This window comes from Solea solea, chromosome 1, assembly GCF_958295425.1.
Source record: "Solea solea chromosome 1, fSolSol10.1, whole genome shotgun sequence".
NCBI lineage: Eukaryota > Metazoa > Chordata > Actinopteri > Pleuronectiformes > Soleidae > Solea > Solea solea.
In genome coordinates this window covers 24,341,418-24,485,596 of record NC_081134.1, presented here as the reverse complement: position 1 = coordinate 24,485,596, position 144,179 = coordinate 24,341,418, and the positions used below count along the sequence as shown (strand labels likewise).

At 40.7% G+C, this 144,179-nt stretch overlaps 7 protein-coding genes and 2 long non-coding RNA genes across 17 annotated transcripts in view; 5 read left to right on the top strand and 4 right to left on the bottom strand.

Moving 5' to 3' along the window:
- ccr12a (chemokine (C-C motif) receptor 12a) overlaps positions 1–3,199 on the top strand; it is an 11,204-nt gene extending 8,005 nt beyond the window's left edge. For both annotated transcript variants that reach the window (XM_058650110.1, XM_058650118.1), the window contains exon 2: positions 1–3,199. This exon is cut by the window's left edge and continues 1,487 nt beyond it. The gene's annotated coding sequence lies outside the window, so the exon portion shown is untranslated.
- Positions 3,200–9,629: 6,430 nt separating this feature from the next.
- On the bottom strand, positions 9,630–49,266 carry paxip1 (PAX interacting (with transcription-activation domain) protein 1). Of its 2 annotated transcripts, XM_058626396.1 has the most exons (23): positions 49,068–49,265; positions 38,051–38,185; positions 35,565–35,608; positions 35,157–35,220; positions 34,936–35,046; positions 34,769–34,844; positions 33,466–33,996; positions 31,994–32,106; positions 25,924–26,719; positions 22,507–22,601; positions 22,234–22,329; positions 21,851–21,988; positions 19,971–20,092; positions 19,450–19,634; positions 19,261–19,304; positions 18,144–18,211; positions 17,939–18,041; positions 17,254–17,422; positions 16,211–16,311; positions 13,948–14,082; positions 13,753–13,828; positions 11,128–11,187; positions 9,630–9,920 (listed from the first exon to the last, which is right to left on the bottom strand). In XM_058626396.1, exons 1-23 carry the CDS (start codon positions 49,146–49,148, stop codon positions 9,904–9,906), a joined length of 3,360 nt encoding a protein of 1,119 aa, XP_058482379.1. In that variant the 5' UTR covers positions 49,149–49,265; the 3' UTR covers positions 9,630–9,903. The 2 variants fall into 2 exon arrangements, with proteins under 2 accessions (XP_058482379.1, XP_058482378.1); XM_058626395.1 differs by lacking the exon at positions 9,630–9,920 and having other exon boundaries at positions 11,065–11,187; positions 49,068–49,266.
- Positions 27,705–29,827, top strand: LOC131457848 (uncharacterized). The gene has a single exon (XM_058626397.1). It carries the CDS (start codon positions 28,002–28,004, stop codon positions 29,487–29,489), a length of 1,488 nt encoding a protein of 495 aa, XP_058482380.1. The 5' UTR covers positions 27,705–28,001; the 3' UTR covers positions 29,490–29,827.
- A 5,044-nt stretch (positions 49,267–54,310) lies between the features above and the next one.
- en2b (engrailed homeobox 2b) lies at positions 54,311–59,258 on the top strand. Its single transcript, XM_058637994.1, has 2 exons — positions 54,311–55,094; positions 56,748–59,258. Exons 1-2 carry the CDS (start codon positions 54,635–54,637, stop codon positions 57,062–57,064), a joined length of 777 nt encoding a protein of 258 aa, XP_058493977.1. The 5' UTR covers positions 54,311–54,634; the 3' UTR covers positions 57,065–59,258.
- A 4,998-nt stretch (positions 59,259–64,256) lies between these two features.
- On the bottom strand, positions 64,257–83,869 carry cnpy1 (canopy FGF signaling regulator 1). 2 transcript variants are annotated; one of them, XM_058643675.1, is made up of 6 exons: positions 83,605–83,869; positions 77,457–77,559; positions 75,987–76,102; positions 67,305–67,517; positions 64,587–64,683; positions 64,257–64,436 (listed from the first exon to the last, which is right to left on the bottom strand). In XM_058643675.1, the coding sequence occupies exons 2-6, from the start codon at positions 77,548–77,550 to the stop codon at positions 64,396–64,398; spliced, it is 561 nt and encodes a 186-aa protein (XP_058499658.1). In that variant the 5' UTR covers positions 77,551–77,559; positions 83,605–83,869; the 3' UTR covers positions 64,257–64,395. The 2 variants fall into 2 exon arrangements, with proteins under 2 accessions (XP_058499658.1, XP_058499577.1); XM_058643594.1 differs by lacking the exons at positions 75,987–76,102; positions 77,457–77,559; positions 83,605–83,869 and adding an exon at positions 67,824–68,191.
- LOC131469053 (uncharacterized) lies at positions 78,805–80,507 on the top strand. 3 transcript variants are annotated; one of them, XR_009241775.1, is made up of 4 exons: positions 78,805–78,910; positions 79,531–79,661; positions 80,237–80,332; positions 80,414–80,507. It is a non-coding gene; the product is annotated as an uncharacterized LOC131469053 (long non-coding RNA). The 3 variants fall into 3 exon arrangements; XR_009241771.1 differs by having other exon boundaries at positions 78,810–78,910; positions 79,531–79,681; XR_009241774.1 differs by lacking the exon at positions 79,531–79,661 and having other exon boundaries at positions 78,817–78,910.
- An 8,088-nt stretch (positions 83,870–91,957) lies between the features above and the next one.
- atg10 (ATG10 autophagy related 10 homolog (S. cerevisiae)) lies at positions 91,958–100,609 on the bottom strand. Of its 2 annotated transcripts, none has more exons than XM_058626455.1 (7): positions 99,701–99,783; positions 96,252–96,355; positions 96,035–96,175; positions 95,424–95,604; positions 95,137–95,234; positions 94,924–95,021; positions 91,958–92,888 (listed from the first exon to the last, which is right to left on the bottom strand). In XM_058626455.1, exons 1-7 carry the CDS (start codon positions 99,708–99,710, stop codon positions 92,765–92,767), a joined length of 756 nt encoding a protein of 251 aa, XP_058482438.1. In that variant the 5' UTR covers positions 99,711–99,783; the 3' UTR covers positions 91,958–92,764. The 2 variants fall into 2 exon arrangements, with proteins under 2 accessions (XP_058482438.1, XP_058482381.1); XM_058626398.1 differs by lacking the exon at positions 99,701–99,783 and adding an exon at positions 100,321–100,609 and having other exon boundaries at positions 91,964–92,888.
- A 1,803-nt stretch (positions 100,610–102,412) lies between these two features.
- fam110b (family with sequence similarity 110 member B) lies at positions 102,413–126,899 on the bottom strand. 2 transcript variants are annotated; one of them, XM_058633554.1, is made up of 5 exons: positions 126,765–126,899; positions 113,108–113,714; positions 111,223–111,638; positions 108,128–108,238; positions 102,413–106,828 (listed from the first exon to the last, which is right to left on the bottom strand). In XM_058633554.1, exons 2-5 carry the CDS (start codon positions 113,228–113,230, stop codon positions 105,925–105,927), a joined length of 1,554 nt encoding a protein of 517 aa, XP_058489537.1. In that variant the 5' UTR covers positions 113,231–113,714; positions 126,765–126,899; the 3' UTR covers positions 102,413–105,924. The 2 variants fall into 2 exon arrangements, with proteins under 2 accessions (XP_058489537.1, XP_058489546.1); XM_058633563.1 differs by lacking the exon at positions 108,128–108,238.
- A 3,316-nt stretch (positions 126,900–130,215) lies between these two features.
- On the top strand, positions 130,216–134,070 carry LOC131465712 (uncharacterized). Of its 2 annotated transcripts, none has more exons than XR_009241335.1 (3): positions 130,216–130,299; positions 130,893–131,733; positions 131,850–134,070. It is a non-coding gene; the product is annotated as an uncharacterized LOC131465712 (long non-coding RNA). The 2 variants fall into 2 exon arrangements; XR_009241336.1 differs by having other exon boundaries at positions 130,893–131,747.
- Positions 134,071–144,179: the final 10,109 nt, after the last annotated feature.

The window sequence follows — 144,179 nt, the reverse complement described above, 5'->3', positions numbered from 1 at the left end:
TTGAGGTTTTCAAAAAAAGCGATTTACTTCGAGGAATAATAATAATAATAATAATAATAATACTAAGAAGAATAACTCCTTCAGTTTCAATTATTACCAGTGAAATGTGCCTAATCTAAACCTAACCCTAACCTCACCATAACCATACAACATGTCTTCACCTTAAAATGTCATACAGTACTTTATGAGGAATAGCTTTTTGTCCCCATAATGAGGAAATGTCTCCTTAATATGACCTTGTGGACAGATTTACGTCCCCACAACATGATGGACAGCCTCAACAAAATGTGAGCCCTAACCTTCACCATAACCAGTGATCCAGTCCCCACATCTTAGGTGTATATATCTCTGTACACACAGGTGGTCTTAGTAAGTCATCTGCCTAGTTTTAACACAGACAGACAGACAGACAGACAGACACTTACGCTTGAATGAGCCACACCTGTAAACCAATCATTACTGCAGTGGACAGTCACAACAACACTTCTGTCTTTCTGTCACTTCTGTCTGTTTGTCTGCTGATAGAAGAGTCAGACTCATAACATTGTTATTATTACGGTCAGGGCTAATGTTTACCCTCAACCTTCTATTCTTCTTTTTTTTCAATTCAATTTTATTTGTATAGTGCCAAATCATAACATACATTAACATATCTCAAGGCACTGATATATATATATATATATATATATATATACAGTACTGTGCAGAAGTCTTAGGCCACCATTAGATTTGTTGTTTTAGCAATGCTATAACAACAATAGAGGATAATTATTTCTATTTCACTTTACTGGAACACATCCAGAAAATATGTATGCAGGTGTCAATTATTTACACTTACACTTGAACAATTCAATTCAATTTCAATGTCATCCGGGCCTCATTGATAAATATAGCTGTGTGTCATCTGCATAACAATGAAAATGTATGTTGTGCTTTCTAAAAATGTTCCCTAGAGGAAGCATATATAAGGTCAAAAGTAAACATATATGTATACTTATCAGGGGTCGCGTTAACCGAATATTTTCCGTCATTGACCGTTTTTTTAAAACGGTGACGGAAAAATCTGAGAGCCATCCGTCATTTTGACAGATTGCAATTCACACCCCTAAAAACTATGTTGATAAAAGAGGTGAAAAAAGAGTGATAGATGCAGATGAAGGACAAACTCAGCCCTTGGCCTCAGCAGAGCGAGGAAGCGGCAGTAAGGAGGTTAGGCGAGTTCAGTGGGAGCGGGAGTTCTCCTGGCTGAGGAGGGCGGATAGAAAAATGTTGTGCGACAAAATAAAGATTCCCATCGGAGAATCTGAGCATAATTTCTGACCTGGACACCGTACTCAATGCATCTCGCTGTCCTTGTAGTGCTGACAGCGTGTTAAAGAGCTATGGATAGGAGGCTTTGGAGCGCGTCTGTGACCGGTGCAGCTGATCCACTGGTGCAGAAGGAGCGCATGTTGCGGGATTTCCTACCACGCGCAACTACGCGCAAGCAGGCACGCGATTTAAGTCCATGTGGACCAGGAGGAAGGTGTGAGACTGTGCGTTTAGGCCACAGGTGAACTGTTCATATTCCACTGCAATATGAACAATGCAATTGAATATGTCATTATTATCATTTAAAGTGACCGGTAAAAATTGATTATGACGGGATTTTTATGACCCTGTCAGTCAAAATGACGGACAACGAAAAAGTCTAGCGCAACCTCTGATACTTCTATATATATATTTGTGATATATATATCCTGGTGTATATCTATTCTGTCCACTGCATGTGCGTGACTCTACACTGAGTAACAGCTAGCTAAACAATTGGTGTGGCGTTGAAAAGATGAAGATGACTCAGACGTAGACGTTCTTTAAACAGAGCTACATGCTACACACAAGAAAATAGAATTTTTATCATCAGCCAAAATGTATGAAATAAGCAATTAATATGCACAAATTATGAACTGTACGTAACAAAACTCACAAACAAAGCTTCTCCAGGGCTCAACGGCAGTGGATTAAACCATGGATGTATTATAAGAACTGGATAGAACTCCGCCCCCCTGGTTGCGTTCATTCCTATGGAGTTGCTCATATATGCCAAAAAAGTTTCTGACTTCCGCGTTTATTTATTTATATGTTTCTGGGCTTGTTATGGCCTTTAGGAAGGTTTTTCAAATATGAAACTCTATGAATTAAAAATATAGAATATAAAGATCTATACATGCCTATGTCCATGTCTGGAGGTGTCCTGTGAACACTTTTATAGGCGTCTCTTTTACTATTGTGGTCAATGGGAAAATTGCTTTCTGGGCCTGGGAGTATTTTTTGTTGCAGTTCACAGAAGTGGCCACCATGACAACATTGTCTTCAAGGCAGAGGGGGCGGAGCTCTATCCAGTTCTTATAATACATCCATGGATTAAACAGATTCAAAGAGGGATGCTGCTTTGGAGCACATTTCCATTCACCATAGCATCCAAGATGGCTGATCTGACCTATGACCTTGCTCACATGACTTTAACAACCAAGGGGTTTTCAAAATAAAAGAGCACCTTTCAAAATAAACTAGGAGTCACTGCTGTGTCACATCACAATATCACAATCTTCAATCCACAATTGTTTTATATTGTGTTTTATTAAATTTGGTCACATGATGAAGACTTCTACCAACTGAGCTAAAGAGATTCTGTGGTTATATACTGTTTGCAAATATAGAACTATTGAGATATATGATGGCATTTCCACTTGTTCTGTTTTATCTGCTCCATTTGTTTCATATATCTCCATTAATTTTTTAACTTTTTTTCTTCTTTCCTATGAAGCACTTTGAGTCACATTGCTTTGCAGAAAAAAATACTATGTAAATAGTCAGTTTGGTTGATTGATTGATTGATTGATTGTATATAAACAATACAAGTACAATACATCAACACAACCCGTGACTACCGATATTTGTAAGTGACGTCACAGAAAAACAAGCCCAACGTCGCTTATAGTAAGTGGACTTTGCAACTATGGTAAGGAACCACACCATGATTTTGAAAATCCCTGAGTTCCGACTATAAATGGAACATAAAATAGAGACAACATTTTAAAAAGGTCCATGTTTATGTTGCTTGATGATTTCATTGATGACTTTCAGTATATGTACATGTAATAAATAAGTGCTCCAAACTGAAATGTGCTAGCATTGCAAATAAAAAGGAAAATATGTCGTTTGTGTGTGTGTGTGTCTTTGTGGGAGTGGACCAATGATGGGATCAGTTCTCGTTTCTGTCAGAGCATCTGGACCAGGTTCCTGTTCCTCTGATGAGTCACTAGTATGGACAAACAGCACTGAAGCAGTACGTGGACAGAATCATTAAAACAGTGTGGAAGTGAGGCCTGATGAGTCAAATGAACAGCATGTGTGTGTGTTAGTGTGAATGACAGCTGTTCCACTGTGGAGGAGTTCACATAAAAGATTGTGAATTCTAAAACATCCTGCTCTTTAGTCTTTAGCATGTGTCAGTAGCTGAAGCAAAAAACATAAAATGAAATTATACAGACAGATATTATAAGCACTTATTTCATTTACTTTTGTTTATCGAGTATTAGGGCCAAACAACAAAGACAAAAATCCAATCTTGCGATTATAAAGTTGTAAGTCTATGTTTCCGTCTTCGAAAATAACTCAGTTTCTTGCACAATCTTTTCAGTCCTGATGCTAATGTGGTATTTCCTTATTTGTGCATATAATCCGCGTTTCTCATCATGTCGCATGTTGCAGCTGATCGTCTTTGCTTTTTTTATTCTCATAATATTACAATTTTCCTAATATACACACACACACACACACACATTACATGTCATTTAGCAGACGCTTTTATCCAAAGCGACTTACAAGGGAATTGAGTACAAGTTGAACTTGCGACCATGATGTCTTTTGCACACAGGGTACCGGTTTTAACCACTGAGCCACTCCACCCCATATATACACATATATACATATATATATACATACAGTTGAAACCAGAAGTTTTCAAACACTATATAAAAAGACACATATGCTTTTTTTTAATGTAACGTAATTAGAGACACACCTGTGGATGTATTTTAAGGCACACCTGAAACACACTGCTTCTTTGTGTAACATCATGGGAAAGTCAAAAGAAATCAGCCAAGATATCAGGAAGAGAATTGTGGACTTGCACAAGTCTGGTTCATCCTTGGGTGCAATTTCCAGATTGATTCAGAAGCACTTTGCTTCAGGTCATTGTCCATTTGGAAGACTCATTTGTGCCCAAGCTTCAACGTCCTGGCTGATGTCTTGAGATGTTGCTTCAGTATTCCACATAATGTTCTTTCCTCATGATGCCATCTATTTTGTGAAGTGCATCAATCCCTCCTGCAGCAAAACAACCCCACAACACCCCCGTATTTCACAGTTGGGATGGTGTTCTCAGGCTTGCAAGCTTCCCCCTTTTTCCTCACAACGTAACGATGGTCATTATGGCCAAACAGTTTGATTTTAGTTTCGTCAGACCACAGGACGTCTCCAAAAATGTAGGTTTTTGTCCCTGTGTGCATTTGCAAACTGTAATCTGTCTTTTTTATGTTTCTTTTGGAGTAATGGCTTCTTCCTGGCAGAGTGGCCTTTCAGCCCATGTCGGTACAGTAGTCGTTTCACTGTGGATAATGACACACTCTTACCAGCTTCAGCCAGCATCTTCACAATGTCTTTTGCTTGTGTTCTTGAGTTGATATGCACATTTCAGACCAAAGCACATTCATCTCTGGGACACAGAACCTGTCTACTTCCTGAGCGGTATGATGGCTGGACATTCCCATGGTGTTTATACTTGCGTATAATTGTTTGAACAGATGAACGTGGCACCTTCAGGCATCTGGAAATTGCACCCAAGGATGAACCAGACTTGTGGAAGTCCAAAATTCTCTTCCTGATATCTTGGCTGATTTCTTTTGAGTTTCCCATGATATTACACAAAGAAGCAGTGTGTTTCAGGTGTGCCTTAAAATACATCCACAGGTGTATCTCTAATTCAAGATTCAAGATTCAAGATTCAAGATTTCTTTATTGTCATACCAACACACATTAGACATGAGGTCAGAACGAAAATCAGTCTCTCCAGAACCCGGTCGGCCCAGCAATAAGAAGAATAAGAAAATAAGAAATAAGAAATAAGAAATAAGAAATAAGAAATAAGAAATAAGAACCAACAGTTTAACTTAACAAAATATAAATTAAAAGAGATCAAAACTTTAAACCTCTGGAGGTAAGGTGCTGTGCAAAAAAGAATTTGGTGCAAGGGTGTGTACGGTACTGGGGGCATGTGCAAAGTACAGTACGTCGGGGGGTGGGGGCAGCGGGGCTATGGGGGCTACAGAGAGTTCAGGAGTCTGACAGCTCCAGGGAAGAAGCTGTTCCTCAGTCTCGTAGTTCTGCTCTTGATGCTCCTTAGCCTCCTGCCTGAGGGGAGGACATTACATTACATTACATTACATTACATTACATGTCATTTAGCAGACACTTTTATCCAAAGCGACTTACAATAAGTGCATTTAAACGTTTGGGTACAAACAAGAGCTAGAAGTAAGTAAGAGCTTCAAGTAAGCCAAACTATAAGGTGCTTGTCATAAGTGTGATGTACAAGCAAGTGATTTTTTTTTTTTTTTTTTTTTTTGTCGTCTTAGTCGAGGTAGAGTCGAAAGAAATGTGTTTTTAGTCGGCGGCCTGGATGTAGGCTGGACTGGATCCGTTTGTAGTATGGAACGCAAGCACTAGAGTCTTGAAGCGGATGCGAGCAGCTACAGGAAGCCAGTGAAGGGAGCGGAGGAGCGATGTAGTGTGGGAGAACTTTGGTAAGTTGAAGACCAGTCGAGCTGCTGCATTCTGGATCAGTTGCAGAGGTCGTATGGCACACGCAGGGAGACCAGCCAGGAGGGAGTTGCAGTAGTCCAAGCGTGAGATGACAAGAGCCTGGACCAGAATCTGTGCCGCCTTCTGGGTTAGAAGAGGCCGTATCTTTCTGATGTTGTGCAACATGTATCTGCAAGATCGAGCTGTTGCAGCAATGTTGGCAGTGAGGGAGAGATGGTCATCAAGTGTCACACCCAGGCTCCTGCGGTATGAGAAGGAGCTACCACAGAGTTGTCGAGGGTGATGGTCAGGTCTGTGGAGGGAGAGCCCTTTCCTGGGAGAAAAAGAATCATAGGTGTCTTTTTATTTAGTGTACGTAAACTTCTGGTTTCAACTGTACATATATACATATATATATATATATGTACATACATATATATGTATATATATATATATATGCATACACACACACATATATACACACACACACATATATAGTTAAATTACATATTAAAATGTTCCTGTTTCGGTGCAGAGATGTGCTTTCTTTCAAACATGCTTCATCAATAACCTTAACTTAAAACAGACTCGACAGCACCACCTAGAGGAGCGGAGGAGAATTAGTTGCTTTGATTACTTTATGTCCATCCATTCACGCTCTCCTCCACATGAGGGTCGTGGGGGGTGCTGTGTCAATGTCAGCTGACATTTAAAAATGGGCGGGGTCACACCCTGGACTATTACTAAGTTATTACTTAATTTTTTTTTTTTTTTTTTTTGATACTTTATTAGGGGACATATTATGCAAAATCAACTTTTTAACCATTTTAATACTTATATTTGAGACTCTGGAGGCCCTACCAGTCGCCAAAGTGTGGAAAAAGAATACTCAGTCCTTTTTTCGTGGTCCCCCTTAGTGTAAGTATAGGCGATAAAACACGTGATGTTGAATTCCCTGCGCTTATGATGGCAACATGTGCATTTCACCGCGAATGTTACCACCCACCAGTAAGTTTACTTGGAGAGCTCCACCTTAGCTCCACCTTGTCCCTATAAAATGCCAGAGTGCAGGCGAGGGAGGAAGAGCGGTATTATGTCAACGCGGAGGGACAAGTGTGCTGTTGGTGGCTGCACAGTGGAGCACAGTGTTTTACACAAACTTCCAGCCTCAGAGGATTTTATATATGAAGCTAATGTGCCGGATAAATCAGCAAACGTGTGTGTGTGTGTTCGCACCACTTCACATCAGACTGCAGCCTGTGTTTGTACCAACGTACAAACACACACATTTTTAAGAAAAGGTCAAATAGAGGTCATAACTGACCATTCTGACACGTCCTAATTAAAAATATTTGTTCAGTACGTCCTCCATGACCGGAGCACAGACTCAGTCTGGTACAGTCACATACAGCGGCAGTTTATGCAGCTCGCCGCTGGCGATCAGTGGTGCTGCCCCTAAGTGTTTTTAATGTCGCAGTTGGATGTGGAGTGGCTCAGTGGTTAAGACCGGACCCTGTGTGCGAATATTGGAAATATTTTTGATTATTTTTATTTGCACTAGAAAAAAAAACAAAAAACTGAAAGGTTTCAAAACCTTTTAAAAAAAAAACATTCATTCATCCCACAGTTACACGAGAACCTTCCTTTCAGATCAGTGGAGAAACACATGAAAACAGTAATGCTGCCGTTCCATCATTTGCTGCCTCCTTGCGCTAAAATTAATTAGATGAATAAATATCACATTACAGTTTTTACATTTATACAGTTTTATATAAACATAAGTTGCACAACAAGACATGTTTGTGATTACAGATATATTTGCTGTAAAATTAAGTTTGTAAATCATTCACTCACACACTCACTATAATGTACTTTAGTCTGTTTTGGACTCAATTTCTAAATGTTTCCACAGATTAAAGTAAAATGAACTAAAAAAAAAACAACCAACAAATCACATAAATACAAATGTACACATGCAAATATGGGACACTGCAGTAAAACACCATGGACTAATTCACAGTCCTCAGGAAATATTTTTAATAGTTTGATGGAAGACGTTAAGTTTGAGGTGGAGGACTTTAGCATAACATGTGTTCAGTGTTGGATCTGAAGATGCATTCAGGACACACTGTGTATTGTATTTTATGGAGGACTGAAAGTGCCAAAATTTAATAACTAAATAAATACATCAATAAATAATTAAATGTGTCATTAAATAATTAAAATACAAATTCATTTTATGTAAAAAACAATTATTTCACTATTTCATTCATTAATTATTTAATGGTGCGTTAGGGACAAATGACACCAGCGTTGTATAATCGCTGTATAACAATTATTGTATGGTTTACGTAGCCTGAGAAAAAGCCCTTTGTAATAATAATAATAATCATAATAATAATAATATAGTCGCAGTCCTCCACAATCACGACACGTCGTGTTTCTACAGGAGCCTGATGCAGAAGTTTAATCTGTTGTTTTAGCATTTTAGAGGATGGGGATTATGTTTGAGTTGCTGAAGAAAGACGTTAGAAATAAACCCAGAAGTCCGGGTCTAACTGCAGACCACGCCCCCCCGGGAATGACACACCTCTCCCAAGGCAAGACACACCTCCTTCACACTGATTGGAGATGAGGGAACTCGAGAGCTCCTCGAAAACGTTACTTGTACAGACTGACGGAGGAAACGCGCTTGGAAAAGTAAGAATGGAAAAAGAACACATTTTGATATTGAACACTGTACGATGAGTCATTATTTGTAAACATTGAAGAGTTATTCCAATCGCTGTAATGATAGCGATTGGAATAACCTTTACTTATACAGGTAATCCTGTTGAGACAGGGGGTCTGGTTTTCAACAGATCTGTCATTCATACTAAGAAATGTAGAAGATAAACTCCACGCTCAGCAGCCGGTCAGGAGCTGTGCTTTGAAACCAGAGTCCGGCTTCGAGACCCACCTGTGACAGACAGCACTGACCTCAAAGGTTATTTGACTCCAGATGTTGGTTACATTTGCATTTAGAAATGATAATAGTGACAATGAAAATTAAGTTTTTATAAAACAGTGCATTTGTATGTAAATGTTACTGTTTAAAAACACCCCCGAAATCTTCATTATCAAATCTGGCCCTCGTTAAAAAGTTTGGACACTGACCGATCTGCATGAGACCGGGGTACTAAATATAGTACCTGGTACCAGGTTACTATGCTAGTGGAAATGCTACTTAAACTGTGCCGTGCCGAGCTGAGCCGGTGGAAATACACCATTACAGTCCATGCTGTCTGTAGAACTTTCTAGCAGGCAAAGCTATTTGTCTTTCATTCTATTTATCTGTTCATTGTTGTAACTGGTATCAAAGCACCGTTGCCTTTAAAGTGCCTTTAAAGTGCATCGTCAAAGCCATGTTTTGTTATGTATTGCTTTCGTATGTGCCTTTGTAAATCCATCTATCATCAGAACCTGTACGACTTGTCGGTTTTATAACCTGACTGACTCTCTAACTGACTGTGGTTAGTAGCTAACAAACTGTCTAACTGCTAACTGACTGCTGCTTAACCGTGTATGTGGAATAAACCTTCAGAAAGACAGTCGAGTTGTGCCCGCCGTACTTGTTCTGGTTACCCTTTCCAGAAGGGAGTATTGAGCTGGAAAGACCAACCAGCAGAAATCTGGACACTGTCTCAAAAGTGTTTGTGGTCACCCACACAAGGTCTGCATAACACGGCACAGACACGGGTGAGTGACGCTGATGATGTGAAAGTAATGACATGGGCCAAAAGCAATCAGAGGCATTCATGAATGAATGTAGTTTTATTCCAAAAAGCAGTGTGTATCTCAGAACAGGAACATTGTTTAAAAACGTCGCAAATTTAAATAATTCACAAAAATATCATCCATTTATTTATTTCATCTTAATCAGATAACAAAAGGTTACAAAATGACAGGAAATCTATTCTATTCTTTTATGTACAGAAATAAAAGCATAGAAAAATCAGTGAGACTGGACTGAACAGAGTGGACTCCTCCTCTTCCTCCTCCCGTTTCTTCCTCACTGCTTCAAGTGAACCTATATGTGTGACTGTCAAGGAAACAGATTCTTGATTACATGACTCACTGCATGTCTGCACATCAGCATCAGGGAAAGAAAGATGATTAAAGTGACAGAAGGTGTCACGGATGTTGCTTACAGAGGGGCTGCTCTGAGTATTATCAAGTACAATCATCCCCAGGATTTACACTCAAACTATCAAGCGAGCATTAGTGCTTTGTTCGTGCTAGCAGGCAAAAGAGAGCGGGGCCAAAATGGTAACAGTGACTTCTACTGTAACCACTCAATACATCCACACTATGTAGATCTGGACTTACTTAGTACAACATGTTGAAGCACTTCACTGTTTACAACTAAAAACGTTTAATCGTTGTTAGTACACAAGAAATCATACACACATATACACATATATATGTATATAGAGCAGAACAGAGGAGGACACAAGAAAACACAGAGGAGAACAGAGGAGGACACAGGAGGATAACAGAGGACACAGAGGAGAACAGAGGAGGACACAGAGGACAACAGAGGAGGACACAGAGGACAACAGAGGAGGACACAGAAGAGAACAGAGGAGGACACAGAGGAGAACAGAGAAGGACACAGAGAACAGAGGAGGACACAGAGGAGAACACAGAGGATAACAGAGGACAACAGAGGAGGACACAGAAGAGAACAGAGGAGGACACAGAGGACAACAGAGGACACAGGAGGATAACAGAGGAGGACACAGAGGAGAACAGAGGAGGACACAGAGGACAACAGAGGAGGACACAGAAGAGAACAGAGGAGGACACAGAGAACAGAGGAGGACACAGAGCAGAACAGAGGAGGACACAGAGGACTACAGGGGAGGACACAGAGGAGGACACAGAAGAGAACAGAGGAGAACAGAGGAGGACACAGAGGACAGAGGAGGACACAGGAGGATAACAGAGGACAACAGAGGAGGACACAGAAGAGAACAGAGGAGGACACAGGAGGATAACAGAGGAGGACACGCTTCAGTGTTTGTGTTTAAACCGTATCACATGGTAACATCTATTATAGTTCTTTATTTAAACCTTGACAATGTAACAATGCAACTTGAAATCATGTGTTATGTTTGGCCTCTAAACTGAGATGAATGAACATACATGTATGTTGTATTCAATGGTTTGATATCTTTGTGCAGAAAAACAGTTGAGTTCAAAGCTAGGTGTCCTGAATCATCATCAGCTGTAAAGGATATGAGTCATAGTCCAGTTTCTGGGTGAGAATCCCTGTGAGGATGAACTCTGCGTTGTGTACATCTGTGACAACACAAACAAGGACAATTAGGACATGTTATTATTTCAATCAGTTTTTACAGACACAGTTAAACTGGTTTTAAATGTCACTTTATACTAACCAGCAACATGAGAGCATCAGTACTGCGGAGGCAATGCTGTGCATTTTATAGCATTCCATTCAGTGACCATTTGTAATGGCAATTTGTCAACAAAAGCAGAGAACAAGGAGACTGCAAGCTCTTGCTTTGTCAGGCTGCTTTTACACTGGATGTGTGTATGGCACTAATCTGCTGTATCGCTCACACACACACAATCACACACACACACACATCTGTCCTTCACATACTCACCTACAATGGAGCTAAGGTAGGAAAATGAATTAATTGTCATCTGGATGTGTCAATTTCTTGTGTGAATTGTAAATAAACACATCACTGATGCACTATGGATGACTGTGAACTGTGAGATCTCATCTGACTAGAAACTTTCAAAGAAGATCTTGATTTGTATACATTAGGGCTGTTAAGTCCCAGTCGACTGGTCCATTAATCAGTCCATACGTTCTGGTTCGACTCAAATTCTGATAAGTCGTCTTTCTTCCGTGTTCATTTCATACAGTCTATGGTTAATTTGATTTCCTCTGGAGGAATGTACCAAGTGCTAATGGGGGTGTTTTCAGAGCACCCCTGTTCCACAGATCACAGCGTGTCTTCAGAGATCACCCCCTAGTTTTCAGTATTTTGGATTAGCCCAACCCACAGAAAGACTACAGAACGTCTGGTGGTTTTATTTCATGTTGTGCTAGTCAGTCGTCCTCTAACATCCATGTCACAGACGTCAAAGACAGTGTGGCAGCATTTTACAAAAATAGATGGTGATAAAAAAGTCAAATGCAAAGTTTGCCAGCAACAGTTTTCATATCACAGCTCGACTACAAACATGTCATATAAACACAGTAAGATAACTTGTCTGCGTTATGTTGCTCTGCCGTTTTGTGTCACTGTGTGTTACATGGCTTAGAAACAAAGTGCTGGTATAAAAGTTTTTCGCTGATTACAAAAACACTGCACTGCTTTCTCATAGTAAAATGCTCCTTCAGCACATTAGTAACATACACTCAGCTCCACCCCAAATAAATTGTATTTATTTACACTGGGGGTAAGAAAGAAGAAGAAGAAAAAGTCGTCAGAAGTAAACAATGAGTACGACAGTGCTCCGACATAACGCTGACGTTAAGTCAGTTAAGCCTTTATATCCCCAGGGTTATTGGGGGGACCCTGGGGATAACCCTTAACACACACACACACACACACACACACACACACACACACACACACACATTAGATATTTATCTAACTGTAGGCCGGACCTAATCATCACTACATGTGTTGGCTACTGTAATGGACTAAATGTACCACAGTTACGTATTTAGAATGCTAATTATAAACAACTGTATTCAGTTAAAGTTAAATGAGATGGTATTCAGAATAGAGTAACATTGTTGAAATCAATGGATTACATGACAGTGTCTGTAACACAGTGAACTTCCTGTCGACGCGCCTCATGTTTCATGACAACAATATAAGCTACGCTACGCGCCTGTAGCAAAGCACAGGACACTGCTGCGGGCATCATGAGGACGGAACTACCACCGTTAACTCAGGCAACCCTTTCATCCTAATATGGAGCATTGCTTGAAATACTCACCCTCACTATTAACAATTATTGCTCACAACCAATTTAAAAGTTGAATGATTCATTAATGATCAGCTTATTATTTTTAATGTATTCATCTTCTAAGCCAGGGGTGCTCAGTACGTCGATCGCGATCTACCAGTCGATCGCAAAGGTAGCGTGGGTAGATCGCATAACGTTAAAAAAAAATAGACTTCAGCCTATCATCCATCCTGTCACTTGATTGATATACAGGGCAGCCAGTCAGCTGACATCTGACTTTTTCTGACACTTAGGTCACTGCGCATGCGCAAACAACGGCGCTAAGTGCAGCAGCAAAACTAACAAGATAGCTAGCGAGTTACCTCCAATTTTTCTCTTAAACTTAAGAAAGGGTATAAAAATGAGTGGGGGAGCTGGACCAAGTTAAAAGACAAAAACGTATCACTTTCATACAGAATGGGAGGATGGCTTTTGTTCACGATGACATTTTCGAAGTGCGTTTGATGATCATTTGTTAGTGTGCTTGAGGCTGGCTGTCAGCAGCTACTGTGCTGATTCCATTCAGTGCAAGTCATCAGAGTAAAGTCAGGTAATGACAAAAAATGTACATAGTTAATTGTGTTGTGTTGTGCAATATGGGCTCATGTGGTTATGCAAGGTACATCAACATACATTGTACATATAAAGAATTCTCAATATATTTATAAATAAATATATGTTTTGCATTTTTGTAGTAGGTAGATCATTTAGACTTGGTCATTTTATAAGTAGCTCGCATGCTGAAAAAGTGTGAGCACCCCTGTTCTAAGCCCTACAGAAACAGAACGTAAACATGGATGAGTTTTACAGTCTGCCCTCTGCTATCAACACTTATGTTACAGCAATACAGTGTGTGTGTGAGAAACTTACCAATGTTCTTTAAAAAGAATTCCCTGCAGAGATGAAGGTCATTGTCACAGGAAATCAAGACGATCTCTGGAAGGTTCTGCAAAACAAGATGTTTGTGATAAATAAATAAAACAGCAGCCAGTCAATAGAAGTTGTTTCATCGGTATTATATTCATTTAAGGCGTTAAAGATTCATTAAAGAATCATTGTCAGGACCTTGTTCTGTCTGTGCTCCATGATCTTTCTGTAGGTCGGTTGTTTGGCCAGAAGCTTTCCACCGGCACTCTCCAGGATGGACTTCATGGTACTGAGGCTGGGGCAAATACCCGGCGTGAGATAGAAGTATTTTTCCTGCATCAGAGAGATGATGGATGAGGGACAGGCACAGCGGGAATTCAAAACCAAAAATGAATGAATGAATTATCATTTATTTATGTGAAATGAAGACCTGTTGGCCTCGTCGGCAAACCGGGATATTCCATCACAGGCGCTAAAGAACAGCAGGCTCACCCAAAAGAGTCAAAAAAACAGCACCAACTCCCACACTCGCTAAATATGGTGATAACGTGAATACACTCAGTCTTGTTACTTGGAATGTGCATGGAATCGTCTCCAAGTACAAAAGACATAAAGTTCTCAACCACCTAAAAGTCCTAAATACCAAGTCCAGACATGGTCTTACTACAAGAGACTCACCGACCAGTTCTAACTAACCATTATTTTCATAATCGATTAATCTGTCGATTATTTTCTCGATTAATCGTTCGGTCCATTAAATGTCAGAAAATCGTAAAAAAATGTTGATCGTGTTCGTCAAACCTGGAAATGATGATGTTCTCAAATGTCTTGTTTTGTCCACAAACCAAAATGATTCACTTTTCATGATTTCTTTGTTCTCCAGAGCAAAGAAATGAAGAAAATACTGACATTTAAGAAGCTAAAACAATCAGAAATCTTGTTTTAATCCGTTCGTTTCAGCTCTAGTTCACTTCATCACAATTTCCCCACATATACTCAGAGGAGTCGCCGTCATGATCAAACATGAAAACACGATGATTGACCCAGAAGGTAGATTTATAATACTTCACTTATCGATTAATAACACAGACATATATATCTATATCTATATATACAGTATATCTAACATATATGGTTCAAATGTTGACTCCTTTTTTTTCCACACTTTCTTCTCCTCACTGTCACTCATACTCATAGTGGGAGGGGACTTCAACATGGCAACCAACCCAGAACTTGATAGGCTCAGTAACGCGGGAACAACGCGGACACTGAGACGATACATGAGTGATGATGGTCTGACAGAGAACACACCTGCTTCTTCTCACCTATACACAACTGCTATTCCTTTCTGATCAACAGCTCAAGTCTATCAGACATCAGACACAGATCCACCCTGTCACCATTAGTGACCATGCACCAGTTTCACTAAAGATAACTAATAAGACCAATCAAAGATGGAATACATCATCACTAAATGATTCAGATGTCAGCAAATACTTACTTCTTTTTAAATAAAAAGATTGGACAATATTTCTGGAAACGAATGAGCTTCCAGGAACATCACCAGGTGTCCTCGTGTATAAAAGAGTGCGCAGCTTTCATACTAAACGACGGCGTACGCACACAATTTGAAAACCGTGCGTATGCCGAGGCCCGCGCACCTTTTCTTTCTACATCCCATCAAACGTGAAAGTGAGCGGAGGTGAATGAGTAACACAACACGCCCCTGTTCCACCCACACATGAATATACAAATGACTATAAAACACCTTCTTCCTAATATCATTTTGAAACACTGTGATAAGTTTCAAAACAAAAAAATGTGTTCAAAAACAAATAAATAAGAATAAAAATAATAATAATTACATAAATAAATAACCTTCTGTGCATAGCGAAGGCATGCAGACAACCCCACTGCATGCCTCAGGGACGCTACAGGACAGGATATAAAAACAGGAATAAATAAATAAACAGCAACATCTAGTAACAGATCCAATAGGAATTAATAGTGTCTAAATTGTATACCTCGGAATCCACATCAACTAAACGCTACATGACATCTGGAGATTGAATTGGGGGAAGTTTTAGAGGCAAAGTGGGAGGACTGCAGGGGTGGTTTTTGTACTGGTTTTAAACTTTACAGATAAACTTACTTCAATTCTGCAAAAAGTGTTTCAGGAGTCATTCACTAAAGACTTCCTCCCCCCACTCTCCCAAGCAAACATTGTACTTTTGCTCAATGTAGATGCAAAAATCCACACAAAAGCACCAGCTCAATATTTATAAAGTTCATCAATAAGAGTAAACACGGATATTCAAGTTGTGCTGCTAAAGTCGTGAGCCCAGCTGCTCCACTCTTAATGTGAGGAGGTTTTACACGGTGTGGTAAAACTCCTGATTAAGTCCTTCATTCCTGGTGGAAACATGGAAACACTGTGTGTGTTAGAGGCTCGCTGTCTGACCTTGAAGAGCGGCGCACTGTGGGCTCTCTTTAGAGATTCTTCCAGACTGAAGCCAAACAACACCTCAGCCTCAGCATCCCTCAGAGAGTACGTGTTCTCCTCTGTAATAAACACACACACAGAACATCACAATGAGACACATTCAAATATGAATTACTTTATATATATACACATGCAAATATTACTTTACATTTCTAGTATGATCGTGAGTCTGCGGGTTTTCTGGCCTGACTTTATTTTAGTATTTTATGATTATTATATTTACCATAAATTGTCATAATAACAATAAGATAGCTCTATATGTAAACCACCTACAAAAACAGTTATAAATTTAAACATAGCAAAGAGACTCAAATCATACTCATGGTTAATATTCAATGGAATTGTTCTTTTAATCATCATAAAAGTACTTCATGTTGTCATTATTTTCTTGGACAATAATATATAAAATCCCTGAGTTTTGTGACAGACAAACATTCTTGATGATTAGCATACAGTTTATCAGTGAATACTGAATACGGACGGCTCGTTCACAGAGCCCAGAAGCATTATGGGAGTTACACTACTGCACATGCTCTAAGGGCCACACAACCAGGAAATAAACGCAGAGGTCAGAAACTTTTTTGGCACATGCACTGAACAAAGGGGCGGAGCTCTATCCAGTTCTTATCATATATCCATGGTCCTGTGTTATCGTCTGCTCCGTGCGTAATCAATTCATTTGTTCGCTATTAGATGCACAGCCTCTACTTCTGGCCCAAGAGTACCAAAATAAAAGCATGTAATAAAAAGGCGGAAACGACAAATAAAAGCATACAGGTAGCAATAATCTGTTGTTAAAAACCTTTTAGAGAGTTACTTACAGTCTTTATTACATTTAAAATGGCAAAATGATTACATCACATTGAGGCAAGTTAATCATATCAGGAGGACGTTTTCAGTCAATATGTATTGTTTTCACCTGAATAGATACTCACTGAATGCATGTATATGTACTGTATATGAGCATGTGTACATACACAAACACACACACACACACATACCCACAAACTTCTGGTTCCTCCAGCTCTCCTCCAGCCACTCTGGGCTGACGATGTGTTTGACCACAGACATGGCAATCAGGAACTTGACGGTGCGCGTCACCTTACAGGCCACCAGGTGAGTTACAGTCCGACTGCTGTCTGCTACTTCACCACCTAAAGAATGTAACCTCTACAGAGGAGGAGGAGCCAAGCAAAGGCAACATCTCTCAGCGGATCATTGTCGCAAAGCTTTCGCTGACTTAAGCCAAGTTCATACTACATGAGTTTCAGTGTGCGTGTGCACTAGATAAGATTTGAACCATTAAAAAAGAGCAATAACGTCTAGTTATTAGTGTTATAATCTAGTGGTAGCAAAAAACAGTGGGTCAGAGGTCATTAGCATTGGTGGACTTGGTGGGATGTATTCAGACAATTAATGTCAGCATGTGGTCACTCAGGAAGGATGTAGACAGCAGTTCTGAGTGAGGTCAAAGAAAAACAGTGACACAGGAAATCAATGCGTAAAACCAGGAGTTTGATTTCTCCTGGTTGACCTGTGAACTTTTATTGTAGCAGTGCTCTCGACTACATTTCTACATGCTTTCTCTTTTTCTGCTGCACCTGTGTTGTGTTTGAATCTCAGCTGCTGAACTCTATCCTGGTCTGCAACACGCATTAATATGTTCCATGAATATCAGCTGCTCACCTCTGTGTACTGCTGTACTTGTGCGGGCTCAAAGCCGGTAAACATGACTCGTGGGGTGGACTCTGGAGGGAGCAGCTTACTGGGGGACCTGATCGCCTCCACTCTGCACACAAACAGTCACACTTTGAGTGACATGAGTTACTTTTACACTGCTCGTCCGGACAGCTGACGTGGGCACTCGTGTCCACAGATGTGTTAAACTCACCTGGCCCTCTTGTTCGCAGGCTGGTTGGTGGAGTCTGTGATCCTTTGTTTCTGCAACAGTTGAATGTGCTGCACATAAAAACACACACATTGAGATCAGATGAGCCTGCGACACAGGACAAACACTGCAGCTCCCCCTCTCTTTTTTTAAATGTAAAATACGAGATAATTATCAAAGTGTCAGGGTCAGGATGAAGACTACACTAACACCAGATCTCATCCAGCAGCTCTGTTTGTAGCCCTTTGTCTTAACAAGGGCTTTGTGTGAGAATAGACTACGGGAGCTTGCCTCGACTTCCATGGAATATTTAAATCAGTGACGTGATTTTGGTACTTTTCTGGAAACACAAAAAAAACACGTACCACACTGTACCAAACCGAACCGTTCCACTCACTTGCATGTGCAGTATGTGCAGTATGTAGGTACCAGTGGCCGACTGATTATCAGCTCTGGGAAGGCATCTTACGACAAACTGCCATGGACGAACTCTTACTACTACTCTTACTACTTACTTACGCGGCCAATAGATGCACAATTAATGAAGTAGTCATTGGAGAGGTATGGAAACACACATCGCACATTATATAGTGCTATTGTTTAAAAAATGCTGTTCAGCTTTTATTTTGTTTACATTTTTGAATGATTGTTGTTACTGCACATTTCTTTTGACTCTTGAATAGTTGTGATATTTTATTGGCCTTTAAAAATGCACGATTGGTTGATCTCTGGCAAACACTGTGAGAGAGGCACGTGACAATCTGCTTCATATTAAGAAATACAACAAAACAGCAGCTGATCAGAGACAGACTGTGAGCATTCAGACATCTGAATGTGATCGTTTCAATCAGGATGGATATGGATGTTAATACCAGGTGTAAACAGGGTCTCTGACATGTTAAGGCACACACCCTCTTTACATTTTATCACTTATTTTTTAAGCCTTTCTTTCCTTCTACCCTATTATGTATCAAAATCTATTTGTCTTATCTAACCATCTTAATCAAATTGTCATTGACAGGACCTAGAATTAGCCGTCAGCTAGCAACCAGACCTCATGTAAAGGTCTAGAAATAGAAAAGTGCAAAGCCCACTGTTGTGGTCATCTCAGCAAACTTACCGCCAAGGATTCAGGAGATACTTTGATTGGGGTTCTCCAAGAAGCTGAAGAAGAAAGACGGACACTTTCATTTACTGATTACATTTAATACACCGTATGGATGTTTTTATGAACACGCAACCGTTACATTCAAATAACACTGTGCCAATATAAGTCTGTTTGAAAGATCACATTATGAGCTGAACTTACCCAGCAGGTTCTGGACCAGCTGTGGATTCGGCATCAGGGGTTCAGACTGTGTGTAGATGGAGTATTTGCTGTGTTGAATCTGTCTCAGTGCTTCAAAGTTGCCCAGCAGTATATCACACAGCCACTGTGCATTCACACATGGGATTTTCCACTCTTTGGCCTTCTCATATTTAAGTCCACAAGGTCTGAAAAGAGATGAGTGAGACATCACAAACACTCGCTCAAGTTTATTGAATACTGAAGTCTTCCTTTTACTAAGCACTTTGCCTTCATAGCTGTATACGACAGAGAGGCGACTCTCTAAAACTCATTATAAACACCTCAGCTGCCTGGTGGGACCATTACAGTGTACTGTAACACTTTTACTACACTGTAACACTAAGTTAGTGATGTTTAAGGGGAGTGCTGTGTGTTTGGATTAGTGCCCCATTCTTCCACAAGTATCCTAAAGAAGAAAGCATCACTCCAATATCGACTTCTGTAAGTTCAGAATGTTGTATATTATACATAAACAGTCTTACTCTTTACAGATGAGGACGGTATTACTACGACACAGATATCCAGTGTATCTGGCACCAGCCAGGTAGGCCATCAACTTCAGGTCATCTCTGTCTGCGTCCACAAAACCTGTCACTGATATGATCTGAGAGAAAAAGACAGTAAAGTATGTTACGATAAAGCGCAGGTGGGAACGTGTGAGAAGCATCATCACAACATTTAAGAGGCACTAATGATTCTGTCATAATACTGAATCACAGATGGTTCAACGTGCAAACATTATATACAGTGCCTATCATAAGTATTCACCCCTTGGATGTTTTACCCTTCTATTGCTTTCATAAATCAATCATGGTCAATACAATTCGGCTTTTTTCACACACAAATTTATTGGAAAAAACTCTTTAATGTCAAAGTGAAAATTTAATTTAGTGGTCTAATTCAATAGAGGTCCATCCAATTGTTGCCAATAGTCTCACAATTAGTGAAATGAAGATCACCTGAGTGGTGTGGGTGTGTCTCAAGTGATTGAGGTATAAAACACCTGTGCGTGAAGGGTCCAGAGACTGGTTGATCAGTATTCCTGGCTACCATTACACCATGAAGACAGAAGAACACTCCAAGCAACTCAGGGAAAGGGTTATTGAAAAGTACAATTCAGGGGATGGATACCAAAACATTTCCAAGACATTGAACATCCCCCGGAGTTCAGTGAAATCAATCATAAACTGAGTGACCATGCAAGTAGGAGACTAGTGAGAGAAGCCACCAAGACCCCTACGACTACTCTGAAGGAGTTACAAGCTTCAGCTGCTGAGATGGGAGAGACTGTGCATATAGCAATTGCTGCCGGGTTCTTCACTGTTGAAGAAAATTCATATTAGATCTCGACTAGAGTTCACCAAAAGGCATGTGGAAGACTCCATGGTCAAGTGGAAGAAGATTCTTTGGTCTAATGAGACCAAAATTAAGCTTTTTGGCCATCAGACAAGACGTTATGTTTGGCGGAAACCAAACACTCCACATCACCAAAAACACACCATCCCCACTGTGAAGCATGGTGGTGGTAGCATCATGCTGTGGGGATGTTTCTCAGCAGCCGGCCCTGGAAGGCTTGTAAAGATAGAAATCCTGGGGGACAATCTTATTCAGTCTGCAAGAGAACTACGACTTGGGAGAAGATTTATTTTCCAGCAAGACAATGATCCAAAGCATACTGCAAAAGCTACACAGGAATGGTTTAAAAAGAACCAGGTAAATGTTCTGAAGTGGCCGAGTCAAAGCCCAGACCTCAATCCTACAGAGAATTTGTGGCTGGACTTGAAAAGGGCTGTTCATGTCCGATACCCACGCAACCTGACAGAGCTGGAGCAGTTTTGAAAAGAAGAATGGAGCAAAATTGCAGTGTGCAGATGTACAAGACTGACTGAGACGTATCCACACAGACTCAGAGCTGTTACTGCAGACAAAGGTGCATCTACTAAATGCTGACTTGAAGGGGGTGAAAAATTATACAAACAATAATTTTCTTTTTTTCTTTTCTTCTTTATGTAATTTTGTTTCATTAACATTATTTTATAGAAATCTGTTTTCACTTTGACATTAAAGAGTTTTTTCCAATAAATTTGTGTGAAAAAAGCCACATTTTATTGACCATGATTGATTTATGAAAGCAATAAAAGGGGAAAACATCCAAGGAGGTGAATACTTATGATAGGCACTGTAATTGTAGCCACCAGCCCCGCTGTCTGTCTGTCTGTCTGTCTGAGTGAGTGAGGCTTCACTTCAAAATCTTTTCAAATCAGAGCTGTGGAGATACTGACATGATGACATGGAAAAAACTTTTTTAAATCAGAAAATGACATTTCACAATCAGAACATTGGATGTGGATCTTGGACTCACATGCTGAGAGCAGGGTTTGGCTCCAGGAGGAAAGGCGAAGGGCAGATGTAACGTGCGATGAGGAGGAGCCATCCTCCTCTTTTTCAGTACAGTGTTGAGCCAGTGAGCTGTTACACAGCGCTTACCCTCTCTTAGTGCCTAGGAGAGAAAATGACGCACAATTCTGCAAAATGAGTGAGATCCATCTAATTGTATTTACTGCGGGCATACTGTAGAGTCCCTAGACGCCATTGTGATTGAGCACAACATGAAGTGAACCAGCTTCCTATGCTAGAAAACAAAAGGATAAACACTAAGTTATCAAGAACATACTACAGGCTCCTAATCTCTGTCAATGCAAAGTTTATACATGAATGAGAAATAAATGAGAAAGACATGCTTACCTGTACATACATGTTACTGACTTGGCTCTCACACAGCAGATGTGTGCATCGGCTGGTCAGCGTGGGGTCTACAGCACCTCCACACGCCTGGATGACCTGACGCAGATCACAAAACATCAACTAGTCCACAACATCCATTTCCTTTTACTATGTTTGTATCTTGTTACACAAAGTGTTAAATACAGCATATACACAAACATATGAAACTGAATATATTACATTCAAACAACACACAACTCATATTTCTATGAACAATCACAACATGTGTCTTACCCTCTTCCAGGTGGCCAGCAGTTGTTTATCAGCCATCTGTTCTGGGTAGTCAGCAACAGCAAATACACAACCCAACAGGAAGCCATCTTGCGGAACTGACAAAAAGAAACAATAACATAAGTTACTGAAGGTCCAAGCAAACCAAGCAGTGGTCAACACCTCATTGGCCTTGCAGATCAGATCATTAGAAGTGTAGTTTCCCACACAATGAATGAAGTTCATTAACAGTGGCACAGCCACTGTTAATGGCACGTCACCATCTCGACCTTCGAGAGCAAAGGTGGAATTAAGGATTTAACCACGGTTGTAGCACGACTACACATCACAGTCTCCCTCTAACCCCCAAGCTGCTGCCAGCTCACAGTAAACATAACAACCACAGTGTGTGAGCTACGTTGTGCTCATTTAGCATAGCACAGAACATCCACGTCATTAACAGGACAATTTTATCAAATGTTGGGAAATACCTCGTTTCTAGAGCTCAAACAATTTATCGATTATTAATCGATTACTAAATTAATCGACAACTATTTTGATCATCCATTAATCGGTTTGAAGCTTTTTTCATGATTAAAACAAGATTTCTTTGTTTGATTGTTTAAGCTTCTTAAATGTGAGTATTTTCTTCATTTCTTTGCTCTGGAGAACAAAGAAATCATTAAAAGTGAATCATTTTGGTTTGTGGACAAAACAAGACATTTGAGAACATCATCATTTCCAGGTTTGACGAACACCGATCGACATTCAGCTCGAGACATCAGCTAAACAGTTTTTGGTTAAACGGTGAAGGGATTTTGGGGAAATCTACCCTGACTGGGGCAAAGCTGGGGAAGATCGCCACCATGATTCCAGATTCTCTCCAAAACTGAATCAGAGCAGCTCCAAAAAGCCGTCTCAGCGAGGAAAAACTGACAACGTTGATGAGGATTGTAAGTCGTGACAAAGACGTGAACAATTCTGATTTCATGAAAGCAGCCGAACACTTCAACGAAACACCGACACAAACTGACACAAGCGGAGAATCGTTCTTAGCGCTCTTGCGTTAACTTTTTAACTAAAATCATCATTTAAATGTTTGACGAAACATTTTTACCAATTACTGTCAATGAAAAGTTACTAAAATTTGAAAAGACGCTAGTACACGATCTGTCTTTAGAGAGTTCACACACGCTGTCGAATCTAAAACAAACAATATTTTGGACAATGTTTCCACTATGCATAGACGAATCTACAAAGCCCCACCCCTCCCCCACCTCGCGGCCTCAGACCACATCACTGTCATGCTAATGCCAGCATACAGACCACTGGTTAAAGTAATAAAAACCAGCAACAGGGGTCCTCAGAGGCCGAAGACACGACTGTGGTGGTAATGAGACAATCTACAGGAGCGAGGTGAGCAGGCTGAGCGTGAGCTGCAAGGACAACCATTACATGTCATTTAGCAGACGCTTTTATCCAAAGCGACTTACAAGGGAATTGAGTTACAACCTGCCAGGGGTGGAGTTGAACTTGCGACCATGAAGTCTTTTGCATACAGGGTACCAGTCTTAACCACTGAGCTACCCCACCCCCTAACCATCTCTGCCTGAACCTGAAGAAGACCAAGGAGATTGTTGACTTGAGGAGAGTGCACACCCAGCATGCTCCACTCACTATCGACCGTGCTGCAGCACCAAGTTCCTGGGTGTGCACATCACCGAACACCTGTCCTGGAGTAACAACATCGCCTGTACTTCCCCCGCAAACTGAGAAAAGCCAGAGCCCCGGCCCCCATTGTGCACACCTTCTACAGAGGCACCGTGAGAGCAGCTGAGAGGATTATTGGTGTCTCTCTCCCTTCCCTTACGGACATTTACACCACTCGCCTCACCCGCAGAGCCATCAGGATGGCTGGTGACTCCACCCACCCCATCCCACAGTCTCTTCAGCCGGCTGCCGTCAGACAATCTGACTCTCTTGAGGCATTTAAATCAAAACTTAAAACTCACTTTCATATCTGACCGATACCAGGGCTGGTCTCAGTCTTAATGACATTACAATTGCAACTAATGGCTTTCCACGATACAGTTCCAGCATGACTCCCAATCGGGATGGGACCTGGTCTTTCTTAGTACCTGCTGTGGCGAGGTCCCACGCGAGCTGAGCAAATACTACAATGTCCCATTGACAGACTGAGTGTTGTCACTGGAAGGGAGTCATGAGCATGACGCCCAACACAGAGATCCGAAATTAGAGGAATTAGATTTGTGTCAATACTTCCAAACGACACTTATAACACATCGATTTAATCATTCAAAAATGTTGTATTTAATTGTTTGAAAATACACTTGTTCTTTGTGTCGTGGTATTTGTTTGTGGGCGGGCCTTAGGAAGCTGCCTGCTGATTGGCTGGAGTTTTACATGATACAAGCTTTGCTGTTGCCGCCATATTTAGCAAAGGTCGCCCAGAGCATCAAGCGTTGACCTGCCATGGCTGGAGTTAACGACACAGCATGCCACATGTCATCACCTGATGTTGGTTACAGTGAGATTATTAGGCACTGGCTGTAAAACCAAGAGTCTAAGGACAGAGAGTGGCAAGTTACAGTATGTTCAGATTGTAAAACCCACCAAAGCCAACTGTGATTTGTGAGTTTAGGCTCTACCACGATACATTTGATTTGATTTCAACTCCATTCCTCATTATTGTACACGCCAAATGACTTAAAGGCGACATCGAATGCTTGTATCACACATATATGTTAGTTATGGAGGTCTACTTACATATATTAACTTGTTTTCATGGTTAAAAACCTACTAGTCGCTGCAAACGAGCCGATCAAAATATCTCCTCACTGACGCTCTCGTCAGCCGTGCTGTTTCAGACCAAAACCACATCCCCAGAACGTGGACTGTGTTGTGATTGGCCAGCCAACGAGAGCTTTCCCACTGTCCTGTGATTGGCCAGGTACCTGGAAGTGACGTAATAGATGGGCCAGCTCTCAGATACACAGCTCCCCCTCTGGCACGGTGGATGCTCTGCATCTCAGCAGCTACAACGAGAGTAGTTCTTCTTCTTCTGCGGTTGAATGTACGCAACCGGATGTGCCCGGACTAGTGCCGCACCAGGAGGCGCTACGGTGGTGAGAGGAGTGGTGAGGATTTCTGATGACGACATCAAACTACGGAAGTGCCGATCCGCTTCACAGAGCCCAGGAAAACAATACAAGACTATTTTCTCAGCAGTGGCTGAACTGTTTGTTCTGAAACTTTAGGGTTTCATAAACGAGGTAATGACTCAGATACACACACACAACCGCAGCGTTAATTGGAGCTTCCGGTCTATGTCGCCTTTAAACAGCATAACTATGATATTCTAGCGTTATTATTTACTGTATACTGGGAGGCAGTGGAAACATTGTGTTTGGTTATACTCACTGTCTTGTCCTGGCTCATGTCCAAACAGCTGGGAAATGTGAGGAGGCTGCTGGAGCTGAGGTTGCACTGTTGTCACAGTCTGCTGCTGCAGGGCTTGCTGGTGCTGGTTCTGCATGTGCTGCTGCATCTGCTGCATGTGGTGTTGTTGTATGTAATGCTGCTGCTGCTGCTGCTGCTGCTGAAGATGTAGCTGCTGTTGATTTTGCTGTTGCTGCAACATCTGCAGATGCTGCTGCTGCTGGAACTGTTGGAGCTGTTGCTGCAAAGCCTGCTGCTGCAACTGCTGTAAACCAGGCCGTGGGAGCTGCTGAGGCCGCAGCTGCTGGGAGAATGCATTCTGCTGCTGCTGCTGCTGCTGCTGCTGCTGAGAAAACACCTGTTGGTGCATATGCTGTTGCTGCAGAAAATGTTGCTGCTGTTGGGGCAACTGTGGGAAACCTTGCTGCTGCTGTGCAGCCTGTGATTGGTGCTGCTGCTGCTGTGGCGGCGGCGGCTGCGGCTGCTGCTGCTGCTGCTGCTGCTGCTGATGGTGATGTAGCTGCATCATCTGATGCTGCTGCTGCTGAAGGTGCATTATGGGGTTTTGGGCTTGTTGTGGTAACTGCGGATGCTGTTGCTGGACAGCCTGGTGGGACTGCTGCAGTAAGTGTTGCTGCTGCTCTGTTGTGAGTGGCTGGCTGGCCACTTTAGACTGACCGAACTGAAGAGAGTTGGTATTGGTGGAGATTTGAGCATGACTCTGATTGGCCTGCTGTTCCAGGGACTTTGTCTGATTGGCTGTCAGATTCTGGAGGATCTGTACCAAAGGAGGTCAAACAAAGAGATTTTAGTGTCAAGAAAATACTGACATACATGAGTCACTGCATGTTGTGCTACAATAATGGTTAAGATGCCATGAATGACAGAGTTCAGGTGTCCGTGGTTATATGAGCTACAGACTCCTACTCAGTACTGCCTGATGGCTGTGCCAGCAACTTGTGAATGGTATGACAGACGGTTGATAATACAGACACACATATGTATGTAAATGTGAGTGAATGTGTAAATGGCAAAACTGTCGTGTATATCAGCAAAACTGAAAAAGTGCTAGAAAACCACAGACCATGGCATGTTTGCTCTCACTGTAAACAATTATACCCACAAGGAAACGAGGAAAAAGAAAAGCCACCAACAAGTTCACCAAATAAAATCTTACAAAAATGAAGAATATGAAAATGAAGTTTGCAAACTGCTCACTCTCCTGCACCAATGTCCATAGAGAACGTCCACCTTTTTTAGATGGCAGGGTCACATGGGCTGCTGACCTACTGTTACACTGTTTGGAAAATGTAAACCTGATCCAGGAATATCAAACACTGACGTAAAACTGTATTCATTAAGTAAAAGATTTAAGATTTCCTACATGCAAACAAAAGACACATTTCTCTCAAATACTGTTGACAAAGTCTACGTTAGTGAGCAGCAAACCTTCATTACAACAATCCATACACCTGGCAGGTGAGACGAGATAACAATTACAGAGTCTAACAAGGAGGCTAACGGGGCTAAGTACCTGTCTGCAAGTGTTTTCGACCTTTCACATATGTGTCTTTTTTCCATTCCTGTTCATGTCTCTTCTCATAGATACTACAAACCTCACAATCACTCACAGCATCACCGTAACCTGTCCTCACTTATCTATCCCACCCGCTCCACACACATCCAACACCTTGTCGCAGGGGGCCTGTGGAACTGCCAGTCAGCTACCCGCAAGACTGAGTTCATTTCCGGCTTTGCTACTGAGCAATGCCTGGACTTCCTTGCTCTCACTGAGACTTGGATAACACCCTCCAACACAGCCACCCCTGCAGCTCTCTCCTCCGCCCACTCCTTCTCCCACACACCCAGATCTACTGGAAGAGGTGGTGGGACAGGTCTGCTCATCAACCCCAACTGGACTTTCACTCTTTACCCACTGCCACACTTCTCTTCACAGTCGTTTGAATTTCATGCTGTAACTGTAACTCACCCAGTCAAACTAATCATTATTGTCATCTACCGTCCACCAGGCCCATTTGGACACTTCTTGGAGGAACTAGATGTCCTCCTCTCAAACGTCCCAGAAAATGGCCCACCACTTGTTCTTCTTGGTGACTTCAACATCCAGTCAGAGAAGTCATCCGATCTACTATTTCTACTTTCGTCTCTTTCTCTCTCACTTGCTCCTTCTCCACCAACTCACAAAGCTGGCAACCACCTTGACCACCTTGACCAACATTCGCTCTCTCTCTCCCTCCTCTCTCTCCTCAACTGTTCTATCAGCACTTCCTTCAGCTGACTCCTTCTCCCTCATGCATCCCAACTCTGCCACAGACACATTCCTCTGTACTCTGTCCTCCTCTCTTGACTCTCTCTGTCCTCTTACTTCACGGCGGGTTCGTAAGTCCTCCCCAGCCCCGTGGTTGTCGGACTCAGTGCGTACTGAGAGAGCCACGATACGGGCAGCAGAAAGGAAATGGAGGAAATCAAAACTCCCTGACGACCTGCTTTCCTATCACTCTCTTCTCTCCACCCTCACTGCCTCTATCTCTGCAGCCAAACAATCTTTCTATCAGACTAAAATTCAATCCTCTTTCTCTAACCCCAAAAAACTTTTCTCGATCTTCTCTAACCTCCTTGATCCCCCCACCCCCCCTCCTCCCTCCTCCCTTCTACCAATTCACTTTGTCAACTACTTCACAAAGAAAGTAGATGACATTCGCTCTTCTTTCTCAACCCCACCTCCTGATCTCACCTCTCTACCAACCACTAATTCAGCTCCTTCTCTATCCTCTTTCACCCCTCTATCTCAGGATCAAGTTCTTTCCCTAATAACCTCTGCCCGCCCCACCTCCTGCCCCCTTGACCCTATCCCCTCTCACCTTCTTCAGTCAATTGCTTCTGATCTTCTGCCTTTCCTCACCCACCTCATTAACACATCTCTATCATCTGGTTGCTTTCCGGACTCTCTTAAAGAGGCCAGAGTGACCCCCCTCCTTAAAAAACCCACCCTTGACCCGTCTGAAGTAAATAACTACAGACCTGTCTCTCTTCTTCCTTTTCTCTCCAAAACTCTGGAGCGTGCTATCTTTAATCAACTCTCCTCCTACCTTCACCGGAACAACCTTCTTGATCCTCTTCAGTCTGGTTTTAAAGCAGGTCACTCGACCGAAACTGCACTCCTTGCTGTCACTGAGCAACTCCACACTGCCAGGGCTGCCTCTCTCTCCTCTGTGCTCATCCTCTTGGACCTTTCTGCAGCGTTTGACACAGTTAACCACCAGATCCTTATTTCCTCCCTTCAAGAACTAGGTGTCTCAGGATCTGCACTTACCCTACTCTCGTCCTATCTTCAAAACCGAACATACAGAGTAACCTGGAGAGGATCTATACACCAACTCTCTTGGTTCTGTTATTCTCTCTCATGGTTTTTCCTATCACAGCTATGCCGACGACACCCAACTCATCCTCTCTTTTCCCAGCTCCGACACAAATGTAGCAGAACGGATCTCCGCTTGTCTGACCGACATCTCTCAGTGGATGTCTGACCATCACCTGAAACTCAATCTCAACAAGACTGAGTTTCTTTTTCTCCCAGGAAAGGGCTCTCCCACCACAGACCTAACCATCACCCTCGACAACTCTGTGGTAACTCCGTCTCATACCGCAAGGAACCTGGGTGTGACACTTGATGACCATCTCTCCCTCACTGCCAACATTGCTGCAACAGCTCGATCTTGCAGATACATGTTGTACAACATCAGAAGGATACGGCCTCTTCTAACCCAGAAGGCGGCACAGGTTCTGGTCCAGGCTCTTGTCATCTCACGCTTGGATTACTGCAACTCCCTCCTGGCTGGTCTCCCTGCGTGTGCCATACGACCCCTGCAACTCATCTAGAATGCAGCAGCTCGACTGGTCTTCAACTTACCAAAATTCTCCCACACTACACCTCTCCTCCGCTCCCTTCACTGGCTTCCTGTAGCTGCTCGCATCCGCTTCAAGACTCTAGTGCTTGCGTTCCATGCTACAAACGGATCCGGTCCAGCCTCCATCCAGGACATGATCAAAACCTACACCCCAGCCCGCCCACTTCGCTCTGCATCGGCAAACCGGCTCGCTGCCCCCTCACTGAGAGGATCGCAGAGGCATTTACAGAACTCGAGACTGTTCACTGTCCTCGCTCCCAAATGGTGGAACGAGCTCCCCATCGACATCCGGACAGCGGAAAGCCTCCACATCTTCCGCCGCCGACTAAAAACACATTTCTTCCGACTCTACCTCGACTAAAAAATATATATATATATATATATATATATATATATATATATATATATATATATCGCACTTATGACTAGCACTTCATAGTTTGATTTACTTGAAGCTCTTACTTACTTCTAGCTCTTATTTGTACCCAAATGTTTAAATGCACTTATTGTAAGTCGCTTTGGATAAAAGCGTCTGCTAAATGACATGTAATGTAATGTAATAAAGCATGACCATTAGGAAACACCTTCACTGGACTCTAACCTTGAGCTTTACACAGGGCGTTTTCAGGGGAGCGGAGCAGATTCTGGATTGTGGCTGCTTTAGATGGGACTTTTATTTTTGTTATCAGACCAATGGACGTCTCCTCCTCAGGGTCTAACATGGAGCCCGCTGTCGCCGTCGTTGATTCAAAGCATCACCCATTGGTGACGAGCACCATGGGGCTGTGCATAATTACACAGCATGAGGTGATGGTGCTGGTGAAGGAGCCGAGCGTGATATCCCTGCACATTGACATCAATAAAATCTACCTGTGTCTGCTGTCCATAGCTTATGTCTGCCAATACCATGACCCCTCCACCATGAGCCACACTTCTCATGACACTGAGATAAGAAAACTGCTCGCCAACCCCACACCGTACCCACTGGTCACCATCTATCTGCCCTAAGCAGTGTAAACAGGGATTCATCTGTGAAGAGATCACTTCTCCAAAGTGCATAACACCATCAATGTTCATGTCCGCAGTTACAACTGCAGTCAGGTCAAGACCTGGGCACTCGGCTTCCATGAGTGGAAAAAGCGGGAGCAGACAGTATTCCAGACCTACAGTAACCCTGCACCCGCAAATTGGAGAATACTCAGATGTCACAATAAAAGCATGTCAAATGAAAAAGATAAGCAAGCTTTCAGTCCTGTACCTGATTTGAAGTGATCACTTCACAAGCAGAATCCATTGCCTGCGAGTTCCCATAGCTCCATCTTCTATACTTGCTTTAAGCACAATCTATGGCAGTGATCCACTTTTACTGTCACTCAAGATCTTTGGGAATCTGGTAGACCAAAGAGGCAAATTAAGAGTTGCCTGACAAACGGTCTGGTATGCACGTCGGCTTCAACCATTTGAACAAAGCAGATTCCGGCCAAAACGGTGATGTTTTGTTTCTGAGTGTTGCACGGACAGGATTGTGCAACATCAGCGACCACAGCTCTATTTCCCGCTCCTTCAAAATTGGTGGCTTGACGTTGTGTTGCATGAAAGAACTGCACAGTTATTTGTCATCAGACCAATGGACATGTGCAATGATCATGCAACATCTAAAAGGTATGAGCTGCCAGGTGGCCGGGTTACTATTGTTAATGGTGCAGTGCTCACTAAAATAGACTAACAACTATTTGTGAATCAAATTTAAGAGAACTCAGTAGGAAATATTACATTTTTTACTATACTTCATGGGAAACACGGAAGTGTTTTTGTTGAGTGTAAAATTGAAGACTTTCTCTATGGACATTGGTGTGGGACAGTGCAAAAAACATGGAAATATAGATTCAATTAGAATCTAAAAACATATGAATCCTGAAAATACTGAGAAAAAACCCAGCACAGAAACATTTTAGATTGTTAGTCCCTGTTTTCATGCTTCCAATGCTCCTCAAGAATATTCTGAGCTCTTCTAAAGAAGCATGTTTACTAACTGTCCTCCAGGGAGGAGAGAGGACAACTGGAGACAAAGTCAAAACAAAGCTGTTGTAGATAAATGTAAGTAAAGGCTTTTTTTTGTTTACATGTGCCACGTTGGCAGGTTGACTGGCTGGTTGCAGGTCAGAGCTGACAGTCATGTTGCGGAGGATTCTGGCAGCTGGACTCCACGCAGAGTTCCCCCCCGGAACTGACACACCTTCAAAACAGAAAGAGGTTAAAGGTGAGCACAAGGCTGAGTTAGGAAGAAGTAACACCTGGTACTGTAATATCATTAGATTAAATGTGTTCTCATCTGTTCCCTCTCCAATGGTGAATGATAGGGCTGGGCGATATCGATATTTTAACACATATCGATATATTTCTAAACGAGATACAACACGGGACAATTCGCTTATATCGATATAGTTCATTTTGCGTTAAAATGACAATACGTGGGCCGCAAGTTCGCAGCTATTTCTCCTTTCCCTGCGTCCCTACAGAGACACACACACACACACACACACACACACACACACACACACACACACACACACCGGGGCATCGCACCCATGGGGGATGTGGGTGTTGTAACACCCACACTTTTCCCAGTGAGAGGGTTCAACACCCACACTTTTTCTGCAGTTTTTCCTCAGTTTTGCCTCACTACGCTGCACGCTCGCTGCAGCTGCCTCTTCTCCCCCTCCACTCCCCCTCCCTCTCCTGTCGTTGCCTCAAACATGACACCGGCTTTGAGCGTGACCGGCTGATGATTGACTGTTTTGCCTTAAGTCCCGCCTCTCTTGGTCTCTTATGGTTCAGCTCGTCCTGAGGAGGCGTGAACTAGCTGGTTCATAGTTCACACACTTACTGAGTTTTGACTTATTTTCCATTACTGTCAGTCACTTTTGGACATATGGAAGCCCGAAGTTGTCAATATTGATAATAAAATATAAGAAATTATTTATTTATCATATCAACAAGCTGTGTTAGATATCTATGTGAAATAATGAGAAAATTGTTCAAACCCAATTAAGCATTCATTTTCACAGATACAATTTTTATTTTATTAGTCATGTTTGTTCCAATTTTATTAAGTCCGTTTTTATTTCTGTTAAAATTGTAACAGTATTGTATTTATGACTTAATTACTGTATATTATTGTCATGCAGGAAAGGGATTTGTTAAATTTTTTTCAAGGAGCATTTTTATTTCAGTGACCTCTGACCTTTGGCATGTGGCTTAAACTTATAATGGATTGTTTGCTTATTTTTTAAAGGGTTTGCCTCTGGAAAACATTTGATCTAATATGCCGTAATGCTTTGGGGGAAACCCCAATGAGAATCACCATTCAGCTAAAAAATATCCAGAAATGACTTTTAGTGCATATCGCCCAGCCCTAGTAAATGATATGTATTTATATCGTGCCGTTCTAGTATGGATGAACATTCAAATCTGCTTTACACTCGCTTTGCCATTCACACCCATTCACTCACACATGGATACAGCACATCTTTCAGAACCATTCACACCACCAGCACGGCCGTCGGGTCCTGTGTGTCGGTCCTGATGTACTGACCCTGCCGAGTGCTCTGACTGATGGCAGCAGCTGCAGAGCGAGCCTCTGTAGGTGGTGCCGCTCCACTGCCAGGTAAAGGGGGCACCGTGGCACACAGGTTGATCATCGCACTGCCTGTAGACAACACCGGGTCTTTGCTGCCGGGGGGGCCACCCCGCCTCCTGGCCGTGCCCGACAGATTAGGGGGCGTTAGTGCTACAACCTCAGCTGGTGTCCAGTTGAGGTTGGTGCCCTCCTTCTCTGTGGAGGAGTCGTCATCAGAGTCGTCGAACATTCGCTCGCTGCGGTGCTCGGGTTTTCGTGGGGAGGAAGTCGGAGAAACGGAATAGAGTTTTTTGGGCCCCGGTCTTCTGCGGGGACTGGACTCCTCACTGGACGAGCCCCCGCTGGACTGCTGCGTCTGCCTGGGACTGTAGCTTCCACACGAATGGGAGTGCTGGTCGTAAAACTCTCCCTCGCTCTCCTCCTCTTCCTCAGGCTCCATGTATGTGAGTCTAGGGTGATACAGTGCTTCATCCTTCCTGCCTTTGTCTGGAGAAGAGCAGGAGAAGAGCTATTATGCTATTATCAGACACTAATGACATGTTTCTGATCATTACACTGTGGTCAGTTAACATGTAAAGACAGATTGCTCTGAGAAGATCTCTCTCACTCTCTCACACACACACACACACACTGCTCTATACGTGTGATTTATTGCTTTAGCAATGCTAATGCTATAATGACCATAAAGTATACATTTAACCAGTTCATATACAAACTGTAAATAGTACAGACGAAGATATCCACCTGCTCCAATCCTATTCTTATGTTACATTTAGAAATGTTTGGTAACTTGTCTGTTTTATTGTCCTTGTCATGACTTCTTTTTCTGATTGAAGTGTAAACGCACAGAACAAACCCGTGTTTAGTGTGACTTCCCCTTACACTTGAGCGTAACTCTTTCCATCTGTAACCTGGAGTATCCCCTATTGTGGCCAACTGCTATTTTAATTACACTCCCTGGGCTTCACATATTAAACTTGAAGACTACTTACATTTTTTTTCAGTCTATTTATGGCGATCCACGTTGACATCACAACACTGTTTGCATCCCTTCTAATAATGATGACTTAAAAACATGACAGCCACAGCTAGACTTTGGTCCACATCTATACAATATTATATACATACATATATACAATTATTATCATTATCATTATTAATAATAATAATAATAATAATAATAATAATAATAATAGATAGGATACTATGATGTACATGTATTGATAAAAGAGTACATGAATGCAGGAAGAGCACCAACCTTTAACAGAATCTATTATCCAGTCTAGGGTGACAACCTTGATATCTGGGTGTTTCAGGGCACAGTCCAACTTGGGCTGGAGGGAAACAAACACATGATTGCAGAACAGAATACATTTTCCATTACATGAGTCTGTGTTAACGTGAGATCAGAAAAATCACATTTACCCCCTTTGGTTCCTTAAGCACTAGGTGGGTGACCTTCTTGTTGAGGTTAAGCTGACACTCTCCTCCATAGAAAGTTATGTAAGCCCACAAGGCATTGAGATCATCTGGAAGCTGCGTATAAGAAAAGGTCACGTCAGGGTACAGGTGTTCACAGCGTGACTACACCAACCTCTAGTACATGCACTGAATCTCTTGAAAACACGTGACATGTAGAACGTTACCCTGGGAAGACAAGCTGTCACACCAAAGAATATCTGTCCCGACTCTGGGGAAAATCCAGTGACTCTGTGGATTTCTGGGTTATGGAAAAACAACAGGAAAGTGATGCTACTCTTACTGAGACACCTTTATATTTGCAGAATATCAGAAAGGTTTAAAATGTCTGTAATTCTAAATATTAACATTCACATTAAGCTGAGCTAACACTTTTCAACCTTCAGTGCCTCAGGATCGATGACCGATTTCAAATGACACAAATTATTGTTGGCAAGGATCACACAACGTCCGGGTACGTCGTGGACATGTGAGATCGGACTTCATCACAAATACTGGAAACAACATACTGTACATGATAATGGATCATAAGGATCATGATTTCAGCTACATTTGACTTGATGGTGGAAGGATACGGTAACAGGTCTCCACATCGAACTGACAGGATCACCCAGGACGGCTGTAAGATATACAGGCAGTAAATACAAATGTATACAGCAGTAAAAAAAAAATAACATTTAGAAAATGTAGGTCATAGGGTACAGTAACTGACGCCCATGATCTACCCACGTCTCTGCAGTGGTGCATGTAGACAATCACAATTTGTTTGGCTTAGAATTGAGATCACGATTCTCTGGCATGACTTTTTTCTATTGCACTCATGAACAAAAGATTAGAAACATTCAAGTAAAGTGCCAAACAGTGTGATTTCTTCAGGCCCTGCGCAGTGGGTTCACTCGTGCCTGCTGCTGCACTAGCATGCAGAATGCAACGGCACTAGGGGTGCAACGGATCAAAAAACTCACGGATCGGATCGTTCCGCAGATCAGAGTCGCAGATCAGAGTCACGGATCGGATCATTTTTCGGATCAGGAAAAACAGTCTGGCACAATCTTTGGGACCCGCCCAAAGATTGTGCCAGACGTTTTGCACAACCGAATATGGCCTCATGTCTGCACCTATAAACACACCGATGGTGTTTGTGATGGCTTTAGCCCGGTCTGATTTTGCAACAAGGGGCTGCTTAAATGCCGCGGTGATAAACGGTTGTTGAGCAGCCTTCGTTTTCACTCCTGTCAGTGAAACACCAGGGTGATGCGTGGCCATGCTTGATGTGTTTCCACTGTCATATGGCTTTCTTGTGCCTCAGTGCCTACACACCGTCACGGTTTTATCCACTAACCTCTTTCCTTCGTCATTATATACAGGGGATTTAAATGACGCGGGGCGTTCAAGCTCCTCCGTTCCTCCGCTCGCCATGACCACGCTGTGTGTGGACTGAACATGCGCACAACTTTCTTTTTTCATAAATCAATCCGCGGATCACGTGTGTGCCGAACCGAAGATATTGATCCGAACGGATCACGGATCAATGACGATCCGTTGCACCACTAAACGGCACATAACTGGTCCCACAGTTTTGAGACGTTATATCAAAATGTGCGTCTTGATCGGAAAGCCTGTGCTATGACTTTTTCGAGTTTTGAGTAACCGTGGCAACAAAAACACAAATCATTTCCAAATACACATGAATGGGAAAGAAGGATCACAACCCAGCCCAGTTTGGAGCCTCACAGTGTCGTCATACTTTAACGTAGAGACGTGGTTCAGACTTTAAACGGACCTTTCTCACCTAACTGAAATGTTTGATACATATTAAGGTTTTTCAACAACAACAGTTTTTTTGGACATTTTCAGATTGTATAATGCAGGTGTTAGAAAGGTGTTTGGAAGGGGGAGGGGCTTGTGAGTCCCTCTCTCTCCCCAAGTTTTAAAGGGTTTCCTTTAAAAGTCCACCAGAATACCACTTTGTCTAAATACTTCAAGTTTCAATCCACATTTTCAGCTTTTATAATGCAGGTGTTAGAAACACAGATGTTTGGAAGGGGGAGGGGGGGAAATCAGGTAGTGGGAGGGGCTTATGAGTCAACAGTAAGACATTAACCTAAACACACACACTGCGTTGGATACGGAGAAGCACAGGAGCAGTGAGCAGAGAAAAAAAGGCTGGTCTCATAATAATTTCTTTTGGTTTTGACCAACAATTTTCATTTCGGTGCATCCCTAGTTATATTGTTGTTGCCAGTAAAGATGCTTCTTGTTCATGTGTTCCCCCAGCTACATGTTTTCTGTAACACAGAGTTTTGTTTTTGTGATTACTTGCCCATTTTGAGTTACTTGCCCTTACTTCATGAGCCACCATAAAGGTCCTTTAAAAAGCCTCAGAACGCCCATTTTTACCTCAGATTTCAGTCGCTCCGCCCCCTCGCCATGTGCTCCCCATAGTGAAATTTTCCAAGTAAAAACCCCCCGGCATGCACAGCAGCGAGCCTGCAGGCACTCATGTTCAACATGAGAGGGCGTCTGAGAGTGAGGTCTCACACAAGAATGAGTAAAAGTGACAGAGTGTGAGAGGAAGTTGTGAATGGCGAGGACTCAAAGCACAGCGTGCATGAACAAAGGATCACGTGCAGCATGAGCAAGCCAAACCACGTCTCCTCTGCGGGGGGGATTGGAAGCTTGTGGCTGCAGGGTTTCCTGGTTCACACATAGGTGTGAAGTGCAGGGGACACTGGGAGCATGACTCCTTCAAACAGTCCTTTGTGTTGGACTTCCATCATTTAAAAGCCCGCCTCTCACTATGCCATGCTCATAAAGGACAATGGAGATGACAGCCACACTGGGCCTGGGTCCCCAACATAATAAACACAAATACATAACTTTGTTTATGATGACAGTTAGTTATAATCATGATCACTTTCTCCTTTGTTAAACACGTATGACAGAGAGAGAGAGAGAGAGAGAGAGAGAGAGAGAGAGAGAGAGACACAGAGACAGAGAGAGAGACTTAAAAATGGGACTGACCAGGACCAAAGTGAGTGTAATACAGCACAAGCCTTACCTTGACCACCGGCAGATCAAACACCTCTCTGGACTCGCTCACTTCTGGGTTGTCTCCGTCTTCTGCAATGATGTGAGTGGCCAGAGCATTGTAGGACACTTCCTTCCCTTTTCCTGCTTTTAGAAGCTGCACAACCTGGAATATCAGCAGATTCTATCTCAGTCCAAGAGTGACGCAAACAGAAACACAAGCACAAAAAGTACTTTTCAACACATTTCTAGCTGTTACAAAAGCAGCTCACGTTATAAGATGAAGCATGCAAGCAAGATTTACTTTGACAGACTTTACAGATGTAATTACAGCAAGAGAATAACCAACTCCATCTGAGGAGTAGGTAAATGCAACAGGAGGATTTAGTTCTTTGCAACAGAGAGAAATGGAAATGTCTTCCATACTTGACCAGCAAAGCAACAAATGACCTTCCGTCTTGGATGTTAGCGTGTGTTCTGATAAAATTATTAATAGGGATGCATGATAACTATCGGTGCCAATCATTTCTGGCCCGATATTGGAAAGAATTACTTCACACAAATATGTGTCCAAAAAAATAAAATTGCCGATCAGTACAGCCAATTCGAATTAGCCAACACTCCCTTGGTTATGCTCATTTCCACCCTGTGAGCCCTGTGCTAACCCATGTAAACATAAACATGGCGTCGCCATCACAAGCATGGACCTTTTTCTTTGTTCTGTTTCCCACAAAAATAACATGACTGCAGTGTGCAATAGATGTGCAGCTGAAGTTCCAAGAAGGAAGGTGTCTGCAGCCGGTCTTCTGTTCTTCAATGCGGCATTTGAAAAAACGTCTGACCGAGACAATCAGCCATTATCTGCAAGTTGAAGCTACTGCATCATTTGGAGCCACATTATTAAGTTTCAAGCCCCCGACTCTTTGCAAAAACATGCTTACCACAACTGTATAATGTGCTCACAACACACATTCATACGCTGATCTTTCATTCTGTAATATCTCTTTTATTGACTGATGCAGCCGAGTGAAACACATGAGCTTTAAGAGTCATAACTGTTGTTATTTGTGTTGTGATTAAAAGGACAACAGAAGGTTCTTACGGGGTAAGACAACTGTCAAAAAGATGCGCAAATACATTTATTATTAACTTTATGAATACAAATTGACAACCGTGAGAATACGACTCAAAAAGTTACAACAAATCCAGTTATGAATTTACGAATCTTTACGAATGTGTATTGAAGATTCATCGATTTCACACACTGTGCATGCGTTCACAGCAGAGTTTACGCTGGCCAATGACTTTTGGCCGCTGTCATGTGTCAAGTTGTCAAAGGCCAAAATGTTATGGCGTTACATTTGGGCCATATTCGTAGAACAATGTGACATTTTGAGCACAGAAAAATATATTTTCCATAACACGCCAAATGAGTAGGATATTCAGCTTCTTAAATGTGAATATTTTCTTAGAAAATTAGTGGAAAAAGTTGAGCGAGTGCTCGGGTAAAGTTGAGCGCGCACAGAAGGGAGAGATTTGAAAGTGAGCGTGCAGCGGTCTGCAGCACAGGAGCAAGATTTTGTGAGGGCATATGAGTAAAACTGGGTTAGAGGGGTTATTATTGCACGTTAAAATGAATAATTGCAAACGTGCAACTACAGAATATTGAGCACAGAATATATTTTTTGCTCAAATGAAATTATATATAATTTCTCTTCAAAATATCATTTCTGTGCTTGTAAAATAGATTTTTCTGTGCTCAGAATCTCACGTTGTTCCTTCTCGAACGTGGCCCGAATAATGCCATAAAATGTCTGGTGGAAAAAATGCCAAATAATGAAATCAATGATTGAGTATTAAATATTCAGATACCTAACAAATTAACCGAACTATAAAATACTTGCTTTAAAATGTATTTTTTATTTTATCTTGTCCGAGAGTTTCCTGTGTCATAATGTGTTTTTTATAACTAAAGCAAACAGACATTATTCCCCTTTCTTTCCTCTAGCTCGGTTCAATCCGTCTCCATTTGTGTTATTATATCTAATGTTTATGTCCCCCTGCGTCCCCTTGGTGTAACGTCATAGCCAGAGATGTATAGTAAAGGCTATGAGTGTGAACATATCAGAATTGGCATATTTCAATGTTTAAGTCCAGCAGTAACAGCAGCAGTAACAGCAACAGCAGCAGTAACAGCAGCAGTAACAGCAACAGCAGCAGCAGCAGTAACACTCATAAACGCAGATCTCAAAATCATCTGCAAAGCCCTAGCAAGGAAATTGTATTCATAATTCACCCAGACCAGACAGGATTCATTAACGATAGACATTCAACGTATAATACATGCAGATTAGTAGATTAATTGGTTTAAAGCTTTTTTCATGATTAAAACAAGATTTCTGATTATTTAAGCTTCTTAAATGTGAATATTTCCTTTATTTCTTTGCTCCGCATAACAAAGAAATCATTAAAAGTGAATCATTTGGTTTTGTGGACAAAACAAGACATTTGAGAACATCATCATTTCCAGGTTTGACGAACGCCAATCAACATTTTTTAAGGTTTTCTGACTTTTTAATGGACCGAACGATTCATCGAGAAGATAATTGACAGATTAATCGATTATGAAAATAATGGTTAGTTGCAGCTCTAGTAAATATAACACACCACTGCACAGTTTACACACTCACACATTAATAATCCTTAATTTATAGTGGGTTCCATCACACAGTGGCATCTACAGCTAAACGTACACTTTCTGGTGGAATCCCACAAGCGTTGTCTTTATTTTGATACAGAGATCATTCACACAGAGCTTGTTATTGCATAGATATCATCCTCTGTTTAGTTTGGGCACGTCATTTTCAAGCAGGGACCCCAAAAAGAGGGTGAGGGGAGAATAGGTTACCATCACATACTATACCAGCATCAAACAGGACTTCAACACTACCATTTCTTTTACAATTATAATGACATTTCAGAGGACTGAACACTGTGTGTGTGACTGTTCTAGAGGTGGGCGATATGATGATATGAGATAAAGAAAGAATTGAGAAAGAATTGAGAAGGAATTAGGATGAGCTGAAGATCTGCCAAAGCAGAAAGACGGTATTATTGTCTACAGCAGTGACTCAAAAAGTGTAGTTTAAACAGAAGGAAACATTGTAAACATTAGATATAAAACAACAGAGACAGAATGAACCAAGCCAGAGGAAGGAAAGGGAAATAATGTTCACGTTTGTGGTTCAATATTTAGCATTTAGCAAATAAAAAAATAAAAAAATTAATAATTAAATAAATAAAAGGCGACTAGCAACAAATACCGACTTCCTGTAAAAAACCTTAATACTGTACGAGAATGCAAAATTCTGCTGTACAAGTGAGGTCCATCTAACTGTATTTACTGCAGGCAGAAAGTGGGACACACACAGTGCACAGTGTTAAATCTCTAAAAACAAGAAGTGTTCTAGTGATATCTAGTGTCTTTTCTCACACTGACTTTAGTTACTTGTCATTGACAGTAGTTGGTAACACAGTCAAACAGTCTCCAAACACGAGACGATGAATGACAGCGCAAGAGACAGCTGGAAATATGACGTCTTTGTTTTAAGTATCGTATTCGCTGCCTGCACGGAAACGCGATTTTAATGTTAAATGAAATGAAGTTTTTGAGTTTTGAGCCACATCGTCCACCCCTAGATTGCTCCTTTGCATGCTCGGCTGCTTCGTGACACACAAGCAGCATGCACAATAAGAGCATTCTTCACACAGCCTCACTGGAGCCCAGGTTTTCAGAGCTGAAGAAGAGCGGCTGGTGATCCATGGCACAGTGACTACAGAGACTGCATTGGCATATTATTTTAATTAGTTTAATTTTACACACTTTTGAATATTTGAGGCGGCATTCTAAGGCTCCCAAGGGGTAAATTATTGTTTCTTCTTGTATTTATCTTAAAGGTGAGAGAGAAAGTTTAAATAGCAAAGAACAAAACATTTCTTGATAAAAGCGGACTATTAATGTATGTCTGCAGATCATGTAACTTGCGACCTTTGATTTAACTTGTTAAATGTGAATATTTTCTTAATTTCTTTGGAGAACAAAGAAATCATTAAAAGTGAATCATTTTGGTTTGTTGTCAAAATAAGAACATCATCATTTTTTAAGATTTTCTGACATTCTGAACACGCGATTAATCGAGAAAATAATGGACAGATTAATCGATTATGAAAATAATTGTCAGTTGCAGCTCTAGATTAATTGTCCAGCCCTAGTCCCTGGCAGCTAGTGGTGCAATGGATCACAGCTGATCCGTACGGCTCACCCCCCACGGTTCGGTGCACGTGACCCGCGGATTGGCTGTGTTTTAGTCTGAAACGCAATGATTGGTTGAAATTGGTTTGGGGAAAAAAAGCCAGTTATGTGTTCACATGAATGCCGCATGTTTAACCTCTTTCTATAGCCTACAGTGATGGGAGCCCTTTCCGGCAGGCTCAGACCAGGCTAAAGACATTACTGACGCGATTGGAGTGTTAAGAGCTGCAGATATGGCCATACTCCGGTTGTGGAGAACAAAGGCTTTACCCTCGCTATACATATACACATATATATATATATACATACATACACACATATATACATACATACACACACACACACACACACACACACACACACATATATATATACACAGCGGAGAAAATAAGTATTGAACGCGTCAACATTTTTCTCAGTAAATATATTTCCGATGGGGCTATTGGGATGAAATTTTCACCAGATGTCAGTAACAACCCAAGTTATCCACATATACAAAGAAATAAAAACAAATGAGTCCACAAATGAGGTTGTGTGTAATAAAGTGAAATGACACAGGGAGAAAGTATTGAACACATGAAGAAAAAAAGGTGTAAGAAGGCACAGGAAGCCAGTATTTAGGAAGCAATCCTGCCCCCTATCAGTGCAAACTAATATTAGCTGGATAAGTCCTAATTGGTGGCCTATAAAGGTTTCTCATTACCAAGGTGACACTCAAGAAGCATTTCAAGATGGGTAAAAGCAAAGACCTGTCCCAAGACCTTCACAAGCTTATTGTAGACAAACATACGGCTGGCATTGGTTACAGATGTATATCTAAACTTCTGAATGTCCCAGTGAGCACTGTTGGAGCTATTATTCGGAAGTGGAAAGAACATCGTTACACCATTAACCGACCGCGACCAGGTGCTCCTCGCAAGATTACTGACAGAGGAGTCCATAGAATAATTAGAAGAGTTGTCTAAGAACCAAGGACCACTCGCGGAGACCTTCAGAAAGACCTTGAAGAAGCAGGTACAGTTGTTTCAAAAAAAACAATTAGTAATGCACTCCACCGCCATGGCCTCTATGCACGCTCACCACGCAAGACACCACTGCTCAAGAAAAGGCATGTGGAAGCTCGCTTAAAGTTTGCTGCACAACATTTGGACAAGCCAATGTTATACTGGGAAAATATAATCTGGTCTGATGAGACCAAAATTGAACTCTTTGGCTGTCATAACATACAATATGTTTGGAGGAGAAAAGGTGCTGCACATCACCCTAAAAACACCATACCAACAGTGCAGTTTGGAGGTGGGAGCATCATGGTGTGGGGCTGTTTTTCAGCATCTGGCACTGGCAGACTTCATGTAATTGAAGAAAGGATGAATGGAGAAATGTATTGTGATATTCTTGATAAGAATCTGCTGCCATCCACAAGGATGCTGAAGATGGTGGACATTTCAGCAAGACAATGATCAAACACAAAGCCAAGGAAACAATCAATTGGTTTAAGAGAAAGAAAATCAAGCTGTTAGAATGGCCCAGTCAATCACCTGACATGAATCCAAATGAATACCTCTGGAAAGAACTGAAGATCAGAGTTCATAGAAGATGCCCCCAGAACCTTCAAGATTTGAAGACAGTTTGTGTGGAAAAATGGGCAAAAATCACAGCTGATCAATGTGTGCGACTAGTTTCTCCATACAGGAGGCGTCTTGAAGATGTCATTACCAACAAAAGCTTTTCTACTAAGTATTAAATAAATTTCAGCAAGTGTATTCAATACTTTCTCCCTGTGTCATTTCACTTTATTACACACAACTTCATTTGTGGAGTCATTTGTTTTTATTTCTTTGTATGTGTGGATAACTTGGGTTGTTACTGACATCTGGTGAAAATTTCATCCCAATAGCCCCATCGGAAATATATTTAGTGAGAAAAATGTTGACGCGTTCAATACTTATTTTCTCCGCTGTACATACATATATATTTATATATATATATACATACACATATATATATATATACACATACATATATATATATATATATATATATACATATACACACACACATACATATATATATATATATATATATATATATATATATATATATATACACATACACACACACTAGGGGTGGGCGGTATACCGGTGTCATAGTCAGCACTGGTGTGACATTGCGCCATGATATGGATTTTGCAATACCGTGATAAATCAATTGAGCGCCAATAATCTCCTAATTCTAAATAATAATGCATTACATTTTCTTCAAAAGTTCAGTGGTCTGAATATCTGTCCTTATACACTGTATATCTTGTTGCAAATAAAAAAGTAAAACATATTCGGTGGTAAAAGGGGAGTGGCCATTAAATTAGTATTAAATACATATACATACAATGTATATTAAATACAGCACTTGCCAGAGCTGTACACGGAGGTACGGGTAATGAACGAAATTCGCCACCTTGACGCCTACTCGGCCACTACTGATTTATGGTCCAGCCGGACTACTGAGCCATACATTAGCCTCACCATCAACTTCATTGACAATGACTGGAAGTTGCGCAGCAGATGCCTCCAGACCGCCTTCTTCCCCGAAGACCACACCGGAGCAATAATTGCGTTAGGCCTGAAGGATGCACTTTCTGACTGGTGCTTCGATGAAGCGCGTCTGATGTGCATGACAACTGACAGCGGTGCAAACATGGTGCGCGCTCTGGAAATTAATAAATATACGAGACTCGCATGTTTTGGACACAGACTGCACAACGCCATTGGTAAATTACACTATGTAAACCTAACATTTCATATTCAGAAAATTTGTCAAGTCCTTTTCTGTTTGTATTAAAAAAAGAAAACAAAAACAAATTTAAGGCCACCACATTAGTATTGTATTCTTCGTTGTTAGTATTGTTTAGCCGTGATTCCTCTGGGGACCGGATCAGAAAGGAAAAAAAAACTACAAATATCAGATTAGAATATTATTAAAAAATATGTACTCCTCCCAAAACCTAACAAAAAAAGTAATACCGTGATATTATACCGTCACCGTTCAAAAGATGAAAAATACCGTGATATTAATTTTAGGTCATATCGCCCACCCCTAATATATACACACATACATATATATATATATATATATATATATATATATATATATATATATATATTATATTATTTGAAAGGGACCATGTGCAATTAAAAACATAAATGTCACCATTTGATGCATTACACCAGAGTTAGCCTTAGGCTAATTTACATCTGCAGTCCCTACCTAAAAATAAATACAACACAGATAACATCAAATATCACTCAGCAGGTAATGTCATGTAGAAGGACAAATAAATACAGCACAGATAAAACATTACCCAACAAGTAAGAGCATACAGCAATGTAGGAAGTGCCCCTCACCGGTGCACACACACGCACGCACGCACACACGCATATACACTCACACAAATAGCCACTGGCAAATTAGTGGGTGCACTGTTGTGAGAGTTTTAGGTGTTTTTTTATTTTAGCTTTAAACCCACCAAGCAGGTCACAGTTTTTTATATTATCTGGAATGGTGTTCCATTGTGTGACAGCTTTAACAGAAAAGGCTGCCTGTCCAAATGCTGAGTAGCGAAAGGGTACAGTGCAGCTGTGTACAGATGCTGTTCTAGTGGACCTTACAGAGCCACGGTAACAAACAAACCTTTGCAGACAGGTGGGAGCCAAGCCTTTTAGGATTTTGTAGACTGTGCATACGTTTGACAAAAATCTGAAATTTTCAAAAGATAGAAGATTGTGCCTGTGTAGTATGTCACAGTGATGGTACCTAATTGTCTTTTTGTCAAATATTTTCAGTGCCTGTTTATACAGGGATTCTAAGGGCTTGATTGTTGTTTGACTAGCCTGCCCCCAACAAGTGATACAATAGGAGATGTGTGATAAAATAAGAGCATGCAGAAATATTTTTGCAACCTCTGTGGATAGGGAGGATCTAATCTGCCTGAAGTTAGCCAAGTTGTATTTGATAGTTTTTGGCATCTTTTTGATATGTTTCTTGAGACTCAAATTTGGATCAAGTAGCACACCAAGATATTTGAACTCGCTGACAGTCTCAATCTGTTCACCTCTGATGTAGATGTTTACATCTGGGATGTTCAGCTTGGTGTTGGAGAAGAACATGCCTTTTGTTTTACTTACATTCAGGGTGAAACAGGATTGGTCGAGCCACTCTGCAACTCCAACCAGGGCGTTGGTTAGTTTAGTAGCAGCTTGCTGAGCTGATTTTGCATGTGTGTATAAGACGGTGTCATCAGCATAGAGTTGTACCTCTACGTCATGACAGTACAGTGGGAGGTCATTAATGTTTAAACTGAATAGTAGTGGGCCTAACACAGATCCATGCAAGTGTGTTGGACGAAAGGTTGAAGTTGGAGAGCTTAGACAAAAGGATGTTATGATTAACTGTGTCGAAGGCTTTACTTAAGTCTAAGAACACAGCTCCAACAACTCCACCTTTGTCCAGACCTAGTCTGATTTGCTCTGTTAGGTGGAGGATGGCTATTTCTGTGGAGTGGTGTTTTCTGAATCCAAATTGTGCTGAGTCAAGACCAGGGTTACAGCTATTTATGTGGTCTGTAAGTTGGTTTATGATGATTTCTCTTTGGTGAATGATAATCCTGAATCCGTGATCAGCGTTGCTTGCTTCATAGTTGTCATCTACCCGGTGTTTGTTAAAATCGTTGTGCTGACATTATCAAGTAAGCTCAAAGTTTCTTGTTGCACCTTCTCCAAACCAGACACAGCACAGCGGAATAGTGGAGTTTACTGCGCCGCATCACCTGCATCAACCCATAACGTATGTACAGTATGTAGCGAAGGTTTGTGAAAATAATACAACATTACTTTCTAAAGAGACAAGACTGAGTCCACTCTCCACCTCTCCTCATTAAAAAAAATAAAAGAAAGCAGTAGCAGGCCACTAAAATAATAATAATAATATTATTATAATAATAATAATAATAATAATAATAACAATAATAATGCATATAGGGTGCTGTCGCTAAATACACTAGACTCCTCTGTTACATTTTTATTTTAGACATTTCCCTGGTAATTGTTAGAGATTAACCCACATTTTTAGGTTTGTTAAGTGTTTTAAACTGATCTACAGTTCGGCATTGTTTGGCTTGATTCTTGTGTCAGACCTTTTTTTTGTGTGATGGGACGCTAACCAATCAGTGGTCGGCCGTCTGGCGACATCACGCATAGTATCGCCTCAGCTCGCTTAGAACCTCACCAGAGCGGGTACTAAAAAAAAACACCAGGTATCAGGTGCTATCGCTAGTGGAAACGCAAAATAACCGTGCCAAGGTGAGTGGAGACGCTGGAGATGCATCATAACAGCCTGTGCTGTAACCAGAAATTAAATAACAAAACAGTCACAACAAGGCAACATTTATCTTTTCTCTAACACAATGTTAAAAAATTAACAACTCAACTCCATTGTGGAGAAGATTTAAGCTTAGGCAACAAACTTGTGGCTTCAAAATAACTGCTTTAAAATAGCACCGTTTCAGTTCTCCTAAATGTTAATAGTGAGAAATAAAGGGTTAATTCTTTACTTATTTTGTTGAATTCTTTTTCCAGAAAAATAAAACAATAAAAGTACTGTTAAATGGTGGTAGAATCGTTACATTTTTATTATTCACATCCCTACTGTTAACCAGTTTAGAAAATCATTTAAATGACCTCTGCCATTTTCTGCTGACATATTAAGGCAGATGATGGTGAGGACAATCCTGAGGAGTCAAAGACATGCCAATAAAACTGTCCTGCCCCCTTAACACTGAGCTAAAGTAGTACCTGGATGCCCCTCAACTGCCTCTCTCAGAAGACCCACTACAATGGTGGAGGTCCCAGGAGCTGTAAAAATGAGTCTCTCTGACACTAGTATTGTAGCAGAGAAATGATTCTCCACTGCTGAGGATAAAGTAACAGCAGAGCAGTATTACTCTATACCATGTTAATCAGCTTCTTTCCCTGCAGAATAACCTTATTAATAAGGATGGCCAGTAATTCTGCATAGTCAAAGCTGTGTTAAGCATCATTTGATCTTTGGAATTATAACAAAAATGTTCATGTTATTTGAGTTTGATTTCAGCCTTTACAAATCATTTAAAAGCTGGAAGTAATGAAAGCAGCTTCCTTGTTTCCCGGCATGGTTATTTAACAGGGTTTTTTATTTTTCCTACGTTGTAGTCACTGAGAATTTCATTGTAAGGGTTAAGCTTAGATGTACGTAGTAATTTTGAATTGAAAAGAATCAAACCTAATGTTATTATATAATACTGACAATAAAAGAAACCTCTGTGCTAGTTATACAAAATAGTAGAATGAGATGCTAACAATAACATGTTGCTGCAGTCAGATACTTCATGAGCATGTTTTTAAAGACTGGGAATTAAGCAAAGAAATGCAGGGTTTGAATACTAACTTTGGAACATAAAGCAGTCTACGCGTCTGAGATCTGAACTAGGATATAACTATGTTAATGCTAAGCAGCTTTTCATTCAGCGAGCACTACTACACTTCTTACATTATGTACGACACAACACATGGTCAACCAGTACAATTTCCACCTCACTGTATTAAGATAGCCAGCTAGTTAGCTTCTCATGCACGATTTTCAACAACGCTAGATGCTAGCTCGTTAGCATGCTACAGAGCTAGATGAAGCTAACTTCCAGTCTCACCTTTTGGTCAATGTCCCCTACAACGTAGAATTTGACATCTTTGAATAGTTCACGGGAAACCGTAACTCCTTCTTCGGCCATGACTGTCCCAAAACTCAGTCATTAAAGCAGTCTGGAGGACAGCTTCTCACAACAGCGGACATTCCTGAATAATCCGCTCCGGACTCTCCGCTGCGCGCCAGCGCCAAACCGCCGAGCGACACTTGGACTGCAACATTCTCAGATGGCAGGGGGAGTTGTATTCCAGTTTGTTATTGTATAATAATGTTCTTCGCATTGTGCAAGTCTCTAATGCACTGTGTCTTTTCCACTTTACATGTGCGTTAACAGGATACGGTCCAAAAGGTATTATTTGGACGAAAGCGGACAGTATTACCTTTATTACGAGCGTGTAATCCCCTGTGAAATAAAGGTTGACGCTCCTGTCAAGACGCGTCACCCAGATTTGGCTGCAACTCGACGCCATTCTTCTTCTTGTTGTTGTTCTGATACATTTCCGGCAGGCTGTACGCGTAATGCTGCCCTCCACAGGAGGAAGTAGCACTTTTTATTCTACACTTTCACATAGGGTTTATAATTGCACTAACACAATCTTATCTATTACAGCATTTTCTTTTTTTCTTTTTTTAAATAATCTGCCAATGCACAATGCTCCAAGCTTAACTTGATTAAAATAAAATTAGAATGAGTTTCATTTGCACACAGTGATAGTGAATAATGTCCTCAATCTTCTCCCAGATTGTGATCATCCTCCTGCTTTTAACAGAAGGCTGCAGAGAGAAATAAATAACGATGTATGCCCCTCTGCTCATCTGACTACTCTCGCTGCCACTGAAACCCCAATTTATCTTTGCAGAATCTAAAACACTCACACTTGCTTTTTCTTTCTCTTTTTGAACGGCACAAACGTGTCTTTGTGGTAGTCCTGACAGAGTAGGTAAAATGTTTAATTCCGTAGGAAAACATCTTAATTGTTAAAATTATAATAGGTATTAATAAGTGCTCAAAAGCACTTCCCAAAGGCAGACCACCTAAAACAGACTGTGTTGCATATAAGCATTTTCCATCTCACATCACAACATATTGGGGACTTTCAAACCTGATTTATGATTTAACCCAACAAGATTTATGTAATGTTACTTTTGCAATGTGAACAAAACGCGTGGATTCTGAACATTGAACAGATTCAACGTTTGCTTAGTTATCACTTCATTTGAGTGTTGCCTGTGTCATTATGTTATCATTAATGAATTAAATTTGAGTAACAGATGCTGTTAAACAACCACACACAACGGTTCAGTTAAATTTGCACTGACAATCCATGTTTGTTTTTGATATAAAGAGCTTTAAGTTTATACAAATAAAAGTTCTTTACCAGAAGAAAAAGGGATGTAACAATGGGAATTGTTGTCATTGTTCATGTTGTGCACAGACGTCTTAGAGTGACGGACCAGAAGTGAGACAGCTACAGTTGTGTGTATGTCTGTTTGTATTATTTTAACAAAGAGCCCAGTTTGTATCAGGAGACAGAATGAACTGAAACATCGGCCATTAAGCCCAACAGCCTTGTGCACTGTGAGGGTAACTGTGTTGCCCCTGTGTGCCCCACATTCACCTGTATGGTCTGTAGTGCTCTCTCTCTGGCATCAGAAAAACCTTGACCTGAAGAGAGTCCAGCGTGAGCCCTAGGCAGAGCCGCCGCTCCCTATCCGCAGAGCACGTAGGGCCCCAAGTACCTGGTGGGGCCCCCAAAATTAAAGTTGATAAAAAAAGTCACGATAATCATTACATTATTACATGAAAAAACAAACAAAAAAAAAAAATTGTTATGAACAGGCCCACCGTTGTCTTTTTTAATTCTGTACCCTGTCCCTCAATTCGGGGCAAATTAGATGTTACACTGCTTGGACCCAAAAGCACGATGAATGATTCAAGAGTCTTTATTTTCCTCTTGAGAAAACAGGCAAAAACAAAATCACATCTTCACAGAAGGGGGAAACTAAACCAGACTTGGCACTTGAGCTTACAAACGCACTGGCGAATGACAGAGAAACTGGGGACACTATATAGGGAAGAGGGAATCAAGGGCAGGTGCGAGTGATTGCTTAAGTATCACCAGGTGAAATGCATGAGGGAATTAGGGGAGATGTGTCAAGACAACTGAAGAAATCACGCGACAGGAAGACATGAACGTTTACCAAAATAAAAGGGGAAGTGAAAATCAAACCCACACCAAAAGTGACATGAACTTAACATGACTTTAACCTAAACTAACACAAAACTGAATTAAGCAGAACAAAAACACTAACAGAGCAGGCGCCTCGTGACAGTTTTTTTACCTAATATGTAAAAAGAAATGGTACAGTCTATAAAATGATTGTCTTTTTGCAACGGAGTTAGCTCCGGTTCTCTGGTCGTAGCCTGGAGTTTCCCATATATCTTTATCAAGCTTGTTTTTGAATAGTGAAGTTAGCATAATGGCAAGTAAGAGATATGATTCTGGCGATTAAAAACGTAATAAGAGGATAAACTGCAAGATGATGCCTGTGCACGCCATGATGGTAAATCTGCCGGGCTGATGCTGACATGATTCACATGAGACACATCCTGCAGTGTACACACCACACTACTGACCGAAGCTTGGCGCGGCTCACGGACTCTCTCTCTCGGCGCTGCAACGCCACACGGCTCGCATCTGATAACAGGTCCGAGCGCACATGACCTCCGTGTGAATGAGGCAAGGTCAAAAGTCATGCAAAGAATCCACCCGCAGTCTGGGAGCATATGGTGTCAAAGAGAGGAAAGCACTGTGGTGACTTTCCTCTCAACATCTCAATATTCAATGACTTAATATAGACATTTTCATATGCATAATGCACACGATCCAGTAATACAGTAGAGTTTAGGGAAAATATTTTGTTTAGGACAATATGGCACTTTAAGGTAGTTTTTGAGTGTGTGAAAAATAGTCTGGTGTGTGAGTTGTTTAGACTATGTTACTTCCTTTTATACCTTATTCATGTACATAAACATCTTTGGAGTCTTCAGTTGTTGTGATTTTCATTATATTGTGATGCTGTTGTTAAGAAAGATTACTTTATATGTTACTGATGGTGCTGCTGTTGTTCTATAACTTAATATATACATGTTCATAAGTATATTTAATGTTCATTTTAAAATAAATAGTGTGTGTGTGTGTGTGTGTGCGGGGGGGCAATTATGCCTAGGGCCCACAAAAGCATAGCAGTGGCCCTGGCCCTACAAAAGAAATTTGCTGCACACGCTCCAAGATGTTTTTTTCCACATAAACTTACCAGACTGTGTTCCATGACAGAGACTGTGTGGCGGAGCGCCTCTTCATAGTCGCAGTCGTGGAAGTGTGTGGCTACACAAACACCAGCCTCCCTGCCTCCGTGACAGGTCAATCCAGGGTCTGGGTTCAAAATCTGTACACTGACAGATTCATCTCCCCTGATGTGGGTGGATTATACTCAGAATAGATAACATGTAATATGTTTCCAGCTGTAGTCATCCTCAACTATTTGGATAATGAATGACCAGTTTGAGTGTTTTGTTTTTTTTCAATAATTAAAACAAGCTTTGAGATTTTCCGCTTCTTTCTTAAATGCTTTCTTTTTTCCATACAACAAAGAAATCATTAACAAACAAGACACTTGAGAACATCATTTGTGGGTTCGGCAAACACAATCAACATTTTATGATATTTTACGGCCCAAACAAGTACTTGATTATAAAAAAAGAGTCAATGTGTTCGGTAAATAATCCGCAGCTATCGTCCATATTCGTTATGATATCTTTCTGTCATGCAACAAACTCAGGAGTCAGCTGCTGAGGAGATGGTGGCCACTCTCCTCCTCCTCCTGCTGCACCTGTTGTTGCCACACTCACACCACATCTTAACATCCACCCTGATGTTCACTTTTTTAAATGTGTGCTATATTGTGAGTCTCAGCGTTGGCTGTAATCACAACAATTCTACTTGTGCTTGTGCCACTCCAGTGTTTGACGCCCATTACTTTCCCTGAGGGCAAAACACGAAATATAAAACTTAGACATATCACATGCCAGCCATTGAGCAGGTAGGATTAATGCAAATATTGACAGTCGACATTTCAACATTGTCAAATAAATTCCCAAACCCTCAATATTTATATCAACATGTTGCTATGAAAACAAATAGACAATGCTTTTCTCACACTGTGTTCTCTGTAGGAGCCTTTTGTTTGTTTTACACTGGGTGAATGTTTGTTCACACCTTTGAACAGTGGGTGGGCATAAATGATGGAAGTGTAAATAAGTGAACACGGACAGCTTCAGACGTGTGAATAAGTATTTTTGGTTCTTAGGACGGGTTGAATGGAAACAGGCTTTTTTGTTTGTTTGTTTGAATGAACCTGCCGCTTTATTCACTGGCCAGTGTCATGGTGGGCCATTTCTGATTTGATTAGACAGACATATAGTGTGAATAATACAATTGAAAATGGAATTGAATGATGTCTCTACTTGTCTGGAACAACTGGAAGACATCCCCATGTAGGCCTATAGTCGTTCCGTCTCTCTTGTGAATCCTCCACCAACTTTCAATGTTTTGGTGTACTTAAACTTTGTTAACATAACAAGAAAATATATATAATACAACCGCTCTTGGCTTCCGTAGACAAAATAATGATAACAATAATAATAATAATAATAATAATGACAACAATAATAACAATAATAATAATAATAATGATGATGATGATGATGATGATAATAATAATAATAATAATAATAATAATAATGATGATAATAATAATAATGACAATAATAATAATGACAATAATAATAATAAATAATTGTAATAATAATAAAAAATAATTTTAACTATTGCGTCACTGATGATTTCTTATACCATATGCGGTCATCAAAATCCGAGCCTTTCTACAGAAGTGTGCGACATGTTGAAATCATGCATGTCATGTCCGCTGCAGCCTGACAGTATCTATGTATAACATACATAAGTTTATATGTTGACTGATTATTCTGCGCCTCTGGGGAATTCCAAAAAAACCTCACATGACATCAGCCCTCCAGCTCTATTGGTGCGAGGCACGTGTCCAAGAGATTCGTAGTATAACGTCACCACAGCGTCTCATAGCCAATCAAAAAGGAGAACCAAAATCCGTAGTGAAAGTATTTAAACGGCGTTTTCACACATCACACCGTAGCTGCTGGGAGCGACAATCATTCTCCTGCAGGAGCAGCGCAAACTAAACACACTGCAATTCTCTCATCTCCTTTTTTAAAAGGGAACTGAGAGAGCCAGGTCTGACCATGAGGAGCAGACTTTCAAAATAAGCTGGAGCATGATTTGTCTTTGTCAAGCATCGTCAGGAGACAATAGCATTATTCTGCCAATGGAAATGTGGGGTTCGTCCTCGGCGATCATTTTGAACCTATAAATATTATTAATTCATTGATAACAGTAATCAAAAGCTTCGGAAATAATTGCTACTTTGACGGGCGCGCGCAGAAAGAGGTGGTGGCGGTGAGCAGCCTTCATCATTATGGAAGAAAATGCTCGTCCAGACCCAGAGCGCCCTGAAGACTCCAGCCGAGGTCAGGAGTCCAACGGGGCCCTGCTGCCTCTCCTCCAGCCACCTGGCAACCAGCAGTCCCACCGGATCACCAACTTTTACATTGACAACATTTTAAGACCGGGTTTCGGCCGAAATAGGAAGGATGGGACCTCGGTCCAGAAGGAAGGCACTCTGGCAGGACCCATACGAAGAGAGGAGCTGAAGGAGAAAAGGGCTTTCAAAACTGGCAACCCGCATCAGGATGGAGCGGGAGCCGAGACCAAGGAGGACAAGCGAGCATCTGACGGACAGCCTTCGGAGTCTGGGGACAGGAGTTCCGCAGCTGAAGGCCGGGAGAGCGGCGGGGACGGCGCGGCCCGCACTGCTAAACCGATGCTGTGGCCAGCCTGGGTTTATTGTACCCGCTACTCAGACCGTCCATCGTCAGGTTGGTGCAAATCACCTCGCTTCAACGAAAGGGAATGGTGAAGATACGACACAATAAACAGGCTTTCAACGCTAAGTTCAGAGAGGCCAAAAGACGACTTCATTTCAATTTAATTTAAAAAAAAAAAAATCAAACAGAAAAAAACTGCAGTTTGCAAATATATATATGTATATATATTTACATATATATGTTGCTACTTAGCAGACAAATCAATGTAACAAGTGACAAAACAAATATTGCGCCATTATAACAAAAATATATTTTCAATTCACTAATAGTTTAGCATCGTGAGAATGGATCACAACCAATTTTACACAGACAAAAAGTTACTTTAAAAAGCAAAATGCTAATTATTTTTTGGACGGAATTTTGGCTCTAAAATCGTAATAAAAGTCAACGAAATATATTCGTGTCATCAAAAAGTGCGAAACGAGTACATCTGACATCGAATACAAGCTGAAAACTAAAGCAAAAATGTCCAAAAGTGAACTAAAACCAAGTTTAATGCCATTGTTCCCCAGTCTTCTTTGTTAATATTACATTAGCATATTTATTTTGACAATGGGGGTAGGGTTGGAGTAGGATGAGGGCACAAAGTGAGGGCCACATCCCAAAATATGGATTCGATGTGAAATGCTTAACAACGTCCCTTAAAAAAGCTTTTTGTGTTAAACACAAGTCAACGAGCCTAATAAATAATCTCCACGTTACATTTGCAGTGCAGACTAACACAATGCTGCTTCTTTGTCGTGATTCAGAGAGATAATAGTAAGCCACAGATTGTTTTAAAAAGCATGGCTTTTTTTTCTCTTTGTCGAAACTTAACGGAAACATGGGCTGCAGGGAAATTAAATCGATGTATTTATTCGTTCATTATTCATTCGTTCATTCGTTTTTATTGTTGTATGTATTTTTGCAACACACAAAAAAGTTTCTCTTCAGGTCCCGGCCTAGTTTATGGAAGTGGTGTTCATCAGGGCCTGCTCAGAGACGCTGCACTGCTTTATTCTAATTAAAAGGCCACAACTTTTTAGAAAACGGACAAACACAAATACACTTGTCTGCGAAAGTGAACGCAGCCTGAACCTGTGAACACAAATGTTTTTAGACGACAATTTACGGAGGCGTGTTATGTTTTTGCACTTTCAGAGCGAGGCCTGGACTCATTTTTTTGATTCTTCTATTTATTTATTTGCGCGTTGACTTCGTTGTGACATTATTATTTGAATGTTTTAAAGTGGTACAAGGTTTAAAATGGTTCCCATAGTATAACAGAGAGGGAACGCGGCGCCGAACCACCCGTTCATATCGTAACCTCACCCTCACCCCACCCCCATAATATTTGCACACACACACGCACGCACACACGCACACACACACACACCCACACACACCATTCTACTCCATTTCTCCATATTTGTATTTTTTCAAAATAAAAATACGTATATGTATATATATATATATATATATATGGGATATGTGTGTGTATACAAAATATTAAAAATATTTAAATATATGTAAATTTTTTAACGTTATCATGATAATATAATAACGATAATAACACGATCATAATGAATTATTAAAGATTTTCCAAAGACTTATTTAACCGCTGGGTGTCATTTTGTCTTCATTCCGATCTATTTGTCTCCCCAGGGCCCAGATGCCGCAAACCGAAGAAGACGCCGACCCCCAGTAAAGAGGACAAGCGGCCCCGCACAGCCTTCACCGCGGAGCAGCTCCATCGCTTAGAAATTGAGTTTCAGAACAACCGGTACCTCACCGAACCGCGGAGGCAGAGTCTGGCCCGGAACCTAGGCCTCAACGAATCCCAAATCAAAATCTGGTTTCAGAACAAAAGGGCCAAAATCAAGAAAGCGGCCGGAAATAAAAACTCTCTCGCGCTGCATCTCATGGCACAAGGGCTTTACAACCACGCAACGGCCAAGGACGAGCAGTCTGACAGTGACTGAAGACGACGCGAGAGCGCAGTGGAAACGCTCGGAAACATGCAGTAAACCACTTTAACACCAGCATTTATTTTTAAAACCCGACCTGAGACTTATGTTCTGCCTCAAAGTGTGTGTGTGTGTGTGTGTGTGTGCGTGCGTGCGTGCGTGCGTGCGTCTGTGTGTGTGTGTGTGTGTGTGCGTGTGTGTTACGTAGCCTAACACAAAGTGTGTAAGCTTCTGGGATCAAAAATGACTTTTAACCCATACTGTTGCCCAGGCAACGTGTCATGTTTACGATACACTATTCAGTGATGTGGCTCTGACAGTGAGTGCATGAGAGGGTGACAGAGCAGTTCATAACATTAACATACAACTGAGCCTTGACTGTCAATAAAAAAACAAATACACACACACACACACACACACACACCATTTTAAATGGATATTTTATTACAGTCATACACATACACAAGGAACTCTTTTATTTTGTGAAGGTCCTGGTGACATGGGAAAAGAATAAGACTCCATATGCAAATGAAATTTACTCTATGGATTTATATTGAATTCCCATATATGAGATATATGTAGTTATGAGGTAAAAACTTACATGAATATGACACAGATGTATAAAACATGCAAACATTTTTACTGTGTATTTCATGTACGTGTTAAACCTCTATCTTCGTATATATCCAGAGCAGATGATCATATATCCGCATATAGGTGACACATATGGCAAAATCCCATGTATGTCATGCAGTATATTACATTTCTTTATGGGGGAGATGCATTCAGATCAAATAACCGACGTAAACCTCCTCCTTCTTCGATGAAAAGTCAGTCAACAACGTCCAGTAGGAGGTGAGATGACGAGAGAACGCGTGACAGCTCATTGTCGGCTGATGTCAAGAATATGCAGAAGACGACTCTGTGCCGCTCTCTTACGTCCTGGCGTGGGCTCTCATGTGCTCCTGTGTGCTGTCTGCAGAGAATGTTGACTGTTGCCCACATTTGCATTCACATACTGTAGCTGCCACCACAGCACACTGCGACCAGTGAATTTGGGCTATACATCTGACATTGACTTGATATGAAAGAACTTTGTGTAACGTTTCACTGTTGAACTGGACTCATAATTGAGTTTGAGTTTAATATTAACACGTTAAAACTGGAGCCTAAAGCCCTTTATTAAACGATTCCCATGATTTCCCAAAAGTCAGGCCTTCAACATCCAGCACATGACAGAGCTGCTGCTGCATGTCGCTCAGCGCCTCAGACAAGAGACAATTCATATTCATAAAATCATCAAAATCTATCGCCATGGGCCGTGTTTTCTGTTTGACTGCATCGCGTCTAATTCTCTGATCCAAACCAAATCCTGGTCGTAAGATGCTCTGAATGTGAGCCAGTACATGGTTTTCTTGAATTCAGTTCCAGAACTGAACAAACTCCTGCCTTAAAACTGACGTCAGTACGAGCTCAGTATGAACACAGAGACAGTGTGTGAGTGTGGCTGCATTCTCATATTAGCAATTTAAAAATGAAGATTAGTTTACACGTTTAGTTGTATTAGCTTTTCTTACTGAAGTTCTCTTTTATATCCTACATGTAAATAATTTATATCATAATTGTGTGATGGCAAATAAACAACAGCAATGCAAATATAGCTTCTTTTTCAAGAAAAAAAGACTGTTTATTTTATTACAGAAACTGAAAGAAAAGATGGGACTGAAACTGTTGTATTTTGCTGATTTGAAGAGTTTGATATAGAAAATCTGCCTCATCTCTGCCAAGACTATATCATTATGAGTATTAATTATTATTATTATTATTTATCTTATTTGATTACTCATTAAACACACACGGCACAGGAGAAACAACGTTAGTCCGCCTGTTGATCATGTTGTCATCATTTTAATGTAACTTTATAGGGTTGTTTGAGTTGGAGGATACGTTGTTACAGTCACACAATCAATAATTGTTCAAATCTACATTTAATTCATTTTTTTTTATACAATTGTGTTAGTCCAAAAACACACGTTTGTAATGCCATGCAGGTGTTCCAAATATGAATTAAAAACAAGTTTCTCTTACAAATGTATTCATTTATTGAAAACTGCTGGGATCTTTGAAACAACATGAATTCTCTTTGACATTTTGACCTTTAAACAACAACAACAACAACAACAATAATATGATTGTATGATACAGTGTTACTGTGTTTTCATATTTCACTACAATAAAATGCAAGGTTAACATTTTGATGAAAAATCCGCTTTTTAACACTTCTTTTTCTTCTTTTCATACATAACACAAATGTATAGAAATGAATTTTCCATTTGCTTTTAGAGCTTGATATTGTTGTAAATGTTAACTGTGACATGCCTCACATTTGATGGATGAAAATGTAACAATTGTGAGTGAGGTGGAAAAACGGTGAGGAAGAGGAAGCTCAGAGGAGTTGTCTGGGACCCCACATTAGCGGTGGCATAGACACTGGCTGCAGGAGCCTTATCTGCATTTCTTTAGTGAGCGGCCTTGTATGTGGAAATAATGGCCAACAGTTGGACGAGGAAAGCAGGGCTCCTGTGCACAGTCTGTCACAGTCAAAAGTAGAACGTGGTGTTGGATCATTGTGAAAACAGCAGCATGTGACATGGACATGCCTCTCTTTCTGAAGATCACGAGACATTTGAAAACACCAGATGACCTTCACACGGCACCATGGCTCTCATGTAACGTTTGTGTCGCCTACGTTCAACTCAGGTTTTAACACTCGAGGTGATTCTGATTTTAAAATCTGTTAAAAAACATCAGAAATACACGCTCATTAGTCACTTCTTTAGCTCTGTGTGTATGAAGCTTCCAATGTGGCCTTCATCTGCTTCAAGGTATGAATTATGGTATGTTCAGAGGTATGTTTTCATACCTTGGTTGTAATGAGTCACTGTTGCCTTTCTTTCACCTCCAACCATCCCACTGCCTGCTCCCCAATCTGTGTTTCTTTCTTCCTGGGATTTAGGCATACTGACCTCTTTAAATACAATTCTATTTTCTGCCTTCCAGGAGTTCTAAATAGAGCTCCACAAGAGTAAAAGAAAAATGTTGTTACACACATCTCCCTTGCTTGTTGAGACATGCACAAACTTTGTATAACATTTCGGCAAAGTTCACATAAAACCACGATGAAAACAACTCATTCCCTCATAAACTCAAGCTCTTCAACAGGCGAAGGCAAAGAGCAGACTGCAGAGAAAAGAAAAGTACATATCACAAAGTGCTGATGTCTCTTGTGTCTGTCAGACAAAGGACGGCCCGGGCAGTCCCCTCTCCCCCCACAGCGTAATGCCATCGTCCTCTAAACTCTTCCTAGTCAAACGTAGAATATAGAATGAACAGGCTGCGATTTTGTGGCGGAAATATAATCATAGGTCTCTAAAAGCAGCCGAAGGTGACGAATGGGGGGATGACATCAGTCCAATTTCACACCCAGACCTTGGATGGCCGGGCCAAGCCTGGGCCTCGCTGTGCTACACTGATCAAAGCCTGCGGCTGCCGCCCTAACAGGCAAAACAAGGGAGCCTTAACTATGCTAATCTCCAGGACTGATGTATTTTAATCTTATTAAAACACAAGTTAATGCCACTGCTCAGTTACTGCACTCTGTGCTAAAGGAGTGTAATGATACATAAACACATAGCACTTTGACTAGAACAGTTATCCTTTAGAACAAGCCTCTGCTGTGTCTTCAACATACTTCTTTCGTCGTTCTCGTCATTGTTGTTTGGTATTAGCAAAGGAAATGTGAAAAGTTTTTCATGGGTCAAACAACACGTACTCCACTCTGCTGCTCATCCATCACAAATGCATTTAAACGGGAAATAAACCGGCTTTTTCAACGCTGTAGGATGAACTGCCGAGAAGCAACAACAAAACAAGAAAAACTCACATTTCCTTACCTTTATACTATGTTTAAAGCAAAGTATAACAATCATGTTTCTGTGTCACAAAATCATGATCTGATTCATTATGTTATATTTCATTCATAAATAAAATCAAGAGTAGGCTGTCCAAAGCATGAATCCATCAATAGTAGAATAAAAGTAGACTTTCTTTAAAAATCTTTTTTAATTATTTATGAATTTTATTTATTAAATGTTTGTACTTATTTACGTGGGGTTACTTAGTTTGTATAGAATAGACTTGTCATTGTAAATAAACACCGTCATTCTATAAAGGTGGAATAAAGAGATAAATCACATGAAGTCATATGATTTCTCTGAGTGTGTTTAGAAATGTAAAATTGTGAAAAAGCATCTCTCTCACACACACGTTTGCACGTCATTCATAGTGAGGACCCTCATAGACACAATTCTTCCCCTTGTCCTTTACCTTTACCCTTACCTTAACCAACACAACTAAGTGCCTAACCCTAAACCCTTCACCATAACATAAACCCAATCTAATCCAAACGCTAAAACCAGGTTTTAACCCCCAAAAGCCCTTTAAAGACGTGAGGACCAGCCAAAATGTCCTCACTCCACATGGTTTACACAATGCCACTAAAACAAGACAACACACACACACCTCTTTTTGGGTTGGATACTTGTTCACTCTCTCACCGACACCTACAGTACAATTGACCCAATCAGCATGTTTTTGAACTTAAAAAAACTTGCTGACCTTTAACCTCTAACCTGTGGACGTGTTTCACACAGAGAGCCGTCACTCTGGTGGTTTGTAAACTCTGCGAGATGGAAGTGGCTCATCACAGCACGACGAGTGCACTGCAGGAACACAGCTCATCAAAAACAGCACTGTAAATATGTCAGATATTCATACACGAGCCACATTTTTATTTCTCTTGTGTTCCGGCGACAAAGAGTTTGACTTGGAGTTCAGGCTGAGGTAATGCTGCTCTGTGCTTCTCTGTGCTGCTTTGTGCTGCTCTGTGCTGCTCTGTGCTGCTCTGTGTTGCTCTGTGCTTCTCTGTGCTGCTTTGTGCTGCTCTGTGCTGCTCTGTGTTGCTCTGTGCGGCTCTGTGCTGCTCTGTGCTGCTCTGTGTTGCTCTGTGCTGCTCTGTGTTGCTCTGTGCTGCTCTGTGTTGCTCTGTGCTTCTCTGTGCTGCTCTGTGTTGCTCTGTGCTGCTCTGTGCTGCTCTGTGTTGCTCTGTGCTGCTCTGTGTTGCTCTGTGCTGCTCTGTGCTGCTTTGTGCTGCTCTGTGCTGCTCTGTGTTGCTCTGTGCTGCTTTGTGCTGCTCTGTGTTGCTCTGTGTTGCTCTGTGCTGCTTTGTGCTGCTCTGTGCTGCTCTGTGTTGCTCTGTGCTGCTCTGTGTTGCTCTGTGCTACTTTGTGCTGCTCTGTGTTGCTCTGTGTTGCTCTGTGCTGCTCTGTGCTGCTCTGTGTTGCTCTGTGTTGCTCTGTGCTGCTTTGTGCTGCTCTGTGCTGCTCTGTGTTGCTCTGTGCTGCTCTGTGTTGCTCTGTGCTGCTCTGTGCTGCTCTGTGTTGCTCTGTGCGGCTCTGTGCTGCTCTGTGCTGCTCTGTGTTGCTCTGTGCTGCTCTGTGTTGCTCTGTGTTGCTCTGTGCTGCTTTGTGCTGCTCTGTGCTGCTCTGTGTTGCTCTGTGCTACTTTGTGTTGCTCTGTGCTGCTCTGTGCTGCTCTGTGTTGCTCTGTGCTGCTCTGTGTTGCTCTGTGTTGCTCTGTGCTGCTCTGTGTTGCTCTGTGCTGCTTTGTGCTGCTCTGTGCTGCTCTGTGTTGCTCTGTGCTACTTTGTGTTGCTCTGTGCTGCTCTGTGCTGCTCTGTGCTGCTCTGTGCTGCTCTGTGTTGCTCTGTGCTGCTTTGTGCTGCTCTGTGTTGCTCTGTGCTGCTTTGTGCTGCTCTGTGTTGCTCTGTGCTGCTCTGTGCTGCTTTGTGTTCTCGACAGTATGAATGTGTGTACCCGTGCACGTGTATGTGTGGGATACTCTCTCCGTTCTCGACAGTATGCATGTGTGTGCACGTGCAGTGTATGTGTGGGATACTCTCTCCGTTCTCGACAGTATGAATGTGTGTGCACGTGCACGTGTGGGATACTCTCTCCGTTCTCGACAGTATGCATGTGTGTGCACGTGCACGTGTATGTGTGGGATACTCTCTCCGTTCTCGACAGTATGCATGTGTGTGCACGTGCACGTGTATGTGTGGGATACTCTCTCCGTTCTCGACAGTATGCATGTGTGTGCACGTGCACGTGTTTGTGTGGGATACTCTCTCCGTTCTCGACAGTATGCATGTGTGTGCACGTACACGTGTTTGTGTGGGATACTCTCTCCGTTCTCGACAGTATGCATGTGTGTGCACGTGCCCGTGTATGTGTGGGATACTCTCTCTGTTCTCGACAGTATGAATGTGTGTGCACGTGCACATACAGCATGCTTCCACCAACACACTTTAAACTGTTTAAACATCATGATTTATTTTTGCCATTTTCAATGAGCCCTTTGTTTATCACCATCAACCTGTGTCTGAGATTCTTTAAACTCATATTTAAATTCATATGAGCCTACTTTGCCGCCAAGAGGAGCCAAACATTAGAAAACTACATGGGGAAGATATGTTAATATGATAAAGAACAAATTCCACTAAACCTGCTTTTACCTTTTTTGTTGTCCCCTTAGACAACATTGGTCATTGTCTGTGTGTGTGTGTGTGTTTGTGAACATTAAGTTTATACTCTTGCACTTTAATTAAGCAGCTATTATAATAAATGAAGTAATATAACTGAAGAGATGACCTGACCGTGCTCTTTCACAGCATTCATCCACATTCCTGCACCGGAAACCTATTTTAAGACTTTCCCCACCAAGAAAAAATGCTGTACTGTATGTTACATCACTTCTCAGCGTGAGAAATATCATGTGTGGCGTGACATAAGATGCATAAGATAAGATAAATGAATAAATGTGAAACATGTGAAATCTTGGTGGTAAATGTCTGTATTCAGGCCACATGGTGGGTTTCGTGGTTAGCACTTGGGGTCGTGACCTGGTCAGAACACGGGTTTGCATGTTCTCCCCGCGTGTGCGAGGGTTCTCTCTGGGTTCTCTCTGGGTTCTCCCGTTACATGAAGTAAAGACGTAGTCTGGGGTCTGATGATCAGGTGACAGTGTGTCGTGTAGGAGAACCTATTTCAAACTTCACTTTTATAACCTCAGGAAAAAAAAGTGCACAATATCCATTCTTAAAACATCTCTTTTTATTCATTAAAAAAAGATTGTCAATGATTTGTGAAAATCGGATTAAAAATGAGGTTCTTTTATACAATCTCTGTACAAAGTTAGTCCCACCTTCATCCACTGAACCCATAAAAACACTAGAACTCCTGGTTTTTATGACTGTCGTCTCTGCAGTAGTCTGAAACAAACAGACAGACAGACAGACAGACAGACAGACAAATGCATGACTGTTACATGACTGATGATGACATTTGCTGTTTCAATCGATGTCATCAAAGGTTTAATGTTCTGAGTGAACTCCATGTGAACTGTGAGGGCTCACAGTTACCTGAGACTCGGCTGCATAACTCCTCCTGCACACTCTCTGTGTCCTGACTGAACAGAGAGATGATGTCGTCCTCCAGCTCCTCCACGACGGTTTCACACTGAGACAAAAACACACGAGTGTCACCGGGCCACACAGACGACAGACCATGTGTTATAGTAGCATCACGGTTCAACTGCTCATCGCAAATATGAGAGAAATAAAACTGCCAAACTGACCCAGTGTAATATATATATATATATATATATATATATATATATATATACACATATATATATATATATATATATATATATAGCTTTAGTATATATATATATATATATATATATATATATATATATATATACTAAAGCTACGTCAGGCCATTCAGGCCCACTTTCTGTGGTACATGTACTACCAGAGGAAACACATTTACACATGAAACAACATTACGAGAACTGAAGCTGCACACATTGACCCTGAACACTGAATTTAAACCGGGTGATGAAAAGCATTTTGCTGGCAATGTACAGCACATTTAAACCTGCAGGAGAAGTTTGTTCAGAGGACATTTCTGCTGTTTTAGAAAAGCTGCAGTTTCATGGTTCCACATCTGAAAGTCTTGGCCAGGCTGCGATGGACTGACGATCCGTCCAGGGTGCACCGGTCAGCAGGGATCGGCTCCAGCCCCCGTGACCCTCATGTAGACGCTAAAGCCACCGTCATTGCGAGTTAACTATTAATGCGATTAAATATTTGAATCGTTTGACAGCACTAGTAATTACTAAATACATAATTCAATTCAAATGTTTTTTCATTTTCTATTTAAATGTGTGAAAAAAAAGTACAATTATTAATCTGTAGTTATTATCACTACATTAGTCATCGTTGAGCCTTGTGTCTTCATAATGATTTCAAACTTCAGTTGTGTAACGTGTCAGGTGTATCTGGGTGTCTGTGCTATACAAATAATATTGTACTGCATGTGTTGAACCACTAAAATCTTTATTTAAGATTTAAAATGTCAAAGAAAGGATTTACACGTTTTTTTGCTGACAAATCCAATATTTTTGCAAAAATAAAGAACTGATGGAATGGATACCTGATCAAAACTATTTACTACTATTTACGACAGGACAGTGAACACATCATAGAGGCTGCTCATAAATGCTGCTGATGTAGAGCTGAAACGATGAATCCATTATTAATCGATTACTAAATTAATCAACAACTTCATGATTAAAACAAGATTTCTGATTGTTTAAGCTCCTTAAATGTGAATATTTTCTTCATTTCTTTGCTCTGGAGAACAGAGAAATCATTTAAAGTGAATCATTTTGGTTTGTGGACAAAACAAGACATTTGAGAACATCATCATTTCCAGGTTTGACGAACAACGATCAACATTTTTTTAAGGCTTTCTGAGATTTTATGGACCGAACGATTCATAAATAATTAATTTGTAAATAATGGACAGATTCATCGATTATGAAAATAATCGATAGTTGCAGCTCAATGCTGATGTTTCTACATGTATGTGTTTCCTCGAATAAATCCAGTGAGCCGTCAGCAAAAGACGCAGAGATGTTGGAAAGAATCTGGTGAAGGCTGATGCAACAGTGCTCTGCTGTTAGCCCCTCACAACGCTTACACTGAAGTGCCTTTTTCATTAAATACTAAAAGAACGACTAAAAACTCCAATGTAAACATTCTAGAGTGATATTGGAAGTTTTAATCGCTAACCTTACCTTCCAAAAGTCAGAGTTTCCCCTTTAGCGACAACTGATAGGAAGTTAAGGAGCTGGCTTTTGTGATGGATGCAGCAGCAGCAGCACATGAGAATGGAAAATAACAAAGTCTGCCACTGCACCAGCAGATGTAACGTGAGACGGCAGAGCCACATTTCCATTTGGTGATCTGCGTTTGTGTGAATGTCACATTGGTGCAAAAGGAAACTCCACACAACTATTTTAGAAACAACAGTTACATCAGTATGGAGTCTGTGTGCTGGACTGACTCTACATGTGTCATCTATCTATCCTGTTGAAAATGAATGACATGAAGTAAAGAGGAGAATCCTAGGAATGGGCAACAATTAGCATTAGCATTACGAGCTACACTTCCCTGAATGTTAGGAAGTTTAATTTAAAGAAATTGTGATGTGACCCTGTGCTAAACTTTCTTCTGTCAAGTGTGTTTTGAGTTTTTAAAAATGTGGAAACACTGTCAATCTTTTATCATTATTATTATTTTATTTATTTGAAATACATGTTGAATTGAATTTAAGATGGTTTTTCATTGCATTATTAGAACATTAAAATGTCTCATGTTTCCTGGAGGTCTGGATGCATGAACGCTCCCGTGTTTGGCAGCATTTACGTCCAACACAGATCTCTCCCGTCAACACATTAATCGTGGATCTTTCACAAAGATTCAATTCCAGAAACGTGTCAACATGATACGCTCATTCCTCCAAACAACAAAGATAGAATTTGCTAATTTTGCCACTTAGGTTGTTTTCTTATTTACCAGTAGCTCCTCATGACCTCGTATTACTTCCCATCGCAAACAACTCATGGACCAGTTTTAGTTTGGAAAGGGAGTCCCTTAGAATTGGGAAATCATTGTTGTTAAAGATGATGCTGATGCCGTCACCGGGACCAGTCCTAACATGCCTTTAAAAACCACATCCATCACAAATGCAGAATATTCAATGACTTCATGATACTTTTTGACACTTACTGCAAATTTCAGACCGTTGGATGTTTCAGGTCCATCGAACTGGAAGTTGTTGAAGTCAGGGAAGTCCCCCGTGTCTCTGTCGCTCCTGGGAGCAAACCTCATGTACTGTTTACGCCGAGTGTTGGGGTCCACATGGAGCGCGTAATCACTCATGCTGCTGCACACACCGTCCAGCAGCTCAGTGAGGTGAGCCTCAGAACGAGCCAGAGGTACCTGACACAGAGAGAGGGGGACATGAGTGTCCTGTATTCACTGGTGCTGGTAAAAATACACAGTCCAAACTATAAATATGTAATAGTAATAATAAAAAACCTAGATTAAAATACTGATAATGCACTTCCAAATTTGAGATGCTACTGCTCTGACAACCAAACAAGACAAATGATCCGTTTCTGAGGAAAAACAACAGACTTTTGCTCTGTGTGGGTCCACAGGTCCATCACTGCGTTGTTTTTTCCATTATCACGAACAAAACACCCTCCGAATCTGACCTTTAACCTCTATGAACACCCTCATCACCTCTCCACACTGCCCTGTTCTCCTCCTCTCCCCCCAGTGAGGAAGAAACTGTGAGTTGCTTGTGTCTAGACAGGTCAAGACAGGTGCAGCACCCTGCGCCCACCATCTCCGGAAGGATATTGGGTGACAGGGGGTGATCCCCTTCGGATAAGGGAGTGAAGATGGGGCAGCGGCAAGGGGTGAAAGGTGGCTGCTCTTTCCACCCTGTGGACCGGGCTGCAGAAAGTCAAAGGGAAGGGTTAGCGTGTGGAGAATGACGGGGTTAGTGGAGAAGACGGGAGTAACCAGAGGCATCAACAGAAGCCAAGTGCATGGTAAATGACTCCTCTCCTCAGCCCCTGCACGGCCTCTGCTGCTGCTTTAAGCCCATTCACTCCCCTCCACCCTCCAGTGATCAAAGGAGGAAATCTTCCTTGTCTTCTTTGGTCAAAAGGTGACAGGTTGGGGGGGGGGGGAGGCTTCTTTACTTTCGGGAGGGGGGAAGACACAGCAGCGGGAGGAAGAGGGGAGGGTTGGAGGGCATCTTGCAGATGAACTGGATTTTGTAACAATGCAGATATATTATTCCGTGACCCCTTTTGTCTCTTCAGCTGTGGTCCCTTCCGGGCCAAGCGTACTGATCACTCACACACACACACACACCCCCACGCACACACTCACACACACGCACGCACGCACGCACGCACGCACACACACACACAAACACACGCACACATGCGCGTGCACACACACACACACACACACACAGGAAGGAAGGCCTTTTCCATCATCTGTTTTCAACAAATCCTTGAGTTCCTTTGTTTTTTTTCTGCTGCTCAATTAACAATTTGTCCATAGTAAAAAATAAATGATGCCAATCACTGATCCTGCGCTCTTTAAGCCTCTGACTCTCTGTATCTCTTTAGGTTTGGACTCATTATGCAGAAGTTCCCTTGAGCTTGACAGCACTGTTGTGTGGAGCAGGAAGGAAGTTGGCACAGGGACAGGGGTTGGAGGGTGAGCACCAAGGGATGTAGGTCATCCTAGCCAATAACTGATGTTAGTCTCCTGTCAATCAAAATCTGTTTGTGACGACTTGGACATCAGTGGTGACATTTCATTCACTGCACAAGTGGAAACGGCGATATAATGATGGGACTGAGTCATTGTTGGCTCCACATAATACAGAATACAATGTAAAAGGACTTAATTCTAACAGCAACCACAGATAGTTCCTTGTATGATCTTTGCAACTAATATTGTTGGTTAATTTGCAAATCACATTTGAGGAGCAGGAGCATCATTTTGATTCATTTTTTTTTATCTGACAAAATATATAAATCATTTTATTTTGTGAGATGGTCGACAGAACAACAGCTTTCAGGTGAATATAATGGTGCAGTTTTTAAAACACATATTTCAGAGAAAACACATCACATGTCACACGTTTAAATGTATAAAGATGCATTTAAGAAAAATTGGGGAAAAAAACCCAAAAAGATGTTGGTCCATCTTAGCGAGTGTGCGTGGGTTATTATCATGCCATGCTACAAAATGCTTTGGAATTAAAGCCCTTCCTTGCCAGTCAGAGCCCAAAGAAAGGGAGCTGTCAGTCACAGCGCCGTTTGAAGAATAAGTTGGGGGTGGGGGGGTGTTGGGGATGTGTGGATGTGTGACTGGTTAGACCAGAGAATAGGCTTCTCAGGGATGCTATCCTCCTTTCAATTCCCATTGGACAGGGAGCCATTATTGCACCACTGTGGACAAGGGCCTTTCAATCTCATTGTCCTCATGATATGGGCCAGGGAACACGCATAAATTAATAAAATGATAAGAACAATAACAATAATAGTAATGATAATAATAATAACAAGAGCAATAATAATAATAATAATAATGATAATAATAATAATAATAATAATGACAATGACAATGACAATGACAATGATAATGATAATGATAATAATAATAATAATAATAATAATAATAATAATAATAATGACAATGATAATGATAATGATAATAATAATAATTGTGGGGTGGAGTGGCTCAGTGGTACCCTGTGTGCGAAAGACATCATGGTCGCAATGGTCACAAGTTCGACTCCACCCCTGGCTGATTGTACTCAATTCCATTGTAAGTCGCTTTGGATAAAAGCGACTGCTAACATGACATGTAATGTAATGTAATAATAATAACAACAATAATAATAATGATGATGATGATGATGATGATAATAATAATAATAATAATAATAACACTGATAATAAAAATAACAACAACAATAATAATAATAATAATAATATGATAGATGATGTTATTTCAAGTGGGTAGTGAAGGTCATTTAAACATTAATAAAAATTATATTATATTATATATGTTGACAACTTCAGCATAGCATCAGTTTATGTTATGTTTAAGCCAGACCTCAGTCAGACCTCAGCCAGACCTCAGACCTCAGCCAGAACTCAGTCAGACCTCAGCCAGAACTCAGACCTCAGCCAGAACTCAGACCTCAGTCAGACCTCAGCCAGACCTCAGACCTCAGTCAGACCTCAGCCAGACCTCAGCCAGACCTCAGACTTCAGCCAGAACTCAGTCAGACCTCAGACCTCAGTCAGACCTCAGCCAGACCTCAGCCAGACCTCAGCCGGAACTCAGTCAGACCTCAGTCAGACCTCAGACCTCAGTCAGACCTCAGACCTCAGTCAGACCTCAGCCAGACCTCAGCCAGAACTCAGTCAGACCTCAGACCTCAGCCAGAACTCAGTCAGACCTCAGCCAGACCTCAGACTTCAGCCAGAACTCAGTCAGACCTCAGACCTCAGCCAGAACTCAGTCAGACCTCAGCCAGACCTCAGACTTCAGCCAGAACTCAGTCAGACCTCAGACCTCAGTCAGACCTCAGCCAGACCTCAGCCAGACCTCAGCCGGAACTCAGTCAGACCTCAGACCTCAGTCAGACCTCAGACCTCAGTCAGACCTCAGCCAGACCTCAGCCGGAACTCAGTCAGACCTCAGACCTCAGCCAGAACTCAGTCAGACCTCAGCCAGACCTCAGACTTCAGCCAGAACTCAGTCAGACCTCAGACCTCAGCCAGACCTCAGCCAGACCTCAGACCTCAGCCAGAACTCAGTCAGCCCTCAGCCAGACCTCAGCCAAACCTCAGTCAACTGTCGTCCGTCCTTCGCCTTAACATAGATATTTAAGTGCTGAAGATTATTATTATTATGGTTATAATAATAATCTTTATTATAACCATAATAATGATTATTGTTATGTTATAATAATAATAGTAATAATCATTATTTTGAACAATAACAAAATCCAACATTTTGCTTGCACTATATCATTTAACTGTGAATGGACATTGCATTAGTATGACGTAATAACCTCATGTTATACATACAGTCACACACCCAGACTGTAATACCTGAAATCAAATGGATGTTATTTAAATGCTAAATCATAACAAACATCATGTAAAAGGCACTTCACATCATGAAGTACATCTCTTAATTACAGTGTAAGTAATGAGAATGATATAAAGAAACAAAAATCAGTTTACAGTTTACACGATGAGCAAGCACGAGGTCTAAGGAAACCTCCCAGAGTCACAGATGTGCATCAAGACTGGGAGAGAGAGCAGGTGGGGGAGGGAGGGAGGGAGGGAGGGTGGGAATAGAAGTAACCATTTACTAAATTAAACAACACAATATCAATGAAGCAACTTGAACCAATGAATCTAAATAACACAAGTTCATTGGATTATCTAGATCAATGAAGGTCATGAGGACCTAGCACAGGGTCCACATCAGGGGCCACATTACAGCGCAAATTAATCTGACCAGTAAAATAACAGTTCATAAAGTACAATGAGGAAGAAGGAAACCCATAATCACAGATTATAAAATGTAATAAAAAAAAAGAGAAAATGGATATAGTATATAAAGAAATGAATGAATGGATTCATAATAAATAATTAATAAATAAAATGATGTAAATTATGCTGAGTTGTGGAAATTGGGGATGAAATAAATAAGTTTATACTTCCTCCCTCCCCTTTTTGAACATGCAAATCGATGGATTTTGTGTACCAATGAGGTGGAATGTGCATCTGCATTTGTTTTCTTTTGTCCGTTTTGTTTTTACATGTTCAAAATAAACAAATAAATAAATAAATAAATAGTAACAACAAGGTCTCCAAGTTTCCCTTTTTACAAAACACATGAGGAACAACCTGAACTTTCTGGCGGCATTTAAGTGCAATTTCAACAATGATATTATGCCTAAATTGACCATTTGCAAGGTTCCAAGCAAGCGGAACTGATACTGTGTGTGATGGTGACAGACTGCATGAGTGCAACAGGCGACACTAGAATCAAACCCAACAACGCTGAACTGTAGATCAGTTAAAAAGGACTTAAACATCCTGAAGACATGCATTCATCATGCATTCATCATGCATTCATCATGCATTCATCTCCAACATTTACCAGGGAAATGTCTAAAATATCAATATTTAACAGAGGAGTCTGCAACAGCACTGCTGAAAACCACGATTGTGAGCGGTGAGCCGTTACCATGTAGTGGAAAAGCAATGTAACGATAACTACAGTAACTGTAAAAGAAGAGTAGAACTTCTTTTTACAGTTAGTTTCCAGTGAACTGGTTATTGTTACATGCACATTGTTAACAAAATGATTACATTTCTTATACAAATGATGGTCTTTATACCACCGCTAATGACACCATGTAGAGAATAAAAAAGGGAATTAATTAATTATTTAATTAAATGAGTTATCGTGACATAAAGCCAATGATCTTAGACTAAACTAATTATTATACTAAACTCAAATTAAATCATGACCTTAAAATCCTAAATGAAATCGAATCAAGGCAAGTTTGGTGTCAACTAAGCAAAATGTCTGGCAGGAAACAGGTCACATCATTTTTAGATTTGTGAAAAAACAAAAAGGGATTTTTTTTCATTTTGGTGCAACATTTTAAAGCTGTTGCAAACAGTTTACAACTTTTAAATGTACACTTTTGTTGCCGTGCCATGATGAAGACTGTTGGCTTGTGTTTGCAGGACCTATGTGTGACTTTGGTTTATTTTATATGCATTTGAATTAGATTTCCTCATAATAATACTAATACTAATACTAATACTACTACTACTAATAATAATAACGATAATAACAATATAACACCTAGGCACCAACCACATCCCCATCTTTGCAGCTCTGGCCTTAGCACACTAATTCTTCTCACTCTCATCTCAGATTTTGAAAGTTGAACTATTCCTTTAAAAGAGAAAAGAAAACCTCTGCGGATTAAAACTCTGCGTGTCACATCTGTGGGCCACGATATCATGTCTCACTGTGTCACCGTGCCATTGTGACTCTGCTCATTCTCAATGCATGACTTCCCACTCGTCACTATAAGATGAGCTCACAGCTCCCACAAAGTTCAATGTCTTTGGAGGCCTTAAATGTGTCATTGTTGCCGCAGGCAGGTTTAACTTTTGTGCCCAAACAACAGCCCCATGCCCCCAGGAAGTCCTACTGTGAGCAGGGCAAAGAGCAGAGACTTAAAATCTGCAAATCCTCCTCACTGATGGCATTTAAGCTGTGACATCCCTCCCTCTGCAATTCACAGAGGGTCAAATGTTGCTGAAAAGGAGGAACGGAGAAGGTTTGGCTTCGGCTCTGCTCGCTGATTTGACCAAACAATGCAACAGGTGGAGGTTAGTGTTCGCTAAGAGCACGTATATAAAAAGAGCCTCACCACTCTAAACTGTTTTCTTCTGGATAGACGACATGTTCAAGATCATACACTGAATGAAAAAGTGATGAGTTTCCATCAGCAAGTCGCACAGTATGAGGAAACAAAAAGACTATTATCACGGCAGCTTTTTGGGAAGAGAGTTGTGTCTTTGATTCATTCAGACATTCATGCAGACATCGTTTTAATATCATACTATCATCACATTCATTTAAAAAGGGAAACTTATTTTTACATGTGTGTTATGTTACGTGCTTATTGCCTGCATCAGTAGTACTGATGTAGCCTCAGATGACTGACACTGGTGCACCATTTCTGTTCAGTAAGACTACGGGTGCAGGAACTAATCGATTCATAGATTATCAATTCATTGCTGGATTAATCAGCAACCTTTGTCAATCCATGAATCCGTTTGAGTGTGCTTTTTTATTATTATTAATAATAATAATAATAATAATAATAATAATAATAATAATAATAATAATAATAACAATAACAATAATAATTATAACAGCTTATAACTAAATCATTTTGGTTTGTGGAAAAAAACTAAACATTCAACATCGTCACTTTGAGGTTTGGAAAACATCAGATTTTTATGGACCAAACAACTAATCAATTAATGGGAAAAATAATCAACAGATTCATTGTTTATGAAAATAATGGTGGTAGTTTCAGCCGTAATGAAGTTTGTATGGATATAATAAATATGGACATTATTCAGGGCTTTTTCTACCACAGTGTGTGTGCCTAGAAAAATGTAATGAGTCCTGGTTCATGTATCAAGCCCTGAGGCACAGGTGGGTTTAGTAAAGCTGTGGTGCAATTTTGTCTCACAATATTCCCTTTACTTTTGGTTTTATGTGGCAGCTGAGGCTGAGTGAAATGTCAGGAATCAAGTAATTTAAGAAGTACTGGGAAAGTTCAAAATTCTGCCAAATGATGGCGCTAGATTGCTGCTAGAATAACATAAACATGGTTGTCAGACGATGTAGAAACTAGAGACGCACCAAAAATTCGGCTAAATATTGATAAAAGTCTTTTGGCTGAAAACCAAAATTGCCTTTTTTGGTCATTTTCAGTTTTGGCCGAAAGACTTTTATCTCGCGCTGTTTCACCCTATATGAGTTTGTGTTCTCTCTCTCGCTCCCTGACTTGTGTGCATTTGTGCACTCTCTGTTTGTGTGTGTGTGTGTGTGTGTCTCTCTGTGTGTGTGTCTCTCTCTTTCTGTGTGTGTGTGTGTGTGTCTCTCTCTCTCTCTCCCCCTCCCTCTCTGTGTGTCTCTCGCTCTGTCTCTTTCTCTCTCTGTGTTTCTGTGTGTGTGTGTGTCTCTCTGTGTGTGTGCCTCTCTCTCTCTATGTGTGTCTCTCTTGTCTCTCTCTTTCTGTGTGTGTGTGTCTCTCTCTCTCTCTCCCCCTCCCTCTCTCGCTCTGTGTCCCTCGCTCTCTGTGTGTCTCTCGCTCTGTCTCTTTCTCTCTCTGTGTTTCTGTGTGTGTGTGTGTCTCTCTGTGTGTGTGCCTCTCTCTCTCTATGTGTGTCTCTCTGTCTCTCTCTTTCTGTGTGTGTGTGTGTCTCTCTCTCTCTCCCCTCCCTCTCTCTCTCTATGTGTGTCTCTGTGTGTGTGTGTGTGGGTGTGTCTCTCTCTCTCTCTCCCCTCCCTCTCTCTCTCTCTGTGTCTCTCTGTGTCTCTCTGTGTGTGTGTGTGTCTGTCTCTCTCTCTCTCTGTGTGTCTCTCTCTCTGTGTGTGTGTGTGTCTCTCTCGCTCTGTCTCTCTCTCTCTCTGTGTTTCTGTGTGTGTTTCTCTCTCTCTCTCACCCTCCCTCTCTCTCTCTATGTGTGTCTCTCTCTCTGTGTGTGTGTGTCTCTCTCTCTCTGTGTTTCTGTGTGTGTGTGTGTCTCTCTCTCTCTCACCCTCCCTCTCTCTCTCTATGTGTGTCTCTGTGTGTGTGTGTGTGTGTGTGTGTCTCTCTCTCTCTGTGTGTGTGTCTCTCTCTCTGTCTCTCTCTTTCTGTGTGTGTGTGTCTCTCCCTCTCTCTCTGTGTGTGTCTCTCTCTCTCTCTCTCTCTGTGTGTGTGTGTGTCTCTCTCTGTGTGTGTGTGTGTGTGTGTGTGCGCCCGCGAGCCAAACACGTCCCGTGTTGATTAAGTTAGTGAATAAAAACTTCAGCTGTTTCAGGTGGAACTGAAAGAGAGAGATGAGATGATAAGAAAACGATGTTTTGCTGCCTTTAATTTCAGCTCCATTCACCGGAGCAGGCGTGACCAATCAGACTGACCGATACTAGAGACGTCATGACGACACATGTACACACTGATACGTGTATAAGTAATAGAAGAAATATATAATATCAGTGGATTATCTGTAGTGAACATAGAGACACATCACCGTTCTTTACCTTTTTATCTTGCATGGTTCCATCAGGGTTGAGTCGAAAGCCGCCCACGTTGATGGTTTTCTTTGGGTCCACTTGACTGACTGAATAGTTCATTTCATCCACAATCGCTTTGCAGGCTGAGAAACACAGAAACCATAGAGGTATTAAAGCTACACAAACTTTCATTCGTCACAAAGGAAAAACACACTAAATCAAAAATAATAATATAAAACTGTATAATATACTGTACGCAGGTGTGCGGCTTGTGCGGTGGTTTGTGAGGCATCCAGGTGGCATTGGCAGGTCTTCATGAGCCATGTCTTTGAGTATTTCACACTTGGCAAATAATAATTTCATGGCAAATAACGGCGATTAGCCACACTTTGCAAAACTCCCTCTCTAGCAGCTCTAGGTGTTAGACAATACTGGCCTGAACACATAAGCACAAGGATCGCTTATATGTTCTCTTTAAAGAACTGTTACAGAGATTTGTGTTTAGTGGGACACGTGTAAGAATTAGACGACAGACCGTCACATATGGAAGACTCGTCTCCACATTACTGCATCAGGGACATAAGGTGGATGCTGCGTACCGAAAATGAAGGGGTTTCTCTGTGTTTGTGTAAGTGAGCTTCAAAAGCAAAACACACACACACACACACACACACACACACACACACACACACACACACACACTGGCTGGTTTATCTTTTTGGGTCGCTGTACAAACATGGTGTTGCAAGATGGTGGCCTTCATAAAGCAAGGCCGTTGCCTGAGGAATAAATAAAAGGCAAATAAAAATCTAGTTTTGAAATCTTTAATCAATTATACAAACTTACATTAAGGTAGTATATTATATATCTGACCATAAACCCACATAAATGTTACACATTACCTTCAAATGGATATAAATTAACTGGGACAAAGATACAACCCTGCAGTTTAAATGTAATCTAAAACCAACCAACCCTGAAACCAACAGTGGATTTTATAGTTAGTAGTAGAACTGGATTTAATTCATTTTATGAAGAAACATACTACAACTGCTACCGTCATGGCACTCGAGTCAAATCAAAAACCAGGATATTTATTCTAAAGGAAATCCCACCGTCTCACGCTTCCTCCCACAGTCCAAAAACATGCAATATGTGGATCAGGTAAACTCGACTGCAGAAGCACTAGTTTTGTTGTTGTGAATAGAACTCTTCAAATTCAAGTTTATACACACACATATATATATATATATATATTCATACATATATATATATCACATTGGTTATATGTTTTGATGAAGACATCGCCGTGTGCATTAATACTGTACATATAAAATCCAGGATGCATTTCATTGTGATATCGAAGAACAAATTGAATGGGTGACCTGATCATTCGTTTTTTCTTTGTTTTCTTTTGATGACATATGTATAGATTACTGCCCCCTGGATCAGAGTGTGGGTACAATTACAACAGCACTTCAATTAGAGCCAACTTACCAGAACAGTAGAGCACCTTGTCTCTCTTCCCATGGCTACTGCTGATGAAGACAGACAGCACCATCACAGTCATCTGAATAATCCATGAAGCCATACTGATAACCTGACAGGCAGACAGACAGACAGACAGACAGCATGGCTAAATTGAGTAAATCAAATTCAGATATAAATTAGTGGTAATCAGATCTGTTACATTGAGTCAAGACATATAATCAAGACCAGCATTGCCTGTAGGCGATTATTCATCATCATGCATTACTATTTAAAGACTGATTGTGGTGTATATACACCTGTAAAATTGCTACAAAGTAACTTAAAACTACTGTACTAAGTTCACCCTGGCGTTGTCCGTTGCACAAATGTCAAAACTAGGATGAAAAGGGGTTAGCTTTGTCACAGCTCTTTAAAGTAGACCGCGAATTTCATCACAGATTTACTGACGCACAAATGGAGCAGGTGTGTGTCACCGAGCAACTAACAGCTTATAATCTAGAGCTGTCGATTATTTTCTCGATTAATCGATCAATCGATCAATCGTTTGGTCTGTAAAATATCTGAAAACCTTAAAAATCAATTAAGTTCTTTTGTCATCTGTGTGCTGTCAATAAAGTTATTTTGTCATGTGTGCTGTCAATAAAAAACTTTTTGTCATATGTGTGCTGTCAATAAAGAACTTTTTTGTCATATATGTGCTGTCAATAAAGTTCTTTTGTCATCTGTGTGCTGTCAATAATTTTATTTTGTCATCTGTGTGCTATCAATTAAGTTCTTTTGTCATCTGTGTGCTGTCAATTAAGTTCTTTTGTCATCTGTGTGCTGTCAATAAAGAACTTTTTTGTCATATATGTGCTGTCAATAAAGTTCTTTTGTCATCTGTGTGCTGTCAATAATTTTATTTTGTCATCTGTGTGCTGTCAATTAAGTTCTTTTGTCATATGTGTGCTGTCAATAAAGAACTTTTTTGTCATATATGTGCTGTCAATAAAGTTCTTTTGTCATCTGTGTGCTGTCAATAATTTTATTTTGTCATCTGTGTGCTGTCAATTAAGTTCTTTTGTCATCTGTGTGCTGTCAATAAAGTTATTTTGTCATGTGTGCTGTCAATAAAAAACTTTTTGTCATGTGTGCTGTCAATAAAGAACTTTTTTGTCATATATGTGCTGTCAATAAAGTTCTTTTGTCATCTGTGTGCTGTCAATAATTTTATTTTGTCATATGTGTGCTATCAATTAGAGAAGGGTCTAGCTGCAGACCCGAAGACCACTCAACGAAACGCCCCTTTACTCAACGAAACGCCCCTTTACTCAACGAAACGCCCCTTCACACTACACGACACTCTGATTGGCTCTCAAGAGACTGCGTCTGAAACGTGATGAAGTTTACGTTGACCGAGTATGAAGAGAGAACCCGAAAAAGTAACACGGGAAAAACACGGGAAAATGACGGAGGAAAAGGTAAGAATGGACAAAAAACACATTTTGATATTGAACACTGGATGAATAGTCATTATTTGTATCCATTAAATCAATTAAGTGCAGTTTATTAACCAGTAATGTCTGCATGCTGTAACGATAGCGATTGTAACAGCAAGCAAGACGCAGCGATTTTCTCCCTTTTTTTTCTTTTTTTCCTTTTTTTCTTTTATTTATATGTACAGGTTATAACATTGACAATATAACATTGTCTCATTTTCAACCAAGAAACGTATAAGATAAACTATATGATCTCTATATATTAGTATTTATCTGTTTTTTAATCTTTAAATGACTCTGACAAGTTGCACACAGCTTTGCTCATTTGAAAACGTGTGACCTCAGTTCTACAATTGTTAAGATAAAAGATTTAATGATGAATAATATTTTTCATGTTTAGAAATTAGAAGTTCTGTTGAATCACAGTCAACAGTGACATTTGATTTGATTTATTTCAGTTAGCCTGCATATATTTTAGGACAGGGAAAGTCTTAAAGGCAAATGCAGTCCAGTTCTTTACTACTTGATTCTGGATTAAAAATGTTTCCATGTTAAAAATACAAAATACAAAATACAATTTCATTTGACATTTTCTCTTTTAGAGCAACACTACGTTCAGTGAAGGAGCAGACCCTGAGCTGAGAAGATGCGACTCGGACACTTATCAGTGTCTGATCTGCACAAAAAAGGGGAGCTATGCAAAGCTTGTGTCTCATCTGCAGGGACACCAAAGGTCAATGGTGGAGTACGGTGGTAAGTCCTAAATTATCAAATATTTTTTCATTTCAACGCTGAAAGGCTTTAATTTCCCCATGAGCCTTATGTATTATTAAATGTGATGTTATTTCTGTTTGTCCTGACCATGGATAACTGTGACCATCAAACTATTCAACTCATCCATTTGAGTATCAGAAACTCAAAATAAGTAAAGTAAAGTAAACTAATGCTGGAGCCATTTGATCTATGTGTACTGTACTTCATGTGTGTAGAATCTTAAGTCAATGTGTATTTTATTTTCACTCTTGTTGAGAATTTAGATATTGAGAAAAAGTTTCAAGATTCCTGCATTTTTATAGATGCCCCTGATAATAATGATTGTTCTCAGAAGTAATGTAACAATTTGCCTCTCAGTCAGGCTTATCTGTATATCCATTTAGGGCAGTGATGTTACTGTGGCCAAACAAGTTGCCAGCCAGGATGACACCTCTTATCAGAGGAAGTGCAAATAAACAGGGAAAGAAAATGTCTTATTCAAAGTTCTTAATCACATGTATTCAGTGTTGCATATTATGTGTAATTTAATTTTAGGAAAGGGCCCAACAAGCCCAACAGAAGCGACGCGAGGCATGTTGTCTGTTAACCAGTGTAATCACAGAGGATCAGGGCATGCTGCAACACCTTAAAGTGAGTGACAATGGCATTTAGTGTGGTGTTTGTGTATTTGTATATGAATACCCAAACTAAAATCCTATACAATTTTTATAGAACATCATCACAGGCAACACGGTGTCTCCTTGGGCCAAGAAACAGGACAGGGTCATCCTTCTTTTTGAAGATGATGAACAAGTGGACAAAGTCATGCACTACTCGAACGTACTGAGACAGACAAGAAGTCTGCAGATCCAGTGGCATTCGTAATGGATGTACTTTTGCCAGAGGTGAGATCTCAGACACTGACACTGATTTGTAGACTACATGTTTTATATGACTGCATATGTCTGTCTCCTTTTAACACATGGTCACTGTCTAACACAATCTTAAATCTTAATCTTCATGCCACAGGCAACAGTATACGCCCTCGGAGCTGTTCACTCCATCTCCCTGGACAAAGCCAAGGAGATGTACATGCGTGGCACAGAGTTTGACTCAAGGTAAGCAGGATAGTTTAGGAAACTGTTAATCCAATTTTCAGTTTATATCTTATTATGTATTTGAGTGTCTTTAACGACTTCATTATTTTGCTATATCGTTTTGTCTTGTCAGCGAGAAAACCCAGCTTGGGGAACAGCTTCAGAGCCACATTTCCTCAAAAGCGAGGCAGAAACTGGATAGCTTCCTGAGCAATTACAAGAAAGCCTTGGAGTGTGAGGAATTCCTCAGGCGCCTGTAATCCCTGGGTAGTGAATGTGTCTGCTGGATAGTCTGTTGTGTATAAAATAAAGAAAATATATCATTCATCACTTGTATTCATTACATGGATTTGAAAATTATACAACTTTCTGTGCAGAATCAAGGGTTTCAGTGCATTTGTTTTACATTCATCAAAAGACCTACTGATGTCCAACTGGCTGGGTTTGATTCAGATACCAATGTTTAACATATCTTCCTGGAAATAGGTAACATCTCCTTAATGACATACTCAGCAGATCTTGTCTACTTAACATCTGTCTGTCACCACCAGCTGGACCACACCAGCACAGACTTTTAGGAGGGTTTCTTTCAGGTTAAAAACCTGATCAAGTAGACTTTTATTAGTTCTAATCGTTGTTCTGTCCAGTTGAACAACATGTCAAACTACAGACTAATAAGACATTCAATAAATGTAGGCCTATATTAAACACACCTTTTTGTAACATACAGGTTGCCATGATGTTGGAAGTTTGCAAAAACAAATGAAATTATTCAAAGTGTGTGTTCAAAGTGGAATTTGTGATATTATATTGTATAAACGTGATATTATATTGTATAAACGTGATATTATATTGTATAAACATTGTATAAACGTGATATTATATTGTATAAACGTGATAATTATATTGTATAAACGTGATATTATATTGTATAAACGTGATAATTATATCACATAAACGTGATATTATATTGTATAAACGTGATAATTATATCACATAAACGTGATACTATATTGTGTGAACGTGATGTTCAAAGAACTTTTCCAATCGGCATTTATATATTTTAGCAGTTTGGCTATAACATTTCATACTTTACAAAGTGACATTAATTATTCACAAATTTCACAGAAAGTACATTTCTGTGTTCATAAAAGTCAACACGAGTATTTATTCTTCTCTTTTCCTGTCGCACACCGGGATAAAAGTCTCTTGTCAACAAGTGTCTATGAGATACGCGTGTGTAAATAAAGTTTCAATAAAAGAAGACGTTATCAAGTTAGTAAACGTCATCACGTTAGTAAACGTCATCATGTTTCAGACGCAGTCTCTTGAGAGCCAATCAGAGTGTCGTGTAGTTTGAAGGGGCGTTTCGTTGAGTAAAGGGGCGTTTCGTTGAGTGAAGGGGCGTTTCGTTGAGTAAAGGGGCGTTTCGTTGAGTGGTCTGCGGGTCTGCAGCTGGACCTACTTGATCAATTAAGTTCTTTTGTCATCTGTGTGCTGTCAATAAAGTTATTTTGTCATATGTGCTGTCAATAAAGAACTTTTTTGTCGTGTGTGCTGTCAATAAAGTTCTTTTGTCATCTGTGTGCTGTCAATAAAGTTATTTTGTCATATGTGCTGTCAATAAAGAACTTTTTTGTCATGTGTGTGCTGTCAATAAAGTTCTTTTGTCATGTGTGTGCTGTCAATTAAGTTCTAATTTCATCTGTGTGCTGCCAATAAAGTTTCTTTGAGTGTGTTGTCAATAAAGTAACAACATCATCAGAGTGGAAATGAACAGTATTGAAATTCCACCCTCTGGTCCTTGACCTGTGTTTGTACTCGAGCTGAAACAATGAATCGAGGAAATAATCATTAGTTGCAGCTCTAGTTTCTACCAGGTGCAACAATCCTTATGTGCAGAAAAAAAAGCATGATTCTTTTTGTAAGGCATATTCATTTTGACATAATGTCATTACTGTCACTAAAATGTCTAAAATTAAAATAATAATTTCCATCCGTCAAAACAACAACAAAAACCCTAAATAGTGTACTTACTACACAGCTTTGCAAAGATTAGCGGCTGAGTGAAGTGTTTTCTGGCTCTCTTTCAATCTGGAGAGATTACCGACGCAGTGTATCCACTATAGTGTGCACATACCAGATTATATTCAGAGAGTTCACTGATCAGACTGGCTTCAAAATGGCTTCACTGCACAAAATGACCCACTGTGTCACATAAATAGCACGTTATAAAACTGAAGGTGATATACTGTATATTAGCAGTCCACGTAGGACTGCGTGATAAGACTGATATACTTTTTTTTTTTATCATTTAATATCAATAATTAATAGCAAGCTTAAAAATGTATGGCTGAGGTAAATAATATCTTAATACTTTTAGGCTATATCCCGATATTAAGACAGAAAGCGATATAAAGCTGCACACAAGTTGTTTCTCTGGGCTCATGAAAAGTTTTATTTTGCACCTGCACCGGTTACCTGTCCCTGCAGATGTGGCCGTGAACGCACCACGGAATCCCCGAATCGACCAAATACCAGACAATACATTTAAATTGAAAATATTCGACTCGTGCATACAATTCAACCACTGTCGATGTGGCAACATAGCAACACTGATCCAAACTGAGAAGAGTGTGGTGAAGAAGAAGAAGAAGAAGAAGAAGACGGTGTTATATAGCGTTCTTATGGTCAAATGTAGACGAAGAGATCTATTATTACTACTATTATTTCATCATGTCTTTAAACCCCAGTCTAACTTATAGAGCAGCATTCTGCGGCAGAGATGTGACAGCTGGGTGAGCGGCTGGCAGAAGTCAGTCTTACCTGTTGTTGTGGAAAACAGACAGTCTAAGTCTAGACAAGTGTCGGGATGTTGCGCTCATGCTGCACGTGAGCACTTCCTGCTCCTCATTTTCAAAGTTAAATCTCCACTGACCGGCGACAAAGGGTTAGAGTACAGACCACAGTGAGACCACAGTGAGACCACAGTGAGTGCAGGATGTTTCTCCTCTAATGTTTTATCACACTTTCTTTTTATCACACTGATGCTTCAATGACGAAACCACGTTCATTTATTTCCTCTCAGCTGTTTCTTTGTGGCCTGACCTGTGACAGGAGCTGGCTGAGGCAGCCACGTTCATTCAGCGTCAGCCAATCACGTCCCAGGCTCCAGAGCACAGGCCAATGAGAGGTCTGGGGGGCGTGTCCCTCGTCGACGTGCCTGAGTGTGAGAGGCTTAAATGGCTGCACATTACTTTACCGTAATGACGCGAACAATGTGACCAGAGTCTCATTACTGTTGTTGATGTTGTATATTTTCTGCGGGATCCATGGGAACACAGGTTGAGAGTATATCTTTTAAAAGTAATTCATTTACTCATTTGAACATAATTTTCATCACTGTGCAAAACTGATAATTGCTAATTGCACATTTATTTGCATTCTTCTTAAAGTTTTGTGATTGCAGATTACACAGAATCAGAATACTTTGTCAATCCACAGGAGGAATTACAGTTGTTCCATAATGGGAGTCTTTATTTATTAAACTAGCAACTCCTTTTGCCTTAGTATTAAAGAGGAAAACACTTCGATCCAATCTCTCCTTTGTTTCCTGTGTTCTTGCACAGTGAGGTGGGTGGAAGATATGTGTGTTTTGACTGTTTTTAAGTATGATATTAGCTTTTCTCTGTTCACAGGTCCATGTAGACCATTGACAAGTTCACTAAAGTAAACAAATATTCACAGGCACCCTGCCTGCCTGTGAATATTAGAGTGATTTTTCTCTTATTAATTATGTTGTGCTACTCTGTTTTCACCTTAGGGGGGCGCTATAGAGCCCTTGAGCAACACACGGGTTCGGGACCTATGCCAATATCGTATTTTTGCCAGACCGGACCGGACCTCCTTGCCAAGTTCCAGGAGTTTTTATGCACTTTAACAACCTCAAAAATGACCGAGAAGTCATGGATATAATAATAATCTGAAAGATTTCCATTGGTTCCTCGCACTCATGCTAGGAGCCGTCCCGGCCCCTGCCATTACCCTTATTATAATTATGTAATGATAACCAGCCTATAGCACTTAGACATGATCACAATTACCAAAGTATTTTAGTGGAAATTCAACAAATGATATTCATAATTTTTTTGTTGCTTTCTGTACAAACAAGCCTGAGAACTGGACACACTCGAAATGCACGAGCAGTGCCTACTTTAAACCATGGACATCGTTTAAATGTATTTATTTATTTTATCTTTTGAAACACAGCCAAGTAATTATACGTGGAGACCCTTCAGTGGCTGTTGTGAAAACCTGGCACTGGATCAAACCTGACAGGCAATCTTCTTTAATGCTGTGAATACTAAATTACAGCCCTGCTACTGAATGTCAAGGTTAATTCTATCATCCAGTGTAATGAAATGATTCCACATGACACCTCCAATTGGTGCCTTTGGGGCCCTGCCCACAAGAGGAGTTCCCTGTCACACTGGTTTTAAAATAGACATGAAATGAAAATGAAACTGGCATGGTGGAATGAAGCAGGAAAATTAAGCCCCGTGTTTGTGTTCATGTTAGGAAATTATGTTTGACATTTTTGTCTCAAAGCTACGCATAATCCTCTCTATGCACACAAACACACACACATACTGTATGTTTGTATAACATATAAGTTCATTTAATATTATTATAAATTCATGTGCAAAAGTCTGAATTGGTCATTAGATTTGCTGTTTTAGGTGTGATAGAGGATAAGCGGACTGAAGATCCAAATTGTGTAAAATTGGAAAAGAGGAGAAACCAATTGATATACAAAAAGGAACAAAACCAAGCCAAAGCAAAAAAAACACAAGGAGGCAGAGGCTGGCCGGTCTGCAGGCAGAGCCCTGAGTCCAAAAAAACATGTCAAAGAAACAAAAATACAAGAAGCAAGAGCATCGGTGAATCATGGAAATAGGGATGTTACCACATGGAGGAGACATGGCACACTGGCGACTGTAGCTCCAGAAACCAGAGTCTAAATAGCAGTATTTAGTCGTCTAACTACCCCACTTGAAAAAAAGCATGACCCTTAAGAGATCCTAGGGATATTTTGTGCCATTCAGTCCAGTTCAGTGTATATGTGCAGGGATTGTCATTAGATATGTTTGGAATCTGAGTTTGGGACCGAGCCAGTGCCCGGCCAACCCTTCAGCAGCGGGCCAATAAGGATCCAGGTGTCTAGGGCGAGGAGAGACCTGCAACCGTCACTTCCAGGGATAACTACGCATCCACCCTGCAGGAGACCAGTCGAGACCAGAGGAGTGCGAGGCAGAAGCCCCCCCCACCCAGGGTCAGCCCGAGGGAGCAGACAGCGATAAGACCACAGACAGAGGCCGAGTCACCCCACACCCAGGCGACTCGCAGAGGCTCAGGTCCCCCGCACCCAGAGCCCGCTAGTGTCCCAGGGCGGAGTCCCCCCAGGCGCCCACCGAGGAGGCAGGCCAGAGCCCGCCACAGCCACCGTCACCGCCCACCAGAGACCGACCGCTCGCCCCCCATCCCAAGGACGGACAGGCAGAGACCCAAGCCAGGGGGGCCCCCAGAGACAGCAGACAGGCAGACCCCCGAGCCAGTCCAGGGCGGATCCCCCAAGCAGAGGTGGGGCCAGAGGTCCAAGGACTCGCCACTTCCGACTCTGCGGTGCCCCAGCAAACATCCAGGAGTGCCAACACCCACCGTTGACCCCGCCGGGTAAGCAGTCCACTACCCACCACCGCATCTCCAGGGAGGTGTGTCCTGATGGGACACCCCCCAGACCGAGCGAAGGGAACTAGATCCCCCATGTCCAGCAATGTCCCCAGGCCACCACAGCCGGCCCCACCAAGACCGCCAGCCCCAACACGGCCGAGGAGCGAGCAGGAGTCGGGCACCTGGGAGAGTACTCACCTCCACCCCCCACTCTGATAAGATGTGGTTTATTTGTCGAGCCATGTGTGTAACATTAATAACATGTGTCATCATCATCATCATCATCATCTTCATCAGAACAAGTCTGCACTTTGAGAGCAAAATGATCTGTTGGGATAATGCAGTCAGGAAGGTCTTGAAAAATGCAGTGATCATGGTAAATTATTTTAAATTCCATTCTGGATTATACTAAAATGGGAATAACAAAATAAGTTTTCTTTTGTGCTGCAGCAGCTGGTGACGTTTGTGATGTCTTTCATCGTCTATATTGATTTACATTTTTAAACACCTTTATAAAGTCTGTCCATCTTAACTCATCCACCGTTACAGAAGTCCGTTACTATATCATTGGCATGGCCTTTAGAAATGTAAAGGAATTTAAAGCACATGCACAACCATCGAGGACTATTGTATTGCTAAAACCTGCACAAACCTAGGAACATACAGCTCCACTGTAATTAGAATCCCATCAGATGCAAATGTGACCAAATAAATCCAAAACGTTTAGTTTCAAGAGATAATTGAACCTTAAATAAGACTAAAACAAAAGCATTGTGGCAGTTGTTACCACTGTGCTATCATGCCTACTCTATCTGGTCTCCAAGGAAGATAAAGAAGTAACACAATATGCATGTATGTAATAAAATGTACAGGTTTTGGTCTCCATGAGGAGTGCTGGGCCTATCAAGGTCAGGGTTTACCCAATGTCCCAAAGAGGTCACTAATACAACACATACACACAGACCTCACTGAGGAGGTGTGTCACATTATTATGACACGCAGTGAATGAAGACGTTGGGCTGTTCAGCCGTGGTGCAGCTTCTCCTGCTGACAGACACACTCACTGTGTGTGTGTGTGTGTGTGTGCAGATGTAATGTGCTGCATAAAGCCAAAGGACTGTATCCTGTCACGGTTATCAATTTGCTTTCAGTCACGCAGGTGCTCAATGCTTTTACTCCTCTTTCCACGATAACCGCTATAACTATTGTCTCTGTGTGAGAACACAACATAAAAAGAGATAAAGAGGGTATGACAGACAAAAAGGAAAGATAAAAACACAACAGTATTTCCTTCTGCCTAAATAATCCATTGGTCCTAGCGCATCCATGTGCAGCTTGATTTACTAGTTTACGCGTGACGCTGAGAACCACGTTTCCCGTGCCTTAAGAGCTTGAGGCATAGAAATAAATATTAAAAGCAGCTAGTTTTGAAAAGCATAGTGTTTAAGGCCTTCCCATGCACATGAAGCGCGATGAAGCGAAGAAACAAATAAACCATGAGTATTATGTCTGTCTCCGACCAGAGCTGACACAGACACAGACACTGTGCTGTGCATCGCCAACAACACTTGCTCTGATTGGTTAGCTGTTGATTCTTCAGGAAGTTTCTTGGGGAAAATCAAGTCGCAATTTTGCTGTCAATGTGAATGTCGATTGTCACGTTTGAGAGATAGGGTGCAAATAATATTGCTTTAACCTTAAACATTAAGACACAGCTAACGACTAAAACCTAACCACTGTCATGTTAACGCATGTTTCCCAATACACAATACATAACAATAAATACAAGACAATAAAATTGTACATGATATATATTGATAGCCTTACTATTAAGAACAATAATAGTAATGATAGTTTTGCATATGGTCTTATTGCTATTGTTATTATTATTATATTATATTATATTATAATATACTATTATTATTATATTATATTTTACTATTATATATTATTATATTAATAGTAATAATAATAATAATAATAATAATAACAATGATAATATTATTAATAATAACAATAATATTTTGCATATGGTCTTATTGCTATTGTTGTTATTAGTATTATGATTATTAATAATAATAATCATAATAATAATAACAATAGTTTTGCATATGGTCTTATTGCTATTGTTATTATCATTATTTGATATCTTAAAGTGTACATTTTTGTATTATGACAATCAATAAAGTATAAAATGACTGCATTTGTGAAGTGCTTTAATTAAATACTCACATCCATCACAGGGAATTTAGGGTTCAGTGTTTTTTTTGTCAGGAGTGTGGTACAACCTTGTGCGTTTGTTCATTTGTGTGAGCCTATATAAGGTCTCTGTGATTGGAAGTCACAGAAAAAGAACCAACAATGCCATATGCACCTTCCAAGGTCTTAGCTCAACACACAGTGGGGGGTGGAAAGAATCAAGGATGCACACATGTAGTTCAGTCTGTTTGTGTGCATTTAATAACTTCCCCAACTAACACCGAATCCACACATGATTCCTGCAGTAATGGTCAGGCTTCATCTTCATTATAATAAATGATAATTGGGACACTTACATCGGGCACAAAGTGTGACAAAGTGTCACGTAATCATAAAAATAAAGGTAATAAAAATAAAAAGACAAGAAAGATTTGAAGGAGCAGAAAGACTTGAGGTCACAGATTTGGGTTCATAGCAGTGGGCTGAAGGTTTGCTGATTGCACTTTGTGTATTTTAAGCAGCTCTTTCATGTTTATTTCATTATTTTTTACATTGTATTGAGTATGCTGTATTAATGAATAGTTGTATTTGTGCCGTGCTGCCTGTCTTGGCGTGGACAGGCATCTCAATGACTTTTATTCCTGGTTAAATAACAGTTTAAATAAACAAACCTTATTATTGGGCCTGATTGTCAGTTTGAGTCACTGCCTAAAAGTTGCCTATACTTCTAACAATTTTTTAAACATGAAGATGCACTAACTTAGACGACGTACATACACAGTATATACAAGTAAGAATGTATAAATATACAGTATATATTTAAAAACAGCATACAAAAAACATTTTAAAGACCAAATGAAAGATGGACAGGTGTGGTAGGGTAAAGAGGGAGATGCTGAGATGGGATCTACGTTCCATCTGTGTTGTTCTATGTCAATTAAAGGTCTTTTTCCATCACCTGTCAGCGCCCCGCAGAGTCAGATATGCTGTTGGCAGCAAGATGCTCTCAGCTGGGTCAAAGTCTCTCCACATGTTTCCTTCATGACACATCACAGCTTAAAGACTGCACAGAGAACTGGGGGCTGTTAGCATCAGAGCGTAAACTATATGAAACTGGAGCTCTGGAGCCACCACTGAGGTCATGGAATACACGCGTCAAGTCAGGCAGAAAGGGACTATAATGGTTTCATGTCAGATGCAGTTTCATGAGCTTACACTGGGACTACATTCATGCTGCGTACTCCCCCGGATACTCCTGCTGTCCACATCATCCTCTGTTGTAGAGCCTCCAAAACAGAGACATTTAAAACGACCGCTGACTGATGTGCAGCATTGTTTGTGTGTATTGAGCCATCACCACCACCAGGTGTGCCGTTTCATTGATTACAGGGGTGTGGCCAAAAACAGCTGTAACCAACCAGCTGGTGTAGAGCTGAAACAATTAATCGATTATTAATCAATTACTAAATTAATCGACAACAATTTTGATAATCGATTAATTGATTCAAAGCTTTTTTCATGATTAAAACAAGATTGTTTAAGCATCTTAAATGTGAGTATATTCTTAATTTCTTTGCTCTGGATAACAAAGAAATCAACATTTTTTAAGGTTTTCTGATATTTTATTGGCAAGCGATTCATCGAGAAAATAATCGACAGATTCATCGATTATGAAAATAATCGTTAGTTGCAGTTCTACTCAAGTGTTTTAAAAAGCAGCAATCGGGTTGAAGTGGCAGCCTCTCCAGACAAAGACTCAGGAAGACAAAAACACAGGAGTCTAAGAATGGACTAATGAGGAAAAGTATCGTTCTGCAATTATTCCCATCTTTTCACACATGAGCACTTTTCCCATTCCTGTTCATGTTTCTTCTCGTCGATATTACAAACCTCACATTACATTACATTACATTACATTACATTACATGTCATTTAGCAGACACTTTTATCCAAAGCGACTTACAATAAGTGCATTTAAACATTTGGGTACAAACAAGAGCTAGAAGTAAGTAAGAGCTTCAAGTAAGCCAAACTATAAAGTGCTAGTCATAAGTGTGATGTATAAGCAAGTGAATTTTTTTTTTGTCGTCCTAGTCGAGGTAGTACGGAGCCCCTAAAGGGACATCGAAAAAAAAAAAAACTAAACGTTTCTGGTGCGCACGAGATACTTGTTCTCCCCGTGTGTGCGTGGGTTCTCTCCGGGTACTCCGGCTTCCTCCCACAGTCCAAAAACATGCAATGTGGGGATAGGTAAATTGGACACTCCAAATTGACCATAGGAGTGAGTGTGAGAGTGAATGGTTGTTTGTCTCTCTCTGTGTGTGGCCCTGCGATGGACTGGCGAACTGTCCAGGGTGTACCCCGCCTATCGCCCGATGTAGCTGAGATTGGCACAGCACCCCCCGCGACCCTCTGGTTGAGGATAAAGCGGTAGATGATGACTGACTGAAATATTTAACTTAATTTATTAATATATTTTATAGAAATATGTGTTCTCATGTATTATTATTCTGTGCTTTTATTTTGAAGTTGTATGTTCAGTGAAGGTCACCTGAGCCTCTTGGGCCAATGAGGTGTTGAGTTTTTTTTTTCAGCCATGTGAGTTACAGACATGGATGTATTGTTACGACTGTGGCTAAGATATGGTGTTGACTTTTCCCTCCTAAAATGGCAGAAGAGATAGAAAACGTAACAAGTACCATGTGGAAAATACATATATTACAGCAGTGCAGTGTATGTATATGTATGTCCACAGGAGGATTGTGTGTGTGTGTGTGTGTGTGTGGGGGGGGTGTTGTGCCAATCTCAGCTGACATTCAAAGTCAAAATAAATAAAACATTAATACTATACAAACTTTTAAACTGTCAGGTCGAAACGTTTACATTAAAAACAAAATAACGGGTCAACAACAAATCTATCGATCACCATCTAATGACAGCGATGTCAGCGGATCATTTCATCAGTACAGGCCGAGGTAACGCTGCTCTGCCCCACGCACTGTACGCAGCGAGTGTCCGCTGAGGCGGGGCTGATCACCTCCGATACCGTCGCTGCCAAACTATAAATACGTCATATCTTAATACACAAACCACATTTTTGAATTATAAATGACTAATTTCACGCCTCAAATGATCTTAAAACTGCGTTCGCGGACATCACGCGCGCATACAATACTTTCTCGTGCGCACGAGATACTTTCTCGTGCGCACCAGCAAGTAGCGTGAGCACGAGATACTTTCTGGTGCGCACCATAAACGTTGAGTTTTTTTTTTTTTCGATGTCCCTTTAGGGGCTCCGTAATGTAGGGTCGAAAGAGATGTGTTTTTAGTCGGCGGCTGTGGAGGTTTTCTGCTGTGGAGAAAACCATTTCCTTTTTGCTGCCCGTGTCGGGCAAGGACACACATGGATAACGCACTGTGAACAGGAGAGTGACAGAGAAGTTTGCATGTTTAAAGGAGATGAGCAAAATGAACACACACAAAAAGATACGTGCCTGAAGTGGTGAATCTTTTAAAATAAGGGTATCAGGCATGAGAATTGGCGTGTCCTAGTGGTGATACGCGGCTATACAGTTACATGAGAGGAGCCCGAGAGAGAAAGTTCAAATGCAAGGACTTTTCTCACAGTCCCACCAGTGAGCTATGAAGATGTGCAAAAAAAGAACAACACATGGACAAAGAAGTGCAGGAAACACATGTAAACCAACTGAGGGGAAACGTACCACAGACAGGGTCTGAGAGGAGTCTGATTTTCAAATAACATGTCCACTTCAAAAAGACAAAACTGTATGCTTTACAAAGAAAAAGGCGTATGAATTTAAAAAAAAAAGTGAGATAAACTGCTGATCTCAAAAACAAAAACTGTGCATGATAACCTTAAGGAGTAAGCGCTGAAGCTTAACCAGATTACTCTCGACTGTTCAGGTAGCGCTCCGTCTCAGAGGTCAAAGGTTGGTGACCCCTGTTCTGGACACTTTTGCAGTTGCAGTTGATGGTCGAGAATCCGCGTGGAGACTCGTCTGTGAAGCTGAGACACACAGACAGAGCAGCTGCAGCCTCAGCCTGGCTCGGTGCTGCTGGGTCCAGCTGCAGACTGGAGCTGTGTGTGGTACTTCAGAGGGACGTCAAGACCCAGCAGAGGACCCACCACACTGAGCCAGGTCAGCACATAGTTCATCGGCCTACGGACACACAAACACAAACATGAGTACGAGGCAGTCATGGGCAAACAACCACGGACTGTGTGGTCACTTCAGGATGTGGTCCTGGATAGGGTCAGCACAGGTGAGTGACGTCCTCTACGGCAGTGACTCTTGACCTGGGGGTCAGGGGTCATTGGATAATGTTTCAGGGTCGCCAGATTATTGAAATAAATGAATGAAACTGTGTGTACCACTGATGAAATCTGCCTGTTATCAAGTGAGTTTGAGTCAAACTCTGGGTTCTCATCAGTTATCAGAGGTCTGTATATGCTGTATAAATACAATATATACACAGTATATATACAGCATATATACAGTATAAATACAGCATATATACAGTATAAATACAGCATATATACAGTATAAATACATCATATATACAGTATAAATAGAGTATATACAGTATAAATACAGCATATATACAGTATATATGCTGTATTTATACTGTATATAGAGCATATATACAGTATAAATACAGCATATATACAGTATAAATAGAGTATATACAGTATAAATACAGCATATATACAGTATATATGCTGTATTTATACTGTATATACAGCATATATACAGTATAAATACATCCTATATACAGTATAAAAACAGTATATATACACAGCATATATACAGTAAAACACAGTATAAATACAGCATATATACAGTATAAATACAGCATATATACAGTATAAATACAGCATATATACAGTAAAACACAGTATAAATACAGCATATATACAGTATATATACTGTATTTATACTGTATATACAGCATATATACAGTATAAATACATCCTATATACAGTATAAATACAGTATATATACACAGCATATATACAGTATAAATACATCCTATATACAGTATAAATACAGTATATATACACAGTATAAATACAGTATAAATACAGCATATATACAGTATAAATACAGTATAAATATGGCATATATACAGTATAAATACTGTATTTATACAGCATATATGCAGTATAAATACAGTATAAATATGGCATATATACAGTATAAATACAGTATAAATACTGTATACAGCATATAGCTGACATTTCAGCTTAACCTGATACGATTGCCAACACTCACTCGTAATCAGTGTTGGGGAGTAACGGATTACATGTAATGACGTTACGTAATTTATTATAAAATGTACGTAATTGTAATCCGTTACATTACAGGGAGAAAATGTGTCAAATAGTTATTTTTTTCACATCAACTTCCTCCTTCTAAAGCCGGCACTTGTGATTGGCTCTCTCTGGTCATGTGAAGAGTACAATGGGAAGAGTGTTTGTCGGCAGTGAAGGTGTCGATGCGGAACCTGAGGACTCTGAGAAGCTACCTGAGAAGCTACCTGAGAAGCTACCTGAGAAGCTACCTGAGAAGCTACCTGAGAAGCTACGTCGCCTACTGGCCTACAGCTGTAACTGCAAGCACTCACAGACGATAACATGGGGAAGTGTTTTCATGCCTCGCAGGTTCAATGATGAAGACAAAGCTTTGGTTTCATATCATTTCTGATGCAACAACAGTGTACAATGAAGTCAGACGTAGCCTAACCATTAGTCTCTCAAACATGAGATCGTTTTTACAAATATGACCTCAAAGCGCCACCTTGTGGTGCAATCTTAGTTTAGTTTATGTGAGATTTTGAAAAGTTTAGACCAAGTTAGACTTACTTTTGAACGGTTTCATCTTTATAATTTTGGTCTATTTTATAGAACATTAATGCCGTCACTTATCTGGGTTGTCATATGAAGCACTGTTGTCTAAATTGTGCACATTTGTCATCAGGTCAACATGCTGTACACATATAATGCACATTATTTATTACAAATATGTGGTTCATTCTAAAATAACGATCTATGGTTTTAATCCACTTTTAAATGAAGAAAAGTCATCAAAATGTAATGAGTTATATTACTTTGAGAAAGTCATTGAAATAGTTACACTACTGTTACATTTTCAACAGGGTATCTTTGTAACTTTGTCAACGCAGGAATGATTGTACCTGTGCTGCTCCTGAGCTGCCTGCACCACAGGCCTCATGAACTCCTCTGTCCTACAGGGGTGGAGCATGAAGAAAGGCTGACCCAGCAGAGGATGCTCCTGACACACACACACACACACACACACACACACACACACACACACAGATCAGTGGGGAACAGAACATCAACAGGATAAAATGTATACTGTACGACAAGATCTTTCCATGTTTCACCTGCTGACTGATTGTATTGAGAGGACTGTTTTGTAGTTGGAGTCTGAAGTTTGGATGAACAGAGCGCCACACGTCCTCTAATGATAGGCTCCTCCCCTCTGTGACAGGTGAGGAAAAAGCATGGTACTTTTACAACATAAACTCCAAAGACACAGTTGAAGTAGTGTTCGTAGTCGGGCCTGTGTGTGTATGTTCACACGTCTAATGTTGGCTGTGAGGACATGTCTGCTGGTCCTCACAGCCACAGTTAAGACTTGGTTTTAGGGTCAGGGTTATGTGAGACTCACCCAGCGTGAAAACTCTGAAATAGAGCACAGGGTTCCTGTAGCTGCATGAGTACAGGATGTGATACTCGTACTGAAGCACCTGGATGCTGTCTTCAGACACTGTGCAGAGCCCATCATCATCATCATCATCATCCCTTTCACTTGAGACGCTGTCAGCATCACATGGAGCAACATGAGCAGACTGTGAGGAAAGGGACAGCAGAGGTCACTTGGTTTGACGCCATCATCTGGATCAAATCATGGTGCTGATATTAAGGCAGAGCAACAGGGCTTATAAATAATATCTAGATATTTTTAGGCTATATTCTGATACGCAATATATTGGGATATAAATCTGCACACAGGTTGTCTCTCTTCTCCAGGCTGGTGAAGACCATATATTCATGATGTCATGAAAACACAGAGAAAACACTGAATGAGAAGGGATGTCTGCACATTATACACACAAATACATGGTCTCGTGTTTCCGACGATTCCACAACTGCAGCAGATGGAAGGTTTAGCAAAACATGCTCCATATTTATCCCTTTAGAAAGGTAAGTGAAAAAGTAAAGTGTCTAATTGCAATGTATGTAAATGAACATTATAGAATCAAACGCTCAGTTCTTTACCTTTTTCTGTGGATCAAACTGGGAGTGACAGGAACCATGTGACCCAGGGTCTGAACTGGAAGCTGCTTGGTCCCATACTGGACTCAACTTAATAACAACTGATCGGACCTGAGTCTTCTTTAAGTAGCCCTCCTGTGAACCCTGAACTCAGATCAGAAACTCCCGTTAACAGCATTCAGCATGCGGCGGACTCTGTCTGCATCAAATATGTCCTCACCTGGAGAGGCACCCAGCTCCAGCTGTCTCTCAGCTGCTGTGACTGCTGCACCAGGAGCTGGCAGCAGTGATAAAAGGTTTCCTCCAGCATGCCAAAGCTCATCTCTGCAACAAAAAAAAAACACGGTGGAGATGAAGACTATTAATACAGTCCAATCCAATCCAACTTTATTTATAAAGCACTTTAAAAAACAGCTGAAACAAAGTGCTGTACAACAGAGATAAATAACATAAATAAATATAATAAATCATAGACAACAAACAATAAAAAAATTAAATACTGTAGAAAGTATTACAGAACAAGTATTAAACACAAATGAAAAAGTCATACAATAAAACTATAAAAAGATAAAAACCAACGTCTCATACTGGGTTGAAAGCCAAGGAGTAAAAATGGGTTTTAAGATGTGTTTTAAAAGTGGACAGTGAATGGGCGTGTCTAACAGTGAAGGGGCGTGTCTAACATGCTGTGGAAGATGGTTCCACAGTCTTGGTGCAGCGACCGAAAAAGCTCTGTCCCCTCTGAGCATCTGTTCAGCAGCTGATCAGCTGACCTCAGACACTGGGCAGCAGCGTAAGGATGAAGCAGCTCAGAGAGGTACGGCGGGGAGGGTGACCACCTCCAGTCAGACACAATGTGGGACAAGTAGCATGGTAAAGTGGGACAATGAGGGACAGACGTAATAACTTTAACTTTAATCTAATTTACCAAGAAACGTTTTTTAAACCCACCGACCAAAAGATTAAGACACTACCTGACCCAAAATATAACCCAAAGTTTCTACAGCTTAAGGCATAGGCCTATAAAAGACAAAACACTCATTTTGCAACATCTCGTCTTTATTGAGACTATCAAATTAGTCAACTGTCCAAAGGACCAGGCATTATGCAACTAAAAGAATGCACTCAGTGAATCAAATTCACCTTCAAATAAAAGACAAACATTTTTAGGCCTAGCCTACTTAAGTTCAACCAAATATAAGGCCTAGCCTATACAGTGCAAAATATTTAGGGCTTGACTATAGAAAGTTTAACTATTTCAGTGCAAATAAAGTAAACCAAAATCTGTTTTGATAAGAACGGCTATCTGGGATAAAAAAAATAAAGAATCCTCCAATCAAGCAGACACATATTTTGCCTCTGTGTCAACACAATCCAGATGGTAGCAGGCCAACAGCATTCCCCAGCACCATGAAGAGGGAGCCCATCACCGTGTTAAAAAGCTTCCATAGCACCCTTGGACAATGTTCCTCTAATGACAGAAAGTAGGTCTTCACTGCAGGCCAGCTGACATGAAGCCTTGAGACAGCAGGCCATATACTTAGCCATCTTGTAGGTACATGCCTCAGTACAGCATGATAGTCTTGATCCACAAATTCAAACAATGATTTCAGTTCTTCAGTGCGCTTTGCAGATGATGAGTCTGTAAATCGATGTCTATGTCTAGTTTGTCTCCAGCATATTTCGCACAGTTAAGCACGACATGAGCCATACAATTAGCCTTGATAACGCCAGCATTGTCTGCCTTCAGCTTCTGATAAACAGATTTGAACTTTTCATAATTCACACTAGCGTTATCAGCAGTGTCAGCAGAGATCATCTCCAGTCTTAGGCCATTCTCTTTCAGTTTGTTAGTAATCTGGCGGTGAATTGATTCTGACGTCTCTGCGCTATCCTCGTAAAAATCAACAACGCTATTCTTTAACCCAGGGGTGCCCGACCTTTTTTGACCCATGATCTGCTTTTCAAGTAGCCAACCTCCCGAGATCTACCAGTCCAGTGTCAACATTGCAAACCCACACACATCGTTTCCAGCACCCAGGAACTGACCTCTGTCACACCCTGACTCTAAAGGCCTGACAAGTATGCCAGATACACCACTTTAAGGAATAACAAAGTCATTTATTGAACAAAAGTCAAATTACAAAATGAACAGCTAAATATTTTCTATATAATTACTATACTTACTATATGTAATACTACTATATAAATATAGTGTGAATATCAGTGCAGTCAGTAGTGTAAGGTGAGCATGAGGGATAATGTGTGTGCAACTGACCTTAATATCAACCAAACACAATAATACAACACATACAAAACAGGTAGATACAAAATATACAGGGACTGTCTGTCCCTCTCTCTCTCTCTCTCTCTCTCTGCCTGTCCCTCTCTCTCTGTCTGTCTGTCTCTCTCTCTCTCTCTCTGTCTGTCTCTCTTTCTCTGTCTGTCTTTCTCTCTGTCTCTGCCTGTCTCTCTCTCTGTCTGTCTTTCTCTGTCTCTGCCTGTCCCTCTCTCTCTGCCTGTCCCTCTCGCTCTGTCTGTCTGTCTCTGCCTGTCTTTCTCTGTCTGTCTGTCTGTCTTTCTCTGTCTCTGCCTGTCCCTCTCTCTCTGCCTGTCCCTCTCGCTCTGTCTGTCTGTCTCTGCCTGTCCCTCTCGCTCTGTCTGTCTGTCTCTGCCTGTCCCTCTCTCTCTGTCTCTGCCTGTCGCTCTCTCTATGTCTGCCTGTCTCTCTCTCTATGTCTGTCTGTCTGTCCCTCTCTCTCTGTCTGTCTGTCTCTCTCTCTCTGTCTGTCTCTGCCTGTCCCCCGCTCTCTCTGTCTGTCTGTCTCTGCCTGTCCCTCTCTCTCTCTGTCTGTCTGTCTCTCTCACTCTCTGTCTCTGCCTGTCCCCCTCTCTCTCTCTCTGCCTGTCTGTCTCACTCTGTCTCTGCCTGTCCCTCTCTCCCTCTGTCTCACTCTCTGTCTCTGCCTGTCCCCCTCTCTCTCTCTCTGCCTGTCCCTCTCTCCCTCTGTCTCACTCTCTGTCTCTGCCTGTCCCCCTCTCTCTCTCTCTGCCTGTCCCTCTCTCCCTCTGTCTCACTCTCTGTCTCTGCCTGTCCCCCTCTCTCTCTCTCTGTCTGTCTCTGCCTGTCCCTCTCTCCCTCTGTCTGTCTGTCTCACTCTCTGTCTCTGCCTGTCCCCCTCTCTCTCTCTCTCTCTCTGTCTGTCTCTCTGCCTGTCGGGAGAGTTGCACTTCACGATCTCTGTTTTATTTTTAAAGTCGGCTGCCTTGAGAAAGGCTTCCTCCACCATATCGCCGTCTTTGAATTGCTTCTTGTGCTTAGCAAGGACGTGACTGACGCGATAGGAAGCAATAGTTGCGGCCTTACAATGGGTCTTCGGCTTGGTGAAGATTGACTGCCGTGCGATAAGCTGTGTTTTCTAGTCCCGGACTTTTGTGGCTCGTAAAGGCGTTTTTGTAGGGAAATCACTCTCGTAGCTCCAACTTTCTGTAACTGACTTAATGAAGCATCCAAATCCGTGACGCCACATGACCGCGCTTAGCTGTACCCGTACTCAGCTGTGACTCTGAGAAATAAGATGTTTCTGTGCTTGTTATGGCCTTTAGAAAAGTTTTTCAAATATGAAACTCTATGAATTAAAAACATAGAATATAAAGATCTATACATGCCTATGTCCATGTCTGGAGGTGTCCTGTGAACACTTTTATAGGCGTCTCTTTTACTATTGTTCTGGGCCTGGGAGTATTTTTTGTTGCAGTTCACGGAAGTGGCCACCATGACAACATTGTCTTCAAGGCAGAGGGGGCGGAGCTCTATCCAGTTCATATTATACGTCCATGGTCAAAGTGAGTAAACTACGTCTCCACAATAAGGCGAGACCAGGGTTGTAGATAATGTACATCAGAATAATCACATAAATCAAATCATGCATCACTCAATAGGTTTGTAAATAACATGTCAGGTGATATGTAAAATAAAGTCACAGACTTTCTCTCTCTCTCGATATAAGGAAACATGTTAAATTCAAATACTGGCCAAAACATGGATCAAATGATTACTCGATTAATTGGGGAAAACAAATAGTAAATGGTCTGTAATTATATCGCGCTTTTCTAGTCTTGGTGATACACTACACTGCACTGCACTGCAGTTTTGCCAATCACCCATTCACTCACACATTCATACAGCGCATCTATGTGTAGAGGGGGCGGAGCTATGTCGAGTTGTGATAATACATCCACGGTCACGTGGTCACTCTCCATGTAACTGGAACCTTTTCAGACTTTACCTGCGTGCCTTCCGGTCATCTCCTGAAACACCTGCCGCTGAATCCCGCAGCTTCCACAAACACTGGGCGGATGTCACATCCACATCCGGTGCTTCTTCTCCCTCTGTCCGTCCGTCCGTCCGTCCGTGTCGCTTTGGTATCATGACAACAGTCAGTGTCGCTTTGATGTGTCACCGTGCCATGCACGTGACACCGAGTCTGCTGGAGCCCTGGATGCGGGTACTGCACGAGCATGAATCATGGATGAATACACTTCATGCCTCTTCCGTCAGACGGCTGTTGTCTTCCGTGTTGTCGTCATGTGACCACTGCGGACACGTTTCTCTTTTTCTCTTTTAGGTTTTATGGCGGTTGGCAAACAACGATTTGGTGCATTACCGCCACCATCTGGTATGGAGTGTGGATCAAAATGTTGATCTAAATGTACTATTACTGCAATGGTGGTAATAATAATAATAATAATAACGATAATAATAATGATGATGATGATGATGCTAATAATAATAATAATAATAATGATAATAATAATACTAATAATGATGACGATAATAATAAAATACTACTACTACTACTACTTCTACTACTACTACTAATAATAATAATAATAACAATAATAATAGAATACTACCACTACTACTAATAATAATCCACTTCAATGCCTCTCAACTTTTGAATCCTAATTTCTCTTTCTATTTGAGAACATGCTGAAGTGTTTCCTCCACAGTGATCACATCTGCTTGTATTGTGTTTATTGATTCTGAATAATGTTTGACCAAATCTAATCCTTGATATGACACTTTCCTCAAACTTTATTATGTAGTTCTAATCATTTTTCCTTAATGGCTCACTAACTTTACTCATCATTAAATAACACATTTGATCTTCGCTTGGTGCTGACAGATCTGTTTAACCATGTTATTGTAAAAGCCTTGTTTAATAAATCATTTATGTTTTCTTCCTGTTGTAAAACACATTATTGTCTGAATATTGCGAATATGTTCAACATGTAATGCTTTATCTTTTTCTGCTCTTCTGTTTCACAGGTTATTAATAACAAGTTTCCATCTCTCAAGATCTTTCCGTGTCCCCTACTTTCTGTTTTAATTCCTGTGATTTGTCCTAGACATTCTCATCTTCCTTTTTAAACTTGGAATTAGTTTCAATTCCTCCCTCGCGACCTTTTTAAATTTAAATCTTCCTTCTTCATCCAAACTGTCCTCTCTCCAGTCCACCCTCTTTTATTGCCTTGACTTCCTCCCGTTTGTTTTGCCCCTGTGCCCGTCCAGCCACAAAACTCCATATCACCCTCCTCTTCCTCTACCTGACTTGCCATCTCGATCCAGTCACAAACCAAATTTCCCTCCAACTAAGTCCGTCTCATCTGCGGCTCCAGACATGTTTTCTTCTTATTCTGTTGTGATCCTACATTTGTACTGTACCATTATCAACCAGTAGATGGCACCAAGCGACTGGTGTGTGTGTGTGTGTGTGTGTGTGTAACCTCTTGAGTTCTGGTCTTTATCAATGAAATGTAGTTGTGGTTGTCGACAGAAGTCCAGTGGTCTCCTGTGAGAGTGTTGTCCTCCTCTTCAGGACCCAGTAGAGGATCTACTGGGTCAGTCGCCACCGGAAGTAAACAAACAATGTATTATATTTATTTTTAAAACAATGACAGCACTAATTTCTACACATTTCTATTTCTAGGATCTTGGTTTAGCCATCTGGTTGAGCCAGATGTTCAACCAGATCTGCCGTAGCTAATGTGTTAATTCACAGATTTGCAAAGCTCACATGTTTGACTTAACTCTGGAGATTATTTGTGGAAAAAAAGGAAACTCCACTCTGGTATTATTGACCTGTAAGTGTGGTCAACTGACACATGAACAACAAATCTGTGGCAAAATATGGCAAACAAGACATTTATTGACAAAATGCAAAAAAAACCATGAACATGTTTTATGTATTTATTATTATTATTCTTGTTTTCAATCAAGCAAAATACTTTCCTGTCTGTGGAACAGTCCAGCCCAGTTTGTCCCTCAGGGACGAAACAATAGATTTTTTTTTAACAAACCTTCAGACAGAAAAAAACTGAAATCCAACACATGGCTTTATTTACATTTTCTTACACCATATACACATGAAAGAAAAAAGTAAAACAAATGAGGTCTCACAGAAGAACTCTTATCAGTCAAGGAAAAAGTAACACACAAACACTGGAGACAGACACTGAAATATGACGATGCTGTCTTTATTAATGCTGATGGTGAGAAGCTACAGGGTTTCCTGGGCTGTGGCAGGGGCTAGAAGCAAGTGACAGAATGGCAGGTCACAGTGTTTGACAGGTGTTGGACATGCTGAGGACAGAGTGACGAAAAGTCTCTCTCCAGGCTGGATTCACTTCAATCTTAATGAATAATTCATTTAAATATGTTTTAAAGGACAATTCTGGCTACTTTCACGCTTGATACAATATTTTAATTCACATAACATGTAAGACTTATGTGTTATTGAGTTACTGGCCTGCGAGTCTGAAGTGTGGCTACACTTTTAAAGACAAACTTCCACTGTTTTACTTGTTTGAGTTAGAAACATCAAGTGAGCGTCATCCCCGAAGAGTCAGCTCACACTGAGGCGTACTTGCTTCCTGTGCCAAGAGCCGGCATGAAACAGGAATTTGTGCTCTCATCAAAAACATGGCTGCCAGTGGGAACATGCTAGGAACCTAACAAAAGGCTCATCTACATCTGATTAAGAAATGGTTGTGTGGTTTCTCTCACACAAAAGACACAGGATTTTCAGATCTCCGTCTGCATTGTTTTAGTAAGTTATTGTCATTGAAGTCTGGACAACAGATTTCAAATGTAGAAGTTACAAAATAACACCTTTGAACTAAGTGATGGAGGCAGCACTGGATCAACAGCTATTGTGTGTCGTGATGGACAATCCCTGGGACTTTGGTGTGGGCAGAATGGTAAATGGACTTTTCTAGTCTTGATGACCACTCAACACTGCGTTACTCTGCATATGTGCAGTGCATTTTCTATCACTCATCTTTCATACCCCATTGACACGGGGCCCAAGGACACATTGGCACATAGAGCAGCAGAGCCCTGAATCAAACCCACAACCACTGAGCTACTGTCGCCCCCAGCACATTACCAAGGTAATGGCTGTTTTCAGTGACATAGTCTGAAGTTGGTGTAGATTTTATTAATCTTAAAGTAATATTTAATATAATATCTTATCAGTTTTTTCCCCATGTCCCCTGACTGCACTGTAAAAAAAATCTGTAGATTTTACAGTGAAAAACTGTCAAACCATGACAGAAAAAGACCGTAAACTTAAAAAGAGGTAATTACAGTATTTGTAACGGTGAAATACTGTAAAAATATATAGTTGCCGAAACAATAATTTTTGCATATTTTTTCCTGGAAAAATTACATTAATCTACTGTTAAATAATTGCACCGAATTAATTACAGAAATATCCTTTTGCAGGTTTTTTTTGTAAAAAAATACATTTTCTTACTGTTAAACTTAATAACCATTGTGCTAATTATGTAAAAATACCATAATATTTATAAGAGCCAAAACCTCTGGCAACCACAGCTGTCTGTTTTTACTGTAAAAACAAGTTGTTTTTTTTACTGAATAAAGTAGTGTTTTATGTTAATAAATGCTGTTTTATTTTATGGGGAAATCCTTTACTTATTCGGCATTTTCACGTTAAATATTTGCTAAAACATTGTTACTTTCAATTAAAAACAATGTTATTTATATGGTAGAATATGGAAAAACATGTTATTCATATTTTTATGTAAGACAAAGTTCTACCGTATTTATTACGGTAGAATTCTGGAAACCACAGCTGCCAGTTGTTTTACCGTAAAAATAAATTTTTTTTTTTTTTTTTTACAGTGTGCCATGTTTTCACTGAAACTACGTTTCCATGTCACAGGTTAATGAAGCATTCTGAAGTAAGGATGTGTGTTTTCCCCCAGTCCAAGCACACGATGAATGATTACACTAACCATATGCATCAAACTTGCAGGGGGGGGGGGGGGAAGAGACAGATGTCGGAATAAAAGTGGAAACCATTACCACAGGCTCAGCTTCTGTTTCACTTCACTTCCTCTACTTTTAACTTCCGGAACATAAATGTTGGCTCTGCCCAGGACGTGGCACTATATCCTCGATCACGACACAAACATCTGTTTAGATAATAATGAAAAATAATTAAAATGGTCAAATAATATTCTGATACAGAATAATCTGATCTATATTGTAAGTTTACACAGTGTTGGAATTGTTGTACAGAAAAAGTTTAACAGTGGGGTACTCGGAGCACACACTGCATCACTACTAGAGCTGCAACTAACCATTATTTTCATAATTGATGAATCTGTCGATTATTTTCTCGATGATTCCTTTGGTCCATAAAATATCAGAAAACCTTAAAAAATGTTGATCGGCGTTCGTCAAACCTGGAAAAGACGACGTTCTCAAATGTCTTGTTTTGTCCACAAACCCAAATGATTCACTTTTAATGATTTCTTTGTTCTCCAGAGCAAAGAAATGAAGGAAATGCTCACATTTAAGAAGCTTAAACAATCAGAAATCTTGTTTTAATCAAGAAAAAAGCTTCAAACCGATTAATGGATTATCAAAATAGTTGTCAATTAATTTAGTAATTGATTAATTGTTTCAGCTCTAATCACTACCCTGCCAGCACGTCCATGTGGGCCCCATGAGGGACATATTCAGGGTGACAATGGTGGCCCCACCCGTGTGTTACTGAAACCATATGGGATGATTACCCAGCATCCACCTGCAGGCCTCAGGGGGGTTTGTGATGCTTGCTACTAATCACTCCCGGATAAGTCGATGTAACATCAAGTATCTGGAGGGAGTGAGTCAGTTGAAGCCTGGACGCCAAACATAAGCATCTGTATTGGGACGCAATAAAGACCATGAACATTCAATGGTGACTTGACTGACTGACTGAACTCCACTCAGTGGAAACACACGTTCAGTACCAGTTAGTCACCATGTGATGGGGGACTTGGGGTACACCCTGGACAGACGGACAGGGACACATAGAGACAAACAGCCATTCACACTCACAACTACGGTCAGTTTAGAGACCTGATCCCCACATCTGCACGTGTTTGGACTGCGGGAGGAAACCGGAGGAAACCCGAGCACACACGAGGAGGACGTGCAAACTCCAGGTTCTTGCTGCAAAGGCAAGCGTGACAACCACTTGAAGGACAGTGAATTAAATGGTCAGACATGTTAGACGAGACAAACTGTTCTCTGTAATGCTCTGTTGTGAAGCAGGTGCTTTATGGGTTCATGGACAGAGTGACAGTTTTACTTATTCTTCAAAACAAACCGACACTAAGTTCTGTTGTTCCTATCCATCCATTCTTCTCAGTGTTACTCGGATGATTAGTTCTTTTTCATCGCTTTATTTTTTAAAACTAAAACCCGTCTGTTTTCTTATCTAGCTTTGTTAAACCCAGCTGTTGGTTTTATTTTATTTGTCAGTAAATTTCAGTTTATCTTCACGTTGACTGTCCATTCGCCTGTCGTGCTCTCCTTAAACATGCGACACTTTCTGAGTCTCTCTTGCCTGTTTGATGCTGTACAGCCACTTGATGACTCGTGCGTTTCTCTCCACAGCTGAGATACCGTAGGGAACGCGCTCCCCGGCCTCCTCCTCGTCCTCCGCCTCCCCGTCTGACACGCCATCGTTGGAGGATCGCCGTGACCGATCGCACTCAGACGAGATCATCGAAGCCGATCTGAAGTTCAGGCTGACAATGTCCGAGTTGGCTCGAGCAAAGTTCTCCGGACTGACGGCCTCCAGCTCCTCAGGGTCGAGGCCGCAGTAGTTAAAAAAGCGTTCCACGTCCGCCCCGGCCCGGGCGTATCGGTCTGACAGGTCCGATTTTGATCTGTGTAGCGAGGAGCGACGAGCCGTGGACGGCCCGAGATCCAGCTCCACGTTGGGATCGATGGAGGCACTGGAAGGCTCCGCGAAATCACAAGCTAGCGACTGAGGGGTGGCGTTATCACAGGGAGCAGGGGATGGAGTTGGCCGAGGGGGAAGCAGTGACAAGGACAGAGCAGGGGGGGGGAGAGAAGCTGGGTTGGGTTTCGGAGGGAGGGGCGGAGCCGATGAGCTGCTGGATCGAGCCGCACGAAGTGGTTTGCCATTGCACAGTCGCAGGAGGTCAGAGGAGGAGTGGGAGGTGAGTAGAGGCGGCAGGGGAGAGCGAGAGCGTCCAACAGCTCCTCCGTCACCTCCTCTTTCATCCAAGACTCGTCTGCTGAGGTTGAGGTTTCCTCCCTGCTGTGGACTACGACGCCCCCCACTGTTGACTGGTGGGACCTTCAGGGAGCGGGAGAAGGAGCGCAGAGAATGTGAGGTGCTTGGACTAGGTGCCAAGTCTGGTGGCTCCTCGTTAAGTGTGGTTGTAGATCGGTACGTTAACGGTATCCTAGGAACAGAAAACACAAAATGAATTCATGTTACATGAGTAACAAGGTAGTCGGGCTGCACGATAAATTGTTAAAAAAATATCGCCATCTCGATTCACAACGACACGCGATCTCATTTCTAAATGACAACGATTCTTCTGCATTTGAATTCATGAGCTGCGTCACTCGTCATAAACGTTTTCCTCTCTGAGTTTCCTGAACACAGCCTCTCACCACATGAAGCCTTTTACGTCACGTGATTCAGTGGAGGTGACGCTGAGTGAGTAAGTGTGCTCTAACAAACACGGATGGCGATGAAAACCCAGGTGGTCGTGACGCCGCTCGTGATCGCAGGCTTTCAGCAGTGCTGTCGCTGAATACACCAGACTCCTTTATTAAATGATGAGATTTAAGACGTTTCCTTTGCTAAATGTTGGAGACGAACCAACGTTTGCAGGAGCGTGAAGTCTTTTTAACTGATCTACAGTTCAGCATTGTTCGCCTCTTCCTGTGATAAATCACACTGTTTGGCACTTCACTTGAATGATTCTGATGTTTTGTTCAAGAGTGCAATAAACATTTGGATTTGTGAAAAAATCGCGATTCCCATGTTTTCGTGCAGCCCTACGAGGCAGGAAGACTTGGATACACAGAGATGTCAGATCGTGAATGGACCAGGTTACCCCACAACCACTGACACAGCATAGTTCACACTACATGACCTTCAACCCGAGAATATGGTCGCTGACAAGTTCTTCTTGTAACTGTAAGAAAGCAAGCCTCGCTTTGACCTCACAACCAATTATGATGCCAGTCCTGATTGGCTGGTGAATGTGTGAATGTGTTAGTCAGCACCAGAAAGTGACGTCTACTATCGATAACAGGAACTCGCTCTGTCACCAAAGTCAGGATCTGTGTAGGTTCACTCGGTCTTGGGAGTCCTGACTGGTTCAGTATCTCTCCTTATTTGATAGATTTGTCTCGTAGGAGCGACCGCAACACAGAATAATATGTAAATGAATTTAAGGTTATATCAGGTAGGTATATAATCCCAGCTGTTTGAGTAATCTGAGTAAGATCACCACCAGACAACCACTCAACAGGACAGATGGGAAGAGGTCGCTCTCGCTCATCTGGTTTTGACTGACACATTCACCAGCTGATCAGGATTGACCATGATAATGAGCTCTCACATAGAGTCATGAGAAAGTCATGGCTAATCGTCTCTAATCGGCACGTGATCGGCACGTGATCGGCACGTGATCGGCACGTGATCGGCAAGTGTGAAATATTCAAAGACATGGCCCATGGAGACTCACCTATGCCTCCCAAACAAGTCGCAGACCCCGATCTCATTTCCAGTGTGCTGGAAATTTGATCCAAGTCTGTGACAATTCAGCCAATCAGAGACCACGTTGGGGAGACCGCAGCTAAACCCCGCACAGGATCATTAGAGAGAGGAAGAGGAAAAAGAGAAATTCAACATGAAAAAAGTGACAGAGATGACACTCAGTGCTGCTTTAGTGACTGTTTTAGTGACACAATCCAAGCTAAAGCTGAAGCCTGGTTTCACGCCTCATAACCCAATGTGACCACATGTTTTCATGGTGTTTCCTGCGCCGCAGCTCGTTCATGTAGTGTGAACTTACAACAGCTATGAAGACTCCAGATCATTGTAAATTGAGGGATAAAGTGATTCTCACACTCTGTGTTGTATCGTGTGAACTTGGCTTTAAGATCGATGCTCCAGAATCTCTATATTTCGACTGAGTCCAAATATAAGACAAGGTTTTTTTCTTTGAAAATATCCTATATTCCAGGTGTAGACTTTTAAATGTCAACACATCTGCAACACCTGTTGGCACCAAATCCCTGTTTAACAAGATTGTTGTTGGATGACTGAAGTGACCTGTCCTGTAAACTCATGAAACAGTCTGCTGTAAAGTGAAGCAAGTTAAGATGTTAATGATACCACTACTTTCCTATAGTGGTTATTGATCTGGGGGTTTCACGGGACTCTTATGAAGAAAGAATGTAACAGTGATATTTTAAATCTTATTCTGAAGTATATCTATGTTCATAAAATAAAATCTCTGTTTACAGATCAATGTTTTTTTTTTTTAATATGCTCAAACAACCATGTTTCGGACAACACTAGGATTTAACCAAAATTTTAAAATTGAGAATACTTTGATGAGGATGAACATGTGTCCATAGTCATCCATTCATCTTTACCTGTAAGTATTTCAATAAATAAATTCATGACATTTCCTGAATAACAGTTTTAATGTTGGAACCATTTCAGACAATATCCATAAACAGATCTTTGAACCGACTAAAAGCTACTATTAACTCATGGTTGCATAATTTAACTCATCGCGAGTTAACTGCTAGTATATCATCCTGAGGTGGAATTAAGCCACTTATATTCAGGGTTGTCTTATGTTTGGACTAAAGCTGAAACGATTAATCGATGAATCGATTATTAATCAATAACTAAATTAATCGATAACTATTTTGATAATCGATTCAATGATTCAAAGCTTTTTTCATGATTAAAACAAGATTTTCTTAATTTCTTTGCTCTGGAGAACAGAGAAATCATTAAAAGTGAATCATTTGGGTTTGTGGACAAAACAAGACATTTGAGAATGTCGTCATTTCCAGGTTTGACGAACACCACTCAACATTTTTTAAGGTTTTCTGATATTTTATGGACCAAACGATTCATCGATTAATCAAGAAAATAATCGACAGATTCATCGATTTTGAAAATAATGGTTAGTTGCACCACTGCGGTAATGCAGCTATGTTCAGCCAGATATCATGCAAGTGAGACACACAACTTCTTTTCATTCATTGCACAACCAAAACAAATTATTTTATTCCTGACCTCCACAGCCAGTGATTAATACGGAATATCTTCATACTAATAAAAACACGGGTACATGGATGAGCCATGGTTAGGCACACTGTGATGATTCCTTATCACCTCCTGCTTCCTCCCACAATCCAAATATCTTACAGATGTGAAAGAAGAAGAATTCATCCCCTACGTGTCCTGAGATCCACTGTTAGTGCAAAGGTGTTATGATCTAGAGCTGCAACTAATGGATTAATCTGTTGATTATTTTCTTGATAAATCGATGAATTGTTTGGTCCATAAAATATTAGGAAACTTTAAAAAATGTTGATTGGTGTTCGTGTCAAACCTGGAAATGATGATGTTCGCAAATGTCTTGTTTTGTCCACAAACCAAAATGATTCATATTTAATGATTTCTTTGTTTTCCAGAGCAAAGAAATGAAGAAAATACTCACATTTAAGAAGCTTAAACAATCAGAAATGTTCTTTTACTCATGAAAAAAGCTTCAAACCGATGATCAAAATAGTTGTCGATTAATTTAGTAATCATTACATTACATGTCATTTAGAAGACGCTCTTATCCAAAGCGACTTACAAGGGAATTGAGTACAACCTGCCGGAGGTGGAGTTGAACTTGCGACCATGAAGTCTTTGACACACAGGGTACCGGTCTTAACCACTGAACCACTCCACCCTGGTTAATAATCGATTCATCGATGAATTGTTTCAGCTCTAGTATGGTCCTACTAATAAACCAAACATTATTCCACTGAGTTGATGAGTTTGAGGCCACATGATTAATATTTACATAATACGACGGCCACCAATGAGTTCAGATCAGAAGAAGACCAGTGGAAATGAATGATAAGAAGACGGGAAGACTTTGCCACAGAATGCATTGTTTTTCCTTTTCTTGATCACAGAGCAGATTTGTTGTGTTTTGCTTTCTCCATCTAGAATCTAAGTGGAATAGAACGACTACTGTCCACATTTGATCACATGACAAAAATGTCTTGTCATGTCATACCATAACATACCAGTACTATCATCATTAGGGATGAGCTGATATGATACTCAGTGTCAAAATCACTGTTCACACGTTCTCATACAGCTGGAGAAGGATTTTGTTAAAACTACTTGAAATGGCACAAAGGTGTTAATGGCTTATTGGACACAGAAAAGTGACATTGTGCTCGCCCTAATAATTATTACAAGCATGAATCCATCATTTGTTTCCTAAACAATTACGTTGTTTTCATTTCTAGATAGTGAATTAAATTGACTGGAAAAGTGTGGCTGATAATAACTGCTCGAAGCAGAAAAAAGAAAAGTGGAAAAGAGAGCACTGTGAACCTTCTGTGGAAAAACACTGACCATTGTTACTGTAATGATGAAGCCCACGGTGACGGCAGGTTAGTGACAGTCACATTAGAACATTAACTTCACAATAACTTCATTACTGATAGCTCTCAGTGTTTTAGAAACTACAGCTTTAAATGTTAACCACCGGCCGTTTACACAATAAAGAGTTAAAGGAAGCAAGTTTACCCTGACGGTGCCCAGCTCCTGGTCACCACTCCCGATGACCTCTTCATGACAGCACTTTTAGCTCCACCTCCTCGTCCTTCAGATCCTGCTCCAGAGGACGATGAGTTTAGCAGATTTTTCAAGATCTCCAGGTTTAAATTCTCCCGCTTGCTGCTGCCGCCGCCGCAGCTTGTTGCACATGTGTCTGATTTGGCGTTGTTATTGGAAGCTTTCAAAGGTATCCCTCCTCCATTTCCACCTCCACTCATTCCAGAGCCTCTCTTGGACAGCAAGGCGTGGCCGATGGGAGGCTTGGCCAGCACGGGCGGTTTGATTGGCTCCTGCCTGGCATTGATGACTTCCTGGCTCTTGACGTACTTGGCTTTATCAGCTTCTAGTCTCTCTACAGCACTGAGGCGTTTTGGGTTGGGTTCCACCTGAAAGCAGATTCAACACAAATGATGAACACAACACCATCTGGCTACAACCTTTAACTACAGCATGTACACAATGGACAGTACAAGCACATTCATTCCTGGGCACTCAGCTGATACTGAGTATTGCGCTCTACGTTGGTGTTAGCCACGCCTCTCTGTCTCGCCTGCAGCTGGTTCAGAATGCAGCAGCTCGTCTCTTAACTGGTACTCGTAAACATGAGCACATCGCTCCTGTTCTAGCTTCACTTCACTGGCTTCCTGTGCGTTTTAGGATTGATTTAAAGATTTTATTATTAACATATACATCATTGCACGGCCAATCTCCACAGTATCTTATAGACCTTTTAAAACCACTTCATTTATCCAGGACACTCAGATCATCTAACCAGCTGCTTCTGGCTGTCCCGAGGTCTAGACTGAATCTTAGGGGGGACAGAGCCTTTTCAGTTGCACCTTCAAAGCTCTGGAACGCTCTGCCACCACATTTTCGGCTGTCTCCCACACTGCCTGTTTTTAAATCAAACCTCAAAATGCACTTTTACTGCTTGGCTTTTGGCTCAGCATGAGAGTTGCCCATTTTAATCCATCTTTCCTTTCCTATTGGTCTTAACGCTTTTCTTATTTTAATGTTTCTGTTGGTTTTAAGTTGGTCATAGTGTTTTCTTATGTTGTTTTAATGTCTAACTGTACAGCACTTAGGCCAACTGTTGTTTTTAAATGTGCTTTATAAATACATTTGGATTGGATTGGATTCACTAGGGCCGTAAACTCCCGGTGTTTTGCCGTGTTAATTTCATACAGTCTGTGGTTCATTTGATTTCATCTGGAGGAATGTACCAAGTGCTAATGGGGGTGCTTTCAGAGCAGGTGACAGTGTGTCTTCAGAGAACACGCCCCTTGTTTTCACTATTTTGGATTAGCCCAACCCACAGGAGACAGATAGATTAAAGCAGTGGTTCTCAAACTTTTTCTGTTGGGCCCCCCCTTTGGAGGAAGACATTTAAAACAGTTATTGTGAAGTATATGTATGTATATGTAGGAAGACAAAAGTTCCACCTGCTAAACTTTAGTTAGGACTTAAAAAAAAATGACAACTCACGCCCCCCAGGGGCTGGATTAAAGATTCATTTTAGGCTACAGTCAGTCGTCCTCTAACATCCATGTCAAAGACATCAGCAGTGTGGCAGCATTTTACAAAAATAGATGGTGGGGAAAAGTGGAACGCAAAGTGCAAGTGTAGTGAAATTAGATTATGTCACAGCAGATGTGAATATAAAATATTGTCATTGTGCGACAATAAATAAGCATAAAAAATTTGTCAGTGGGAACTCGCATAGAATTCAAAGAGGTCGGTATTATTAGTCTGTTATGACGATTATATGACATCAGTCACATCGGCGAACCTTGGCGGGTTTGCCAATATCCCATAATACATCTGCACACACACAGATTCCACATTACAACAGTACCTGTCTCCTGAAGTAGTCCGGGCCCTTGTTGAGGATGCGGAGGGGCACCGCAGAACCAAAGGCCGCCGCGGAGCCAGTAGCCTTGCTATCTGGCAAGTCTGGAGGCAGTGTCTCTGTCGGCATGGCAACAAGGCGACTGGGGTGGCCGGCCGTGATGGCAGCAGGTGCGGGGGGGTTGACAGAGGGTGGGGGAACAGGAGGACCCCCAAAACATGAAGACGAAAGGTGAAGAAGAGAAAGTCTAAAATGAGATGAAACCCCACAACTGAGCCAGAGCCTGGACTGGAGAGCTGCAGAGGTGCTGCAGTCAAACACTACTGCATTGTGAGTAAGACGATGGTTTTCTGTCAGCAGCTCTGACTTCACTGGTCTTTACTGAGACGTCTTGACTGGTCTGTGACTCTTAGGTTTGGATCCAAGCACGATGGACAGGAATAATTGATAGAGTGGTAAAAGAACGATAATGGAAAGTAAGTAAAAGAGTGGCGTGGACGAGCGGTTCCACAGGGCCCGAGGAAAAGCAGAGGCTGATGGGAAATAAGGAACAACCACCTCTTGACTGCAGCTTCAGCTTCAGCTCTCACAGAATCACCACAGAATTGTAAATCTGCAAACAATGGGAGAGAGAAGAATAAGGGCTGAGAGCTAGACTGACATGAAAAAAATAAGTCTGTAGCTGTATGGAGCATTCGACATCCAGACCATAACAGCCCTGTTCTTTGAAAAGTAATCTAATATCTAATGGAACATGACGCAGAACTGATCGGCCTCATAAAGAAAGGCTCCAAATGTCTTCTCTGCTTTCATTTTTACTTTCCAGGTTCTGTACACACACACACACACACACACAAACACAAACTGTTAATCACAAATATGTGCATTTTGAGAATTACTGCTCCTTCTTTGAGACTAACATATGCTGATAGTTATTTTACAGACATTTACATTTACTCTCAGAGCTATCCAGTAGAGAAGCAACCAAATAACCTAACACCCAGATGCCTAACCTTAACCTGAATTAAAGCTGAACATGGGGACCAGGCTTTTATATTTTATACTTTTACAGGTACACTCTTGCAATCTCAACAGACGATAATTGCCTGCAGGAGAACAACACAAGGCTGTTCATATGTGGCATTAGAAATGGACATATTTTATAAGTGTTTACCAGGAGGGGGAGGCATAATGAAACACATAAATATGTGCTAAAAACCTGACACATGCAGGTCTCACTCAAGTTTCCCCTTCATAAATCACTAGAATTTGGTGCAGCTTCCGCGAGCCTCAGGTGATGTGTATAGTTGCCTATAAATAGTCAGAAAATTGCCCCAATTGATCCAAAGTGAATGGACGGAAATAAGACCGAATAATAATGTTAAGATAACAGACTAAACAATAGGGATTTGGACATCCAAAATTTGGATTCTCCAAATCCTTGATTCGATTGGACTCTCAATCTTATTTTCCTCTCTTTCAGTGCAGACGGGACCATTTTAGAATTGTCTGGTTTAGTCTAGGATCATTGGTTTAATGTCATGATAACATCATTTCATTTTTGTAATTCATAATTCGATCGTCTTCATCGGGCATGTCCAAAGTCCGGTCTGTTGGTTATATTGATGGTGGAAGATTGTATACTGTGACGTAGAGGTATTCAGTCAGTCAGTCAGTCATCATCTACCGCTTTATCCTCTGCCAGAGGGTCGCGGGCATGTAGCTGCCAATCTCAGCTACATCGGGCGATAGGCGGGGTACACCCTGGACAGTTCGCCAGTCCATCGCAGGGCCACACACAGATAGAGACAAACAACCATTCACTCTCACACTCACTCCTATGGTCAATTTAGAGTGTCCAATTTACCTAATCCCCACATTGCATGTTTTTGGACTGTGGGAGGAAGCCGGAGAACCCAGAGAACCCACGCACACACGGGGAGAACATGCAAACTCCATGCAGAAAGGCCCTTGTTCCAACCGGGGCTCGAACCCCGGTTGGAACAAGTGCTAACCACTTCACCACCGTGTAGCCCACGTAGAGGTATTCATTTATTTTATTTTATAACATTTAAAGTGGTTTAGGTGGTTTGCATGAGGACACATTAAATTAAATTAAATGTTATTTGTATAGCGCCAAATCACAACATACATTATGTCAAGGCGCTGTACATAGACGACATCACATGAGATGTATACCCCCCCACATATGTATACTTTTTATTTGACTCGAGTACCACACTAGGGTTAAGAAGTTGACCTCAATCAAAATAAACAAGGCCCACGGGTAGATATTTTTTTTTACACAGCAGCAGCAACAGCATCAATGCGGAGGGTGGAAAATATTCTACACTGTACTACTTCATTTTAGGCTCAAAACATGGCTGTAATGTCCAATATTCACCATCAAAGCAGTGATAATAAAAATGAGAGACTTTTGCAAATTTAAAATGTTTATTCAACATCCTTCTTAGAAAGTAGAGATGCAGCGGGTGCGAAGATAAAACAATGTTTCGATGACTGAATGCATGCAGAAGGAATATATATATATATATATATATCAGTGTCGAACCTTGAGCACTACAGCTGGGCCTTCACCTCAGCCATCATTGCAGAGAAAATAAATAATCGCGGAAAAAAAAAACAACAGTACGATGAATTGAAAGCGTTAAACAACTGCAATTCTTTAATTAACGATGACAAGGACGTAAACAAATAGACCATAACATCAATAACATTCCCCGCAACAAGATACATTCTCAACACATAGTTGAAATTAAATAAACATACTTAGTGCAAACATAGCCAACATCTGGAAATATAAAATGTGGTCACCCCGTGACGCTGCTGACACAGACGCCGAGGCTCATTTCATCACCATGGACAGCGCTATGAAATCACGGCGCACAACAAACCACAACAAACCATTGAGAAATTCATTCATGAGCATCCTCAAACTACAATACAATTTCAAATGCACAAACTGGTAATACAAAAACTATTTTTTAAGATACAATGAAGTGCAGCACTCACTTTAACGTTCTGAAACGTACAGTGGATTATTCAGCTTGAAAAAACATTTGTAATCCCTGTATGTGACTTTGAATGAACACTAACATCACGTAGATTAACGACGTTGATGAAAACTCACCCCAGAAGAAGAGAGGTTAATAAGAGGTTTTGGGTGCTTTCTTTTTATCGCTGGCATCATGTCGTCATCTCAGACGTAACTACTGCACGTCTGTTCACCTCAATGTGTCCAATTATTCTCATGTCCTGCCACTCTCTTTCAGCCGCTAAATAATCCATCCATTTGTTGTTCATAAACTCTGGAGAACGTTTACGGCTACACGTTGCGTCTTCTTCTTCCGTCGTGTTTCCGTAGCATAGCAGAAGTGAGATCGGCGTAGGCACGGCCAGCAGCGTCTGTCTTTGTTGAGAAGTACAGCCAAAGATTTACGCTGTAACGGCCATGATTTAGCAACCTCTTCATCGTCAGGAGACTGCGAGCAAAAACCACGCTGCATAGAGTGAGGGTCCTTAAGCTACTGTACACGGATGACTGTACTCTTGTGTCCCACACTTCAGAAGACCTCCAGGCTGTCCTTAATGCAGCAACAAAGGTGGCATATAGCAGGCTGGTACTGACAGTGAACGAAAAACAGACTCTCAAAACTCAGACGCCAGGTCTTTTAGAACACAACCTACATCTCCACACAAACATCAGTGTCTATTAAGCTGTCTGCATAACCAAAGTCCTCTACATCTGTGAATCCTGGGTAACCTGCAGCCGCCACCAGGGTGTGATCGTGTGCCCCTCATAGAGATACTCGGGAAAACGGGCTGTAAATGCATTGAGACCACAATCACCGAGCACCAACCACGATGGCCGGGGCACGTCATTAATGTATGCCCTGTCATTGGCTGCCCCCACAGAGTGCTGTATTGCCCACTACACCCTGGCAAACACTCTGCGGGAGGGCAGAAGAAGCACTTTAAATAGGGGCTAAAAACTGCACTAAAGCGGCGTAAATTCAAGCCGGAGGTCCTTTGAAAAATGGCTGCAGACAGAAACTCCTGGTGGCAGCTGTATTAAGAGGGGACCCATGTACTGGATGAGGAGAGGACAGCAAACAAGGCACAGGAGGATTAGATCCATGGCTGCCAGTAACACGGACACCAACACCACTACAACATACATGCCAAACATGCAAGAGAACCTGTGGGTCCATGGGTCTTTTCAGCCATCAGAAGACTCACTTCTAAAAGACAGAAGTGGACTCAATGGACAACCACAAGCAAACAAGCAATATATGCATTTGAATGCCTCTTTCGCAGCATATAGCAGTATTCCAAAGCCTGGTCCTAATGATAATTTTTGAGGCTCTAGTTAAAGTTTGCTGAGGATGTCCGTGTGTGTGTGATCACAGGGCAAGGAGTCACTTATTGGAAGCACCAGGAATGAGTCATGTTTCATAGATCATTTCGAGTCAAATGAATGAACCAATTATGTAGAAGACTATACATTGTTGTGTAATAACAACCATAACAATACATAATTATGGTGGCCCTACAGAAAACACAACATTTCACAAACACAACATTACAGAAAACACAACTATAATATTATTAGTTTTCTGTAATGTTGCGTTTTGTGCAATGTTGTTGTGTTTTCTGTAATGTCGTTGTGTTGTCAGTAATATTGTGTTTTCTGTAATGTCATGATTTGTGCAATTTTGTTGTGTTTTGTGTAATGTTGTTGTATTTTCTGTGATGTCATGTTTTGTGTAATGTTGTTGTATTTTCTGTAACATCGTGTTTTGTGTAATGTTGTTGTGTTGTCAGTAATATTGTGTTTTGTGCAATGTTGTTGTGTTTTCTGTAATGTCGTGTTTTGTGCAATGTTGTTGTATTTTCTGTAATGTGTTTTCAGTAATGTTGTTGTTTTGTAAGTAATGTTGTTTCCTGTAACGTTGTGTTTTGTGCAATGTTGTTTTCTGTAATGTCGTGTTTTGTGAAATGTTGTGTTTTCTGTAAAGTCGTGTTTTGTGCAATGTTGTTGTGTTTTCTGTAATGTCGTTGTGTTGTCAGTAATATTGTGTTTTCTGTAATGTCGTGTTTTGTGCAATTTTGTTGTGTTTTGTGTAATGTTCTTGTATTTTCTGTGATGTCATGTTTTGTGTAATGTTGTTGTATTTTCTGTAACATCGTGTTTTGTGTAATGTTGTCGTGTTGTCAGTAATATTGTGTTTTGTGCAATGTTGTTGTGTTTTCTGTAATGTCGTGTTTTGTGCAATGTTGTTGAGTTTTCTGTAATGTCATGTTTTGTGCAATGTTGTTGTGTTGTCGGTAATATTGTGTTTTCTGTAATGTCCTGTTTTGTGAAATGTTGTTTTCTGTAATGTCGTGGTGTTGTCAGTAATATTGTTGTTTTCTGTAACGTCGTATTTTGTGAAATGTTGATTTCTGTAATGTCGTGTTTTGTGAAATGTTGTGTTTTGTGCAATGTTGTTGTGTTTTCTGTAAAGTCGTGTTTTGTGCAATGTTGTTGTGTTTTCTGTAATGTCGTGTTTTGTGCAATGTTGTTGTGTTTTCTGTAATGTCATGTTTTGTGCAATGTTGTGTTTTCTGTAATGTTGTATTTTCTGTAATGTCATATTTTGTGAAATGTCATGTTTTCTGTAATGTTGTTGTGTTGTCGGTAATATTGTGTTTTCTGTAATGTCCTGTTTTGTGAAATGTTGTTTTCTGTAATGTCGTTGTGTTGTCAGTAATATTGTTGTTTTCTGTAACGTCGTATTTTGTGAAATGTTGATTTCTGTAATGTCGTGTTTTGTGAAATGTTGTGTTTTCCGTAAAGTCGTGTTTTGTGCAATGTTGTTGTGTTTTCTGTAGAGTCGTGTTTTGTGCAATGTTGTTGTGTTTTCTGTAATGTCGTGTTTTGTGCAATGTTGTTGTGTTTTGTGTAATGTTGTTGTGTTTTGTGCAATGTTGTTGTGTTTTGTGTAATGTTGTTGTGTTTTCTGTCATGTTGTTGTGTTTTCTGTCATGTTGTTGTGTTTTCTGTCATGTTGTTGTGTTTTCTGTAATTTTGTTGTGTTTTGTGCAATGTTGTTGTGTTTTCTGTAATGTTGTTGTGTTTTGTGCAATGTTGTTGTGTTTTCTGTAATGTTGTATTTTCTGTAATGTTGTGTTTTCTGTCATGTTGTGTTTTCTGTCATGTTGTATTTTCAGTAATGTTGTGTTTTCTGTCATGTTGTTGTGTTGTCAGTAATATTGTGTTTTCTGTAATGTCGTGTTTTGTGAAATGTTGTTTTCTGTAATGTCGTTGTGTTGTCAGTAATATTGTGTTTTGTGCAATGTTGTTGTGTTTTCTGTAATGTCGTGTTTTGTGCAATGTTGTTGAGTTTTCTGTAATGTCATGTTTTGTGCAATGTTGTTGTGTTGTCGGTAATATTGTGTTTTCTGTAATGTCCTGTTTTGTGAAATGTTGTTTTCTGTAATGTCGTGGTGTTGTCAGTAATATTGTTGTTTTCTGTAACGTCGTATTTTGTGAAATGTTGATTTCTGTAATGTCGTGTTTTGTGAAATGTTGTGTTTTCTGCAATGTTGTTGTGTTTTCTGTAAAGTCGTGTTTTGTGCAATGTTGTTGTGTTTTCTGTAATGTCGTGTTTTGTGCAATGTTGTTGAGTTTTCTGTAATGTCATGTTTTGTGCAATGTTGTTGTGTTGTCGGTAATATTGTGTTTTCTGTAATGTCCTGTTTTGTGAAATGTTGTTTTCTGTAATGTCGTGGTGTTGTCAGTAATATTGTTGTTTTCTGTAACGTCGTATTTTGTGAAATGTTGATTTCTGTAATGTCGTGTTTTGTGAAATGTTGTGTTTTCTGCAATGTTGTTGTGTTTTCTGTAAAGTCGTGTTTTGTGCAATGTTGTTGTGTTTTCTGTAATGTCGTGTTTTGTGCAATGTTGTTGTGTTTTCTGTAATGTCATGTTTTGTGCAATGTTGTGTTTTCTGTAATGTTGTATTTTCTGTAATGTCATATTTTGTGAAATGTCATGTTTTCTGTAATGTTGTTGTGTTGTCGGTAATATTGTGTTTTCTGTAATGTCCTGTTTTGTGAAATGTTGTTTTCTGTAATGTCGTTGTGTTGTCAGTAATATTGTTGTTTTCTGTAACGTCGTATTTTGTGAAATGTTGATTTCTGTAATGTCGTGTTTTGTGAAATGTTGTGTTTTCTGTAAAGTCGTGTTTTGTGCAATGTTGTTGTGTTTTCTGTAATGTCGTGTTTTGTGCAATGTTGTTGTGTTTTCTGTAATGTCGTGTTTTGTGCAATGTTGTTGTGTTTTCTGTAGAGTCGTGTTTTGTGCAATGTTGTTGTGTTTTCTGTAATGTCGTGTTTTGTGCAATGTTGTTGTGTTTTGTGTAATGTTGTTGTGTTTTGTGCAATGTTGTTGTGTTTTGTGTAATGTTGTTGTGTTTTCTGTCATGTTGTTGTGTTTTCTGTCATGTTGTTGTGTTTTCTGTCATGTTGTGTTTTCTGTCATGTTGTTGTGTTTTCTGTAATTTTGTTGTGTTTTGTGCAATGTTGTTGTGTTTTCTGTAATGTTGTTGTGTTTTGTGCAATGTTGTTGTGTTTTCTGTAATGTTGTATTTTCTGTAATGTTGTGTTTTCTGTCATGTGTTTTCTGTCATGTTGTATTTTCAGTAATGTTGTGTTTTCTGTCATGTTGTTGTGTTGTCAGTAATATTGTGTTTTCTGTAATGTCGTGTTTTGTGAAATGTTGTTTTCTGTAATGTCGTTGTGTTGTCAGTAATATTGTTGTTTTCTGTAACGTCGTGTTTTGTGAAATGTTGTTTTCTGTAATTGTCGTGTTTTGTGAAATGTTGTGTTTTCTGTAAAGTCATGTTTTGTGCAATGTTGTATTTTCTGTAATGTCGTGTTTTGTGTAATGTTGTTGTGTTGTCAGTAATATTGTGTTTTCTGTAATGTCATGTTTTGTGCAATTTTGTTGTGTTTTGTGTAATGTTGTTGTATTTTCTGTAATGTCATGTTTTGTGTAATGTTGTTGTATTTTCTGTAACTAGAGTTGTTCCGATTCCGATACCGGTATCGGAAATGCCTCTGATACTGCCGAAAATGTGGGTATCGGTATCGGCGAGTACTGGAGTCCATGCACCGATCCGATACCACGTTATTTAATAGAGCTCAGTTAGCTCTGACGCGGTTCTTCTTCGCCGCTCTTGAAACAGTTGCGCTGTGCTGTTTTAGAGGCGTGAAGAAGAACTGATCACCCGACGCCTGTAGACTGTAGACAAGGAGCTAACGTTAGCTCATCATGTCGGCGGTTTGGCAGTATTTACCAGTTAGCTCCGTTAGCGTTGTTAGCTGCGCTAGCTCCGTTAGCGCGCCTACAGTCAAACTGGAGCAGCCGTTTATTAAACGTAAAGAGCAGCGCTACAACTAACCAGCGTACCTGTGTCCTGCGTATGTATGCCTCTGTTTTTAAAGTTTAGCGTTACTTCAGAGACTCATTTTAACAATCTGGAGTCATGTAAAAATGATGTCACGCGCGTCCTTTCCCGGTCAGTCGTCATGGAAACATGAAGCTCTGCCAGTGCCGCGGTGTTTGGACCAGAGTGAAAACAAACGTACAAGCTGAAAAACGAAATAACATATCACTGGTAAAAATAATTTATAAAAATACATAATTTTATAAAAATACATCATTTATAAAAATAAATGATGTCCATTTGCTGTATTCGTTCATGTTTTACAGAGGGTTTAACCTGAGCCAAACCTTACCACCAATGATTTATTTATTTATATATATATATATATATATATATATATATATATGTTTACTTTGGTCATGTCAGTTAGATCACTCATCATCACACATCATCTTAGTGTAGTTTACACAATAAACATAACCAAAAGGGAAAGCCGGAGAAGCAAAAGCTTATCTAGTCCCGTCCCCATTACCCACAGAATACATATTTTCATCATACAATACATCATTTTTCTTTTTCTTATGACATTTTGACAAAAACATGTTTCAGCATCAGGTAGCACTCAGATGCAGTCTAGCTCTAGACAGTCAATCAGACTCCATGTATGTCAGCTGTTGTTTGGTTACATTTGCTTCCACTGCCGTATCCACATGGTGTCTACAGATTTCTGTCTCTGACCTTTGTCATACTTTCCTCCTGGGTCATTCTGTATCGATTAATGGTCATCTCTACATACTTCTTTTTAAATACACTCCGTTTTGCTGATTTTTTCATCTCCTCATCCAGATTATTCCACTGTCTGACACCCGTGACTGATACGGTAAAGGATTTGGTGATGATAATCATATCACAGTCATGCAGGCGTAGTATGATATATATTATTTTATAACACACTGGTATCGGTATCGGTACTCGGTATCGGCCGATACCCACAGCACAAGTATCGGAATCGGTATCGGGAGGTTAAAAATGGTATCGGAACATCTCTATCTGTAACATTGTGTTTTGTGTAATTGTCACGGGGTTCTGCTGAAACTCCTTAATAGACCCAAAGATGATGGCGTAGTCGACTGATATTGTTTCTCTGTTTATTTGTCCAAGCCAAGATGTATACCGTGAAAAAATATTTACAGGTGAAAATCGAGAAAAAACAAAACATGAAATGTCCCAAAGTGCTATTTCCAAAAGGACCTATACAAGTCTCAAAATAATCAAAATAATTGAATTTAGTGGTGAGCACAAAATAGGTGTTACCTCCTCTGTAACCCAATATACTCTGCTCGAGTGGGAGGTAGACCGCTCTTTATATGTGTCTTCTGCCCCTCCCATTCAAACATCAATTCTCCAAAAACACAGTAAATGAACACAAGCATGATTATTATAACAAACAACCCAGATGAAAATAAAGCCAAAATATTTCCCAAATTAACCGTGCCACAATAAATATTGCCCCCACCTTTAATAAACAAAATTGATAGATAATTAATAGAACTACAAACAATAGTGACGTCACACTAAGCGTCCCGCCATCGTCGTCACTTAAGTGCGCCGCTGACGTAAACAATGTTTGGAATGCTGCAGACGCAAACTGAGGATGAGGGGTAAGTAAGTTTGAAACAAGTTAATTGTTCGGATGATTATGTAGGAGCGGCAAGTGTGCACCCTTGACAATCTACAAATGTTGCTGAAAACTGGCAAGGCATTTTCGGTATGTGTATGCGTCTGTCTGTGCGCTCTATCAGCGAGTGTGTGGAAGCATGTGTGTGAGTGTGCGCGGCCGCTCTACCAGCGAGTGTGTGTTGGAGCGTGTGCGTCTTTGTGCTCTATCAGCGAGTGTGTGTGCCATTAGTTACGTGTCACTCTGTCACAGTAATGTTGTTGTGTTTTCTGTAATGTCGTTGTGTTGTCAGTAATATTGTGTTTTCTGTAAAGTCGTGTATTGTGCAATGTTGTTGTGTTTTCTGTAATGCTATGTTTTGTGCAATGTTGTTGTGTTTTCTGTATTGTGTTTTCAGTAATGTCGTTGTGCTGTCAGTAATATTGTTGTTTTCTGTAATGTCGTGTTTTGTGCTATGTTGTTTTCTGTAATGTCGTGTTTTGTCAAATGTTGTTGTGTTTTCTGTAATGTCGTGTTTTGTGCAATGTTGTTTTCTGTAACTTCGTGTTTTGTGAAATGTTGTTTTTTCCGTAAAGTCATGTTTTGTGCAATGTTGTTGTGTTTTCTGTAATGTCATGTTTTGTGCAAGTTGTTGTGTTTTCTGTAAAGTCGTGTTTTGTGCAATGTTGTATTTTCTGTAATGTCATATTTTGTGAAATGTCATGTTTTCTGTAATGTTGTTGTGTTGTGAGTAAAATTGTTGTTTTCTGTAACGTCGTGTTTTGTGAAATGTTGTTGTGTTTTCTGTAAAGTCGTGTTTTGTGCAATGTTGTTGTGTTGTTTTCTGTAATGTTGTTGTGTTTTCTGGCATGTTGTGTTTTCTGTAATGTTGTAATTTCTGTAATGTTGTGTTTTCTGGCATGTTGTTGTGTTTTCTGTAATGTATTTTCTGTAATGTTGTGTTTTCTGTCATGTTGGGTTTTCTGTAATGTTGTATTTTCTGTAATGTCATATTTTGTGAAATGTCATGTTTTCTGTAATGTTGTTTTGTTGTCAGTAATATTGTGTTTTCTGTAATGTCGTTGTGTTGTCAGTAATATTGTTGTTTTCTGTAACGTGTTTTGTGAAATGTTGTTTTCTGTAAAGTCGTGTTTTGTGCAATGTTGTTGTGTTTTCTGTAATGTGGTGTTTTGTGCAATGTTGTTGTGTTTTCTGTAATGTTGTGTTTTGTGCAATGTTGTTGTGTTTTCTATAATTTAGTATTTTCTGTAATGTCACATTTTCTGTAATGTTGTTGTGTTGTCAGTAATATTGTGTTTTCTGTAATGTTGTTTTCTGCAATGTCGTATTTTGTGTTATATTGTTTTCTGTAATGTCGTATTTTGTATAATGTTTTCTGTAATGTCGTATTTTGTGTAATGTTGTTTTCTGTAATATCGTGTTTTCTGTAATGTTGTGTTTTCTGTCATGTTGTTGTTTTCTGTAATGTTGTATTTTCTGTAATGTTGTGTTCTCTGTCATGTTGTTGTGTTTTCTGTAATGTCGGGTTTTGTGCAATGTTGTGTTTTCTGTAATGTTGTTGTGTTTTGTGCAATGTTGTGTTTTCTGTAATGTTGTTGTGTTTTGTGCAATGTTGTTGTGTTTTCTGTAATGTTGTATTTTGTGTTATGTTGTGTTTTCTGTCATGTTGTTGTGTTTTCTGTAAAGTCGTGTTTTGTGCAATGTTGTTGTGTTTTCTGTAAAGTTGTGTTGTGCAATGTTGTTGTGTTTTTTGTAATGTCGTGTTTTGTGCAATGTTGTTGTGTTTTCTGTAATGTCGTGTTTTGTGCAATGTTGATGTGTTTTCTGTAATGTTGTTGTGTTTTCTGTAATGTTGTATTTCCTGTAATGTTGTGTTTTCTGTAATGTTGTATTTTCTGTAATGTCATATTTTGTGAAATGTCATGTTTTCTGTAATGTTGTTGTGTTGTGAGTAAAATTGTGTTTTCTGTAATGTCGTGTTTTGTGAAATGTTGTTTTCTGTAATGTCGTTGTGTTGTCAGTAATATTGTTGTTTTCTGTAACGTCGTGTTTTGTGAAATGTTGTTCTCTGTAAAGTCGTGTTTTGTGCAATGTTGTGTTTTCTGTAAAGTCGTGTTTTGTGCAATGTTGTTATGTTTTCTGTAAAGTCGTGTTTTGTGCAATGTTGTTGTGTTGTTTTCTGTAATGTTGTTGTGTTTTGTGCAATGTTGTGTTTTCTGTAATGTTGCGTTTTCTGTAAAATTGTATTTTCTGTAATGTTGTGTTTTCTGTCATGTTGTTGTGTTTTCTGTAATGTTGTATTATCTGTAATGTCATATTTTGTGAAATGTCATGTTTTCTGTAATGTTGTTGTGTTGTCAGTAATATTGTGTTTTCTGTTATGTCGTGTTTTGTGAACTGTTGTTTTCTGTAATGTCGTTGTGTTGTCAGTAATATTGTTGTTTTCTGTAACGTCGTGTTTTGTGAAATGTTGTTTTCTGTAATGTCATGTTTTGTGAAATGTTGTTGTGTTTTCTGTAAAGTCGTGTTTTGTGCAATGTTGTTGTGTTTTCTGTAACGTTGTATTTTCTGTAACGTTGTTGTGTTTTGACCTTCAGGGCCACCGTACATAATAGATGAAATGACTCTCAAAGATGACTTTCAGGACATCTAAGACACTAAACAAAATAACAAAAGAAAATACATTACATTATCGCCACCTGGTGTCCTGGCATGGAACAGTTTGTTGTTACTGTGGCTCATTTTATTGTCATCATACTAATTTGTCTATTACCAGTGCCTAATCTTTCCAGGTCATTTACTGCAGTAGAAACACAGATCTCCTGCAGGAACCTTTAAGGTTCTTGAGCGAGGTAAATGGTACACAATGGTTCTGATCCTGTTTACGTTGATGATTGGCAATAATGGGCATAACAGCGTTGTGACATTAGCTAATAGGATTTGGACTGTTTTGGTACCTTTTTAAAAACTGTTTCCCGACCACTTCGCCCCAAGTCCCACCTTAAGTCCCCAAATAGACATGGGCAGACAAAAATGTATCCAAATACACACAATCACAACAATGGGTCCATGAGCGTTATCACATAAAGACAACAGCAGAGAAGAAGCTCTGCTCTGACCTGGAATGGACAATAAGGAGCTGCTGCTGCTGCTGCTCATCAGTTCTTCTCTCCACACCTATAATAACTACACCTGCGTAGGCGCCTGTGGCGCACCGCCGCTGAGGCAGCAGCAGCGGCAGCAGTGAGGAGGACCACAGCGCGGAATGTGCTGTTCCTGCGCCGTCACAGCCACATGCACAACTGTGCTTCAGCATGCGACCCAGCAGCAGAGAGCAGCATCTCTGTGCAGTGACTGGGTCTGAGCTGCTGCATGCCACACAGGACAGCCGAACAATAGCCATATTTTTCGACACGACTACAAATGAAGAAAATAACCGCTTTGACATCCGCGGCGTAAATAACCTTGTTGCTGTTGACATATGGCGAGCAGCCCGCGTGGCATCGCAGCTAAGACGGCTGGCTGTCCTTACCTTGTGATTGTGCTCCAGCAAACAAAGGATGCTGCAGCGGTTTCTCTCCGTTAGGTCGGTGCGTCTTTAGGGCCCGACAGCATCCTGTTCGCAGCCAGCAGTGCTGCTGTCCTCGCGCACAGCAACAAAGGCTGCATTTCCGCTTCCCGCTTCCACAATAAAAGCCCAAAGTCGACCGACGCTTTACCTCCAATACTTCGACTGTTTCAGATTCGACACATAAAAGAAATGACACTGTAAAGCAGTGGAGGAAATAAAGATCAAGTCAACCAAATTATACATAACATACAGCCATGAATATATGAAATTATATTTTAATAATCCATATTGGTGTTTCATGTCCAGGACACAGATGTGTCACAAAAGATTTATTTTGGGTCACTAAAATAAAGTTGTAGATTTATTTCCTATTATTTTTATTAGTATATTAGTATTAGTATTAGTATTTTATTTCCTCTTTTTACTTAAGATTGATTAAATAACATTAATAAAATGAAGTTGTGATACATTTATCATTCACTCATTCAAAAAAACCCATTAGGTGTTACAAAATATCTGTAAAAATAGTCAGAGATGTTTCAGTATGCACACATTTGCTGCTGTCATGATTTATATTATGAACCGACCCCTTACTAAGTCACGAAGCAGAAATCGTGTCAAATTTTTGGAAAAATCAAAAAGTGATCTGAGACAGACACAGACGGGAGGGTCAACAGTAAGTATTTGAAAATCGCATGAAACATATCACAGAGTAAAAGTGAACACTGCATCACCTGGTGAATGGAGAAAAGCTGAATGACATGAATGGGCAACGCTGTTCCTGTAAAGCGGTGTAAGTCTCTATTCACTATTAATGAGTAAAACTCATTAAAAAACAAAAAGAGATAGCTTATACAGTTTATTCACAGTAAAGTATTGGAATTATACATGTTGTGATGCTAACCTGTTTATCAACTTCCTCTCTGGTCAAACGCTTAGTCCGTGCTTGAATCACTTTAACGAGCACAAGAACTGTCTGTTCGCTGCCTTTCTCCCTCCACAAAATGAGCCAGTGGAGCACCACCACTTAGACGGTCTATAGGACCCTGCCCTGTGCTGTGAGGTGATTGTTCAGTCTGCAGTATGGGGCATGTCTTAGCAAAGGGTTAATTTACAACAATAAAAAAATATTAATATTAAAAAATTAAGCATTACTTACAAATTCCACTGAAATGAAAGCCAGCCAGCCAGTTCACGTCAGGTCAGTTGTCGCTATGGGAAAACATAGACTTTTTAAGGTAACATGAGCGATTAAAACTTATGGTAAAATTTTTTACATTTTCATTTAGTGGTAAACCCTGAAGAATTGAAATTTTTTTGTCAAAATTCAATATATATACATTGTTATTATTATTATTATTTAAAAAAAAGAGGCATTTTTCATGAGGGGACAACAGCAGAGCACTGCTGCCCTCCTATCACAGCCTCTGCGAAATTCTGCAGTTCCACGATAAATACTTGGTAACTTCTGCACATGTAATAAGCAAATGAAGGGGAAATCTAGCAATCACTTTTTGTGTTTGTTTCCTTTTACCCGTTCATTCATCAGTGACTGCACGTATAAGTGCTAATGTGCAGACAGTACAGAGCCGGCCCTGGGCATAGGCAGTATAGGCAAATGCTAGGGGCGCCGTCATCCGCAGGGGGCGCCGAAAACGGAGGGGAAAAAAAAAATACTCTTTTTTTTTTTTTACCAGTGCCATTATTACTATTATTTCGAAATATTATATAAGCCCACAGCAACATAAAGTCATAGCAAAGACTATTAAATAATGCGGAAGCCTTTTTTCTGGGTGCAACGAGCCATCGCTCTGTACCTGCCCTCTGTGAGGGGGGCGGGGTCAAGAGGCCAGCTGCCTGAATCTGACCGGACCGTGACCCAGAGACGAAGAAAAAGATTAATGACACTGTATCGGAATTATGTCCAAAAGACTGAAGCCATCCGGCGCCCAAGGAAGGAAAAGAAGGAAAGAAGAGGAAGAAAAACGTGAAAAAGACAGAGGTACAGTAATGTCAATGTGATGAAGTTCATGAAATTAATAGTTTAATGCATCATAGTAACCGTTGTTGGAGCAGAGTGTTAGCTTACTAGCTTACTTCGGACAATAGCAACATTGTTTAATAATCAATAAATAGCTGAGTCGAAGTGTGTTAATGTTACTCCACCTTAAATTCATCAGGGACGTTTGGAAACTTAACGTTAGGCCTGTTCAGGTGTTATTTTACAGGTGTCTTTCCTGCTTGTATGTCAGTTAAAATGCTTTTAGTTGTCCATCCCCTTTGTAATAGGGTGGTTGTAAGCCTTTGGTTTTATGTGTCACAGTTTATGTTTGTTAAAGTTTACATCAGTGTTAAAGTGCAGTTAAAGTGTATTACTGTTAATATTTCATACCTTAGCTTTCCCATATCATTCATAGGCTACATATACATATATATTCAGTTCACTGCACTTTACTGTTTTTTTCACTCTGGTTAGACTGAATTGCATTGCAATGACAATAACGTTGAATGAATCTCATCACATTTTCATTATTAGTCTATATTAGTCTTATGTATAGCACACCAAGCATCTGTTTTTTTTTATTAAAATGTGACACAGTGACACAGCATCAGGTGCTGCTGTCCTTTTTAATTTTATCACTTGTTTCTTTCTTTAGTTTTTATTTGGTGTGATATTTTTTACTCAAAGAAATAAAATCTTGAATACACACATGCAGTTTCTGTGTGATTGTATGAAAGTTACATTACATTACATTACACACAAGTTGATTGTGAAATTGACTGCTGCGATGCAAGGGGCGCCAGCTAAAATCTTGCCTAGGGCACCTAAATACTCAGGGCTGGCACTGAGACAGTATAAAATAATAACATTAGTAATATGTACCAAATGCTGTCATATGTTAATGTAACCAAAATAATGTTGTACAGGGGTTCCCTCTGTTAGGGGAATGTTCTGTAAACCAAATGTGCAACCAAAAGCTAATGTTAGGAGAACGTAAGGAAAAAAAATAGGACTACCTTTAGGGAAAACTTTCAGGTAATTCCCAAAAATCTTCTGAGAACCAGAATTTAAAAACTAGCAAGTCACCGTGTTTAAAATCAGTTGGATCACTATAGTTTAAGGAGACATCGCTTTGCTCAAGCGTTCGGAACCGCGTGTACCTTTACTTTGAAGGTGAAAGTCACAGTTTCCGGTTCCGCTGGCTGTATTGACGCAACAGCTCAGCCACGCCAGTGCGGCGTCTATACGTAGACGTCTGTACGTAGACGCCGCACTGATCGCTGAATCGTGCAAGTAGGTCCAGCTGCAGACCCGCAGACCACTCAACGACACACCCCTCCACTCAACGACACACCCCCTCACACTACACGACACTCTGATTGGGTTACAGAAGAAACTGCGTCTGAAACGTGATGACGTTTACGTTGACCAAGTATGAAGAGAGAGAGAGTCGGGAAAACACGGGAAAAACGGTCCAAAATGACGGAGGAAAAGGTAAGAATGGATAAAAAACACATTTTGATATTGAACACTGGATGAATGGTCATTATTTGTGTACATTAAATCATTTAATTGCGGTTTATTAACCAGTAATGTCTGCTGTAACGATAGCGATTGTAACAGCAAGCAAGACGCGTCGATTTTTTTTCCCTTTTTTTTCTTTTATTTATATGTACAGGTTATAACATTAAGACAGAGCGTCTCATTTTCAACCAAGAAACGTATACGGTAAACTATATGCTCTTTATATATTAGTATTTATCTGTTTTTTAATCTTTAAATGACTCTGAGAAGTTGCACACAGCTTTGCTCATTTGAAAACTTGTGACCTCAGTTCTACAATTGTTAAGATAAAAGATTTGATGATGAATAATATTTTTCATGTTTAGAGATTAAAAAAATTCTATTGAATCACGGTCAACGGTGTCATTTGATTTGATTTGATTTCAGTTAGCCTGCATATATTTTAGGACAGGGAAAGTCTTACAGGCAAATGCAGTCCAGTTCATTACTACTTGATTCTGGATTAAAAATGTTCCCATGTTAAAAATACAAAATACAATTTTATTTTACATTTTCTCTTATAGAGCAACACTACGTTCAGTAATGGATCAGGCCCTGAGCTGAGGAGATGCGATTGTGCCAAACAAAGAGGAGCTTGTGTCTCATCTGCAGGGACAACGACGGTCACGTGTAGAGTACGGTGGTAAGTCCGTCTATATTATCAAATATTTTTTCATTTCAATGCTGAAAGGCCTTCATTTCCCCATGAGCCTTACATGTTATGAACTATGATGTTATGTCTGTTTGTCCTGACCATGGATAATTGTGACCATCAGACTCTCATCCCTTTGAACATCAGACACTCACAATAAGTAAACTTACCTAATGCTGGAGCCATGTCATCTATGTGTACTGTACTACATGTGTGGAGAATCTTTAGTCCAGGTGTATTTTATTTTCACTCTTGTTGAGAATTTAGATTTTGAGAAAAAGTTTCAAGATTCCTGCATTTTTATAGATGTCCCTAATAATAGTGATTGTTCTTTGAACCTCTAAGAAGAAATGGAACAATTTGCCTCTCAGACAGGGTTTTAAAAAAGTATTGTTTTGTGTGTTTCTTGAAACTTATGAATCACTCTTCCTGTCTGTCTTTTAGGATACAGTGTATACAAATGCCTCCTTGACTGTGTGCAAAGCCATGATCACTGTGGCTTTGTGAAAAATGTTTTGTCCGTCAGTTTAGACTCTGCTGCAAGACGGCAACCACAAATATTACTGCAACTGTGGCGTCCACGGTGACTCCGGCGTCCACTCCAGCATCCACGGTGACTCCGGCGTCCACTCCAGCATCCACGGTGACTCCGGCGTCCACTCCAGCATCCACGGTGACTCCGGCGTCCACAGCAGACCATCAGAAAGAAACATGTATGTTTACTATGGTACTGTGTCATTGTGAATTCAACATGGATCTCTTTTGGAAGTTGTTGACATTTGCATTTGAGACATTATGTAACAATTGTGATTGTGATGATGGTCTACAGGTGACAGAGGACACTGAAGACCATCCCTACAGCAAAGACTTGGTGAGTCTCAGCATTTCAGTCACATCTCACCCTCATGTCATGTCTACATTTCAGGATCTGGTTATTATAGACACAGATTAAATGTTAAATATAAATATTTTAACATTTATCATCACAGTAACAGTGTTCCCATTTAACCAAGGGAAACCAAACACAGGTGTTGCTGATTAGGGAAGCAAACAGTTTTTCGACTGTGCCTTTGTGCCTTCGTGCTTTGTGATTTGATGTAGTGAGCAATTTGGCTTGTTGTTTTTTGTTACCTGCATTATGAGTTAAAGTTATTCCTGCTGTATGATTATGAAGGAAATAAACCTGTGAGATAATTGTAATATTACCGGACTTTCCGTTTTGCTATGTTCGAGCGCACTGGGCGCACGTCTAAACTAAATCCTCCGTATTAGCAACCAGAACTGCTTCGTTTAGGACTCAGCCAGTACAAGAACTCTCAATTATTCAGTAAATCAGAAAAAAAATTACTCAAAAAACCAACCATGAAAAAAATTATAAATAAATAAATAATTTTTTCAAGTGAATGCAATGCGCTTCCGTAAATTGGAGACTGAATTGACTGAATAGGTGTGAGAGTGAATGGTTGTTTGTCTCTCTGTGTCCTCCACAATAACAATTCCTCCACAGCGTTGTAAAAGACTCATTGCAAGGTATCTTAAACACTTGATTGCAGTTGTTGCTGCAAACGGCAGCCCAACCAGTTATTAGGTTTAGGGGGCAAACACTTTTTCACACAGGGCCATGTAGGTTTAGAATTTTTTTCCCTCCCTTATTAATAAAAGCCTTCATTTAAAAAAACGCATTGTGTTTACTTGTGTTGTCTTTGACTAATATTTAAATTAGTTTGATGATCTGAAACATTTAAGTGTGACAAACATGCTAAAAAATAAGAAATCAGGAAGGGGGCAAACACTTTTGCACACAACTGTATACAGAATCACTTTTTTCTAGCAGCCATTCCCACATGCGCCACACCAAGGAAGTCCCCCCTTACCTAATTTCCTTTGTGGGTTAACCCTAACCCTAATCCTGAACTTTTTTGTCATACAATCTATTCATGTTGCTGCATCTTTGAATGTATCTGGAGATAATGCGTCCGTAGAAGTGTACAAGTTCTTACTTAATTTAATATTTAAATAAATTTAAACCATAACACATCTCTCTGAATTAAACTGGCACTATATTGAGTAGACCTGTTCAACTGCTTGTTAATGTAAATATCTAATCAGTCAATAACAACAATGACAAAGACATGGTGAGTATGAGCTGCTGAAGTTCAAACTGAGTATCCATATCATTAAGAAAGGTGATTTATTAGTTGTTTAAAAGTGAATAAATACATGTCGGTAAAATTATTTTATTGTCACTTAAATACCTTGAAGTGAGATCTATTTTGAAAGTGCATGGTCAAATTACTGGGTTCTGTTTGAGGTTGTGGTGTTAAGTTTTTCTGTACTGTGTTTAAGAGACGCACACGGTAATTGTACTTTGTTTCATTTGTATTTCATTTTTCGGTTTGTTAAAATTAGGCTCAATGGACTCATATGAACTCTTATGTTTTGTCTTTATAGTTTTCACGGTGTCTTATGATTTCTTTGTGTCAACGCAAAAGAGAAGAAAATAAACAGAAAAATCAAGACAGCTGTACGAATCGTGGCCTTTTTGTTGAACCAGTGTAGCTACAGTGAAAACGTACTGCCGACACGGCCAAAAGTTAAGAGACAAGAGCTGCGAGTGTCTGAGCCGTGTGTTCATAACGTCCAGGAGCCGACTAGAGAGAAGACGACAGCGAAGTACTGGGGCTTCATCGCGGCTTGCTGACGAGAGCGAGGATGGCAGCGTCAACCTGCAAAGTACCGCGATTCCACCAACAGAGGGCACCGTTTAGCAGCGGGTGCCACAGCTCTTCATATATCCTTACCTGGTTTCAGCTGGCATCGTTTACAGCATTCATGCAGACGAGAGCAGCTCTGCAGTAAGCATTTGAGGTGACAGTGCCAAGCCCTCAACTGTATGGACATTTGTAAATGTTGAAAGACTTGAACTCTTTGAAATTTGTTGTTTATTTGCAATAGAGGTTTGAGTTACGTTGTAAATCAGTGCCGGCCCTGAGTAATTAGGTGCCCTAGGCAAGATTTTAGCTGGCGCCCCTTGCATCGCAGCAGTCAATTTCACAATCAACTTGTGTGTAATGTAATGTAATGTAACTTTCATACAATCACACAGAAACTGGATGTGTGTATTCAAGATTTTATTTCTTTGAGTAAAAAATATCACACCAAATAAAAACTAAAGAAAGAAACAAGTGATAAAATTAAAAAGGACAGCAGCACCTGATGCTGTGTCACTGTGTCACATTTTAATAAAAAAAAACAGATGCTTGGTGTGCTATACATAAGACTAATATAGACTAATAATGAAAATGTGATGAGATTCATTCAACCTTATTGTCATTGCAATGCAATTCAGTCTAACCAGAGTGAAAAAAAAACAGTAAAGTGCAGTGAAATGAATATATATGTATATATAGCCTATGAATGATATGGGAAAGCTAAGGTATGAAATATTAACAGTAATACACTTTAACTGCACTTTCACACTGATGTAAACTTTAACAAACATAAACTGTGACACATAAAACCAAAGGCTTACAACCACCCTATTACAAAGGGGATGGACAACTAAAAGCATTTTAACTGACATACAAGCAGGAAAGACACCTGTAAAATAACACCTGAACAGGCCTAACGTTAAGTTTCCAAACGTCCCTGATGAATTTAAGGTGCAGTAACATTAACACACGTCGACTCAGCTATTTATTGATTATTAAACAATGTTGCTATCGTCCGAAGTAAGCTAGCAAGCTAAAACTCTGCTCCAACAACGGTTACTACGATGCATTAAACTATTAATTTCATGCACTTCATCACATTGACATTACTGTACCTCTGTCTTTTTCACGTTTTTCTTCCTCTTCTTTCCTTCTTTTCCTTCCTTGGGCGCCGGATGGCTTCAGTTTTTTGGACATAATTCCGATACAGTGTCATTAATCTTTTTCTTCGTCTCTGGGTCACGGTCCGGTCAGATTCAGGCAGCTGGCCTCTTGACCCCGCCCCCCTCACAGAGGGCAGGTACAGAGCGATGGCTCGTTGCACCCAGAAAAAAGGCTTCTGCATTATTTAATAGTCTTTGCTATGACTTCATGTTGCTGTGGGCTTATATAATATTTCGAAATAATAGTAATAATGGCACTGGTAAACCTCCGTTTTCGGCGCCCCCTGCGGATGACGGCGCCCCTAGCATTTGCCTATACTGCCTATGCCCAGGGCCGGCTCTGTTGTAAATGTTCTTGCTTTATATTGTCATGAGTGGTTTATTATGTTGACTTCAGAGTGCAATGCATAAGGGGTTTATAAGAGTACCTATCACTAATGGTACATATACATGTCTTGTAATAATTTAGTGATAGATACAGTAACATTTCTATTTCATTACAATGTCAATTCATAGTGAAAAATCCCAGTGTGGTGGTCCTAGTGAACAAATTGAGTTCCTCCAAGCAGAGTTATCAAGGTTAAATGAATGGTTAAAATTACAAACCGATGAGGTTGAAATAGAGAGACTAGAGACACTTATAGGTGATATTCATACTAAAATACATATTCAAAGTGTATCACTAACAGAGCCTACCTTTACCAGCATAGATGAACCCCCTAAATCCTCACGAGAGAGAAGGTTAACCCCCAAAATGCTGGAGTTGAAGCAACAGGAGGCCTCTCAAAGGGAGAGTAAGTTTGTCATGCTGTATGACAAGTGGAAAGGACAAATTAAAGCTACACGGTCCTCACTCAAAGATGAGTGCTCTGACAAAGACTTGTGTAACATGATGGACGCTGTGGAGGAGCTAGAAACTCAAGTGAAAGATGCATATGGAAACATTCGAGTAGTGTTTGCACCTTCTACCGATATCAGACGAAAAATGCATTTCTGCACAGCAGTAACTGCAGATGTAATGGCACATGAGTGAAGTGGGGTTAGATGAGTTTGATGCTAAGGCAGAAAAGAGTATGCCCAGTCCATAGTTAGCATCTCAAATATTCTGTTGGTAGCCACTACTCAAGATGTCCATCAGAACAGCAAAGCATCACAGCAAAAAGAGCAGACTGTGTTACACAATTTGCTGCAAAAAGGGCAGAAATGGAAATGGAGGAGGCAATTGCTACACAAAAGCAGGAACTCAAAAGACTAGAAAAAGATAAAGGCTTATTCTGTAGCAGGCTCAGGTGAGGCCCCTGGAACAGTATGCGGTGAGGTGAGCCATTGTCCTCCTGTGTCTATTAAAAACAAAGAGACCAAAGAGAAACAATTGCATCAAAACTACAACAATGAACTAACAAGCCGTGCTAACAATGATGTTTCATTAGTACAAGCCTTACATCACACAACGGCTTTCACTAGACTCCCTATAACTTCTCAGGAGACCTGCTTAAGTTCTTAGAGTGGAGTACTAGTTTCAAGGCATTGATAGAACAGATGCACAGATCCAGCTGACAGGTTGTTTCATCTACAGAAGTACATCAGTGGTGAAGCACAATCAGTGCTGGAAGGAAGCTTCTACAGGAAGGATGAAGATGCTTACAATCAAGCATGGGAGGCACTGAATGCACTATATGGCCATCCCTTTGTAATCCAGCGTGCATATAGGGAAAAGCTGAATAACTGGCCAAAGATCAATTCACGAGATTCTATTAAACTCAGACAATACAGTGATTTTCTGACTGCCTTCAGCAATGCTATGCCACACATTAAAGGTATTCAGGTGTTAAATGACTTTGAAAAAAATCAATGGGTCCTCTAAAAACTCCCTTGGCCAAGTGGAAAGGGAACTTGACTTGTCGCCGGTTCAAATACCCTGCCAAAAAGGGCCAGAGCTACCCCTGAGCAAGGTACCCAACTCCAAATGCTCCCTGGGCGCTACTCAGTGTGGCAGCCCACTGCTCCTAATTCTAGGATGGGTCAAATGCAGAGGAATACTTTCCCTAAGGGGATTATTAAACTTTAACTGTCATGTAACAAAGCAGTTGCAGGAAACACATGAATACCCCAGTTTCAAGGAGTTAGCCAAGTTTTTGGCTCAAGATGCAGATGTAGCATGCAATCCTGTAACATCCTTCCACGCCTTGAAGTCATCGGAAGAAAGGCCATCCAGAGATATAAAGCGTCCAAAGGCAAATGTGTTAATCACAAAAACAAAAGAGTCAGATAAATCTAACACAGTATTGAGAACACAAGGCGCTGTGGAGAACAGCTTTAAAAATGTTCACATCAATCCAAGGGGGCGAATATGCCATTTCATTCTGCAAGTCCAGTTAAATGCATGTACTGCAGTGAAAGCCACTCCATCCACAAATGTCAGACATTCACTAATAAGTCAGCAGCAGGAAAGAAAAGATTCATACTTGACAAAAACTTGTGCTTTGGCTGTCTTAAAATGGGACACAATTCAAGAGACTGCAGGAACAAAGCAACCTGTAATATATGTAAGAAACACCATCCAACACCATTGCATGAGTACCGCAGCACTGCTCCAGACACAACCTCTCATGCTGTACAGGCAGAAGAAAATTCCTCTTCACTTTCTTGCTGTGTAGAAAAGGTGATGGTGGGAGCACATCCATGATAGTGCCTGTATGGATCTCATCAGTCACGACCCCTGGAACTGAGGAATTAGCATATGCTCTCTTAGATACCCAGGTTAGCACCAGTTTTGGAGACAAAGAGGTATGTGAGAAGATGGGTGCAGATTTAGAGCCAGTCAAGTTGAAGCTTACCACTATATTGGGAAAAGATTCCATTGTTCAGAGTGAGAAGGTTAGTGGGCTTAGAGTTAGAGGGTTTTCCTCACAAAGCTTCATCAACTTGCCACCTGCATACACCAGAGATTTCATCCCACTTGAGTGCTCACATATCCCTACTCCTGCAACAGCTACGAAATGTAAACACCTGAATGCTATAGCACAGGAAATACCAGAGTTGCGAGATTGTGAAGTTGGACTCTTGATAGACTTGAAAGTGTAAGAAGCAGCAAGTGGAACACAAACTGAAACAGGAGGCACAAACAGAGCAAAGGAGGCTACCTGCAGGGTCTGCAATCCAAATGCTGGTGGATGTCAGGAGATACAGCACTCTGAGCCGTCTGGTAAAGACAGTTGCATGGGTCTGTGGAGGCCGAGTACAAAGCTTCAAGGAAGCTCAAGTTAGCATCCCCCTCTTACCCTATGACGCCTGGGTGTCCAAGCTGATAGCTCGAGAGGCCCACAATGAAGGTCATGAGGGAGTAGCTGGAACACTCCTAAAAATGAGGAGGAAGGCATGGGTCATTAAAGGGAGGAGGATTGCACAAAAAGTTGTTGATGGTTGCATGGTCTGCAGGAAAGGAAAAGCAAAGACGTGTCTACAAATAATGGCTGACTTGCCGCCAGAAAGGACTGAACCTGCTGCGCCATTTGAGTTCACATCAGTTGACCTCTTTGGCCCTTACCAAGTTAAAGATGACGTCAAGAAAAGAGTGACACTTAAGGTCTGGGGAGTTGTCTTTTGCTGCATGGCAAGCAGAGCCATTCACACCGAGCTGGCAAACACCCTGTCATCTGAAAGCTTCCTAATGGCTTATCAAAGGTTCACGGCAATCAGAGGTCATCCAAGAAAGATGTGGTCGGACCCAGGCACCAATTTTATTGGAGCAAAACCAGTCCTGGAGGAGCTCTACAGGGTTTTGGACCTAGACAAAGCAAACCTTGAAGAGACCGCAGCAAGGAATGGAACTGAGTGGCAGTGGAAAATCCATCCAGCTGATTCTCCACACAGGAATGGTGCTGCAGAAGCTGCTGTGCGAATTGTAAAGAGGGCATTCCAGAATCTTGGGAATGAGGCTTCACTAAGCTACAGTGAGTTCCAGACAACTCTTTACATCGCAGCCAACCTAGCAAATGAGCGTCCAATTGACGCAAGAGTACAGAGCAAAGAGGACTACATTCAGTATGTCACACCCAACACTCTCCTACTGGGCCGGGCCTCTCAAAGTGGGGACTTGAAAACCTTTGACTTTCACAACTACCCGTACAAAAGACTGAGAGCTATGCAGTCGGAGGTGACCAAGTTCTGGAGGAGCTGGAGCCAACTCGCTGGTCCAAACTTATTTGTCCGAAGCAAATGGCATACTGAACAAAGAAATGTTGCCATTGGAGATGTTGTGTGGCTGTGTGACCAGAATGCACTACGAGGGCAGTTCAAGCTTGGCAGAGTCATCAGCACGACTCCAGATGTTAAAGGCGTTGTAAGGGACGTCAATATAAGAGTTTTCCCAAGCTACTGTGTCCCTGTCACGAGAGCTCTGAAAGGCAAGTCGATTCCCAAAATCAGGAGGGAAAAGATCCAAGCCACCATCCTTCACAGGGACGTCAGGCGGCTCGTTGTCCTATTACCTGCAGAGGAACAGGCAGAAAGTCAAACGCAGCAGGGAAAGGAGAACCAAGTTTGCCTTTGAAGCTGTCGATCTTCACACCGTTTCCAGGCGAAGATCGAGTGGGAGGTGTGAAGTCAAACTAAAGAAATAATTAATAAACTCATGTTGCAAACCGGAAAGGAACCTTTCGGCAGTCCGAGTTGCCGCACGGACTATAAAAAAGGCGGCACACAACATCAATAATGAAGTGAAGCGAAGACGCAAACTGAAGCAGTGCTAAGCGCAGAAATATCCAACCCCGTGCAAACAAATCTACAAACGCCAGAGAGGCAGCCGGTAAGACACCAAGCCCATCAGGAGACCCAGCGGACAATTGAAGTGAAATGTTTGTGCAGGCGATAGCCGCTAGCGTTAGCCACGGGGCCGAACCGGCAGTGCGGTCGTTAACCCTATAAATGCCAGTGTGTGTCATGTTTGATTCTCATTCATAATTTAATGATGTCATGATTGTTTAAGTTAAGAACATGATTGTTGAGTGAGCTAATATGCTGCAGATAAATTAGTTAAAATGATTATGATATTATATTATTGTGGTGACATTATTTAAATTAAGTAAATGTAAAATATTTAAAATCTGAAATTAACTTAATGAAATCCCTAAATGTATTAATAATAACAGTGGGAGAATTTATGTTGCACTTTGTTTAATATAAGAGGAAAAAGGAAATAATTGTTAAAAATGTATATTTTCCAGAACATTGTAAAAACAACCTTTTTCTTGTTTATTGTTTCAAAAGGTTTTTCACCTACCTACCTGTTTGCTTGCAAACTACCTGTTTGCTTGCAAACTACCTGTTTGCTTGCAAACTACCTGCTTACCTGAAACCTTAAAATCACAAAATAAAAGAAGATAAGAGGAAAAGAAAAGTGTGGTTATTGAGTGAAGTCCAGCAACTCTGGGTAGATGTCCAACTCCTTCAAGTGGAGATTGCACAAAGAAGGGGAGAACTTGACAATAGGACTGCTGTAGAGCACTAGCACCACGACATGTCATTACTGGAGGTGATGAGGAGCCATATGCAGTTAAAACTGACTTGGGATGGAGCATTGTTGGCAGCTCACCAAATATTGCAAAATCAACAGAAGTGACAGGGCTGTGTCATCGCGTAGCGGTCAAGGAACTCCCAGCACTAACACCAGCTGCTGTCATAAGAGTCCTGGAATCCGACTTCAAAGACACAAATCCTGGAGAAAAGACAGTGTCACAGCATGACATCTAGTTCACACAATTGCTGAATGAAACAATACAGCACAATACAGAGGGCCACTTGGAAATGCCACTTCCATTTAAATACACCCACATCTGCCTGAAAACAAACAACTAGCCCTGGTGCGACTGAAGCACCTAAAAAGAAAATTTGAGAGAAATCCCAAATTCAAAGAGGACTATGTTCAGTTTATGGCAGGAGTCATCGAGGGAGGTGAGGCAGAAAGGGCTGAAGACTCACCAAATTTTGGAAATGTATGGTACATTCCACACCAAGGGGTTTATGACCCAAGAAAACCAGGAAAGATCAGAGTCAAGTTAGTTCAAATTAGTTCAATTTCAATTCAATTCAATTTTTTTTTATAGCGCCAAATCATAACATAGATTATCTCAAGGCACTGTACATAGACAACCTCAAGGAGAGCAGAGAACCCCAACAGTTCACACAATGAGCAAACACTAGGCATCAGTGGAGAGTAAAAACTCCCTCTTAACAGGAAGAAATCTCTGACAGAACCAGGCTCAGAGATGTGCAGTCATCTGCCTCGACCGGTTGGGGTGAAAGGAAAATGGGGGACAGAGGAGAGGTGGGGGACAGAAAGGGGGGAGAGAAAGGACAAGAGGGAGATGAGGTAGAGACAGAAGAGAGAGAGAGACCAGGAGCAGATACACAACAACTGTATCAAGACACAAGTTTATACAGTCAATGATAACGTGTTTATAGCAATACAATGTAATTTATAAAGCAGCAGCAGAGAGTGTTGTTTTTATACTAATATCGACTTTTAATTATAGCACAATAACAATGGTGATGATATGTATGATATGGATAGCCTCGAAACTGGATCTTGATCCTGCAACCTGCAAGATGAGAATACAGAGAGAGAGAGAGAGGGAAGGAAGGAAAGACACAAACTTGGGAGAGAAAGAGACAAAGTTAATGACATATAAAAAGTCATATTCATACCCTGAGTGTGAGAGAGTGAATGTGCAGCACCACAGGAAAATCCCCCAGCAGTCTAGGTCTATAGCAGCATAACTAAGAGATGGTCCAGGTTTCCCTGAACCAGCTTTAACTATAAGCTTTATCAAAAAGGAAAGTTTTAAGTCTAACTTTGAATACAGAGAGAGGCTCTGCCTCCCGAACTGTCATTGGAAGCTGGTTCCACAGGAGAGGAGGAGCCTGGTAACTGAAGGCTCTGCCTCCCATTCTGCTCTTACAGACTCTGGGAACCACAAGTAAACCTGTATTTTGGGACCTAAGTGGTCTGTTAGGGTGATAAGGTAAGACTAGGTCTTTCAGGTATGAAGGGGCCTGAACATTAAGTGCTTTGTACGTGAGGAGGAGGATTTTAAATTGAATTCTAAACTGTACGGGGAGCCAGTGTAGAGAATCTAACACTGGAGTTATATGGTCTCTCTTTCTAGTTCCTGTCAGAACTCCTGCTGCAGCATTTTAAATGAACTGAAGGGTTCTAACAGACTTGTTGGAACATCCTGATAATAAGGAGTTACAGTAATCTAATCTAGATGTAACAAAAGCATGAACTAGTTTTTCAGCAAAGGCTGTTCTGAAAATTAGTTTTATGTGTGAATCAAATGACATTTCCTGGTCAAAAGTAACTCCAAGGTTCCTCACAGTGGAACTGGAAGCCATGGTGATGTCATCTAAAGTGACAATGTGATCAGAAAGTTTTTCTCTGAGGTGTTTAGGGCCGAGTATAAAAGTGTAAAAGTAGAAAGTTACAGGTCATCCAGGACTTAATGTCTTTGTTGCACTCTTAAATAGACGCAACTCCGTCTCACAGTTTGGCAACGGGGCCACTCCCTGAGAAGTTGTCGGACGCCTTTATTCTCTGCCAGTTTGTCTTTATGTTTCAGGTGGACCTGTGTTTTTTTCAAAGTCACTACTCTGTTTACGACTAAGTCTGTATTTTGAGCTGATCTTAGGTCATCTGCTGCAAGAGGCTGAATTGGTTCTGAGATGTTGCACCCTTCTGGCAGCGCATCTTCATTGCAGGTAACAGCAGAGATCCAATTCACTTCTCCTACCTTGTCCATGTCCAGGGCTTTACTGATGCATTTGATGGTTTCCTGATGACATTCCTCAGTAAATTTTTCGATGACATCCTCCATGGATTTTGGTCTGCGTGACAGGAAATCTGCATCTCTATTAGCTGTTCCAGGCCTGTATTTCAATGTAAACCTATAATCTGCTAACTCTGCCACCCAGCAGTGTCTGGCTGCATTCAGTTTAGCTGACTTTGTGACATAGGTCAGGGGATTATTGTCACTATAAACTGTAAAGTGAGGTGCATGGAAAAGATAGTCCCGAAACCGCTCTGTTATGGCCCATTTCAGTGCCAGGAATTCTAACTTGCTAGAATGCAACTTGTAATTCCTCTCTGCTGCTGTTAAGGTCCTTGATCCACAGGCTATCACTCTGAGAACACCCTCTTGACGCTGGTACAAAACTGCACCTAGACCATCTTCAGAGGCATCCACATGAAGCACAAATGGTTTCTCTAGATCAGGGTATGCCATGACTGGTGGATTTGTCAGCTGATCCACAATTCTGTTCAGTATGTCTTTGTGGAGTGCTGTCCACTGTACTGGATGGGAAGGTGACTGAGCAGATTTGCGGACAAGCTCCTTTTTCTTTTGGTTTTGCTTCACCTCAGACTTGGGCTTTGCTAACAGTTCATAAAGGGGTTTGGCTGTCCTAGAAAAGTCTGGTACGTAAGATCTATAATACCTAAGGAATCCCATTAGCATTGCACTGCCTCCGCTTCTTTAGGGTTCATCTTATATCCATCTGCGGATATAACTCGACCTACATAACAGACTTCACTTTTGAAAAAGTCAAATTTTTTTGGTCTCAGCTTTATACCACACTCTTGCCGTCGTTTGAGAACCTGTCTCACATTTTGAACGTGTTGACTGAAGCTGAAGCTAAAAACCAATACATCACACATACATCAGACACATACCTCATCTCATCTCTGAGGTCTCTCAGGCATCCCTTCATGTAGCGTTGAAAGTAGGCAGGGGCGTTGGTCAGCCCGCATGGGATCCTCACCCATTAATAAAGTCCCCATGGTGTTATGAAGGCTGTGCAGGGTCTGCTTTTCTCACTCATGAAGCCCTGGTGGTAGGCTTTTCCCTGGTCAAGCACTGTGAACCAGGAGTTACAGTTTGTTGTCTCAGGTCCATGGCTCTCATCAAAAACTGTATGGGCGTCTCTTTGGGCTCCTGAACTGCACGTGTGAGGGAGTGACACAGCTCTGTAGCATCTTTCACAATGTAATGAGTCCGTAGAATTTGTCTGAGGGCTTGCAGTGTCAAATCTATTCTACTTTCCAAATAACTCTTCAGTTTTGTACCGGGAGCTATTGCTTGAATAACAGCCTCGACAACTTCTCCCTCCTCATATCCTTTCTTAAGTGCCCTTTGAATCTGTCTCTCCAAACTTGAGTAGGTTAATTTGTCCTTTTGATTAGGTTCTCCAATTAGTCCAGTTAATTTTAACTCTTTCCTGTACAGCGGA

What these genes read in the sequence shown, in the direction of transcription:
- LOC131457848 (XM_058626397.1), top strand. Translation starts at nt 28,002, where the DNA reads ATGTCCTCCTCTCAAACGTCCCAGAAAATGGCCCACCACTTGTTCTTC.
- paxip1 (XM_058626395.1), bottom strand. Translation starts at nt 49,148, where the DNA reads ATGGCCGAAGAAGGAGTTACGGTTTCCCGTGAACTATTCAAAGATGTC. An exon ending in TGACAGCTTGTCTTCCCAGG is followed by an intron (nt 35,047 to 35,156) that starts GTAACGTTCTAC and finishes TCTTATACGCAG; the next exon opens with CTTCCAGATGATCTCAATGC. An exon ending in TGCTGGCCACCTGGAAGAGG is followed by an intron (nt 22,330 to 22,506) that starts GTAAGACACATG and finishes GATCTGCGTCAG; the next exon opens with GTCATCCAGGCGTGTGGAGG.
- en2b (XM_058637994.1), top strand. Translation starts at nt 54,635, where the DNA reads ATGGAAGAAAATGCTCGTCCAGACCCAGAGCGCCCTGAAGACTCCAGC. An exon ending in CTCAGACCGTCCATCGTCAG is followed by an intron (nt 55,095 to 56,747) that starts GTTGGTGCAAAT and finishes TTGTCTCCCCAG; the next exon opens with GGCCCAGATGCCGCAAACCG.
- cnpy1 (XM_058643594.1), bottom strand. Translation starts at nt 68,117, where the DNA reads ATGCCTCTGGTTACTCCCGTCTTCTCCACTAACCCCGTCATTCTCCAC. An exon ending in CCAACGGTCTGAAATTTGCA is followed by an intron (nt 64,684 to 67,304) that starts GTAAGTGTCAAA and finishes TTTTTGTCTCAG; the next exon opens with TGTGAAACCGTCGTGGAGGA. An exon ending in GTTATGCAGCCGAGTCTCAG is followed by an intron (nt 64,437 to 64,586) that starts GTAACTGTGAGC and finishes TGTTTGTTTCAG; the next exon opens with ACTACTGCAGAGACGACAGT.
- atg10 (XM_058626398.1), bottom strand. An exon ending in GGAGCTGGGTGCCTCTCCAG is followed by an intron (nt 96,176 to 96,251) that starts GTGAGGACATAT and finishes ATCTGAGTTCAG; the next exon opens with GGTTCACAGGAGGGCTACTT. An exon ending in TTTCAGAGTTTTCACGCTGG is followed by an intron (nt 95,235 to 95,423) that starts GTGAGTCTCACA and finishes CACCTGTCACAG; the next exon opens with AGGGGAGGAGCCTATCATTA.
- fam110b (XM_058633554.1), bottom strand. Translation starts at nt 113,230, where the DNA reads ATGCCGACAGAGACACTGCCTCCAGACTTGCCAGATAGCAAGGCTACT. An exon ending in CGGACTACTTCAGGAGACAG is followed by an intron (nt 111,639 to 113,107) that starts GTACTGTTGTAA and finishes ATCTGCTTTCAG; the next exon opens with GTGGAACCCAACCCAAAACG. An exon ending in AGGAGCTGGGCACCGTCAGG is followed by an intron (nt 108,239 to 111,222) that starts GTAAACTTGCTT and finishes TGCGGGGTTTAG; the next exon opens with CTGCGGTCTCCCCAACGTGG.